Below are 125,394 nucleotides of genomic sequence, written 5' to 3' on the forward strand. Positions count from 1 at the left end.
GCAGCACAGACAAGCTGGGTTTCAAATAACACACTAGCTATTCCCCACATAGTGCATTTCTTTTGACGAGCCATCGGGTGCCTCATATGGATTTGGCTGCACTATATGGATTTCGCTAAGGTTTCTTATGATACAAAGACTCAAGACAAGCCACAACTACAGATGCAGAGGAGGCAATTATGGAAGGCTTTCAAATGTGTGAGAAAAACACGATGAAAGAAGACATTACTGAAAGTTGTGAGAGAGACAAGAAAGGTTGGAAAGACATCTTTTTTGAAGACACAGTAGACACAAACTGTTTTAAAACAAGGCAGAGTTTCTCATCAAATATATGTTGTGTAAAGTACGTGGGTTAAAACGGCAGACTGCCATGTTGAATATACCGTGTGAGTTTATTCTCCCTCTAGGCTAGCCAACATCTCCCTGTATAGGTGTGGCACTGTGTCGACTCAGGCATGTAGCACTAAATGCCTGTACTCCTCTGACTAAATCAGCGGGTTGACCTGGTTGTCTACCTCTGACCCGGGTCGTTCCACCTCAAAAAGACACCAGAAAGAGGACACATAGTGGCATTTTCACACTTCATGTTAAAATCAAGTATTTTACTTGAGAGGATTTGCATATGAAGCAATGAAAATGCTAATATAGGTACCATTGACTTGCATTGGATTGTGTGACAAATGCTAAAAAGTTAGAATTCAAAAAACAGTGGCCAAGTAAACAAAACCAAAGAATGGTTTGCTGTCGTACTTTTGTCCATAAACTGCTTTCAGGAATCCAATATGTAATTTTGTAACTTGGGCAAACTATCCCTTTAACATTGACATAGAACAACGAAATGACATGGAACGACCCTCCAATGACATAACCCACTGGGCTGTATCCCCCTCTCTCACCCCCCTCTTACTGCTATGCCAAATATTATTGGCTTGGAGTTGATCCTATTTAAAGCATTAAAACACAGTCGATTGTAATCTGTAAGGCTGCGTCCACTGAGCTGCAGTGAAACAAGAGGAGGAATGACACAGAAAAGAGAGGAGTTGTTATGTGGTTGAATTGTGGCAAAGGGCATCGGTCTATCAGTAATGATATGGCAACAGACCGACAGTGGCACACACATGAAAATACATAGATGTAGTGTTGGAATGTCTGTTAGTTTGATAAGGGATATTGACATGTAACCAATCAAGTTATCAATTACACACCACCTCCATACAAGCAGTAGCTAATAGCTATATTATGATAATAATGATTAATATTATTAATAATTAAAAAGGCAGTTGATATAAACTCCAAGCCCATTAAGACAGCAGATTGAAGAGGATACCCCGGCTGTAAGAAGTAAGAGTGGGTTGACTGGGTATAATGGCTACGGGCCAGGAGTTTTTCCTCTGTGAGGTAAAACTCCTAGCCCTCAGTGGGCATTGTTAATTGGGATTATTGGATGAGAATTACATTTAGGAAGAACAAGTTGTCATGACAACCGCCAGACACCATCATCTATGGCCAACACACTCGGGGCTTAACACTATAACAAATAAAATGACATAATGATTGGCACAACTCAAAACAATAAAGTTACCTTAACAAGGCAACTTAAAACAATCTACTTAAGAATATCAACTTCCAAGGCAATAACCAAGTGGTTAAGAGTGTTGGGGTCAGTAATTGAAAGGTCGCTGGTTCGAATTTCCGAGCCGACTAGTTGAGAAGAAAAAAATCTGCCCAAGTGCCCTTGAGCAAGGCACTTAACCCGAACTGCTCCTGTAAGTCTAAATGACAAATGTAATAATAATAATAATAATAATAATAATAATACAAAAGAACAAGAACCGAACAGAAGGAAAACATTTTTGTAACTGTTTTTGACTACTGGGCTTCTGCTGTTGTCTCAAACTGGATCTGAGAGCATCTGTTGTTATTTAAATGGATTTGGAAGAGAATATGATGTTGGTTGAGTCACTGTTGTTCTCGGCACAGTGAGAAAACCCGTGGGCACTCGCAGCGTGGCTGGCATGGGCACCCTATCGCCAAGGCAGTTTAGAAAGGAGCAGAATGCGCTTCAACTACAAACATTTAACCCCAAAGCCTGAGAGCAGTGACAGGCAGGGAAGTGTAGGACCACAATGCATGCTCTGACGCTACACTCATGCAAAGGGACAACATTGTATAGTACAGTGGCTACTTGGACCTGCACTGTTGCAAGCTCAACCTGACTCCCCTGGCAAAGACAACCCGCTGAGAGATAAAGAGAGAGAATATTGATTGAAGTTCCAAACTGAAAGAAGTATGTACAGTATCAGTCAAAAGTTTGGACACACCTACTCGTTCAAGGGTTTTCCTTTATTTTTACTATTTTCTAAATTGTAGAATAATAGTGAAGACATCAAAACTATGACATAACACATGGAATCATGTAGTAACCAAAAAAATGTTAAACAAATTGCCACAATATATTTTATATTTGAGATTCTTCAAAGTAGCCACCCTTTGCCTTGATGACAGCTTTGCTCACTCTTGGCATTCTCTCAACCAGCTTCATGAGGTAGTCACCTGGAATGCATTTCAATTAACAGGTGTGCCTTGTTAATTTGTGGAATTTCTTTCCATCTTAATGCACTTGAGCCAATCAGTTGTGTTGTTACAAGGTAGGTGTGGTAGCCCTATTGGGTGAAACACCAAGCCCAGCTCAAATAAGCAAAGAGAAACCACAGTCCATCATTACTTTAAGAAATTAAGGTCAGTCAATACGGAACATTTCAAGAACTTTGAAAGTTTCTTCAAATGCAGTCACAAAAACCATCAAGCGCCATGATGAAACTGGCTCTCATGAGGACCGCCACAGGAAAGGAAGACCCAGATAAGTTCATTAGTTGCCAGCCTCAGATATTGCATCCCAAGTAAATGATTCACAGAGTTCAAGTAACAGACACATCAACTGTTCAGAGGACACTGCATGAATCAGGCCTTCATGGTTGAATTGCTGCAAAGAAACCATTCCTAAAGGACACCAATAATAAGAAGACTTGCTTGAGCCAAGAAACATGAGCAATGGACATTAGACCCGTGGAAATCTGTCCTTTGGTCTGATGAGTCCAAATGGGAGATTTTTAGTTCCAACCGCTGTGTCTTTGCGAGACGCAGAGTAGGTGAATGGAGGACCTCCGCATGTGTGGTTCCCACCGTGAAGCGTGGAGGATATGCTGTGATGGTGCTTTACTGGTGACACTGTCAGTGATTTGTTTGGAATTCAAGGCACACTTAACCAGCATGGCTACCACAGCATTCTGCAGCAATACTCCATCCCATCTGGTTTGCGCTTAGTGGGACTATCATTTGTTTTTCAACGGGACAATGACCCAACACACCGACGGCTATTTGACCAAGAAGGAGAGTGATGGAGTGCTGCATCAGATGACCTGGCCTCCACAATCACCCAGCCTCAACACAATTGAGATGGTTTGGGATGAGTTGGACCGCAGAGTGAAGGAAAAGCAGCCAACAAATGAAGCTAGTTGAGTGAATGCCAAGAGTGTGCAAAGCTGCCATCAAGGAAAAGGTTGGCTACTTTGAAGAATCTCAAATATATTTTGATTTGTTTAAACTTTTTTGGTTACTACATGATTCCATATGTGTATTTCATTGTTTTGACATCTTCACTATTATTCTACAATGTAGAAAATAGTCAAAATAAAGAAAAACCCTTGAATGAGTAGATGTGTCCAAACTTTTGACTGGTACTGTACATTATACAAACGTCCAATGGTAAAAATCATTATCATTAACATGTACTGTAAACATTGAGTGAGAGTTGGAAGAATAGAGAGACAGAGTAGAGAGATATAGAAATATATTTCCAGTTATTTACATCAGTCAAGTGATACCACATCCAGACTATAGAACCCTTTCACCACTCTGCTCCTGAAAAAGGCCAGTCCCCAGGAACTTCCTTCCTATCCTCCTGTCATCCTTCCTTCTTCCTTTCATTCTTTCCTTAAATCCTTCATTCCTTGCCAGGTGAGTTGGAAAGACCAGACTCTGTCCATCTTCCCGGGTGTGTCCCAGAGAGTGTCTCCATTGGCCGATATACACGAAGTCCAGACAGAGGAACGCTTGACAATGAAAGTAAACATGCCCCTGTTGACTCCATCTGCCCGTTCCAAAGTAGAACCCTTTAGAACTGCTAAGTAAAAACTTATAGAACCCTGCCAGTCAGTCAGCCTCCATTAGTGCAATGAGAGAGAGAGCGAGAAAGCCAAGAAGGCCTCTCCTATCACTGAGCAAGTGATGCAGAGAGGAGAGAGACAAATACATATTTGAAGAGGTTTTGTTCAGGACCAGGGGGCATCTCCGCACCCTTCAGATCTGCGTCTGCAAGGGGTGTCCTGGGGGGGTGTACGGAGGGGGTGCGGGCGAGGGCTTGATGCCTCTGATCCTCATGTAGGAGAGGAACTGGTCAGGGATCTCAGCCAGGACATCCTTGGCTAGACGGGCCATACTCAGGATGTGGTTCCCTGTCCGGTCGGTGTAGTCTCTGAATGGGACAAACTGTAAGACAAGAGAAAGACAAAACAGGGCTGGAATTAGTTATAGTCTAGTCAATATACAGGTGTTTAGCTACTAAACGTTGAATCCTTACTGGAAAACAGGCAGAGAGAAGAAATGGGGTTGGAGAAATATACTATAATATATACTAAATATGAACTAAAATAAAAAGTATAGGCAATATATAGTAGGTGTTAGGCCATTATGTGTAAATAACACTTCCAAAGATCTTTGAAAACTTAACTTGAGACTTTTTGGACCCACAGTACAAAAAGTAAAGCATGAATTTATTCATAACAGTTCAGAGCGAGGTGAGTTCAGAGCGAGGCGAGTTCAGAGCGAGGTGAAATTGTACTAGCCAATCAGCTATCAAAGTCTTTCGATGTACAGTGCATTGCTAGCGAGCGCTCAGTCTCTTTCATATCTGATCTAATGAGGATGGGGGCAGGGCCAGTTTTATCCCAGAACTGTCTTTCATAGGGGTCCTGCCTTTCTCTGCATGTGTGTAGAGACAGCTAACTGTCCAGACTGACAGATAGTGATGAGTGAGTGAGCTAGGAAGAGCAGAACGGACCTCCTAGTGTGTGTGCGTGCGTGCATATATATATATATATATATATATATATATATATATATATATATATATATATATATATATATATATATATATATATATATATATATATATATATATATATATATATATATATATGAACAGGGGCTTTGGCTGAGAGTTTCCTTTTGCGAGGGTGGAGACTTCGATTTTGCCAGAAATCTCTATTTTTATATAAACTCAACAAAAAAGTTGAGGACCCTGTCTTTCAAAGTTAATTTGTAAAAATTCAAATAACTTCACAGACCTTAATTGTAAAGTGTTTAAACACCGTTTCCCATGCTTGTTCAATGAACCATAAACAATTAATGAACATGCTCCTGTGGAACAGTCGTTAAGACACTAACAGCTTACAGACGGTAGGCAATTAACGTCACAGTTATGAAAACTTAGGACACTAAAGAGGCCTTTCTACTGACTCTGAAAAACACCAAAAGAAAGATGCCCAGGGTCCCTGCTCATCTGCGTGAATGTGCCTTAGGCATGCTGCAAGGAGGCATGAGGACTGCAGATGTGGCCAGGGCAATACATTGCAATGTCCATACTGTGAGACACCTAAGACAGCACTACAGGGAGACAGGACGGACAGTTGATCATCCTCGCAGTGGTAGACCACGTGTAACACCTGCACAGAATTGGTACATCCAAACATCACACCTAAGGGACAGGTACAGGATGGCAACAACAACTGCCCGAGTTACAGCAGGAATGCGCAATCCCTCCATCAGTGCTCAGATTGTCCGCAATAGGCTGAGAGAGGCTGGACTGAGGGCTTGTAGGCCTGTTTTAAGGCAGGTCCTCACCAGACATCACCGGCAACAATGTTGGCTATGGGCACAAACCCACAGTCACTGGACCAGACAGGAATGGCAAAAAGTGCTCTTCACTGACAAGTCACAGTTTTGTCTCTCCAGGGGTGATGGTTGGATTCTCGTTTATCACTGAAGGAATGAGCGTAACAACAAGGCCTGTACTCTGGAGTGGGATCGATTTTGGAGGTGGGTCCGTCATGGTCTGGGACGGTGTGTCACAGCATCATCGGACTGAGCTTGTCATCATTGCAGGCAATCTCAAGGCTGTGCGTTACAGGGAACACATCCTCCTCCCTCATGTGGTACCCTTCCTGCAGGCTCATCCTGACATGACCCTCCAGCATGACAATGCCACCAGCCATACTGCTTGTTCTGTGATTTTCTGCAAGACAGGATTGTCAGTGTTCTGCCATGGCCAGCGAAGAGCCCGGATCTCAATTCCATTGAGCACGTCTGGGACCTGTTGGATCGGAGGGTGAGGGCTAGGGCATTGCCCCCAGAAATGTCCGGGAACTTGCAGGTGCCTTGGTGGAAGAGTGGGGTAACATCTCATAGCAAGAACTGTCAAATCTGGTGAAGTCCATGAGGAGGAGATTCACTGCCGTACTTAATGCAGCTGGTGGCCACACCTGATACTGACCTTTGATTTTGACCCACCTTTTGTTCAAGGACACATTATTCCATTTCTGTTAGTCACATGTCTGTGGAACTTGTTCAGTTTATGTCTCAGTTGTTGAATCTTATGTTCATTCAAATAATGTTTTTACCCCATTTGTCTCCCCAATTTTCATGTTATCCATTTGGTAGTTTCAGTCTTGTCCCATCGCTGCAACTCCCATATGGACTCGGGAGAGGCGAAGGTCGAGAGCCGGCGTCCTCTGAAACGCGACCCTGCCAAGCCGCACTGCTTCTTAACACACTGCATGCTTAACCTGGAAGCCAGTCGCACCAATGTGTTGGAGGAAACCATCTATATCTGGCGACCCGCGCCAGCGTGCATTGCGCCCGGCCAAAAACAGAAGACGCTAGTGCACGACAGGACAAAAACATCCCTGCCGGCCAAACCCTCCCCTAACCCGGACGACGCTGGGCCAATTGAGCGCCGCCCCATGGGTCTCCCGGCTGTGGCTGACTGTGACAGAGCCTGGACTCGAACTAGGACCTCTAGTGGCACAGCTAGCACTGCAATGCCTTAGACCACTGTGCCCTCGGGAGGCCCTGAACTCTCAATTTCTAACACATATAAACTCAAAAGTTAATCAAGCAGCTAACCAAATTATGCAAGATTTTACTTCTGGGTTAACTGAGATTAGGCCTGGGGCCTCTGTGGGTTCTCTGTCCATCTGGCCTGATGAGGGAGGGCAGAGCAGGTGGGAATGATCTGAACTCAGACCAGATGTCTGTCTGTCCAATGGAACCAGGGCCAGGAGCCAAAACACAGATGTTAACATGCTGTTAAACTCTAATGTACGAGCACTACTATCTGTGTAAATGTCCATTTTGGTTTTATGGATGATTCAGTTGAATCCCACCTGTGATTTCCCTCCCAATATGTTGTTTTCTAGTACTTCTAGTTCCTAGATTCTACTACTAGTTCATTTATCATCATTATGTGCATATAAGTAGTATGTTGTAGCATCTGTCCATGGCCCTGACTGTTCTGTGCTATGCAATCAATCAAATGCATTTTATAAAGTCCTTTGTACAATAGCAGCTCGATGGTTGCAGACAGCTTGTTTTTGTTTGTGAGGCATATTCTAATGCTCCCAAAACCCTACCTATTTGACTCAATGTATCCTGCAGCCTAGCAGTGGAACAGACAGAAGGAACATGGTGTACCTGAACAATGTCCCTCTCTGCATATCTTCCCTTCGACGAGATCCTCACTTCATCCCCGTCCAACTCAATCATCGCTGAGAAGAAACATCATACTGTAGTCATCATCTGCTCAGTGGAGTGTCTGTGTATGTGTGTGTGTGTGTGTGTGTGTGTGTGTGTGTGTGTGTGTGTGTGTGTGTGTGTGTGTGTGTGTGTGTGCACATACGTACATTTGTGCATCTGTGTGCGTTTGCGTGTTTCTTACCATCAAATTCTGCTGGTCCCACCCCTACGATGATAATCGACATTGGAAGACACGAAGCCTGGATAGGACACGAGGAAACAAATTTGAGTCTCATATTCTCCTCATTATGTCTGTGACAAAGTTGAGTGTCACACAGTATACATATGCATAGGATTCTGTCAGACAGTCTGTGAAATATGTTTTATGAGTGACTTTGACTGAGCACCTATACAGCCTATACAACAAAGTTGATTCACCCCAAGCTGTGTGTGTGTGTGTGTGTGTGTGTGTGTACAGTCGTGGCCAAAAGTGACACAAATATACATTTTCACAAAGTCTGCTGCCTCAGTATGTATGATGGCAATTTGCATATACTCCAGAATGTTATGAAGAGTGATCAGATGAATTGCAAAGTCCCTCTTTGCCATGCAAATTAACTGGATCCCCAAAAACCCTTTCCACTGTATTTCAGCCCTGCCACAAAAGGACAAGCTGACATCATGTCAGTGATGACGAGGACAAGGCTGGAGATCACTCTGTCATGCTGATTGAGTTTGAATAACAGACTGGAAGCTTCAAAAGGAGGGTGGTGCTTGGAATCATTGTTCTTGATCTGTCAACCATGGTTACCTGCAAGGAAACACGTGCCGTCATCATTGCTTTGCACAAAAAGGGCTTCACAGGCAAGGATATTGCTGCCAGTAAGATTGCACCTAAATCAACCATTTATCGGATCATCAAGAACTTCAAGGAGAAGTTCAGTTCAATTGTTGTGAAGAAGGCTTCAGGGCGCCCAAGAAAGTCCAGCAAGCGCCAGAACCATCTCCTAAAGTTGATTCAGCTGCGGGATCTGGGAACCACCAGTACAGCACTTTCTCAGGAATGGCAGCAGGCAGGTGTGAGTGCATCTGCACGCACGGTGAGGTGAAGACTGAGAATGGCCTGGTGTCAAGAAGGGCAGCAAAGAAGCCACTTCCCTCCAGGAAAAACATCAGGGACAGACCGATATTCCTCAAAAGGTACAGGGATTGGACTGCTGAGGACTGGGGTAAAGTCATTTTCTCTGATGAATCCCCTTTCAGATTATTTGGGGCATCTGGAAAAAAGCTTGTCCGGAGAAGACAAAGTGAGCGCTACCATCAGTCCTGTGTCATGCCAACAGTAAAGCATCCTGAGACCATTCATGTGTGGGGTTGCTTCTCAGCCAAGGGAGTGGGCTCACTCACAATTTTGCCTAAGAACACAGCCATGAATAAACACATCCTCCGAGAGCAACTTCTCCCAACCATCCAGGAACAGTTTGGTAACGAACAATGCCTTTTTCAGCATGATGGAGCACCTTGCCATAAGGCAAAAGTGATAACTAAGTGGCTCGGGGAACAAAACATCAATATTTTGGGTCCATGGCCAGGAAACTCCCCAGACCTTAATCCCATTGAGAACTTGTGGTCAATCCTCAAGAGGCGGACAAACAAAAACCCACAAATTCTGACAAACTCCAAGCATTGATTATGTAAGAATGGGCTGCCATCAGTCAGGATGTGGCCCAGAAGTTAATTGACAGCATACCAGGGTGGATTACAGAGGTCTTGAAAAAGAAGGGTTAATTAACACTGCAAACATTGACTCTGCATCAACTTCATGTAATTGTCAAGAAAAGCCTTTGACACTTATGAAATACTTGTAATTATACTTCAGTATTCCATAGTAACATCTGACAAAAATATCTAAAGACACTGAAGCAGCAAACTTTGTGGAAATTAATTTGTGTCATTCTCAAAACATTTGCCATGACTGTATGTGTAAATATTCATGGAGTGTGTCTGAGATGTAGTATCCCGAGTGGCGCAGCAGCCTAAGGCACTGCATCTCAGTGCAAGAGGCGTCACTAAAGTCCCTTGTTCGAATCCAGACTATATCACATCCGGCTGTGATCGGGAGTCCCATAGGGCTGTGCACAGTGCCCTCTGGGTTTGGCCGGGGTAGGCCGCCATTGTAAATATGAATTTGTTTTTAACCGTCTTGCCTAGTTAAATAAATCGAATTAAAAAAACATGTAAAAAATATCTTCCTGAGGGCCTCTCTGAATTTGGGGATGAGAGAATAAACAAGTCCCTCACCTCACACTCCCCCAACACTTTAATATGTGTGTACGTGTGTGTGTGTTTGTGTGTACGTGTGTGTGTGTGTGTGTGTGTGCCATAATCCCGCCTCTGCTCTCTCCGTCTTTCTGAGTGATGAGTTAGTTTGATGTATTACCCCAGGGTTGTAGAATGATAGATGAGTTTATCAGAATGTCTTGTTTACTTGTTTCCCTAGGAACTGATCCCAAGCCAGCCTTTACCTCTCACATACATACATGCATACATACTTACATTACTGTTCCCACTACCCCCAATCAAGTCCCCTGTCCAATCTCCCCTGACTATGGTAATACAGACAGTGATGTGTGTCCATACTGGCCATCTAGTGACTAGGGCCGGGATTCAATCAGATTGTTGATTTGGAAAATTGTCCGTGAATGTGGTCTCCGCCAAAGTGGGAACATTGCCTAGCAGTTGTTGATCTTACGTTGACGATGGACTCCTTGGTCTGGGCCATGTCTGAGATGACTCCATCTGTGATGATGAGGAGGATGAAATACTGAGAGCCATCCTTCACTGACGCAGCATACCTACACACAGGAGAGATAAACACAAGAGTACATAGGTGAGCCAAACAAGTGTTTATATTACCCATACAACCCTACATTAAACATGGTCTTTATTTCCTACAGATGTAACCTTTCAAACCCGGCATGAACTGGCTGGGTAGTGATATTATTTCTGGCAGCTACTTTTACACAGCGTGGGCCCTAGCCTCTGACTGCTTCCTGTGCTTCTCAAAACACACGTAAGGCGGGCGGAGAGAGAACCTCTGGTGCTCGCAGCGCCGGACACAGAGACAGAGAAGCCAACTGAACGGTTATTAAACTGCGAGGAGTGTGAGGGCACAGCAGAGAAGGAGTGGAGCGGTCATTATTAAAACGCAGGGGCGAGTGGCACAGGTGAGAAACAGAGGAGGTGAGCGGAAAGGAGGCTGGCATGACAGCGGTGCCTGGGAGTAAGGGGAGGGGTGAGGAGAAGGGAGGAGAGGGGTGGCACTAATGATTGGATTCCCGAGAGCCACACACATTTTGCACTGGGTTGTTACCCCTCAACTCAACATCTCTACCTTGGCTTCCGAGCAACAACAAACAGGCACAAACACACCTGTAAATCTCAAGCCTTCTGACAGCACCTTGACTTCATCAAGGCACACTCATTAAGGTTTAAGGACTCTCTGTGTGTGTGTGTGTGTGTGGGAAGGACTGTGTAGTCATTGTTCACTCACACAAACAACACATTTACAGGTTAATTAAAGAACCGAATGTGGCAAAAGTCACAAAACACGTTCATTTAACAGCTCAGAAGCAGCTTCTGTGTGACTCAAGTTCTACAGTGGAATGTTACAACACAGTCACACTTGTTAACTGTGAAATTATCTCTGCGAGCTGCGCATGCACTGAGAAGCACAGTCACACTTTTTGACGAGTTGGAGAATCTCAGTTAAGTCTCCGTTAGTCTGATCTTGTGGCCCGGAAACACTGTCACCAACGTATTCTCAGCATAATACTCTTGAGTTATGTACTGAAACGTCTACTTTCACTTTTAAAAGTTGACACATCTGAACTGTTAGTCTGCAGACTTCCTCTGTTGTCCTTTTCGCTCTCAGGGAAACGACTCAATCTCAACATACAGCCTGCGTTGTGAATGGCTCTTACTGGAACAGAGGACAGTGGATCGATACACAAGTTCAGGCCCCCTGAATTAGTATTGATCTACTCTGGACTCCTGGCTCGCTCATGCCTGGGAGGTTTAGGTGTGCACCGGTAGGAATGTGATCTGACATTCAATGAAGGAAGACCTATAGGTATCGGCCTCTGTTTTTATCAGCCTGCTCTGTGTATTCAGTCAGTTCAGGAAGTAAATCTAAAAACTCCTGAAAGGAGAAGTGTGTAATATCATTTTCAGTTCATACATTGAATTCCAATTTGCTTTCGCAAATTCACTGAAATGAATCGAAAACCTGAAGTGACCCCGAAGCTGGTTTAATTCCAGCTTTGTTCCTCATAGCCCCCTTACCTGGCCACGTGGTTGATGACAGGGGAGAAGTTGGTTGGGCCGTAGAGGCAGACAGACTTCAGGCTCTGGTAATATGCCTCCATCACTCCATCTATACCTGCACAGTATGGGTTTTGGGGGTTGCCATTCTGGAAGACACAGAATGAGAAGGAGGGTAGTTAAATCTTTCATCAATTCCATCAAGCAGGAGAAGAAAGCAAAGAGAATAAAAAATGAAAAATGATGTTAAAGCAAGAGAATGGAGGAGGATAACTAGAAAAAAGGGAGGGAGAGGAGGATAAATAAACAGCTTTCATCAATACAACTTTAGGCCCAGTGAGAGAAATGTGGGCAATCCCTGCTGAGCGTGCTGGAGGCATCCTCCTGTCTGAGTGGTATCCTACTGTTTAAAGTACTCTGCAGAGCTGAAGTGGGAAGGAGAGAGAGGGGGAGGGAAGGCTGTCTGTGATCGATGGTTTCTGCCTTGCATAAAGGACAGTTACTGTTCTCCTCGGTGGTCATAGAACTCAGTGGGTGTATTTTAGCCTGCCAGGCAGGACTTGGCATCCTAAGCCTCCACACTACAGCCACTAAGGAGACGTTCAAACGTTGAGGGTTTGAGCCTGCCTGGAGCGCGAGTTACAGTGCCTGGCAAAAGTATTCATCCTCCTTGGTGTTTTTTTCCTACTTTGTTGCATTACAACCTGTCATTTAAATACATTTTTATTTGGATTTCATGTAATGTACATAATAGTCCAAATTTGTGAAGAGAAATTTAAAAAATAACTAGTTTCAAAAATTTCAACCCCCCCAAAAAAGAGAAGTGGTGCGTGCATATATATTCATCCCCTTTGCTATGAATCCTCTAAATAAGATCTGGTGCAACCAATTACCTTCAGAAGTCACATAATTAGTTAAATAAAGTCCACATGTGTGCAATCTAAGTGTCACATGATCTCAGTATATATATATACCTGTTCTGAAAATCCCCAGAGTCTGCAACACCACTAAACAAGGGGCACCACCAAGCAAGCAGCACCATGAAGACCAAGGAGCTCTCCAAACAGGTCAGGGACAAAGTTGTGGAGAAGTACAGATCAGGGTTGGGTTATAAAAAAATATCAAACTTTGAACACCATTAAATCCATTATTAAAAAATGGAAAGAATATGGCACCACAACAAACCTGCCAAGAGAGGGCCAACCACCAAAACGCTCAAACCAGGCAAGGAGGGCATTAATCAAGTGGCAACAAAGAGACCAAAGATAACCCTGAAGGAGCTGCAAAGCTCCACAGTAGAGATTGGAGTATCTGTCCATAGGACCACTTTAAGCCATACAGTCCACAGACCAGGGCTTTACAGAAGGGTGGCGAGAAAAAAGCCATTGCCTAAAGAAAAAATAAGCAAACATGTTTGGTGTTCGAAAAAAGGCATGTGGGAGACTACCCAAACATATGGAAGAATGTACTCTGGTCAGATGAGACAAAAATGTAGCTTTTTGGCCATCAAGGAAAACACTATGTCTGGCACAAACCAAACACCTCTCATCACCCCGAGAACACCATCCACACACGGTAGTGGCAGCCTCATGCTGTGGGGATGTTTTTCCATTAGCAGGGTCTGGGAAACTGGTCAGAATTGAAGGATTGATGGATGGCGCTAAATACTGGGAAATTCTTGAGGGAAACCTGTTTCCGTCTTCCAGAGATTTGAGACTGGGACAGAGGTTCACCTTCCAGCAGGACAATGACCCTAAGCATACTGCTAAAGCAACACTGGAGTGGTTTAAGGGGAAACATTCAAATGTCTTGGAATGGCTTAGTCAAAGCCCAGACCTCAATCCAATTGAGAATATGTGGTATAAGTTAGTGGTACTTAAAGATTGCTGCATACCAGCGGAACCCATCCAACTTGAAGGAGCTTGAGCAATTTTGCCTTGAAGAATGGGCAAAAATCCCAGTGGCTAGATGTGCCAAGCTTATAGAGACATACCCCAAGAGACTTGCAGCTGTAATTGCTACAAAGTATCGACTTTGGGAGGGTGAATAGTTATGCATGCTCTAGTTCTGTTTTTTTTCTTATAATTTCTTGTTTTTCACAATAAAACATATTTTGCATCTTCAAAGTGGTAGGCATGTTGTGTAAATCAAATGATCCCCCCCCCCCCCAAACATTTTTTTAAATTTAAATTCCAGGCCACAAAATAGAAAAAATGCCAAGGGGGTGAATACTTTCACAAGCCACTGTATGTGGCATTTGCCATCATTTTTTGTTGCTCTTTCATTTGTCTAATTACTTATGCTTCTCTGGGTGCATCTGCAGCTCTGAGTCCACAGGGCTAACTGGAACAAACAGTGACTCTGATCAAATGTAAACAAAACAAGCCTGTAACCATGGTGAACACATTAAGTATATGTGGTTCAACAATTTAACCAACTGAGCCAAGACTGAACAACTCTGGTGATGGAGTATCCATAGGTTTTGTTCCAACCTTTCTGAACCACATCACTCACCACGGTGAACACATGTGAGACTTATCCATCAAGGGGCAGCTTGGCTCCAAAGCCCAGAGTAGGGAACATCTTACCAGGGTTCAGAGGGTAGAGGTCACTTACCAGGGCGAACTCATGTGATACCCGTCCGTCAGGGGGCAGCTTGGCTCCGAAGCCCAAAGCAGGGAACATCTTATCACTGTCGTAGTCCTGGATGATCTCCCCTACAGCCTTCATGGCCATGGCGTAGGCATTCATCTGGTAGGGACTCATGTAGTGGAGGGAGGTGGGCTGGGTTGGGTTGCCTGGGAAACAGGTACGGTAATGGGACAGTAATAACAAGGTACAATAATGGAACAGAGCCAGATATAGAAAAGGAATGGTTGTGTCTCAAATTAAACTCCATTCCCCATGTAGTGCACCGCTAGCCCATGCTGTTTATGGGTGAAAGTGGTGCAGTATATGTGGAATAGGGTGTTATGAGTTTTGCCCATACAGAAAGGTAGTTGTGATTTCAACCAAAACGGTGATACTTTTAGACAGCATAATACAGGATTTCACTAGAGACCGTGTTACATCTCTTTCCCTGCCTTTCCCCTCTTTATAAGACTCTGGGTAGGGGTACAGTATGAGTGACAAAAACATCATTCCATAATCAATAATAGCAGGAGAATAATTTCACTCGTGTCTCGTAAAAGCTCTTTATAGCACAGTGGCTGCAGTGGTTATGAGTATAGTGACATATGACCTTTAGATCTTTTAAACGGACCTATTGGACACGCATCCATGACATCAGCTCCTGCATATCGGACCTCGTCAAATAAAAACAAGGAAGCAATAACCCTTATGAATCATCAGTGGATCTAAGTTTGAACTGAACCATCTGTTGTTGTTGTTGTTGTTGTTGTTGTTGTCGTCTAAGAGATGCGATCGTCCCAGTCAACCTCACTATAACGTCTAAGAGATCATGACCCAGGTCATTTCCTTCCAGCCTTGCTATAACAGGTACCCTTTTAAAATGGATAAGAGAGGCACAATCGTTCCTGTTATCACCACTAAGCTATGATCTCTGACAGCATTAGGTTTGAGCCCTGAAATAATGGAGATGGCTATTACAGATCACTTTATTCCCCCATCTGCACACATTTAAATAGCCCTGGTCGAGCATTAGGAGAAGTGTCGTGTGTGTGTGTGTGTGTGGCTCACCGTTTGAAGCGGTGAAATCAATCGCCACTGTGAAATTAATCTGGGTCCTGGAAGGCAAAAGCAAGAGGAGGGTAATTATTTGTTTACCGCACACACATACGGCTTAATGAACTTTAGTAAACACTATAATGTTCTGATTATCATAGCTCAAGCAAGCGGATAAGTTGAAACCTCTCCTTGTCCTTGGTCCCCGAGGACACTAAATGCAATATAATAGAGAGTGAGAGAGAAAAAAAACTGTCTAATCCTTCACTGTTTACAGTATTTCCCAAGAAGTCAAGACAAACAGGTTCAACAGGTCAGTGCACACAGTGCTGAGGTACCGTGCCCTGTGGCTCACACAGCCTCTTGCCCTCTCCACCACCTCCTGTATTTGAATAGATCAGGTACTGTAAGGAACCATTGGACTTGTCATCCTGTGACGCCATGCGGAGTGCACTGCTCAGCCCGCAGACACACGTTAGTGCAGCAGACCTGAAGAAGCCGGTTTACTCATTGTGACGGAGGGGGAGGAACCAGACCAAGGGCTCTGTGCTCTCCTCTCCCCAGCTCCGAGCCACTCTGCCTGCGTTGGCTGTGGTTCAAGTCAGGATAGGAGCCATGAGGTGGGTATGGATGTATAGGGCCCAGGTCGGGCTCTGTGCTACTCTAGTCCACACTGACACACACAGCCTGGGTCTAATGCTGGGAGAGGAAGGGGTGGGTGGGGAGTGATGCCTGAAGTACAGAGCTGTCACTTCATGTTAGGGCAAAGGCTGCATCAAGGATAGAGTCTAGGGGTAGAGGGGGGGGGGGGGGGGGGGGGGGGGGGCAGAGGGAGGATGAGAGGAGGGAGGAATAAGGAAGGAGCAGAGGGATGCTTGCATCATCCCCCCGGAGTTAAATCACACATTGTCTTAAAATCGCTAATTTACTCTTCGGGTTGCACGCTAAGAATGTGTTTGAGCGCATCCCTTTTTCTCCCCTTTTTTTTTTTTACTTCACCGAATTGTACTGTAACTCATGTTACATGAATTCAAGTCCCCCCCCCCCCCCCCCCCCCCCCCCCATTGTATAATTCAGTGCCAAGATGTACAGTACCACTCAATATTTAAGGGCATTGGTACGCTGCAGAAATCAGTGGAGAGGAGGCAAGTTTAATATTGTGAGAAATGAACAGAGGGACAAATCTGCAAGGAGAAGAGGAGGTGAGACAGTGGTGTGTTGGAGTCAAATCTGGTCCAGCTCTCTGTGCCAAGAGGGAGGGAGGGAGACACAGACAGACAGACGTGCATTGGAGTCATATCTAGTCCAGCTCTCTGTGCCAGGAGGGAGGGAGGGAGACACAGACAGACAGACGTGCATTGGAGTCATATCTAGTCCAGCTCTCTGTGCCAAGAGGGAGATAGACAGACAGTGGCCCGCCAGGCTGAATTATGGATGCCTCCACACACACGCACCCGTGCACACACAGCGAGTTTCCACCTTGTTCAGAGAGTGTGAGGACAGCCAGAAACAGGGGAAGGAGAGGGATGAAGAGAGAAAAAAAGAGCAGAGAAATGTATCCCAGTCTGAAACAAAATATTACTCAGTTATTTCAACATAACTCAAAGACTGTAAATCAGTGGAGATCCAACTCAGAGATGCAATCTAATTATTCACATTAGAATGCAGAGGGCTCTCGCTAAAGGTCAGCCGAAGCTTCTGCACCAATCACAGATGACTGTGCACAGTGAGGTAAGAGTGAAACATTGCCCCATTGGCTCCAGGAAAACTAGCCAGCCCGTTTTGATCTTAAAAGGGGCAATCAGCAGTTGCTACATACATTTTTTTAAACTAATGATATGTACCCATGGATTCTTAAAGAATATAACTTATAAATAACTCATGAGCTTAGTTCAACTGTTGTACCCCCATCAGTACCCAAAATATAAGCTTGTTTGTGAACCAATGTTTGTAAACAAAACAAAGTAAAATGTTAAACACTGTATAGCCTCAAAACATAGTTAAAAGTATAATTCTCATATCATGGGATGGTCCGGCCTTGCATCCATAGATCTGTCTATAAATTTGAGACGGTTTACATTTCTCCAGCCCCGTCCCTCAGCATCTTACCGAAACAGGGGCGGGATAACACTATTGTTTCTACTGCTTTAACCCTGCTCAAACCCCAAAAGCTACTCTTTCAACAGAGAGAGAGAGAGAGAGAGAGAATTTCACTTTTAATATGGGCGATTTTTTAGTTTGCCTTGAAACGTTATCTAAAAGCAACTAATTAATTAAAATATACTAATATACACTAATAAAATATACTAACTAATTAAAACAAAAACATTTAAATAACGGATAGAAAGTCAGCTAAAGCAGGAAATCACTAAGGAAGTGACTACGAGGACTTGGCAAACCATTACCTTTTTGTTCATATCTGACTGTGTTATTAGCTGGATCATTATCAGAGAGAGGAGAGGAGGAGCAGAGAGGAGGAAAGGAGAGTGGAAGAGAGGAGATGGAGAGTGGGAGGAGGGGAGAGGAAAGGGGAAGTGATTTTCTCATGTTAAACAAACATCTAACAGAGACTCAACACTACTGTCCCTTCCAGCCTTGTCTATGGTTAATGATTCATAATAAGTAAATAGTACTACTGTAGGAGTGTTATTGTATTAGTGGCATCCATCGGCACCTGCCAGTAGACCTGGGAAACCCGGTAGGAGTAATTAGCACTGGTCCTGAGGCTAATTGATTGGTTCATGCATCATTTAGGACTCCATATCCACAACTGTAAGGGACAACGCAGTCTATAGAGAGACTACATGAGTTCACTTGAAAACAAAACATGTCATCCCAATGTCTTCCCTGGTTAAATAAAGCTTAAAAAGAAAGAGTGGAGGAGTGTGTGCCATATTGAAGCTATCAGTGCAGGGGATGAGGCACACACAAATCTTGACTCATGTCTATGTCTCCTATCTGATAGTATCACCCAGGGGCGATCAGTGCAGTACCTTTCTCTACAGCGCTCCACTTATTTGCTTCAGATTGCCTCCGGGCAGGAAGAGAAAAAAAAACCCTGCCAGCCACAGAGCCAGCTGATGACCAATTCACAGAAAAATACAAATGTCTGGGAAAGAAAGAGAGAACCTTGTCTGGAGAGAACACACAATGGCGTGTATTGTTACTGGAGTGGAGAGATGCAGAGAGAGAGAGCGCAAGAGATGTAGAGAGAGATGTAGAGAGAGAGATGTAGAGAGAGAGAGATGTAGAAAGGGAGAGAGAGAGAGAGATGTAGAAAGGGAGAGAGAGAGAGAGATGTAGAGAGAGAGATGTAGAAAGAGAGAGAGCGCGAGATGTAGAAAGAGAGAGAGCGCGAGATGTAGAAAGAGAGAGAGCGCGAGATGTAGAAAGAGAGAGAGCGAGATGTAGAAAGAGAGAGAGCGAGATGTAGAAAGAGAGAGAGCGCGAGATGTAGAAAGAGAGAGAGCGCGAGATGTAGAAAGAGAGAGAGCGCGAGATGTAGAAAGAGAGAGAGCGCGAGATGTAGAAAGAGAGAGAGCGCGAGATGTAGAAAGAGAGAGAGCGCGAGATGTAGAAAGAGAGAGAGCGCGAGATGTAGAAAGAGAGAGAGCGCGAGATGTAGAAAGAGAGAGAGCGCAAGAGAGAGAGAGAGCGCAAGAGATGTAGAGAGAGATGTAGAGAGAGAGATGTAGAAAGAGAGAGATGTAGAAAGAGAGAGATGTAGAAAGAGAGAGAGAGAAAGAGAGATGAGAGAGAGAGAGAGATGTAGAAAGAGAGAGCGTGAGATGTAGAAAGAGAGAGAGAGAGGTAGAAAGAGAGCGCGAGATGTAGAAAGAGAGAGAGCGCGAGAGAGAGAGAGCGCAAGAGAGAGAGAGAGAGATGTAGAAAGAGAGAGAGAGATGTAGAGAGAGAGAGAGATGTAGAGAGAGAGAGATGTAGAGAGAGAGAGAGAAGTAGAGAGAGAGAAAGAGAGAAGTAGAGAGAGAGAGAGAAGTAGAGAGAGAGAGAAGTAGAGAGAGAGAGAGATGTAGAAAGAGAGAGAGAGAGATGTAGAAAGAGAGAGAGAAGATGTAGAAAGAGAGAGAGCAAGAAGATGTAGAAAGAGAGAGAGCGAGAAGATGTAGAAAGAGAGAGAGCGCAAGATGTAGAAAGAGAGAGAGCGAGATGTAGAAAGAGAGAGAGATGTAGAAAGAGAGAGAGATGTAGAAAGAGAGAGAGATGTAGAAAGAGAGAGAGATGTAGAAAGAGAGAGAGCGCGAGAGAGAGCGAGAGCGCAAGAGATGTAGAGAGAGAGATGTAGAAAGAGAGAGAGATGTAGAAAGAGAGAGAGAGAGAGAGATGTAGAAAGAGAGAGAGAGAGAGATGTAGAAAGAGAGCGCGAGATGTAGAAAGAGAGAGAGATGTAGAAAGAGAGAGCGCGAGATGTAGAAAGAGAGAGAGCGCGAGAGAGAGAGAGAGCGCAAGAGAGAGATGTAGAGAGAGAGATGTAGAAAGAGAGAGAGAGATGTAGAGAGAGAGAGATGTAGAGAGCGAGAGAGAAGTAGAGAGAGAGAGAGAAGTAGAGAGATAGAGAAGTAGAGAGAGAGAGAAGTAGAGAGAGAGAGAGAAGTAGAGAGAGAGAGAAATGTAGAGAGAGAGATGTAGAAAGAGAGAGAGAGATGTAGAAAGAGAGAGAGAGAGATAGATGTAGAAAGAGAGAGTGCGAGAGAGAGAGAGCACAAGAGATGTAGAGAGAGAGAGATGTAGAAAGAGAGAGAGAGATGTAGAGAGAGAGAGAGAGATGTAGAGAGAGAGAGAAGTAGAGAGAGAGAGAGAGAAGTAGAGAGAGAGAGAGAAGTAGAGAGAGAGAGAAATGTAGAGAGAGAGAGAAATGTAGAGAGAGAGAGATGTAGAAAGAGAGAGAGCGAGAGATGTAGAAAGAGAGAGAGCGCGAGATGTAGAAAGAGAGAGAGCGCGAGAGAGAGAGAGAGCGCAAGAGATGTAGAGAGAGATGTAGAAAGAGAGATGTAGAAAGAGAGAGAGACGTAGAGAGAGAGAGAGATGTAGAGAGAGAGAGATGTAGAGAGAGAGAGAGATGTAGAGAGAGAGAGAGATGTAGAGAGAGAGAGAGATGTAGAGAGAGAGAGAGAGAAGTAGAGAGAGAGAGAAGTAGAGAGAGAGAGAGAAGTAGAGAGAGAGAGAAGTAGAGAGAGAGAGAAGTAGAGAGAGAGCGAAGTAGAGAGAGAGAGAAGTAGAGAGAGAGAGAGAGAGAGAAGGAGAGAGAAGTAGAGAGAGAGAGGAGAGAGAGAGATGTAGAGAGCGAGAGATGTAGAGAGAGAGAGAGATGAGAGAGAGAGAGATGAGAGAGAGAGAGAGATGTAGAGAGAGAGAGAGATGTAGAGAGAGAGAGATGTAGAGAGAGAGAGATGTAGAGAGAGAGATGTAGAGAGAGAGAGATGTAGAGAGAGAGAGATGTAGAGAGAGAGAAAGATGTAGAGAGAGAGAAAGATGTAGAGAGAGAGATGTAGAGAGAGATGTAGAGAGAGAGATGTAGAGAGAGAGAGAGAGAGAGATGTAGAGAGAGAGATAGAGATGTAGAGAGATAGAGGGAGATGTAGAGAGAGAGAGAGAGAGAGAGCTGTAGAGAGAGAGAGAGAGAGATGTAGAGAGAGAGAGAGAGAGAGATGTAGAGAGAGAGAGAGAGAGATGTAGAGAGAGAGAGATAGAGAGAGAGCGCTGTAGAGAGAGAGAGAGAGAGAGATGTAGAGAGAGAGAGAGAGATGTAGAGAGAGAGAGAGAGAGATGTAGAGAGAGAGATGTAGAGAGAGAAGAGATGTAGAGAAAGAGAGATGTAGAGAAAGAGAAGTAGAGAGAGAAATGTAGAGAGAGATATGTAGAGAGAGAGAGAGAGAGAGATGTAGAGAGAGAAGTAGAGATAGATGTAGAGAGAGATGCAGAGAGAGATGTAGAGAGAGAGATGTAGAGAGCGAGAGAGCAAGAGAGAGAGAGAGATCCATTCCTAGTATTATTGTTAAAGCCCTGGGTGATTCAACTGGACTAGGCTCTGACAATGTATGACAAACCACAGTACTTTGCAGTGGTGATGGCACTGTGGAAGTTTAGAGAAGAAGGAAGAAGAAGGAAAGAAGGCGGAGGATGAGAAAAAGACTGATTGTTTACATGCCGCCTACATACCACCAGCAACCATTAAGGGAACATTGACGCAATAAAACAACTTGAAAGCAACACGAGCAGAACAGAAGGTTGGATTAATTCTGTTTCAAATGGACCGTGTTAATCCCTTTGTATATAACAACTGGTGTTAATACATTAACACTGAATGAGGGTCCCAATTCCACACACACGCACACACATGACAGCTGTGTGCTGCTTGAGAAGAGATGGGGGATGAAAAGTGACGAGAAAAGAACAGATGAGAAAGAACAGAAAATAAGAAAATAAAAGGGATTATGTACTGAACAAAAATAGAAAAATGCAACAATTTTGCTGAGTTCAAGTTCATGTAAGGAAATCAGTCAATTGAAATAAATACATTAGGACCTCAGCTATGGATTTCACATGACTGAGAATACAGATATGCATCTGTGGGTCACAGATACCTTAAAAAAAACACCAGACAGTTTCTGGTGTGACCACCGTTTGCCTCATGCAGTGCAACACATCTCCTTCTCATAGAGTTGGTCAGGCTGTTGTTTGTGGCCTGTGGAATGTTGTCCCACTCCTCTTCAAAGGCTGTGCAAAGGTGCAGGATATTGTCGGGAACTGGAACACGCTTTCGTTCACGTCGATCCAGAGCATCCCAAACATGCTCAATGGGTGAAATATATCTGGTGAGTATGCAGGTCATGGAAGAACTGGGGCATTTTCAGCTTCCAGGAATTGTTCATTTTTATGATTTTTTGGGGGTATTTTACCCCCCTTTTTCTCTCCAAATTATGATTTTGTCTTATTGCTGCAACTCCCCAATGGGCTTGGGAGAGGTGGAGTCATGCGTCCTCTGAAACATGACCCCCCCCTAACCACGCTCCTTAACCACCAGCTCAACCAGGAATCGGCATAGGGATGTGCATTATCATGCTGAAACATGAGGTGATGGCGGTGGATGCATGGCATGACAATGGGCCTCAGGATCTCATCACGCGCATTCAAATTGCCATCGCTAAAATGCAATTGTGTTCATTGTCCGTAGCTTATGCCTGCCCATAACCCCACCATGGGGCACTTTGTTCACAAGGTTGACATAAGCAAACCCCTCGCCTACACAATGACATACACGTGGTCGAAGGTTGTGAGTCCGGTTGGACATACTGCAAAGTTCTCTGAAACAACATTGGAGGCGGCTTACGATAGAGAAATGGACATTCAAGTGGACAGTCCTGAGACATCTGTGGCATTGTGTTGTGTGACAAAACAGCACATTTGACCTGTGCAATGATCGCGCTGTTAAATCAGCTTTGTGATATGCCACACGCGGATGGATCATCTTGGCAAGGGAGAAATGCTCACTAACAGGGATGTAAACAAATGTGTGCACAACATTTTCTGAAAAATACGTGCATATGGAACATTTCGGGGATCTTTTATTTCCATGTTTCATTTATATTTTTGTTCAGTGTCGATGAAACATATCACAGCAACATGCTATTTCTTAGCAAACAAGCCCAGACAGATGCAGAGACACGAGGGGGTGGAGCATGCCACAGTTATCATAAAACATGAGCACTATGGTCCATTATCGTCCATTTAGGCTTCAAAACAGCAAAAAAAACATCACTTTCCACTTCACTTAGTCACACGAACATCGGTGCACACCACTCACCCGCCCTGGCCCACTCTGTCAAAAAAAACATGAAATGTTAAGAGTTAGGGAAAGTGCTTCTTATTCTACAACATTCAGTAAGACCTAGTTTCGTGTATGCATTTTACACAAGCAGAGTAAAAAAAAAGTAAACTCCTGCCTCCTACACACTTGTCTGCAATTACACGGTTGCCCTCCATCACACTCATACACAATAAACCACATCAGTATACACTGAGTGTACAAAACATTAACAATGCCTTCTTAATATTGAGTTGCCGCCGCCGCCGCCGCCGCCGCCCCCCATGGACTACAAGGTGTCGGAAGCGTTCCACAGTAATGTTGACTCCAATGCTTCCCACAGACCATTCTTGATACACATGGGACACTGCACCTGGCACATACTACCTGCTCAAAGGCTCTTAAATATTTTGTCTTGCCTATTCACTCTCTGAATGGCACACATACACAATCCATGTCTCAATTGCCTCAAGGCTTAAACATCCTTTAAAGAACAGTAGATGTAACAAGTGACATCAATAAGGGATTGTAGCTTTCACCTGGATCCACCTAGTCAGTCGACATCATGGAAAGAACAGGTGTTCTTAATGTTTTGTATACTCAGTGTACAATCAGCACATATTACATGCATCCACAGGCTTCATTCAGTGATGGTCACACCTCCATATCACCGTGGCCAATGGCCATTGTGTTACATATAGTCAGGTGCATAATTATTGGCACCCTTGACAAAGATGAGCAAAAAAAACGTATCAAATAAATAAATAATACAAGCTACTGTATATTGTATGCTAAAAATTGGGATATTATTTTATACCAATACAATTGCTCAGATAAATAGATGTTGAGATTTTGAAACTCCAGGTGGTGCTATGCAGTGGTGTGTCCAGAACATTTTGAATGAGCACAGACCCAGTTTAAGGGGGGCCATAGCATAGATTAGGTTTGGCATATAAGGGTATTTAGCATACAGCAGTAAATTCACTTGAAAGTGCCCTACAGAGTGCGAGTTCAACTATAACATTCGAGGGGGTCTCCATTTTTTTTTTTTTTTACAGGACCTCCTGTGTGTTTTTTTAAATGGCTTTTATAGTAAAATACATGTACTTTCACTTGACAAATGTATTACCTTTTATTGTCTCATGAACACAGCCAGTCATGCTTTTTTCAATCTAATTGTCAAACAAATCACTTCAAAAAGTAGGTTAAGTAGGTCTACTCAAAAATAAGTCCAGCATCTGAACAGTGCACCCACTATTTCAATGGAAAGGGACTGTTAAGCGTGTTAAGTGTAATGGCATTCAGCACACAAAATGGTGTATTTAGGATGCTAATAGAAGCCAGGCTTCCCCCAAAACATTTTTACATTGAAGGAAATCGATGATAGACACGAAAGAGAAATAATTGTAAGTTTGTTTCTTTTTTCCATTTGCAAGAGGCTGAATCTATTTCACCCGAGAAAGCATCTGAGCGAGGCAAACAGCGCCCCTCTGTCTTAGTATCTGTAGCCCAAGCATCATTTTGGCAGAAATGCCTTCTGGAACATGTGAACTTTCATGTGCCTTAATAACAAACTTGTATCTATAAATACGAATACAATTACGAGTCTAGTTGGTTTAGCCAAGGAAAAAGACCAGAACTTTCTCTCTAGCCATGATTGGCTGAGATAATGGATGGGCTGGACATGCAGAGAGATGAGTTTGGGATTGGTCTATCATGTAGTAGCACACTTCTATCTATAACATGCTGCTCAGTAGGTGTAGGCAGTCCTTGCTACCGTGGCTTTTTTTGAAAGATATAACGTTAGCCATGGAGAGAAAAAGTTTCTACTGTTCTCAACAACATTGCTGCCCTGAATTTAGAATGAACTATCGGCAAAGATCAGTGATAAGTTGTGGGGAAAAAATTAAGTTGTGATGGACTACTTTCTGCACATGGTCAGTGTGAACCGCAGTGACTTGACACAATGGGCCAAACAAGCTGTAGGTAACTACAAACCAAAAAGAAAAGACAGTCTGCCACGAAGCTTCATCCATGTATACGGGTAAGAGTCTAGCTACATTTTCAGATATTATACTTTTTGGTCAGAACGTCGTTTTCATGGCAAGTTAAGGCGTAATGGTCGCTAGCTAGCGAACGTTAGCTTGCTGGCTCGCTAGCTAATGTTACGTGTATGATCTGTGAAGTAATAGCATTTGTGTCTCAGAAATGGCTAGTTATAGCCTAATGTTAGCCAGCTAATATTGAACCGAATTTGTTAGCTTTAGCTACGTGCGGATTCATACTACAGCATTTCATGCATGGTGGCTAGCTATGACAATCTGTTTGTACTGTAGCTATGGGTTGGGATTATGGTTCATTATTTATCTAGCTAGCTACATGTTTAAACAAAAGACTCCACTTCGCCAGATGATTACATGACCCATCAAGTTAGCCAGGTGTGTCTTGGGGTGGTTACGTTACGGCTATCTATTGTATTTCATGAACATGTGTACATGTCTAGACAATAGTGACGCATTCACTTATCTACCGTGTGTTCAGAAAGTATTCAGACCCCTTGACTTTTACCACACTTTGTTACGTCCTTCTTTTAACATGGAGTAAATCATTTTCCCCCCCTCATCGATCTACACACAATACCCCATAATGACAAAGCAAAAACAGGTTTTTAGACACTTTTGCAAATGTATAAATGTAGTTAAAAAAAACACCTGTGGTAAATTCAATTGATTGGAAATTATTTGGAAAGGCACACACCTGTCTATATAAGGACCCCCGGTTGGCAGTGGATGTCAGAGCAAAAACCAAGACATGAGGTTGAAGGAATTGTCCGTAGAGCTCCAAGACAGGATTGTGTCGAGGCACGGATCAATTTTGGCACAGAAGGGTACTAAAAAACATGTCTGCATTATTGAAGGTCCCCAAAAAACACAGCAGCCTCAATCATTCTTAAATGGAAAAAGTTTGGAAAAACCAAGAATCTTCCTAGAGCTGGCTGCCCGGCCAAACTGAGCAATCAGGAGAGGTGACCAAGAAACCGATGGTCACTGACAGAGCTCCAGAGTTCCTCTGTGGAGATGGGAGAACCTTCCAGAAGGACAACCATCTCTGCAGCACTCCAACAATCAGGCCTGGTGAATGGTAGAGTGGCCAGACGGAAGCCACTCCTCAGTAAAAGGCACATGACTGCCTGCTTGGAGTTTGCCAAAAGCCACCTAAAAGACGCTCAGACTATGAGAAACAAGATTCTCTGGTCTGATGAAACCAAATTTGAACTCTTTCGCCTGAATGCCAAGTGTTACGTCTGGAAGAAACCTGGCACCATCCCTACGGTGAAGCATGGTGGTGGCAACATCATAAGGATCGAGGGAATGATGAATGGAGCAAAGTACAGAGGGATCCTTGATGAAAACCTGCTCTAGAGTGCTCAGGACATCAGACTGGGGCGAAGGTTAATCTTCCAACAGGACAATGGCCTTAAGCACACATCCAAAACAACGCAGGAGTGGCTTCGGGACAAGTCTCTGAATGTCCTTTAGTGGCCCAGCCAGAGCCCGGATCGAACATCTCTCGAGAGTCCTGAAAATAGCTGTGAAGCGACGCTCCCCATCCAACCTGACAGAGCTTGAGAAGATCTGCAGAGAATAGATGGGGAGAACCTCCCCAAATACAGATGTGCCAAGCTTGTAGCGTCGTACCCAGGAAGCCTCGAGGCTGTAACCATTGCCAAAGCTACTTCAACAAAGTACTGAGTAAAGAGTCTGAATACTTATGTAAATGTGGTATGTTTTTTTTATATGCATTTGCTAAATATTTCTAATAACCCCTTTTTGCTTTGTCATTATGGGGTATTGGGTGAAAAAAAACAACAACGATTTAATCCATTTTAGAATAAGATTGTAACATAACAAAATGTGGAATAAGTCAAGTGGTCTGAGTACTTTCCAAATGCACTGTAGATGTGCGTCTGGGTAAGTAAGCATCGTCTAATAATGATACAGCATTTCTATATGCCAGTAACCATTTCACCATACCGTTTACACCTTCTGTATCTTGTGCATGTGACAAACTTCTATTTTATGACACTACCGTTCAAAAGTTTGGGGTCCCTTAGAAATGTCCTTGTTTTTGAAAGAAAAGCTTTTTTTTTTTGTCCATTAAAATAACATCAAATTGATCGGAAATACAGTGTAGACATTAATGTTGTAAATGATTACTGTAGCTGGAAAGAGCTGATATTTTATGGAACATCTACATAGGCGTACAGAGGCCCATTATCTGCAACTATCACTCCTGTGTTCCAATGGCACGTTGTGTTAGCTAATCCAAGTTTATCATTTTAAAAAGGCTAATTGATCATTAGACAACCCTTTTGCAATTATGTTAGCACAGCTGAAAACTGTTTTTCTGATTAAAGAAGCAATAAAACTGGCCTTCTTTAGACTAGTTGAGTATCTGGAGCGCCAGCATTTGTGGGTTCGATTACAGGCTCAAAATGGCCAGAAACAAAGAACTTTCTTCTGAAACTCGTCAGTCTATTCTTGTTCTGAGAGATGAAGGCTATTCCATGCAAAACACCAGTTTCAACATCAACAGTGAAGAGGCGACTCCAGGATGCTGGCCTTCTAGGCAGAGTTGCAAAGAAAAAGCCATGTCTCAGACTGGCCAATAAAAAGAAAAGAATCATATGGGCAAAATAACATAGACACTGGACAGAGGAACTCTGCCGAGAAGGCCAGCATCCCGGAGTCGCCTCTTCACTGTTGACGTTGAGTCTGGTGTTTTGCGGGTACTATTTAATGAAGCTGCCAGTTGAGGACCTGTTAGGCGTCTGTTTTTCAAACTAGACACTAATGTACTTGTCCTCTCGCTCAGTTGTGCACCAGTGCCTCCCACTCCTCTTTCTATTCTGGTTAGAGCCAAACTCTCCTCTCCTGTGACTGCCATTGACAATTGAAATGCTCAACAAAATACTGAGAGAGCATAGACTGTGTAAGCATCAATGCACCACGTTATTCTGCTCCCCTATCTAGCCACGCCTTGTAGTACAATACTACACATGAGCCATGACCTTTAGATGAGACGTGTTGCCAAGAACAGGCCATAAGAGGACTGTAGTAGTGCTGCTGTCAAAATGGCCATCCTGTGTCTCTCATTTCTTCATAGACCTCGCTCACTCTCTCTCTCGGTCTCTCTGATTCTCTCCATCTCTCTAAACCTTTCCCTCTCTCCCTGTTTCACTGTTCAACCCATGCTCTGGAGAAGCTAGCCTGACTAGCCTTTCGCTGTGAGTCTTATGAAAGTCATAACGTGTGTGTGTGTGTGAGTGGGTGGGTATTCCGCAACACACCACTGTGCACACTGCCACCATCACCCATTCAGCCATGGACTAGAGGGACAGAATGAACACAGGCACACAGTTCACTCTCCTCACGTCCCCCTCCACCGGACTTCACATCTGCACACCTGTCAATCTCTCTCCTCTTTCTCGTCGTCTCTCTCTTTTCTATATGAATAAAGAAGGGAACGCTGGAGGTTCTGTCACTCACCCTCCTTTGATGTAGTCGAGGAAGGTGACCTCTATATCCACCAGGAATGAGAGCAGTGTAACCTGGAGACAATATTGATACAAGGATGGAACGGGCTTTTACAATAATGACCATGACTAAACCAAGCTCAAATCAACGTTTTAGTTCTCTGTTCTGGAAGCGAAAAACATAAACAAGATAAAGAGAACGAATGGACAGTGACCGTTGTGGCTTACCGTTCCAGAGTTGAGGTATTTTTTCTTTTTTCCTTTCTTCTTTGGATTTACAACCTGTAGACAAAACAGCCGCCTTGTTACACAATTCAAACACACACATGGATAGTCTGATTATAAAACAATGATACACAAAGATCTCTCTCTCTCTCTCTCAAACGTTAAATTAAACCTTGGAGGTCAGCAGGCCGTACAAACCCGCTGGAAGCAAACATCTTGACTATCATTAACGTGGATGACTGTTATTTTATCAAATAATTACATGCCGCTTTCAATTATTATGCAATTAAATTAATCATATGACAATTAATTAGGTAGCAATCTAGGACACCACGGGAAAAGTTACTTAACATCTCCCGACTAAACTCTAAAGATATAAATATATATTACATCAGTCACAGTCGTTTCATGAATTCTTATTTACCTTCAGTTTCATTCTAAATGTCGACAAATGGTTGGAAATCTGCATAAATCCTAGCATAAATGATGAATCAGCAATATACAAATTGGTTTAATTATTTATTTACTAACTAAATAAGCAATCACACAGAGTTACATAAACACACACATGATATCTTGCACATTGAGTACAACACAATGAAAAGTCCCTAGTGGACAAAACTGATATGACGGCTTGTTACACAAAATTGCAAATTCAAAAGGGACAGACAAAGGAATTCCACTTCCGTACATACAGCTGGTAACTATGATCATGGAAATGTGACTACTTTGCACATGAACGACCGCTCATTCGAAAGAATTGCAATGTACATACAGTTGAAGTCGGAAGTTTAAATGGAGTCATTAAAACTAGTTTTTCAACCACTCCACAAATGTCTTGTTAACAAACTATAGTTTTGGCAAGTCAGCTAGGACATCTACTTTGTGCATGACACAAGTCATTGTTTCAACAATTGTTTACAGATTATTTCACGTATAATTCACTGTGTCACAATTCCAGTTGGTCAGAAGTTTACATACACTAAGTTGACTGGGCTTTTAAACAGCTTGGAAAATGATGTCATGGCTTTAGAAGCTTCTGATAGGCTAATTGACATCATTTGAGTCAATTGGAGGTTTCTCTGAGGATGTATTTCAAAGCCTACCTACAAACTCAGTGCCTCTTTGCTTGACATCATGGGGAAATCAAAAGAAATTAGCCAAGACCTCAGAAAAAACACAAGTCTGGTTCATCCTTGTGAGCAATTTCCAACCACCAGAAGGTACCACGTTCATCTGTACAAACAATAGTACGCAAGTATAGACACCATGGGACCACGTCAACTGTCATTCAGCTCAGGAAGGAGACGTGCTCTGTCTCCTAGAGATGAACGTACTTTGTTGCGAAAAGTGCTCATCAATCCCAGAACAAAAGCAAAGAACCTTGTGAAGATGCTGGAGGAAACAGGTACAAAAGTATCTACATCCACAGTAAAAAAAGAGTCCTATATCGACATAACATGAAAGGCCGCTCAGCAAGGAAGAACCCAGTCCTCCAAAACCGCCATAAAAAAGTCGGACTACGGTTTGCAACTGCACATGAGGACAATAATCATACTTTTTGGAGAAATTTCCTCTGGTCTGATGAAACAAAAATATAACTGTTTGGCCATAACGATCGTCGATATGTTTGGAGGAAAAAGGGGGAGGCTTGCAAGCCGAAGAACACCATCCCAACCTTGAAGCACGGGGGTGGCGGCATCATGTTGTGAGGGTGCTTTGCTGCAGGAGGGACTGGTGCACTTCACAAAATAGATGACATTGGGTGGGGGGGGGATATGTGGATATATTGAAGCAACATCAAGACATCAGTCAGGAAGTAAAGCTTGGTCGCAAATGGGTCTTCCATTTTTATTTGTTTATTTTTTATTTTACCTTTATGTAACTAGACAAGTCAGTTAAGAACAAATTCTTATTTTCAATGACGGCCTAGGAACAGTGGGTTAACTGCCTGTTCAGGGGCTGAATGACAGATTTGTACCTTGTCAGCTCGGGGGTTTGAACTTGAACTTGCAACCTTCCGGTTATTAGTCCAACGCTCTAACCACTAGGCTACCCTGCCGCCCCTTCCATATGGACAATGACCCAAGCATACTTCCAAAGTTGTGGCAAAATGGCTTAAGGACAACAAAGTCAAGGTATTGGAGTGGCCATCACAAAGCCCTGACCTCAATCCTGTAGAAAATGTGTGGGCAGAACTGAAAAAGTGTGTGCGAGCAAGGAGGCCTACAAACCTGAGTCAGTTACACCAGCTCTGTCAGGAGGAATGGGCCAAAATTCACCCAACGCATTGTGGGAAGCTTGTGGAAGGCTACCCAAAATGTTTGACCCAAGTTAAACAATTTAAAGGCAATGCTACCAAATACTAATTGAGTGTATGTAAACTTGAGATTGATTGGCTGGAATTGTTCATTTGACCTTCCTCTCGTGTAGCAGATCACGGATTGTGAAGCCCCGGGTCAGCCATGACCTCATCGCTTGGACAGAGTTACTCCAGGATCCGATGTTATATATTTGTCGCTACATCTACCTCCATATGCAGAGGAGATGAACAAATCTAGAGCACAAAGTGCAATGGCCACCAGGTACTTGATAGTGTTCTGGGCGAAGTAATGGCTGAACGACTCTCCCCTTGAATCCCGATTCTTGCACTTCTGTAAAGGAGTTTCTGAGCAGTCAATAATGCAGGTTGATCCTGAGTAGCAGTCCTTAAAAAATTGTGGCATTGTAGCACGAATGGTCTCCCTTGGCAACAATGGAATATACTCCCTCAGATTCTCTTCCATCATGTCAATCCAATAACTAATCTCTCGACTGACAATCCTCTGGGAAACACCAAACCTTCCTGCTAGGTACTGCTGCAGCAAGTTGAGCATCAGCTTCATCAGTGTCATCAGGAGTTGGTCTGTCAGGTCTAACTGAAAGCTGCCTTTGTAGATGGGTAGAAGATGTTCCGCCAGGGTAGAAAAGGCAGCAAGAGACAAGCCTGTATGCAGTTGACAGAGTGCTTCGTTCCTCAGCAGGGTTTTGAGGAGAGGTGCTGCTGGGCACTGTGTCCCTGCCTCACAGGCAGTGGGCTTTACATGATCACCTGAGCTGTAGTTATGATCACTTAGAGATGGGTCCTTCCCATTGGGTTTGGGCATCCTTCTCTGAAGGCATATCCATTCCTTCCATGTGTGTTGGCCAATCCCCATTTTCAATTTGGTGAACACTTCAGCCTGTTGTGTCATCTGTTAAGAAATCAGTATGGCTTGTTAAACAAGTCAAATGGACAATTCATAACAAAACCCCATACTGCATGGACACTCCTAATAATATTGAATAATCATAATAATTAAGTATATATAAAATGGGAATTTCTTATTGAGTTGTAGAGGAAATACATTGTGCTATTATGAGACTGTGCTTAGATACAAGAGCAAAAGAGAGAGACAAAATGAGAGCAGGCAAAGTGCTCAAGCGTTTGGCTTACCCGTCACTGATGACTGCCTGGCCAACCCACAACACTTCTTCACGAGTGGCGCATCGTAGCCAAGCCAAGGGGGATGTAAGGTCGTATGAGGCTCCAAAGGTACGTTCAGATCGACGTAGAGGTTGGTGTTGAAAAATATTGCTGTTCTAAAAACTTCCTCCTCTACATCCAATTTTGGTGACAGCCTCGTACTGAACATATAATGCTTGTCATGTGGATCGATTTTAGGACTTTGCCTGGTTCTGTCAGGGTAAACCCATCAAGCTCTCAACACAGCTGGTGTGTTTACGTACATATTCAATCTCACCCCGTCCCAGTCTGCTGTCCCCACATGCTTCACAATGGCCACCATTGTTCCCGTACCCAAGAAGGCAACGGTAACTGAACTAAATGACTATCGCCCAATAGCACTCACTTCTGTCATCATGAAGTGCTTTGAGAGACTAGTCAAGGATCATATCACCTCCACCTTACCTGTCACCCTAGATGTACTTCAATTTGCGTACCGCCCCAATAGGTCCACAGACGATGCAATCGCCATCACACTGCACAATCCTATCTGGACAAGGGGAATACCTATGTAAGAATGCTGTTCATTGACTACAGCTCAGCATTCAACACCATAGTACCCTCCAAGGTCATCATCAAGCATGAGGCCCTGGGTCTGAACCCCATCCTGTGCAATTGGGTCCTGGACTTCTTGACGGGCTGCCCCCAGGTGGTGAAGGTAGGAAACAAAATAATTCACTAAAATTCACTGATCCTCAACACTGGGGCCCCACAAGGGTGCGTGCTCAGCCCCCTCCTGTACTCCCTGTTCACCCATGACTGCATGGTCACACACGCCTCCAACACAATCATCAAGTTTGCAGACGACGAGACAGCCTATAGGGAGGAGGTGAGGGCACTCAAAGTGTGGTGTCAGGAAAACAACCTCTCACTCAACATCAACAAAACAAAGAAAATGATCGTGGACTTCAGGAAACAGCAGAGGGAGCAACCCCATCCACATCGACGGGACAGCAGTGGAGAAGGTGGAATGTTAAGTTCCTCAGTGTACACATCACGGACAAACTGAAATGGTCCACCCACACACAGAGTGTGGTGAAGGCGCAACAGCGCCTCTTCAACCTCAAGAGGCTGAATAAATTTGGTTTCAAATCAAATCAAAGTTTATTTGTCACCTTACAGTGAAATGCTCTAACCAATAGTGCAAAAAAGGTATTAGGTGAACAATAGGTAAAGAATAGGTAAAGAAATAAAACAGAGTAAAAAGACAGGCTATATACAGTAGCGAGGCTATTAAATTAGCAAGGCTACATACAGACACCGGTTAGTCAGGTTTGTCACCTAAAACCCTCAAACTTTTACAGATGCACAATTGAGAGCATCCTGTCGGACTCCATCACCGCCTGGTATGGCAACTGCACAGCCCATAACCGCAGGGCTCTCCAGAGAGTGGTGTGGTCTGCACAACACATCACCGGGGGCAAACTACCTGCCCTCCTGGACACCAACATCACTCGATGTCACAGGAAGGCCAAAAAGATCATCAAGGACAAAAACCACCCGAGCCACTGCCTGTTCACCCCGCTATTATCCAGAAGACGAGGTCAGTACAGGTGCATCAAAGCTGGGACCGAGAGACTGAAAAATAGCTTCTATCTCAAGGCCATCAAACTGTTTAACAGCCATCACTAACACAGAGAGGCTGCTGCCTACATAGACTTGATATCATTGGCCACTTTAATAAATAGATCACTAGTCACGTTAATAATGCCACTTTAATAATGGTTACATATCTTGCATTACTCATCTCATATGTATATACTGTATTTTATACCATCTATTGCATCTTGCCTATGCTGCTCGGCCATTACTCATCCATATATTTATATATTCTTATTCCAGTCCTTTACTTAGATTGTGTGTATTAGGTCGCTTTTGTGGAATTGTTAGATATTGCTGCACTGTCAAAACTAGAAGTGCAAGCATTTCACTACACTAACATCTGCTAACCATGTGTATGTGACCAATGCAATTTGATTTGATTTAAAAGTACCACTTTTGCATGCGCTAGCGTCACGGGAATGTTGCCGGAAATAGAAACACAATTGCAACTAACTCTCCACCATAACTGTAACGTTCCAGAATAAGGCGAATAAAGGAAGAGGGTGCTATTTGGGACACAGCCCAATTTACACAGGATTTACAACCCTCTGCATCCTTGGTGGAGATTGGAGGGAATAAGTAAGGAAGGGCACATTTGCCTTTGAAGGGGAGACTAGCTGTTTTATTGCATCTGGCTTGTAAAATAAAATTGATATTATCGCGCCCTCCATGGTTGTTCATGCACGCCCATAAAAAATACACAGACAAGGACAGTGACACTTGGTTTTCCTTGTGTTGTGTTCAGTAACTACTCTGGCAAGAGCAGATGTCACATCAAGTCAACAGATAGACAGAGAGGACCAAGGAGACAGGAGCTTCTCACAATCGGCGTGTGTGTTTCACAAGTAAAGGAGAAGATGGTGATCGTTGGGCACGATGGACAACCATAAGCAGTGTGTGTGTGTACAATAGATCGGGCCCCATCCCGGGCATTGGGTGATGACTGTTAAACAGCTGGACAGATGGTTAAGGGAAGAAGGAACACATACACAAACACACAGACAGCAGTGATGTGGAACCTCCTCTCCTAAATTGTACAATTTACAGCGAAGGAAAAAAACAAACCAGAGAATATGTGAGGACCTAAGAGCTGTGACTTGGGAAATGATAGATTCTCATGTCCCAGTGCCAGCATCTGGAATGACAACACACAATCACAGTGTGTCTGTGTGTCTTCCTTCTCCCATTAGACAAACACCAACTACTTAAAATAAGGGTCCCCCTGTGTGGTTCCCACTCAGAATATTGTTTAATGAACAACTGTTCAGTCTTATCTTAGGAGACGGAGTGTGGAGGCCGGCAATTCATCAACATTTCCTCACTTTACGTCAAACTCCGTTAATTCAATTCCAGGAGAAATGGCATGACGAATCGCTCCAGAGGAGATTTACTAAATGTGCTTCTGTGTGGGTGAGTGACGTTAAGAGAATAGAGATAAATAAATATCCCATTCCACCAAGCACACATACATGTATAAACATGACGCATGCACACATGTAGACACACACACACACACACACACACAGAGACAGACACAGACTTACCTCATACACATTGAACTGGGACTGGCCTCTGGATAGCTCTCTGTAGCTGGTAGTGAACTCTCCTATGAAGTCATGGCTTAGGACACAACGCACAAAACAATCATTAGTATAATCATAGCATTTCAAATACACAACTCACACATTATAAAGTCAACCCTCTCCAGATAGTGTAGGGGTACGCGCAATGCCGTCGGGGGTACACCAAATAAAAATGTAAGTCCATTTTTTTTGTAAAGAAATAGATGATTATATATTTTGTTTTTGCTTCACATTTTAAAACAATACATTTATATTTTCCAACGGGGCTATACATTTGGGTGAGGTTTTTTTCTCCCCTCGCCTAAAGTAGCCTCGTTTCACTGCCAAAGATAAAATTCAGCGAAATAACACCACAGGTCAAATACAGGTAGTCTAGTCAAATAATTAACATCCAATCACCTTAACCGTTACTCTCTTGCAGAAAACCTTCACTCTTGCGCAGACATTTAGAAACGAAACATGCCAATTTGAAAAATAAGACACGGGAGTTTGAGCGAGAATTAATACGACTTTTGAGTAGTAAAACATGTATAAAAGCAACAGATACCATTACTAAGAAGGGGCTAGAAGAGTCTTAAATGGTGAGCTACCGAGTGGCTAGGACAGGCAAGCCCCATACTATTGTGGAGGACTTAATTCTTCCTGCTGCCGCGGATATGGCTAGGACCAATGCTGGGGGAAAAGGCCCCAAAAAACTATATAGAGACAATAACTTCATAAAACAACACCTTCACGACACATCAGTGACATGGCAGGAAATGTTTAAAAACAATTACTGCTTTGCATACAAGCCAGTGAATTCTATGCATTACAGCTGGATGAGTCAGAGGTGGCAGGCCTGGCACAGCTCCTGGTCTGTCTGTTACGTTTATGGGGGGGTCAATTAAGAAAGGTTATTTTTAAAGAACTGGACAGCTTTGTGACATCAAATGAACTTTGGTGGTCAAAATGTGTTGGTATCTGTACTGATGGAGCAAAAGCCATGACAGGGAGACATAGTGGAGTGGTAGTAGTAGTGGAGTTGGGTACACTGCAGCATCCACAGAGAGGCTCTTGCTGCCAAGGGAATGCCTGACAGCTTGAAATATGTTTTGGACACTACAGTGAAAATGGTTAACTGTTCAAGCAAGGCCTCTGAACGCTCGTGTATTTTCTGCATTATGCAATGCAGATTATGTATTGACACATTTTTTAAATTGAGAGACAAGCTTAAAGTTTTCTCTGACCGCTTGCATGATTACGAGTTTCTCACACGACTGGCCTATCTGGGTGACATTCTTTCTCGCCTGAATGATCTGAATCTACGATTACAGGGATTCTCCACAACTATATTCAATGTGCGGGACAAAATTGAGACTATGATTAAGAAGTTGGAGCTGTTCTGTCTGCATTAACAAGGAAAACACAGGTCCTCCCATCATTGTATAATGTTTTGTATGCTAATGAAATCAAGCTTACAGACCATGATAAATCTGATATAGAGAAGCACCTGAGAGAGTTGGGTGTGCAATTACGCAGATACTTTCCCAAAACGGATGACACAAACAACTGGATTCGTTATCCCTTTCATGCCCTGCCTCCAGTCCACTTACCGATATCTGAACAAGAGAGCCTCATTGAAATTGCAACAAGCGGTTCTGTGAACATGTAATTTAAATCAGAAGCCACTGCCAGATTTCTGGATTGGGCTGCGATCAGCGTATCCTGCCTTGGCAAATAGCGCTGACAAGACACTGATGCCCTTTGCAACCTATGTGAGAGTGGATTCTCGGCCCTCACTAGCATGAAAACGAAAGTATAGTGCCATGAACAGTACTTGCCCTCTTTCTGATTTTCTCTATTTTTGCAGATTTTTGATACTGGATGTTATCAGATCTTCAATGAAAACCTAATATTAGATAAAGGGAACCTGAGGTTTACAAATATTTTTTTTCACTATTTTTTATTAACAAAGTTATGCAACACCCAATTCCCTGTGTGAAAAAGTCTGTTTCCCCCTTACACTCAATAACTGGTTGTGCCACCTTTAGCTGCAATGACTCTGACCAAATTCTTCCTGTAGTTGCTTATCAGGCTCTCATCTCTATGGAGGAATTTTGGCCCACTCTTACATGCAGAACTGCTTTAACTCGGCAACATCTTTGGGTTTTCAAGCATGAACTGCTTGTTTCATGTCCTGTCACAACATCTCAACTGGGATTAGGTCTGAACTTTGACTAGGCCATTCCAAAACTTCAAATATGTTGTTTTTTAAGACATTTTCATGTAGACTTGATTGGGCGTTTTGGATCATTGTCTTGCTGCATGACCCAGCTGCGCTTCAGCTCACAGACGGATGGCCTGACATTCTACTGTAGAATTCGCTGATACAGAGCAGAATTCATGGTTCCTTCTATTAAGGCAAGTCATCCAGGTCCTGAGGCTTGGGGATAATTTGCTGCCTCAGGACCTGGACAACTTTCTTAAAATAAAGTGAATTTGGAAGCAAAGAGATGTTTGGTAACACTTGACATAATGCGGACAGGTATAAAGAGGAAATGAGAGAGGGAGTGAGAGTATGCTGTAAAGAAATACCCCCATTGCAATAACCTAGCCCACTAAACCCATAATATGAAATGATGATGCTCTACTGCTGCTCCGCCCTTGGCCCCGCCTCTATGTTTATAGCTAATCCAATTACCCCACTTCAGCAACGACATGTCAACCTGTGTTGAATGAGTCAGCATCCAACACAGCTTCCTTACCTTCTAGAAATATAGATTAGGACTAGTTAAAGTAGCATCATTGAAATAACACAGTGATTAAATCATGCTAATGAAGGTGCTTTTCAATTAAGATTCAAATCAAATTACCTTCCATCTCTGTCCCAGTCGTAGCATTCTATCTTGATCGTTCTAGTAGGGTGAAAAATAACAATATATTAGAAAACTATTTATTTCGTTTTAACAGGCCAATTATGAGCACAAACTATGATCATGACACTGTACATTCCCCCCAAACTAGTTTCAAGATCAAATGTACAGTCTACTGAAGGAGGATAGTTTACAGTAATCTATATCATGTCTATAATTGGTTTCCAAAATAGCGAACGTTAGAGAGAGAACAGCAGTGCTCTTCCACCATCACCCATCCCCTCAAACTGAAGAATCGTTTTCCCATAACAAGTGGCCATTCTCCATCACCAGAGCCAAGAGATAAGTAGCTGTGCGTATTTCACCCAGCACCAATTTCACCTCTCTTTTCAGAGGGAAAAAAAAGAAAGAACATAATGAACAGCTGCTTAGATGAAAAGGTAATCATTAGTTATAGATCACCACCGGGTCAGAAGTCACAGGTTAATGAGTTTCCTGAAAGGGGTCGTAAAAAGGGGTACGATGATAAGAGGAGGCACACTCCGGCATTGTCAGACCACAAAGACAGACACAGAAACAGGCACTCTGCTCAGCCTCCTACTAAATGGAGTGAAGGATGAGCCCATCACCATCCATCAAAGCTGACTGAAAGGCTGAGGAGATAAAGCCATCCATCCCTGTAGTAATCAACCAGAAACCCCCCCGGGACTTGAGGGAGGTAGTCCGGCACTGCCTCCCAAATGGCATCCTATTCCATTTGTTATGAACTACTTTTGAGCAGGGCCCATGGGCTCCGGTCAAAAGTAGTGCACTTTGGAGTAGGGGGCCATTTGGGAAGCACATCTACTGTGCAGGAGGACAGCACGGGGGACGACCGCTCATATTAACTGCAGTGGAATTGATTAACTACCTCATGGGAAGACCTTTACTGTATTGAAGCACAACCTAAAGATGCTCTGAAGACAACAGGAGCGACGAGTTGACAGGACAGACAATGGGTTTGCTGCTTCTTCTGTAGTCCCTGGGGTGGAGGGAGAAGTAGGTATGCGTGTGTGTGCGTGGGAGTGTGTGTCTAACAAGAGTCTATCAGCGGTGGTACTATCAGCAGGGGGACACACAGCTCTCCAATTGTTAGCGTTCTACCTTATCTCTCATCCCAGACCCCCAGAGACTCGCACTCTCACTGTGTGTGTGTGCGTGCAAGTGCATAAATCAATATATATGAGTGTGTGTGTGTGTGTGTGTGTAAGCATTCATTTCTGTGCTTCCTTGGCTCCACACACTCTCCGCACACTGATAACAATGAGCTCTCTCTAACTAACCTCCTAACAACTCAGAGAGAGTCAGGGCCCAGCTCTGCTCCAATCAATGCAGCCTGACAAGCTCAGACCATCCATATGGGGATTTGTGCCTTATCACTGGCAAACAAGCCCGCTGACAACTGGAGATGAATACAAACACAATCCCTGAGATGGGATTGCAGATCCTATACACACACTCACTCGATATCAAACACACACACACACACACTCACTCGATATCAAACACACACACACACACACACACACACACACACACACACACACACTCGATATATACACACACACACACACTCGATATACACACACACACACACTCGATATACACACACACACACACACACTCGATATCAAACACACACACACTCGATATCAAACACACACACACACACACTCGATATCAAACACACACACACACACACTCGATATCAAACACACACACACACACTCGATATCAAACACACACACACTCGATATCAAACACACACACACAGACTCACTCGATATCAAACACACACACAGACTCACTCGATATCAAACACACACACAGACTCACTCGATATCAAACACACACACAGACTCACTCGATATCAAACACACACACAGACTCACTCGATATCAAACACACACACAGACTCACTCGATATCAAACACACACTCACTCGATATCAAACACACACACACTCGATATCAAACACACACACAGACTCACTCGATATCAAACACACACACAGACTCACTCGATATCAAACACACACACACACTCACTCGATATCAAACACACACACACAGACTCACTCGATATCAAACACACACACACAGACTCACTCGATATCAAACACACACACACAGACTCACTCGATATCAAACACACACACACAGACTCACTCGATATCAAACACACACACACAGACTCACTCGATATCAAACACACACACACACTCACTCGATATCAAACACACACACACTCACTCGATATCAAACACACACACACACTCACTCGATATCAAACACACACACACACTCACTCGATATCAAACACACACACACACTCACTCGATATCAAACACACACACACACACACTCACTCGATATCAAACACACACACACACACTCACTCGATATCAAACACACACACACACACTCACTCGATATCAAACACACACACACTCACTCGATATCAAACACACACACTCTATATCAAACACACACACTCTATATCAAACACACGCACACTATATCAAACACACGCACACTCTATATCAAACACACGCACACTCTATATCAAACACACGCACACTCTATATCAAACACACACACACACACTCGATATCAAACACACACTCACTCGATATCAAACTATTGCAGCTTCTTACACCCTGGATTTAAGGGCCAATGCATCTGAGTGTGGACATGACACCTGTCTGTCAGTCAGGCATGTGAATTGACTTCTCCACTGAGGGAGAATGATGATTGCAGAGAGGAAGGCTATTCATAAGCAGACCAAGCATTCATTTCTCTGTTCGAGTTCATTATAATAACTTCTATTTGCATTTAATAGGTTCACAGCAACCTTAGCAACCAAGGAATTCCGTGCATGCATGGGGATTCTTACAAAATGGAGTCCATCTAAAAAAACTGTTTTCTCCTCTTGCAGATTAGATCCTGTCACCAAATCATTTTTACAAAGCACTCAAATTGTTGAAAAAAAATAGATGATCACCATGGCCCTCACACACTTCCGCAAACCAATAAATGCCAGGGTAATCTTGCTGGCCAAACTACACACACACACACTGACCTGTCGTAGTCTCCGTTGCAGAGTGCTCTGACGGGTATCTTGAAGGCCTGCCACACTGGGTTTAGTGTGTTCTTCACCACCTCTGTCTTATGGCAGGTTGTGAACCTGGGGAAACACAGAGACAAGACAAGCCATACACTGATCAATGGATCAGTCAATCACTCGACAATATTCCTTTCACTGTTCCTCTTTATCGCCCTCTATTTCTTCCCACATCTTCCTCTCTTTCTCACTCTCTCGCTCTCATTCCCTCGGAGCGACACAGAACATCTTCCTCTGCTTTTCTCCAGATTTCCCTCAAGTTTAAACGTCTCTTTGACCCTCAGCTCCTTCAGATCTTTGTTCCCCTCCAAGAAGATAAATCACACACATTTAGTGATACAAACCTCAAAAGATATTGATTCCTCTTTTCCATACTTTGTCAAATATATATATAGAGCGATAAAAATAAATAAATTCAAATGTCATCATGATGACCAGCACAAAAAAAAATATCTTTCAGCTCTAAGAGCAATTACCATCAACTGAGGAATACTCAGTATAATCATCATTCACCACAAAAGTAAATGGCTTTAATGTGAATATAGTGCAGTGTGGAATATGAGTTCAGAGAGCGTCATCATCCATTTACTGATACACACACAGAGAGAGAGAGAGAGAGAGAGAGAGAGAGAGAGAGAGAGAGAGAGAGAGAGAGAGAGAGAGAGAGAGAGAGAGAGAGAGAGAGAGAGAGAGAGAGAGAGAGAGAGAGAGAGAGAGAGAGAGAGAGAGAGAGAGAGAGAGAGAGAGAGAGAGAGAGAGAGAGAGAGAGAGAGAGAGAGAGAGAGAGAGAGAGAGAGAGAGAGAGAGAGAGAGAGAGAGAGAGAGAGAGAGAGAGAGAGAGAGAGAGAGAGAGAGAGAGAGAGAGAGAGAGAGAGAGAGAGAGAGAGAGAGAGAGAGAGAGAGAGAGAGAGAGAGAGAGAGAGAGAGAGAGAGAGAGAGAGAGAGAGAGAGAGAGAGAGAGAGAGAGAGAGAGAGAGAGAGAGAGATGTTTGACCACTGTACAGAGAGGCCAGTGGGGCAATAGGGAGCTCTCCCTCCAGCCACTGCTCCCGCTAGGTCATCTCCTATCTGCTCTGCCGGCTGTAACAGGTGTGTGTGTGTAATAAAGCCTCTCCTCAGAGGAGTACACCTGCTTATCTGACCCCTCAGATACGTGTTGATGAGAGAGAGAAGACCCTGTAGGCTGTAACACACACACAGGAATTCAATGGAAAGACTGATGGATGGAATTGAAATGGAGGAGAGGATCTGAAGAAGGGGTAGGTCAAGGATACTCACGTTCCATCTTCATTGCTGCGGTAGAAGACGAGGAAAGGGTCCGACTTGCCGAAGAAATCTTTCTTGTCCAGTTTATTCCCACAGAACTGCATCATCACCGACTCCTAAAGTAACAGAGAGAGACATTGAGACTGATGAAACTGACAGCACAACTCACTATTCACTGCAGATACTGGCGAGAGACTTCTGATCGTAGATGCAGACACTCATGCTGATCAGTCAACAGTGACATTACAGGACACGGCAACTCCACTCAGCATCAAGGTGAGAGATATATCCTATAATAGTAGATCCATGCCAATATAATTGCATGTATATGCCATGGCAAAGTGTTTATTGATTGATGCTGTCCTTATGTGGGTATGATGTTTGGTTTGGGGAGTTAACAAGGGCAGTCAGCTTTTTTTGGAATGGGATGCAGCCCAAAACTCCCTTTCCCCTCCATATCCCCTGCCATCACTACTCACCCTGCAGTTTCCCATCTCTTCTGCCTTAACAATGATGTTTCCACACTTCTTTCCAGGAAGGCCCCTGTTGAAGACAAAACAGAGACAGCATTCATTGGTACACTAATGGACTATATGGGCAGTATGGTCTAACGGAAACCCGGTATCGGTGATGTCTGTGAAGGTTCCTCTGTCATAACAAACCGCTCCCATCATGCCATGGAAAACTTGAGGGAGTGTCCCAAAACCCTTCGAAAGCCATGCGATACAAGTTGACCTTAGAGAGAGCGAGAGAGCAGGTTTGTACCCCTGTACAGAGAGGCCAGTGTGTGTGTGTGTGTGTGTGTGTGTTTGTCTGTGCACCTTCCCTTAAGCCTTCCCTGACCCGACGGTCAGCAGAAAGCGAGACACCGTTTATCCAGGTTCCGTCCAACACACTACAACCAACGCACCCAACTTACACAGGCCCCTTTGACAACACATCCACCATCCCTCCAAGAAACAATGTTCAAGTCCTGTCAAAGGACAAAATACACTTTAAAAAACAGAACCACTGAGGCTTAAATTCAGAGAAAGAGTCATCTTCAAAATGCTGATGACTAGCGTTGTCATAGCACTAACCAGGCCCACCTTGCAGAAGTGTACGCAGGCAGTCATTTAGGCAGCCTGAAATTGGGGTCGAGGACCCCAGCATAAGAGTAATACAAGTCCCCTTTACTTAGCCAGCAAGACTGAAGGAAAGAGCTGATAGACCTACCAAAAGGACATGGATCCGGATGGGTTTTTTGTATCCGTGCTTTGCATTGGGAAGAACAGCTATCTGTTTTTAACCCAGAAACCAATAGCCTACCTCTTCTGAAGGATGGGAGTAAAATTGCAAAAGAAGGAAAATGTAAATGTTTCTCTCTCCCCTCCCTCTGACATTTCAACTAGGTCATTTGTGCTGTCCAGTGTTCCCTTCCATTTCCTCCACCATGAAATCGACCCATTCTCCTCATTGCAATTATGTAAGAAACAAAATAAAGACACATTAGGATTATGTTCCATATGGCCAGTGTAGCAAGAGTAATTGTGAGAGGAAAAACTGAACTTCACACTTGGGAGCATTTTCACACTGATCCTAGATCAGCACCCTTAGGCCTTCACTGATATGGTATATGAACACAGGCCCAGCCACTGTTACAGAGAAGCTCGATTGTGAATGTTCTGTTCTAATCTTAAAAAGAGAATTTAAAACTGTAGCAGTTGATTCCCCACAAGTCACGTTAGGAAATCCTGCCGTAGACATGTTAATAACAGGATGACACACACAAATAGGATTCAGACAGTGTTTCACAAGTATTCCACAAGTCCTCTCATCCATTAATAGAGTACACTACTTTTGACCAGGGCCCATATGGGTCTGGACAAAAGGAGTGCCTCATTTAGGGAATAGGGTGCCATTTGGAACACACCACAAGCGTTCGCACAATTGCTGCCCGACTAACCAGATCAGCGCAATTCAGATCTGCTGCCATAATACAACCCCTATGAACGACACTGAACATCAGTTGAACTGGCTCCTCCCTATGCTTATTACAATAGGAGTGGTTGAATGAAAAAACAGAAAAATCCCTTTATTCTCTTCGGTCTCCCCCGGTCTTTCTTGCCTTGGTGCCAACACACGCATGCGCACGCAAGCAAGCAGACCAGAGCTGCACCAGAAGACACACGCTGCGGTCTCTTTGTGCGGGTGACTGTGAATGTGTATTGATGAGGGGGCCACACAGTAGGCTAAACAAAGCTCCGTCCCGTCCCATCACTTCTAATTCAGTGGGTCAGTCAGACTATAGATCAAACAAGACCATGGCCATCTGAGGACTCGCACACAGAGCTCCTCCTGGGTTGGTTGGCAAGGCCTAGTGTACCAACAGGCCTTTGGGGGTGGCAGGGATAGGGCCACATCTATTTAATAATGGGGGAGGCATAGGGTTAGTGCAGGTAAAGCAAGAATGCAGTCCACAAAAAGACAGGTTTCATGAAATGGGGTATCAGCCTACTCAGTGATACCCACAGACCCCAACTATGAAGAGTATACACAAGTATTAGCGTCGTAGCTCTTAATGTGGGACTTTAACTGTGGGGAATCACCTCACTATCCAGCCCATTGTGCATATTGACATTCACATTGCAACATACATCCTTACCTTTGGATATTGGGTCCATGAAATGGAATGTCAGCCTACTCAGTGACACGCAAAGAACACAACTGTGAAGAGTTTACACAAATATTAGTAAATAATCTTATTGCAGGACTTTGACAGTCACATTAGCTCACCAGTCAACCTACTGTGTGTGTTGACATTCATAATGCAAAATACAGGCTTTACCTACGGTCTTGGGTCATCAGCCTTCTCAGTGATACCCACAGAACACAACTGTGACATGTCAAAATGCTGATTTATTGAATTGTACATGTGATCTATATTAAAGGATACTTTATTTAAATATAAACAGGCTTTTACAATTCAATATTGGTACCCACTAAGTTAGTTTTAACAGTGGTCAAGTAGGCTACTGTGGATATTTGATCCTAATGTAGGCTTACATTAGGTGAAGCTTTGCTTTATCCTGGCCAGGTCGCAGTTGTAAATGAGAACTTGTTCTCAACTAGCCTACCTGGTTAAATAAAGGTGAAATACATTTTTTTGAAAATAAAATGACCAGAGTGGCCTACCATAAAAATCTACGGAGAAAATGCATTCCATTTCATTTTAACATGGAAATAGCTGTTCGATCGTTCAGACTACAGTAGCAGCCAATGTACTCCCCCATTGCTAATTACAAATGATCTAGAACTGGGTTAATAACTCACTAGCAAAGGATATGAAGGAATGTGCACACGTCGCTACATGCAGCTCTCGCTTTGATCACAAAACAAGTGCATCTGCTCATGCTGTAAAAACAGTACAGTTCAAAGTGAATGGCACAGGTCCACATACAGTGGGGCCAAAATACCAGCAACAGTGTGTGAAAACCTTGTGAAGACTTACAGAAAACATTTGACCTCTGTCATTGCCAACAAAGGGTATATAACAAAGTATTGAGATCAACTTTTGTTATTGACCAAATACTTATTTTCCACCATAATTTGCAAATAAATTCATTAAAAATCCTACAATGTGATTTTCAGGATTTTTTTTTCTCATTTTGTCTGTCATAGTTGAAGTGTACCTATGATGAAAATTACAGGCCTCTCATCTTTTTAAGTGGGAGAACTTGCACAATTGGTGGCTGACTAAATACGTTTTTGCCCCACTGTATGCTGCTGCTCTCAGTGGCCACCTGGGCTGGAATAACACATTATTATGGCCTTTCTCTTGCATTTCAAAGATCATAGCACAAAAAAAATACCCAAAGAACGGTTGGTTTATTTCTTTGTATTATCTTTTTACCAGATCTATTGTGTTACATTCTCCTACATTCTTTTCACATTTCCACAAACTTCAAAGTGTTTCCTTTCAAATAGTACTAAGAATATGCATATCCTTGCTTCTAGGCCTGAGTTACAGGCAGTTAGATGTGTGTATGTCATTTTAGGTGAACATTGAAAAAAAGGGGCGGATCCTTAAGAGGTTTTAATGGAATATGTGAAAATGAATCATCATAAACACCTTAAGAAGTAACTGCTCTCTGTCACATTCACCTCTCTTCTGCTCATAAACGTATCTTCTTTTCTCATCTCTCTATCCCTCCCCTTCTCTCGCTCTTTCTCCTTTATCTCGCGTTCTCTTTCGTTCTCCTTCACCACCCCCTCCTTGGTCTGTGTGTATTCAGAATCAACACTTCGAAAACTTCTAATCAAGACACATGTATTTGCAATCAGTGTCAGGAGAGAGAGAAGCAGAATCTTAGCAACCTGTGGCGTTACTGTGGGGGGTATTAGCATGCAATTATCTTCCCCTTCCCCCTTGGAGAGACGAGAGGCCTGAAGGGAATAACAATTATCATTAGACAACACATCCTGAGCCAGGGAAATCAATGTACAGTGTGACTTCTATTATTTTCACCCCCAGTAGAGATACACAGGTGAGGCCTTGGAAAGGCTGGCATTTTTAACTGAGCCAGTTAGCCCTATTCAATATTACAAAGACACTGTCATATTAACACAGTTGAGCTACTTTCCCTGATTCAGCTCAACACAATGAGGGTCTTATTCTCAGAAGACCAGACCCGGCGACAGGATAAAGTGACTAAGGGGGCAGTTGAAATCGGCAAGGGTAATTATATTGTATTCTGCTTATATCAAGCAAACCACAATAAAGTACAAATGCAGAGACTTAGAGGTCAAGATAATTGTGTGCTTTTGAAGTGACAGGATGGCTCGACATCTGTAGTCTACCTCTGCCGCATAAAATAGGGGCCTTCTAGCAGTAGTATGGACAAACATTCAGCAGGAGGCAGACAGGTAGAGGCGCAAATAAGTTTTGGATGTATTTACACAGAGCTGGTGTTTCAAAGATGACGGTAATATTTACAAATATACAATACCAGCCAAAAGTTTGGACACACCAACTCATTCCAGGATTTTTCTTTATAGTGACTACATCAAAAACTATGAAATCAAAAAAGTGTTAAACAAATCAAAATATGTTTTATATTTTAGATTCTTCAAAGTAGCCAACCTTTGCCTTGATGACAGCTTTGCACAGTCCTGGCATTCTCTCAACCAGCTTCATGAGGAATGCTTTTCCAACAGTCTTGAAGGAGTTCCCACATACAGTGAGGGAAAAAAGTATTTAATCCCCTGCTGATTTTGTAGGTTTGCCCACTGACAAAGAAATGATCAGTCTATAATTTTAATGGTAGGTTTACTTGAACAGTGAGAGACAGAATAACAACAAAAAAATCCAGAAAAACGCATGTCAAAAATAACCACTGCGCCACCCGGGAGGCCAAGTCTCTTCTTCTTATTGATGTCCTTTAGTCATGGTTTCTTTGCAGTAATTTGACCATGAAGGCCTGATTCACGCAGTCTCCTCTGAACAGTTGATGTTGAGATGTGTCTGTTGCTTGAAATCTGAAGCATTTATTTGGGGTGCAATTTCTGAGGCTGGTAACTATCATGAACTTATTCTCAGCAACAGAGGTAACTCTGGGTCTTCCTTTCCTGTGGCGGTCCTCATGAGAACCAGTGACATCATGATGGTTTTTGCTACTGCAGAGTTCTTGACATTTTCCGTCTTGACTGATCTTCATGTCTTAAAGTAATGATGGACTGTAATGATGGATTTCTCTTTACTTATTTGAGCTGTTCTTTCCATAATATGGACTTGGTCTTTTACCAAATAGGGCTATCTTCTAAATGCCACCCCTACCTTATCACAACACAACTGACTGTCTCAATGCATTAAGAAGGAAAGAAATGCCACAAATGAACTTTTAACAAGGCACAACTGCTAAATGAAATGCATTCCAGGTGATTACCTCGTGATGCTGGTTGAGGGAATGCCAAGAGTGTGCAAAGCTGTCATCAAGGCAAAGGGTGGCTACTCTGAAGAATCTCAAATATAAAAAACATTTTGATTTATTGAACAATTTTTTGGTTAGTACGTGATTCCATATGTGTTATTTCATAGTTTTGTTGTCTTCACTATTATTTTTCAATGTAGAAAATAGTAAAAAATAAAGAAAACCCTTGAATGAGTAGGTGTGTCCAAACTTTTGACTGGCACTGTATGTGTGAAATTTGTTTTGATGTAGAATGGACCATTATCATGCACCTATATCGAAATGGGGCAGCAGGAAAAAATACATGTCATCTATGTACTTAAATAGCGGATGGAGGACGCTTTTCCCGTGGTTCATTTTCATGCCAGCCAGGTAAGCTACCCTCCTGTTGTAAATATAAGCAATGTGCTTAATATTAGGAAAGTTGAGAAATAAATAAATACAGTAGGCATAGCCAATGGAAAGCTGACGGGATCCTCCTCTTTTTAGTAGAGGCCATCACTTTGTTTTCTCAAGCAATTGCATAGCCTACGGAAATGTTGCGCAACATGAGCTCATGAAGTGTTTGATTTAACTTTCGATTACATTTGCATTGATGTCAGAGTGATTAGAGGGACAATAAAGTGCTGACTACCATTGGGCTACTAATGACAGCATCAGAGCTAGAAGAAGTCTAATTACCGTGACTAAACAGTCACATGGAATTTGACTGCCTTCATGACGGTGTGTGGCTGTAATACAGTCCACGCAACAGCCCTAGTCATACCTAACTTCCCCAGTGGCTTTCCACCGCCCCAGTGCCTTTCCATAGTCTCAGGACTACCTGGCCTGATGACTCCTTGCTGTCCCCAGTCCATCTGATAATGCTATAATGCTGCTGCTCCAGTTTCAACTGTTCTGCCTGCGGCTATGGAACCCTGACCTGTTCACTGCACGTGCTACCTTGTTTTGAACACCCTCTCTACCGCACCTGCTGTCTCTAACTCTGAATGATCGGCTATGAAAAGCCAACTGACATTTACTCCAGAGGTGCTGACCTGTTGCACCCTCTACAACCACTGTGATTATGATCTGACCCTGTAGGTCATCTATGAACATTTGAACATCTTGGCCATGTACTGTTATAATTGCCACCCAGCACAGCCAGAAGAGGACTGGCCACCCCTCAGAGCCTGGTTCCTCTAAGTTTCTTCCTAGGTTCCTGAGTTTTTCCTAGCCACCATGCTTCTACACCTACAGTGCCTTGCGAAAGTATTTCGGCCCCCTTGAACTTTGCGACCTTTTGCCACATTTCAGGCTTCAAACAAAGATATAAAACTGTATTTTTTTGTGAAGAATCAACAAGTGGGACACAATCATGAAGTGGAACGACATTTATTGGATATTTCAAACTTTTTTAACAAATCAAAAACTGAAAAATTGGGCGTGCAAAATTATTCAGCCCCCTTAAGTTAATACTTTGTAGCGCCACCTTTTGCTGCGATTACAGCTGTAAGTCGCTTGGGGTATGTCTCTATCAGTTTTGCACATCGAGAGACTGAATTTTTTTCCCATTCCTCCTTGCAAAACAGCTCGAGCTCAGTGAGGTTGGATGGAGAGCATTTGTGAACAGCAGTTTTCAGTTCTTTCCACAGATTCTCGATTGGATTCAGGTCTGGACTTTGACTTGGCCATTCTAACACCTGGATATGTTTATTTTTGAACCATTCCATTATAGATTTTGCTTTATGTTTTGGATCATTGTCTTGTTGGAAGACAAATCTCCGTCCCAGTCTCAGGTCTTTTGCAGACTCCATCAGGTTTTCTTCCAGAATGGTCCTGTATTTGGCTCCATCCATCTTCCCATCAATTTGAACCATATTCCATGTCCCTGCTGAAGAAAAGCAGGCCCAAACCATGATGCTGCCACCACCATGTTTGACAGTGGGGATGGTGTGTTCAGGGTGATGAGCTGTGTTGCTTTTACGCCAAACATAACGTTTTGCATTGTTGCCAAAACGTTCAATTTTGGTTTAATCTAACCAGAGCACCTTCTTCCACATGTTTGGTGTGTCTCTCAGGTGGCTTGTGGCAAACTTTAAACAACACTTTTTATGGATATCTTTAAGAAATGGCTTTCTTCTTGCCACTCTTCCATAAAGGCCAGATTTGTGCAATATACGACTGATTGTTGTCCTATGGACAGAGTCTCCCACCTCAGCTGTAGATCTCTGCAGTTCATCCAGAGTGATCATGGGCCTCTTGGCTGCATCTCTGATCAGTCTTCTCCTTGTATGAGCTGAAAGTTTAGAGGGACGGCCAGGTCTTGGTAGATTTGCAGTGGTCTGATACTCCTTCCATTTCAATATTATCGCTTGCACAGTGCTCCTTGGGATGTTTAAAGCTTGGGAAATCTTTTGTATCCAAATCCGGCTTTAAACTTCTTCACAACAGTATCTCGGACCTGCCTGGTGTGTTCCTTGTTCTTCATGATGCTCTCTGCGCTTTTAACGGACCTCTGAGACTATCACAGTGCAGGTGCATTTATACGGAGACTTGATTACACACAGGTGGATTGTATTTATCTTCATTAGTCATTTAGGTCAACATTGGATCATTCAGAGATCCTCACTGAACTTCTGGAGAGAGTTTGCTGCACTGAAAGTAAAGGGGCTGAATAATTTTACACGCCCAATTTTTCAGTTTTTGATTTGTTAAAAAAGTTTGAAATATCCAATAAATGTCGTATCACTTCATGATTGTGTCCCACTTGTAGTTGATTCTTCACAAAAAAATACAGTTTTATATCTTTATGTTTGAAGCCTGAAATGTGGCAAAAGGTTGCAAAGTTCAAGGAGGCCGAATACTTTGCAAGGCACTGTACATTGTTTGCTGTTTGGGGTTTTATGCTGTGTTTCTGTACAGCACTTTTGACATCAGCTGATGCAAAAATGGCTTCATAAATACATTTGATTGACTACACACACAGCGGCACACTCTAGCCATTGTGCTGACACAGCGCAGCTGCTAATTTTTTTAGGGGGGGCACAAACCTGTCTTGTCACTTGTACTTTTTTGCTATTTTTATATAGGTACAATTTTAAACTGAGTCGGCTAAGGTTGGGGGCACAAATTTAAACTGAGGCCCCCTTTCGCCCCCAGGTGGAGCCGGGTACGCTCAACAAATACCCAGGCAGACATTTTCTGTCCTCACTACTACTACAACCTCAAACATCTTTCCAAGCACAGTTCCAGCAATGTAGGTATTTTAGTAACAAGGCCAGCAGCGTACAGCTTGGCTTGGCTCAGCAGTTTGAAAAGGGTATTGCTGCGGTCTCTGTCTCTCCCTCCTTCTCACAACAGCAGTCTATATTAAAGCCATATAACTTTTCTCTAGTCTCCTACAACCTCATGTCCTGTATTAAATTAATACTACCTTTGCAGGGGAAATAGATTTTATTGATAATATTATGGTAATGGAATGCAAATTGCTCCGGCAGAATTTACTTAACTCAAGAGCTGTTTTCAATTGAACAAAAAACTGAAAAGAGGGGAGCGGTTTGTTAATTGAGGGATAATTCAGTAAAAATAGCTAAAGTATTCACATTTATTCTTGAAATACCTTCAATACACTGAGTAGTAGATTATTGAGCTTCCTATCCAGGGTGTGTACTTATCCAAGGTTTTACTTTTCACCCATTTATCCCCTCTATTTCAAAACTTTATTGACCTGGGAGCACTAGGGCTCCTGTGATATCATAGGATGAGAACGCTGCTTACCTCCCCCGGAACACTTGAATAGAGAGTTTGGCACCTGTCGGGCTTTTCTTGCTCAGTGTTCCCTCATCATTGAGCTGTAGCCCTCCTCCTTCCCCTTGGACCACTAAGATAGCGTACCTCATCACGCTGATGCCCGGGAGGGCTCTCGCCTGGGCTACGGCAGTGTGGGAACAATGGTCAGCCATTTGCTTCAGTCTGGAGGAGTTTGTGGCGGAGGTGAAGAAAGTGATGCTCCATCGTCCGGGAGAGAGGCTGCCCGGAAGTTTCTCCAGCATGACTTCCGCAGTGTGGCAGACTATGCAGTGGATTTCTGCACGTTGGCAGCTGAGAGTGCCTGGAATCCAGGATCGCTGTTCGACATGTTCCTGCACGGAGTATCGGAGGAAGTAAAGGACGAGCTTGCAGCCCGGGAACTACCGACGGCTCTCGACTTGCTCATTGCCTTGACCATTCAGATCGATGTGCGACTACGGGAGCGAAGGAAGGAGAGGAGGTTCGATTTCTCTCGCCTGCCCAAGGCTTCCAACTCGCCTCCGAGACATCCCGGAAGTCCCTGACGGCTCCGTTGCCGAGAGAACCAGAGGCTACCCGAGTTCCCCCGAGAGTCTCCAAAGTCTGCCAATTCACCTCTTCCCGAGCTGATACAACTAGGCAGAGCTAGGCTGTCCCTAGCCGGACAGCTATACAGGCTTCACACGAAGACTTGCCTGTATTGTGGGACTACTGGTCATTTCGTGGCCACATGTCCACAAAAAAAAAAAAAAAAAAAAACAGGCTCACCGGTAGGAGCGAGTACTCTGGTGGAACATTTCCTCCCTTTTGGTGGCATACCATGGTTCCTGACGTCACTGCGGTTGTCGACACATGCACGATCTGTGTGCCGAACACGATTCCCCGGCAAGCTCTGGCTGGTCTCCTTCAACCTCTGCCTGTTCCTCATCGTCCCTGGTCTCACATATCCCTGGACTTTGTCACCGGTCTCTCACTCTCTCTATCAGTGATTATTACTATTAAAGCAAAGTAAACAATCGATAACTGTACATGTACCTAAACAGCTTTGTGCTGTATTATCTAATGCATGCATACAGCATATTTTATTCAGAATTATGATAATTACCTATCCATCAAACATCGACTATGACTGAATCAGAAGTGTGTGTGTCAGAGCTCTGTGTAAGATGACTACGCAAACAATTTGGAATTTCCAACACATTGTTGCTTATAAAAACAAGAAGCAATGCAGTCAGTCTTTGCTCAACTTTTAGCAAAAGCAAATGTGCCGCTATTTTCTGAGCCAGCTGCAGCTTATTTGAGTTTTTATTTAACCTTTATTTAACCAGAAAGGGCTCATTGAGATTTTAAAATCTCTTTTTCAAGAGCATCCTGGCCAAGATAGGCAGCACCAAGTCATCACAAACATTACAGACAAACATGAAAACCTACAAGTAAATCTAGTAAAAACCATAGAATTCACAAGAGTATAACAAAATCAAAAACAGCCAATTAAAAACATTGACAGGTCAGGGAATCAGCCTCAAGATCATTCATCAGTGATTTAAAAATACCAAATCGGGACAAGTTCTTCCAGTTTAAAAGCATTTGTAAGGCGTTCCACGACGATGGCGCAGAGTACATAAAAGCTCTTTTACCAAATTCAGTTCGGACATTTGGAACAGTTAGCAGGATAAAGTCCAGCAAACGAAGAGAGTACCCACCACATTTCTGAACAATAAAAATGCCCAAATAAAAAGGTAGTAAACCCAAAATGGCTTTGTAAATAAAAGTATACCAGTAACTGAGCCTACGAGTGACTAGGTCCTTCTTCGTAGCACTTGACCATATGACTGGACAATAATCAAGATAAGCTAAAACTAGAGCCTGCAGGTCCTGAATATGACTGCACGTCACATATTGTGTGTATTGACATTCATACTGCACTGTACAGCTTTACCTAAGGATTGGGGATCAATGAAATGGTGCATCAGTCTACTCAATACCCAAGATATTTTTTCCCAACGTCCTCAGAGTTATCAGACTCCAAAACAACCACGCAGTATTGTTTTTCCTCTGGAATAGTGTTCAATACACATAGGTTGACAATACATGTGGCTCAATTCACAGTTGTTTCAGAGTCCCCCAACAAGAGCTACGACACTAATGTTCTCTGGGTGCCACCGAGTAGACCGATACACCATGTCATTGATCCACAATCCATAGGTAAGGCTCTATAAGTATGCCCCCAATGCAATTCTAAAGTATAATACATCCAGTGTGATTTCAACAGATTTTTGTCAAATTAACAAATTGTCTTTTGTTGATTTTATATAACCACATTCCAACCTCATTTAGCATGATTTATTCAATGATGGCATAATTCTACTATTTGTATTCATTTGCATCACTGAAAATGACATACTTTTATTTTGTAGGCTAGCTGCAAAGTCCACTATTGTGGCTAATCCTTATTGTGGCTAGCTTCACATAGATGGGCCCGACCAACATTAATCAAATAAGAACTGTCTTATAAATTAGGGTTATTTTAGATGGTGACACCTAGCTATATAGTTAGCTAGCTAACTATATAGCTACTGAAACAGATGTCGTTTTGCTATGTTTTTGGGGAAGAACATTGTTTGCATCCATGAGCTAGCTAGTTGTTTTTATGACCAGCACTGTGTGTGCGTGTAACCTTTATTTAACTTGGCAAGTCACTTAAGAACAAATTCTTCCTATGGGACTCCCAATCACGGCCAGATGTGATAGAGCCTGGATTCGAACCAGGGACTGTAGTGACGCATCTTGCACTGAGATGCAGTGCCTTAGACCGCTGCGTCCATGTGTGTGTTAACGATTTAACATGTTTGGATAGGTGGAAAAGCGTGCCCAGAGTAAACTGCCTGCTACTCAGGCCCAGAAGCTAATATATGCATGTTATTAGTAGATTTGGATAGAAAACACTCTGAAGTTTCTAAAACTGTTTGAATGATGTTTGTGAGTATAACAGAACTCATATGGCAGGTGAAAGCCTGAGAAAAATCCACCAGAAACTGGGAAATCTGAGGTTTGTAGTTTTTAAAATCTTTGCCATTCCAATAGAGAGTGTAAACAGGGTCATTATGGGTCATTACAATTCCATAGGCTTCCACTAGATGTCAACAGTCTTTAGAACTTTGTTTGAGGCTTCTACTGTGAAGTGGGGGCGAATGAGAGGGGATTGAGCCAAGTGTCTGGCAGAGTGCCACAGGCTCGTGAGGCGCGGTCACGAGAGAGTTAGCTCTTGTTCCATTGCTTTTCTACAGACAATGGAATTCTCCGGTTGGAACATTATTGAAGATTTATGATAAAAACATCCTGAAGATTGATTCTATACTTAGTTTTACAAGTTTCTACGACCTGTAATATAACTTTTTGAACTTTTCGTCTAACGTTCGGCTGGACCTGAACGCGCGTTTGGATTTGTTTACCAAACGCCCTAACAAAAGAAGCAATTTGGACATAAATGATTAACTTTATCGAACAAATCAAACATTTATTGTGGAACTGGGATTCCTGGGAGTGCATTCTATTCTGATGAAGATCATCAAAGGTAAGTGAATATTTATAATGCTATTTCTGACTAATGTTGACTACACAATATGGCAGATATCTTTTTGGCTGCTTTGTTGTCTGAACGCTGTACTCAGATTATTGGTTTATGGTTTGCTTTTTCCGTAATTAAAAAAAAAAAATCTGACACCGCGGTTGCATTAAGGAGAAGTATCTCTCTCATTCCATGTATAACACTTGTATTTTTATCAACATTTATGATGAGTATTTCTGTAAATTGATGTGGCTCTCTGCACAATCACAGCATATTTTAGAACTACAGAGCGTAACGCGACAATGTAAAATGAGATTTTTTGATATAAATATGCACTTTAGCGAACATGCATATATTGTGTAACATGAAGTCCTATGAGTGTCATCTGATTAAGATCATCAAAGGTTAGTGATTCATTTTATCTCTATTTGTGCTTTTTGTGGCTGGAAAAATGGCTGTGTTTTTCTGTGACTTGGTGGTGACCTAACATAATCGTTTGTGGTGCTTTCGCTGTAAAGCATTTTTTAAATCAGACACTGTTGCTGGATTAATGAGAATTGTATCTTTAAAATTGTGTAAAATGCTTGTATGCTTGAGGAATTTTAAGTATGAGATTTTTCTTGTTTTGAATTTTGCGCCCTGCACTTTCTCTGGCTGTTGGCGAGGTGGGACGCTACCGTCCCACATATCCCAGATAGGTTAACAGTTCTAACAGACAGTTTCTTAACAGGTGCATGTTTATCAATAATTGGAAGAAGCAATTTTATAAATCATCAAGTTCAGCGTCTGGATGCTCCTCATTAATCACATCAGACCAACAAATATTTTTAACATCATCCACATAAGAGTCACAGCAAAATCTTTTATATGATTTCTTATACACTATTTTAGGCCAGCTTTTGGAACCTTGGCTTTCCTGGATATAGCCAATGGTGTATCAGTGAGTATCCAATGGCTACGGATGTGGATGATCTTGTTCCTGTAGTGTTTGTAAACACCCTGGTAGGTTGATTAATAGCCTGAACCATATTACAGACACTGGTAACCGTTATAAGCTTCCTCGAGCAGGCAGCTTGAAGAAAACCAGTCAATATTCAGTTCCCCAAGAAAGAAGATCTCTCTGTTTATACCACATACCATCAAGCATTTCATTCACATTATCTAGATACTGACTGTTAGCACTTGGTGGTCTAAAACAACACCATAAAAGAATAGCGCTGAATTAAAAAAGTTAACTCATTACTGATAAGGGATAATGAGTAAATAAGAACATTTCGACAGAGGGATTTACTGACAGTGTTTTGCACTTTTGAAAGGTCTCTGAAAGGGCCAATACAACACAGTATCTACAAGTTTACTGAAATGACTATCACCATGGTGATTGCTATCCAAGAGGTGACATAGGAATGTGTGTGTGTGTGTGTGTGTGTGTGTGTCAGCTTACATACAACCTCTCCTCCCCCACCTGTAAAATGAAATGAATGCTATGTTGTAATAATTATAGTATTTTTATTGTATTACTAATAATAACACGTATGTTACAGGCATGTGTGTGTATATGTGTGTTCATGTGAGCATGCAGGCATGTGTGGTTTGAAATGAGACCAAGAGTAGCACTCTGATGTGAGCAGGCCGTGCGGTGAAGAGCGTGGAGCACCCACAGGGGGTTGCCAGATTGGCCTTTGTTAATTATTTTAATTCCAGCTCATCACAGCTCTCTTCAACTGGCAAATCCTATTATAAAGACATACCCATTTGAAGAGATGTCAAGAAATTGCTTTCAGGCAGCTGATCTGAGCTTGAAGCAAGAGGATAGATTCTTCAAAAGTGCATGTGATGTTTTGAAAGCGAGACTAAAGAAATGCACAATATATGAAGTTTGTACACGTGTGTGTATGTGTGCCAGGCGCAGAACTTGCGGGGTGTGTGGGGGGGGGGGGGTCATAACCCTCCCATTATTTGAAACTGCCCCCCCCCCCCCACCAAAATAAAATACTATGAAGAATTTGATGTATTGGAAATAATTGATCATTAGAACGCATTCGTCAAAAGCCACAAAATACACTTGAATGGATTTCTGCAAATATGTAAAACACCATGGGAGTTGGCTACTTCCAGACACAATTGAGAGAACACCTCATTCTGGCCATTCTACTCGCCATAGCAGAGCTGGTTAAGCTGTTTACATGTTACAGAGAGCGTTCTTGACTACTTTTTTTTTGCCTACGTTTACTGACCCCGGTCATATTCGTCGGGTGTTGCGTGTTTGTAAATTCATCAGCTGTTCTGCGCTCTGGCACACTCAGACAAGAGTGCTCTGAAATCTGAGTAGATAGCCATAGTGAATTTGCGAATGCAAAGGGTATGCTAACTGGATAACAGTCGTTCAAGTTCTTGCTAGATAACCAAATGACACCTGCATCTCTAGCTGTTTATAGCCACTGAAAAATATTATGAGGGGAAAAAGATCAGTCATTCACCCACTCCTCCAATGGCATGACACGGCATCCTCCTGGCAGCTAGCTAGCTAATGTTAGGCTCCGTGTTTCTAGCTTGCTACGCATACAGATACACTAGCCTATTAGCCACGTTATGACTTACGTGATCCTCGCCCTTTATAGTTTGATTGTATTGACATTCCCAGCCTTAGTTACATTCGTCAGTTTTTGTCCAGAATATTGAGTCATTGAAATTGAAACAGTGCATCTCGAATGGAGATGAACTCTTTCAGCTTTTTTACTGATATTATGATTGTCTGTTTGTTTCATATCTGCAAAGTAGTTAAAACACTGTCAGTTCCACTTTAAACTTTAGGTTACCAGTTACTCTGTGTGCTAAACCTAAAATGTTTTTGCAAATGGGAAGTAATAGTTGTACACTTCGATTGGGAAATGCTTAATGGTTGGCTAATTATGTCTGAGTGTATAGACTGCTTATCCTTTAAAATCATGCTGTGTGCGACTGCTGTCTTTGCCAAAAAAGTTCCCAGAACAGCCCGCCCAGCGAAGGCACCCTGTGTGAAAAATTATAGTAAAAAGGCACAAACTTGATGCTCTAAGTCCACAACAATGCTTAAACCATATCAATCTGTTTGGGTGAGCTTGTCAGGGCCTGGCTCCCCATTGCTAGACAACTATTTTCAGGTCTTGCCATAGACTTTCAAGCAGCGTTAAGTCAAAAGTGTAATTCAGCCACTCAGGAAAATACTATCTTCTTGGTAAGCAACTCCAGTGTAGATTTGGCCTTGTGTTTTTTTGTAGGTTATTGTCCTGCTGAAACCTGAATTAATCTGGTGGACAGCAGACTGAACCAGGTTTTCCTCTAGGATTTTGCCTTTGCTTAGCGCCATTACTTTTGTTTTTTATCCTGAAAAATGCTTGTAACGATTACAAGCATACCCATAACATGATACAGCCACCACTATGCTTAAAAATATGGAAAGCGGTACTCAGTATTGTGTTGTATTGGAGTACAAACATAAGACTTTGTAATCCGGACAAAAAGTGAATTGCTTTGCCACATTTTTTAAGTATTACTTTAGTGCCTTATTGCAAACAGGATGCATGTTTGGGAATATTTTTATTCTGTACAGGCTTCCTTCTCTTCCCTCTATCAATTAGGTTAGTATTGTGGAGTAACTACAATGTTGATCCATTCTCAGTTTTGTTTTATCACAGCCATTAAACTTTGTTTTAAAGTCACCATTGGTGAAATCCCTGAGAGGTTTCCTTCCTCTACGGCAACTGAGTTAGAAAGGATGCCTGCACCTTTGTAGTGACTGGGCGTACTGATACACCATCCAAAGTCTAATAAATAACTTCACCATGCTCAAAGGGATATTGAATGTCTGCTTTATTTTTTACCCATCTACCAATAGTTGCCCTTCTTTGTGAGGCATTGGAAAACCTCCCTGGTCTTTGTGGTGTAATCTGTTTGAAATTCACTGCTCGACTGAGGGACCTTGCAGATAACTGTATGTGTGGGGGTACAGAGATGAGGTAGCCATTCAGAAATCATGCTAAACACTATTACTGCACACAGTCCAAGCAACTTCCTATGTGACTTGTTAAGCACATTTTTACTCCTGAACTTATTTAGGCTTGCATAACAAAGGGATTGAATACTTACTGACTCGAGACATTTCAGCTTTTCATTTTTAATTCACTTGTAAACATTTCTGAAAACATAATTCCCCTTTGACATCAAGGGGTGTTGTGTGTAGGCCAGTGTCACACAATCTCAATTGAACCCATTTTAAATTCAGGCTGTAACACAACAAAATGTGGAAAAGGTCAAGGGGTATGAACACTTTCTGAAGGCACTGTATACATGGGAGAAAGTGTGTTTATTGGTATTTTTGTCTTCAGGTCATGACAATGAACTGAGATGGGTCAATAATAATACACATTTCATGGACATCCCACACGGTCTTGTGTCTGGTGTGTCCAAGACTGAGATGTCCACAATAAATATGCGCAAGTGATTGTGTGTGTGTGGATGTAAATATGTCAGAGTAAATGACAGGTGAGTGACAGCCATGAGAAGTAGATCAGGGGTCAGGGTTAAAGTGATGATATAAAAATGGTAAACCAGTTATAATTGTGTGTGTGGGTGTGCATTCTATAATGGTCAGGTGAGGGAATACCATAAGAACTGGGTCAGGGTTAGCCTGCATATAGAATCATTTGTATTTTGTTGCCAATTACGCCATTTAGCAGACATTTTTATCCAAAGCGACTTACAGTCATGTATGTATACCTTTAACATACAGTTGGTCGCGAGAAATAAACCCACTCTCCTGGTGCCATGCTCTACCAACTGAGCTACAAAGGACCATACTGTCTATGGGTTTGAGATGTGAGCGTAGTGATGTTGTATAGCATGGAGGCTGGAGGTTAGATTGAAGCTGTATAATAGGGGTCAGAGGTTAGAGTTAATTGGTATAAAATGGAGGAACCGAGTTACTTACACGAGAGGTTTCTTCATCCGGCTGCCCAGCGATCCCACCACCTCTCCCAACGTACAGAACGCCTGGCCAAGGAAGTCCTACAGAAAATAGAGACATACGAGTTTATATATTTGGACACATTCTGGTGAAGTGGAAGATATAGGACACACACACGCACGCGCACATGCATGGGTGCACACATCCACACAAACCACACACAGCGGACTCCCATCCAATAGTGCGCATAGAATACTCTTTATGAAACACGACATGTGATTCATTGTATTAATGTCAATATTGGGGGGTGGAGGGAGGGAGAACACTTGTGATTATTTTAGCCAGTGTCTGGAAAAACACCAACAATGGAATCTCACTGTAGTCTCCTCTGAGCACAATGTCTACTATAATTAGTGTGTGCTGTATTATCCCTACACACTTTATAGCCCAGTTATTTCCAGCGTGCTCCAGCAGCAAGACCTGGGTTCAAATACTATTTAAAATATTTTAAGCATTTGCTCTAGCCTGCCTGGGTTAGCAAATTATCAGTTTTAGGACTATTTTATTGATTCCATTTAGCCAAGGAAACTCAATCAAGCCTAGACAAATACTTTGTTTATCTGCCTCTCACATGTTAACACAGTAAAGGTTTATCTCCAGTGGATTTCTCCAGAGGGATGGCCAGGGCTGGCTAAGCAGCCTCTAAAAACGGCCAAGTGTGTCATTCCCAGTCGGAGATGATTGATTTCCCGTTTTTATGCCTGATCGGGGATGGAAGGAGAGAGAATTATGTTGTGTCCAGAGTGAACGTCTGTGAAATTGGGGGAGACAGTTCCACAATGGAGGACCAGTGAGAAAAGCCTGGTGACTAAGTGTGTGTGTGTGTGTGTGTGTGTTAGGGTCCCTGGTTGTAACTGCAGCGTTAATGCAACGTGTTTTAAACAAACAGGACAGGCAGTGGATATGGGCTTTAATATTGCGTTGCTATAGTACCAACACCAACAGGTAGAGGAGCATCTCTTGTACTCCCCACATTGAATTGTGTTTGCCATCCACCAAATCATTGCGGAAAAATTGCATTTATTTTCCATGACTGCATACTATTGATGGCAAAGGTGATTGGCCCACATCACAGTGACCACTCCCCCTTTTATCCTTTCACCATGGAAAATATTACACACTGCTCACTATGTGCACATTGTTAGAATACTAGTCTAAAACATTACCCAACAAATTATCAGCCACATTAGTGGTAAAATACAGCTTTGCATGACACATGTCATGTGACAAGCCAACATCTGAAGCCTGTCCAAATAACAGAAAAGGTATCCCTTAAGGTCAAACATGTAATAACTCATTCTCATGTTCTCATGGTTTGTTTCTCTAATGACCTTTATCCTTAAGCGGTTGTTTGTCAAACAAAGTCTAACCGGAACATGTGATTTCCCTGTAATGTGGGCAGACTAGTTTTCCCAATTTGCCCCAGCAAACACAGGAGAGAGCAAATGGTGAAATGTGACTAAGATAAGATAGGACAGGGAAAGCAATGCTATATGAATCTAGTCAATCCTAGTGTAAAGTGATAGGAGGAACATGAACATTTTGCTAATAGCAGGCTGAGCTTATGGTAGCCCGAGTATCCTGGAAGGATATTGACCTCATTCTGTCAGTAGAGGACGCCTGGTTATTCTTTAAAAAAGTGCTTTCCTCACCATCTTAAATAAGCATGCCTCATTCAAAAAATGTAGAACCAGGAACAGATATAGCCCTTGGTTCTCTCCAGACCAGACTGCCCTTGACCAGCACAAAAACATCCTGTGGTGTACTGCATTAGCATCGAATAGTCCCCGCAATATGCAACTTTTCAGGGAAGTTAGGGACCAATATACACAGGCAGTTAGGAAAGCAAAGGCTAGCTTTTTCAAATCAGAAATTTACATCCAGTAGCACAAACTCCCAAAATTTCTGGGACACTGTAAAGTCCATGGAGAATAAGAGAACCTCCTCCCAGCTGCCCACTGCACTGAGGCTAGGAAACACTGTCCCCACTGATAAATCCACGATAATTGAGAATTTCAAGAAGCATTTTTTCACGGCTGGCCATGCTTTTCACCTGGCTACCTCTAAACCTGTCGACAGCCCTGCACCCCCCACAGCAACTTGCCCAAGCCTCCCCATTTCTCCTTCACCCAAATCCAGATAGCTGATGTTCCCGAAAGAGCTGCAAAATCTGGACCCCTATAAAATCTGGACTCTCTCTAAAATTATCCGCCGAAATTGTTGTAACCTCTATTACTAGCCTGTTCAACCTCTCTTTCGTATCGTCTGAGATCCGCAAAGATTGGAAAGCTGCCGTGGTCTTCCCCCTCTTCAAAGGGGGTGACACTCTAGACCCAAACTGTTACAGACCTATATCTATCCTACCCTGTCTTTCTAAAGGTCTTCAAAAGCCAAGTTAACAAACAGATCACTGACCATTTCGAATCCCACTGTACCTTTTCCACTATGCAATCTGGTTTCCAAGCTGGTCATGGGTGCACCTCAGCCACAAGGTCCTAAACGATATCATAACCACCATCGATAAGAGACAATACTGTGCAGCTGTATTCATCGACCTGGCCAAGGCTTTCGACTCTGTCAATCACCACATTCTTATCAGTAGACTCAAGAGCCTTGGTTTCTCAAATGACTGCCTCGCCTGTTTCACCAACTACTTCTCAGACAGAGTGCAGTGTGTCTGTCTGGACCTTTGGCAGTCTCTATGGGGGTGCCACAGGGTTAAATTCTCGGGCCGACTCTTTCCTCTATATACATTAATGATGTCAATCTTGCTGCTGGTGATTCTCTGATCCACCTCTATGCAGATGACACCATTCTGTATACTTCTGGCCCTTCTTTGGACACGGTGTTAACTAACCTCCAGACAAGCTTCAATGCCATACAATCTCCTTCCGTGGCCTCCAACTGCTCTTAAATGCAAGTAAAACTAAATGCATGCTCTTCAACCGATCGCTGCCTGCACCTGCTCGCCCATTCAGCATCACTACTCTGAACGGTTCTGACTTAGAACATGTGGACAACTACAAATACCTAGGTGTCTGGTTAGACTGTAAACTCTCCTTCCAGAGAGCTTCCACATGAAACATCTACAATCCAAAATTAAATCTAGAATCTAATTCCTATTTCTCAACAAAGCATCCTTCACTCATGCTGCCAAACATACCCTCGTACAATTGCCAATCCTGGACTTCGGCGATGTCATTTACAAAATAGCCTCCAACACTCTACACAGCAAATTGGATGCAGTCTATCACAGTGCCATCCATTTGTCACCAAAGCCCCATATACTACCCACCCCTGTGACCTGTATGCTCCAGGTCATCTATAAGTCTTTGCTAGGTAAAGCCCCGCCTTATCACAGCTCACTGGTCACCTTAGCAGCACCCACCTGTAGCACGCGCTCCAGCAGGTATATTTCACTGGTCACCCCCAAAGCCAATTACTCTTTGGCCGCCTTTCCTTCCAGTTCTCTGCTGCCTATGACTGGAATGAATTGCAAAAATCACTGAAGCTGGAGACTCATATCTCCCTCACTAACTTTAAGCACCAGTTGTCAAAGCAGCTCACACATCATTGCACCTGTACATAGCCCATCTGTAAACAGCCCATCCAACTACCTCATTCCCATACTGTTAATAATTTTTCAAAAACAATCTTTGCTCCTTTGCACCACAGTATTTCTACTTGCACATTCATCTTCTGCACATCTATCACTCCAGTGTTTAATTGCTAAATTGTAATTATTTCACCACTATGGCCGATTTATTGCCTTACCTCCCTTATCTTACCTCATTTGCACACACAGTATATAGATTTGTTCTATTGTGTTATTGACTGTATGTTTGTTTATTCCATGTGTAACTCTGTTGTTTGTGTCACACTGCTTTGCTTTATCTTGGCCAGGTTGCAGTTGTAAATGAGAACATGTTTTCAACTGGCCTACCTGGTTAAATAAAGGTGAAATAAAATAAAAATGGTGATCATTAGGTAAGATAATGGCAGGATAATGTAGGAGAATATTGGGATAACGCTTTCAGTCCAGTAAGTCCAATGTAATCATTGTCCTACGAGACCATACTTAGCAATATTAGGTGGTTTAGAAAGGCAGCATCACAAATCCTGATTGGTATGGATGGTTTTCTGAAGGGTTGTGTCATTCCACAAACTCTCAAATTAACCTCTGGACATGCCCCCTCTACTGCCAACTCACCACAACTGAACTCATTCTGACAATCACCATTCCTCTCCCTTCCTCAGCTATAAATGTAGTTTGTTCCCATTTACATGTGTCCTTTTGTTGTGCCCACCTGAGTTTAAATAAGTGCCTTATGTGTTATTTAAGCAATAAGGCCAGAAGCGGTGTGGTATATGGCCAATATACCCCAGCTAAGGGCTGTTCTTACGCATCACGCAACGCGGAGTGCCTGGATACAGCCATCAGCCGTGGTATATTGGTCATATCACAAAACCCAGAGGTGCCTTATTGCTATTAGAAACTGTTGACCAACGTAATTAGAGCAGTAAAAATACGTGTTTTGCCATATATACATATGGTATACGGTCTGATATACCACAGCTGTCAGCCAATCAGCATTCAGGGCTCGAACCACCCAGCTTATAATGGAAATTCTATCATGCTAACTTTACCAACTTCCTAGCATGTATATCTAACTATACATCTATCCTTCTACACTATATATACAGAAGTACACTACATGACAAAAAGTATGTGGACACATGCTCATCGAACATCCCATTCCAAAATCATGGGCATTATTATGTAGTTGGTCCCCCTTTGCTGCTACAACAGCCTCTACTCTTCTGAGAAGGTTTTCCACTAGATATTGGAACATTGCTGTGGGGACTTGCTTCCATTCAGCCACAATGTTGAGCGATTAGGCCTGGCTCGAAGTCGGCGTTCCAATTCATCCCAAAAGGTGTCCGACAATGCCCCCTGTGCAGGCCAGTCAAGGTCCTCCACACCGATATCGACAAACCATTTCTGTATGGACCTCACTTTGTGCACGGGGGCATTGTCATGCTGAAACAGAGAAGGGCTTTCCCCAAACTGGTGCCACAAATTTGGAAGCACAGAATATTCTAGAATGTCATTGTATGCTGTAGCATTAAGATTTCCCTTCACTAAACTTTACAGTTAGCACTATGTATTGGGGCAGGTAGCGTTCTCCTGGTATCCGCCAAACCCAGATACGTCCATTGGACTGCCAGAGAACACATTTCCACTGCTCCAGAGTCCAATGGTGCCTAGCTTTACACTACTCCAGTCAATGCTTGGCATTGCGCACGGTGATCTTAGGCTTGTGGGCGGCTGCTCGGCCATGGAAACCATTTCATGAAGCTCCCGACGAACAGTTATTGTACTGATGTTGCTTCAGAGGCCGTTTGGAAATCGGAAGTGAGTGTTGCAACCGAGGACAGATTATTTTTTGCGCTTCGGCACTCTGCGGTCTATGGACATTGCATGGCTGTGTGCATGGCTGTTTGGTCAGATAATGCAGATGCTAAGCTACAGAAATGTTTTTCTAGCACAGACTGGAATATGTTCTGGGATTCATCCGATGGCATTGAGGAGTATACGACGAGTCACCGACTTCATCAATAAGTGCATCGATGACGTTGTCCCCACAGCGACCGTACGTACATACCCGAACCAGAAACCATGGATTACAGGCAACATCTGCACTGAGCTAAAAGGTAGAGCTGCCTCTTTCAAGGAGCGGGACACTAACCCAGACACCCTTAAGAATTCCCACTATGCCCTCCGGCGAACCATCAAAGAGGCAAAGAGTCAATAGAGGACCAAGATTGAATCCTACTACACTGGCCCTGACGCTCGTCAGATGTGGCTATTACGGATTACAAAAGGAAAACCCAACAGCGAGCTGCCCAGTGACATGAGACTACCAGACGAGCTAAATGAATTCTATGCAAGCAACACGGAAGCATGCATGAGAGCACCAGCTGTTCCGGACGACTGTGTGATCACGCTCTCTGTAGCCGATATGAGTAAGACCTTTAAACAGGTCGATATTAAAAAGGTCACAGGGCCAGACGGATTACCAGGACGTGTACTCCGAGCATGCGCTGACCAACTGGCAAGTGTCTTCACTGACATATTCAACCTGTCCCTGACTGAATCTGTAATATCTACATGTTTTAAGCAGACCACCATAGTCCCTGTGCCCAAGAACACTAAGGTAACCTGCCTAAATGACTACCGACCTGTTGCACTCACGTCTGTAGCCATGCAGTGCTTTGAAAGGCTGGTCATGGCTCACATCAATACCATAATCTCAGAAACCCTGGACCCACTCCAATATGCATATCGCCCCAACAGATCCACAGATGACGCAATCTCTATTGCACAACACAGCTCCCTTTCCTGGACAAAATTAATACCTATGTGAGAATGCTGTTCATTGACTACAGTTCAGCATTCAACAGCATAGTGCCCTCAAAGCTCATCACTAATCTAAGGACCCTGGGACTAAACACCTCCCTCTGCAACTGAATCCTGGACAACACATCTGGCAACCTGATCCTCAACATGGGAGCCCCTCGGAGGTGCGTGCTTAGTCCCCTCCTTTCATGACTCCAACACCATCATTAAGTTTGCTGACCACCCAACGGTGGTAGGCCTGATGACCAACAACGATGAGAAAGCCTATAGGGAGGAGGTCAGAGACCTGGCAGTGTGGTGCCTCGAGTCTTCTTGTGTATGATGCTACAAGCTTGGCACACCTGTTTTTGGGAAGATACTCTGATTCTTCTCTGCAAATCCTCTCAAGCTATGTCAGGTTGGATGGGGAGCGTCAGGTGTGTTAGAGTTGGGCTGGTATGAAAGCCTGCACACATGCGACTCTTGCTCTAGGACTATTTCCATTCAACTTATTTTAATTAAATCTCGGAACAGGTGTCCAAGGCAAAAGTACAGAACTCAAACTCCTTGGGGGGAGCTAGCAGACAGAGACACATTAGTGGAACAGAATGGTGTGCAGAAGAGAGAATGGGACCACATGAATGAGCAATTCCCCGAGCGTGTGACAGGCACAGATAGGGTCCTCGTGGTGAGACTGCAGTGGGTAATATGCCTCTTTTATTCTCGATTTTATAAGAACAGATAAGATCAAAATAGATCCCACTGGGACGTGTGCCTGCCTGCCTGCCTGCCTGCCTGCCTGCCTGCCTGCCTATCTAAATGTAAATCAAAATAATATCATTATAAAAGAAGAATCAGGGTTTATTGTGTGTCAACAAAGACAGACTGATGGCATTCTTACATGAAATTACTGTTTTTGTTCACAGCGATGACAATAGACAGGCGAGGGGCAGGGAACGAATAGAACACACAGTGCATCACATGGAACTGAGAGCGAGTGAGTGCGTGAGAGAGAGTGCGTGAGAGAGAGTGAGTGCGTGAGAGAGAGTGAGTGCATGAGAGAGAGTGAGCGTACAGTTATGCTAAAACACACTGGCTGCCCAGGGGAGGTAACCCCACTATGAAATACTAAACCCAGTCATTACAGAACAGAGATTGACTGCTGTAGTAAGGGGGTGCTAATGACAATAGGATGAACCCCCAAGGCGTGTGCACACACACACACACACACACACAGGGAAAGAAGAGAGACTTACATGTTTCGACAGGTTGGCGCTCTTTGAGTCAACGTCGTACCTGGAGAAGAGAAACACACACCGTTTAAATGTGGCATGGAGATGACAGCAGTACAGCTAGGAGCAGCAGGTGATCTATAGAATGGGACAGTCAGACCGCTCAGTAAATGTATAAAGCAATGATGACACACAGAGTATTATTAACTCTTCTTGTGCTTTTCAATGATTTTATAGTATCCTGAAATGTCGAAGCGGTTGACTCCCTGGCCGTTTTAGTGTTTGTGCGTGTGCTTGTATCCTTGTACCAATACGGGTGTCTATCTGTGTCTGTGTGAGCCAGTTCGGGAAGGGGGTTCTTGTCCAACAGGGCTGCAATCACCTGCAGTAATTTCACAGTCCAGTTCATGCTACACAGCTCCCAAAAATAGGCGTCTATTTTTTTAGGTAATATTTGAAAGCTATTTTATGGAGACTGAGCCTCGCGTAGTTGAGAGGAAAACAGTGGTACAAAGACCCACTACAGTAGCCCCGGTGGTTTTTCTGACAGAGAGAACCACTACATTTAAATCGAAACAAACCACCAAGGAGAACGGACCAGTGCTCGTCGGCCTCTGGTTAAAGATGGTCTACAGTTGTTTTGCCCTACATGCTAAATCGTGGCAGTAAAACATTTTCAGTGTAAACTTAAACTAAAACCATATATAAATGTAGAAAAGAAAATGGAGCACTGTATTTTTTAAAAAGAAGATCACATTTGAGAACTAACAATCACCAAAATGAAAACTAGACTCAGGGAGAATCTAAAATTCATGGCATGTAGCCCCCATTGATTATGTTAGTCATTTAGATTTACAGGAAATTATAATTACAGGAAATGTGCTTTTAACAACAATGGTCCCGTCACTTGTTTTGTTATACAGCTGAGCCTATTGAAACTTTGACCATTGAATAGCTTCCCATATCCCTCACTGGAGCTTTAACAACAAGGATGAGCAACACTGCCATACGTCGTCAGCCATAGAACATATTACATATTAGAACAATAATATGTAATAGAACAATAATCACATATTGGAACACCACCTCCCCACGATCACATAGGCCAGAAATAGACATCATTCTGTTGACAGACAACAGTATGTGTGCCCGAGGGGAAATGGTGTATTCAAACAGGCCCGTGTTTTCATCCACTATCATCTATGTCCATGTTGTCTCTACAGGATGGCCTTACTCAATTACACACATCAAACAACCAGTAGGCTCAGATTCTGTTGATGGGAGATGAGAGGGAATATCTCTCTCCGTGTGATACTCGTGGTTCTCTGGGCTCTAGTCCTGTGCCAGCCTCCCCTAACACACACAGACACACTCTCCCCGTCTAGCAAGCAGGACAGATTATGTGGCATACTGCCACTGTCAGGGAGATGGGATGGTGAATTGTCAGAATGAGCTCTGGGATGTTTGTTGTGTAACTCACAAGGCACTGGAGGCACAGCAGCTCTGATGTTCTATTCCATTGAACAGATCACTTACATTCATGAAAACAGAATTTCTTGAGACACACACCACAAGGCAAGTGTATTGCCTTTATTCAGCTGCCAAAACTGTCCCACAACACCTAAATCACACACACACAAACACAGACTACCACGTGTGTGCGTGCGCATATTTGTGTACATTGTTTCTCCGTGATGTACAGTATGTGTGTGTGCGTGTTTGCGTGCGTGCGGGTGTGCGCAGGGCTGTTGCCGTATTACCTCCACACTGGCAGTCATGAGTCATGACCGCAGTTTTATTCTATGTGACTGCGAAGTCACGGTAATCTGCTTTTATTTACTCTGGACATGCGTTGGTAGTACCCGACTGGCTAACGACCATCGGGTCTCTAATGGGCTGGTACTCAGGGCTCCATTGTCCCTCTAATCACTCTGACATCAATGCAAATGCTATGGAAAATCAAATCAAACGCATCACTAAAACAGTATGTGCTTTTAAAAAAAACTCACCTCCCTGTGATGATCAATTTGAAATGATCAACAAGAAAGAAGATCAACAACAGATTGAAACTGAGTGGAAAACATGTTCGTTGTTTCAAAGCCTTTTCTAAAGGTGATGATTCATTCAAAATATTCATAAGCATATTAGAGCTTATGCATCTGCATAGGCCTATACTGCATATGAGCCCAAGCCTGAAAAGAACACTGATTTAAGATCATGTTTATGCCTTTATACAATATATAGCCTACCGCATATTACACACAGCAAAAAAGAACACAAGGACTCCCCTTAACACATAAGCTTTTCCTCTCTCACTCACACTCCATTTACACTCCCTCCACCTGGCTGAATTACATTAGGGCTCCCTAGTCTATTTATAGCCCGTTGTGTAGTCCTGCCTCCACGACTCTGTGTGTGTGTATATGTATGTGTGTGTATATGTATGTATGTATGTATGTATGTATGTATGTATGTATGTATGTATGTATGTATGTATGTATGTATGTATGTATGTATGTATGTATGTATGTATGTATGTATGTATGTATGTATGTATGTATATATGTATATATATATATATATAAATAAAAAACTCCTGTCCCCCTCATTAGAGTGAGAGAATTGTGAGTCACAACGTCATCATTACACACACAAACGAATCAGTAGAGATGTACACTACATGACCAAGAGTATGTGGACACCTGCTTGTCGAACCTCTCATTCCAAAATCATGGGCATTAATATAGAGTTGGTCCCCCTTTGCTGCTATAACAGCCTCCACTCTTCTGGGAAGGCTTTCCACCAGGCGTTGGAACGTTGCTGGAGGACTTGCTTCTATTCAGCCACAAGAGCATTAGTGAGGTCAGGAACTAATGTTGGGTGATTAAGCCTGGCTCGCAGTTGGCATTTCAATTCATCCCAAAGATGAGGTCAGGGCTCAATATAGGCCAATCAAGTTCTTCCACACCGATCTCGATTAACCATTTCTGTATGGATCCCGCTTTGTGCATGGGGGCATTTTCATGCTGAAACAGGAAAGGGCCTTCCCCAAACTGTTGCCATAAAGTTGGAAAAACAGAATCGTCTAGAATGTCATTTTATGCTGTAGTGTTAAGATTTCCCATCACTGGAAGTAAAGGGCCTAGCCAAAACCATGAAAAAAAGCCCAGACCATAATTCCTCCTCCACTGAACTTTACAATTGGCACTATGAATTGGGGCAGGTAGCGTTCTCCTGGTATCCGCCAAACGCAGATTTGTCCATCAGACTGCAAGATGGTGAAGCGTGATTCATCACTCCAGAGAAGGCATTTCCACTGCTCCTGAGACCAATGGCGCCTAGCTTTACACTACTCCAACCAACGTTTGGCATTGCACATGGTGCGTACAGTTGCTCGGCCATGGAAACCCATTTCATGAAGCTCCCGACGAACACAGTGTTGCAAATGAGGACAGATTTTTACACACTACGCGCTTAAGCACTCAGCAGTCCCGGTCTGTGAGCTTGTGTGGCCTACCACTTCACAGCTGAGCCGTTGTTGCGCCTAGACATGCGTCAACAGTGTGGCTGAAATAACCAAATCGATTAATGTGGAGAGGTGTCCACATACAGTTGATGTCAGAAGTTTATATACATTTAGGTTGGAGTCATTAAAACTCGTTTTTCAACCACTCCACAAATTTCTTGTTAACAAACTATAGTTTTGGCAAGTCGGTTAGGACATCTACTTTGTGCAACAATTGTTTACAGAGATTATTTCACTTATAATTCACTGTATCACAATTCCAGTGGGTCAGAAGTTTAAATACACTAAGTTGACTGTGCCTTTTAAACAGCTTGGAAAATTCAAGAAAATGATGTCATGTCAATTAGCCTATCAGAAGCTTCTAAAGCCATCATTTGAGTCAATTGGAGGTGTACCTGTGGATATATTTCAAGACCTACCTTCAAACTCAGTGCCTCTTTGCTTGACATCATGGTAAAATCAAAAGAAATCAAGCCAAGACCTCAGAAAATAAATTGTAGACCTCCACAAGTCTGGTTCATCCTTGGGAGCAATTTCCAAATGCCTGAAGGTGCCACGTTCATCTGTACAAACAATAATACGCAAGTATAAACACCATGGGACCGCGCAGCCGTCATACCGCTCTGGAAGAAGACGCGTTCTGCCTCCTAGAGGTGAACGTACTTTGGTGCAAAAAGTGCAAATCAATCCCAGAACAACAGCAAAGGACCTTGTGAAGATGCTGGAGGAAACAGGTACAAAAGTATCAATATCCACAGTAAAACGAGTCCTATATGGACATAACCTGAAAGGCCTCTCAGCAAGGAAGAAGCCACTGCTCCAAAACCTCCATAAAAAAGCCAGACTACAGTTTGCAACTGCACATGGGGACAAAGATCGTACTTTTTGGAGAAATGTCCTCTGGTCTGATGAAATATAAATAAAATTGTTTGGCCATAATGACCATCGTTATGTTTGGAGGAAAAAGGGGGAGGCTTGCAAGCCGAAGAACACCCTCCCAACCGTGAAGCTCAGGGGTGGCAGCATCATGTTGTGCTTTGCTGCAGGAGGGGCTTGTGCACTTCACAAAATAGATGGCATCATGGGGGAGGAAAATGATGTGGATATATTGAAGCAACATCTCCAGACATCAGTCAGGAAGTTAAAGCTTGGTCGCAAATGGATCTTCCAAATGGACAATGACCCCAAGCATACTTCCAAAGTTGTGTCAAAATGGTTTAAGGACAACAAAGTCAAGGTATTGGAGTGACCATCACAAAGCCCTGACCTCAATCCTATAGAAAAATGTGTGGGCAGAACTGAAAAAGTGTGTGCAAGCAAGGAGGCCTACAAACCTGACTCAGTTAGGTTACACCGGCTCTGTCAGGAGGAATGGGCCAAAATTCAGTCAACTTATTGTGGGAAGCTTGTGGAAGGCTACCCAAAACATTTGACCCAAGTTAAACAATTTAAAGACAATGCTACCAAATACTAATGGGTGTATGTAAACTTCTGACCCACTGGGAATGTGATGAAAGAAATAAAAGCTGAAAATAAATCACTCTACTATTATTCTGACATTTCACATTCTTAAAATAAAGTGGTGATCCTAACTGACCTGAGACAGGGGATTTTTACTAGGATTAAATGTCAGGAATTGTGAAAAACTGAGTTTAAATGTAGTTGGCGAAGGTGTATGTAAACCTCTGACTTCAACTGTACTTTGTGTGTGTATGTATGTATGTATGTATGTATGTATGTATGTATGTATGTATGTATGTATGTATATAACAGTCCCAGTCAGACCAATTCAAATAGAATAAATTATGCTATTCGTGTAAATAGAGAGATGTGTATCATTCAATTAGTTGTGTGTATTCAGTTAGCGGTGTCTCTCTCAGTAAAGGAATGTGGCTTTTACCGTATTAATTCACAGGTCCTAGTTGGTTTTCAGTTTCATGACAATGGGCCCACACACACACACCTTTATTTTCTCTCTCGTATCGGCGAGAGAGTGCCCACGCGACCTCTTGATCCCTCGCATGTCAGAGAGAGATTTAAATACCTACTCTGACAGGATGACAAGGAGGGACACCGATACACAAATACACACACACAAGGCTGCACACACGCACACACAAGATTGCAAACACACACACTGACAGGACACTAGGCAGGGACCCCAATCCATACTGACAATGCACACTGTAGATACACTCTTTAATATACACAACTACACAAAGGAAGTGAAAAATACAGAGGCACATACAAATATTTAGTTTGACTTACAGGTCAAATCTCAGATTCTGTCGTTCCTCAAAGAAATAATCCAAGATGAATTTTCGAACAAACTCCGGGTTGAGAGTGTTTTCAATCACCTCTGTCCTTCCAAACTTGAGAGAGAGAGGATGAAAAGGTTGAGGGTCAAAAGCATGCAAGATATTTCCTTCAATTTAATGCGGGTATTTGACAGACCACATTCGTGACACACAATTGATTTCTAATGGAGAGAGAAATTAATTGACAGCGCTCTAAAAATTTGATGGTGCATCTCAATTCCAAATAAATAAATGTATAAAATATTGAGAATTCATTACTTGAGACTGACATTACTGATGTCAGAGGATTGCCTCCCAAATGGTACCCTATTTCATACATAGTGCACTACGTTTGACCAGGAAATAGGGTGCCATTTGGGACACAGACAGAGTAGTACATGCAGAGAAACCTAACACCGCTATCTATAGGAGTTATATGGGTCTGATATTTCAGTATTATTAATCATAGGAGAAAATATTCAGAGATGGGGAATCTATGATTGGGTTGAGGATTCATTTCATCATTTACTTGTATAAATATTGACGTTTTGAGTGCCTAAGATCATGTTGAATATCAGGCCCTTTTCAATTCAGTCTCTGGTGTACTGTGTAGGCTAACTGAAGGGGACTTACCTCTCTCCACTCCTTATTGCTGATGCCTTGTGTGTACAGAACGCATACTAGATGAAGAGGGAGAAACACAGAAGAACCAGGTTAAACAGGGGACCCTGCGTGACCTGTTGAGTGTGAGGAAAATGCATTACAGGGTTACAGACATAGGAGGAATGGTTTATCAACAACAACATAATGCTCTAGTGGGAAGAAAACTGAGCTCATTCCTTGTGCACTTATTTCAGTAGGGCTTTGAGAATGCAAGGCATAATAAGCTCCTGTTGAGTTAGTGACACACACACACCACACACACTTAATCACTTACTCAACAGGCTTCAAAGGAGAGTTGAAGCCAATCAGCCTCTGTTCATATGCCTCTTCCAGAGAGAGGGAAGAGAGGAATGTAGCGAACATAAGATGAGCCTTTGTCCCCCTCTCTCTCTCTCTCTCTCTCTCTCGCTCGCTCTCCTGTCTCTGCCTCACTCCCACTAGCGCTCCATTTCTCTCCTTCTCCCTTCATTTTCAAAAGGCACGTCCAAACCTGTTTCTATTTTTATACGACCTTTAAGTCTCACCTGAGACCTAAGAAGAAAAGGCCAGAGTCGTCCCCCTATCCCTCCCCTGTCCCCTGGCCTTGCCCTCTCGCTGCCCACTGAAGCAGCTTAATGCTGGGAGACTTGAGCAGCAACACTCAGTATGATTAAGACGGCCACTCAGCACAAGTGCCTCCTTACATGAATGTTTATGGCCCTGGACCAGGCTCATCATCACAAGCCTATCATCATTAGTCACAAAGCCTCCTTCTCCCTAATCTTCGCCACAGATCCCATACCGGAATATGAATAAATCTGCCTTGAGAATATGACTCGTGACATACGAGTGGAGTCACTGACTAGCGCGGCGTGACAAGGAAGACGACCGGTTTCTATTTTTTGGGCTGGAGTTTTTGGAGGGGAGAGGAGGGGGGAGACTAAGAGACAGAATTTAGAAATGCTGAATATATAGAGATCAGCATCAAAACAATGTTGATGACAAGTTTGACACTGATATCAAGTACAGGAATGTGTGTGTGTGTGTGTGTGTGTGTGTGTGTGTGTTGTGCTCACGTCATGAGACATACATCAAGAACGGGAAGAAAAATAAATAAACTTACAGAAATTCATGCAAGGCTAGTGGAATATAAGAATGTCAAGACAGGCAGAAAAAGCGGACAAGCAGACAAAAGGCCTGAAAGAAAAGAAAAACAGAACGATGAAGAGCATGTGTCAGACATTCTAACCAGAGAGAGAAAGAGCAAGAGAGAAAGAGAGAGAAGGCAACAGTGCCACAAACACAAAAAAACAATAACCACATGACTTATTAATACACAGTGATTCAAATCGGTAAAATATGACATAATAACATACATGCATACCAATGGAGGCTGCTGAGGGGAGGAGGACTCATAATAATGTCTGGAATGGAATGGAGTCAACCACATCTTTGATGTGTTTGATAGCATTCCATCGACTCCATGCCTCATTTTGAGCCCTCCTCCCCTCAGCAGCCTCCACTGATAGATACATACATCACACAGACCACCTTTAATATGTTTTTATTTATCGTTATTTATTTTTTGCACTAACTCTCTTGCACTGGCTCTATGCACACTCACTTGACTCTACCCACACATACTACACTGAAACTCCAACACACACACACACACACTACATAAACTAACACACACACTCCAAATACGCTGCTGCTACTCTGTTTATTATATATCCCGATTGCCCAGTCAATTTTACCCCTACCCAGATGGACATACTGTATTACCTCAACTACTTCGTACCCCTGCACATTGACTGGTACTCATTGTTTTTGTTTCAATTATGTTACTATTTCCTTCTTTATTCAGCAAACATTTGTCTTCCTTTTTAACTCTGCGCTGTTGGGAACGTCTTGTAAGTAAGCGTTTCACTGTAAAGTCTTGGTTGTATTCGACCAATAACATTTCAATTTGACATCAATAACATCACTCCGATATTAACAACATTCAAGCAGCGTGGTATTCCCAAAGCCTTATTCATGTACATGTGTTTCCCGTGACCCTCCAGATCATCCAAACCACTAAGGAAACACTTGGTTGATGTTTAGTCAATCTGCTTTCTCGGCGAGAGCTTCCCATGTCTGGAACACACTGCCATCAGACACACACAACTGCACCACCTATCGCACCTTCACTAAAAACACAAAGACATGGCTAAAAAGATAATCAGACTTGTGAACATAATCCGTAAGTGTGTATTGCCACTTTCCATGTTATCTGTAGCTTGTGAGGTGTGGAAACTGTTGCTTTTATGTCATTTGTTTTGTTGATTGTGCTGTTGCTCGGTCGGCGTGCGGCCTGTTGCTTTATCCTATGTTTCTCCACATGGTCTCACTGCTCATTGTTTGTCTGTGTTGTTATTGCTATCGTTTTTAATAACCTGCCCAGGGACTATTGTCGGTAATTAGCCAGCTGGCTAAAACCGTCACTTTTACTGAAACATTGATTACAAAATGTGCACTGTCCCTGTAAAAAAATAACTCAAACTCAAATAAGAGGAGCTAAGCCTGGAGGAAGGGCCTAGGTATGGTGGAGAACTATGTTTTATTTTCTTTAACTAGACAGGTCAGTTAAGAACAAATTATTTACAACGACGTCCTACCCCGGCCAAACGCGGACAACGCTGGGCCAATTGTGCGCCGCCCAATGGGACTTCCAATCACGGCCAGATGTGATACAGCCCGAATTCTCACAACTACTGTAAAAATAAATCAATAAAATACGTCTAAAGAAGTAGGGAGCGACTCGCACCTGTGTGTAACCCCTGTTGTATGGCACACTAACGTACATGAGTTGTAGCCATCCTAAGACATTTGCAAGAGAATCGTCGTCGTTGTCAATGCCATTCATCGGACGAAAAATGACTCCCATTGAAAAGGCATTGGCTCTGTTCACCAAGTGCGTTGTTGGAGCCTGTGTCGATTGTGATGGGGCCTAAAAAGAGAAGGCAGCGTTGCCCTCGGATCAGCTTTTCCCCATAATTTCACAATACTGACGACCGAGCAGCTCCTAGAGAGATATCGGCGCCTACGGCTGCAAATGTGGGCGTGGCTTATAATGCGCACGTTGTTGCTCATCATTAAATATTTTGAGGCAAGAATTACAGACACTATATAGCCGTACAATTAGCAAAATAGAGCTCAATTGATTGAACATGAAATTGATTTCAATAGAAATACAGTGTGCAAAACATTAGGAACATATGCTCTTTCCATGACAGACTGACCAGGTGAATCCAGGTGAACGCTATGATCCCTTATTTGATGTCACTTGTTAAATCCACTTCAAAGTCAGAGAGGATGAAGGGGAGGAGACGGGTTAAAGAAGGATTTTTAAGCCTTGAAACAATAATGACACACAATGCATTTTGTAGGGCAAAAGGGGTGGAACTCAATCTTAGGAAGGTGTTCTTAATGTTTTGTGCAGGCCTGTTTGTAGCCTATAGGCCTACTGTATTGATCGTTTAATGCAGTCACCCTCGGGTTTCATTTGAAGCCCCTTTTTATCCTTAGTTCGTGTAACAATTGGCAACTTTGTATTCGATTCCGTTCTGAAGTTATCAGCGGTCAGAGAGAGACAGACAAACATCTTGATTCTAAGTTTGGCGGAGATCTTGTGTGTACAAAGTGACGCGGAAGGGCAAAAACGCATCCAACGGCGCACTTAGCCGTTCTACGAGTGGTCTGAAGCGGTTAGTAAATAACAAATGTTTTAACGTTTTGGGAAACAGCTTTGCGATTTAACCCTTTACATGAGCGGGAATTGGCCTAAATGGATAGGGCATAGTAATTGAAAGGGAACAGTTTGAGCTAATAATTTGACTATAATCTCCACAACAGCTTACCTGACACAAGCCTGAATCCAAACATTACACTGTACATTTTATGTGCATTTTTTATTTATTGTACTTTTCGCCACATTTGTTGATTACGAAATCTGGAAATACTCTGGACGCATTCAGTAAGATTAGAAGAACATTCCTGAAAAATGTGGGGTAGGTGCAACATAAAATAAAGCCATGACAAAGATTTGAGTTCGAGGACTAAATTGGTGTTTCCAAATGGCCACACACACACCTCTCCAAAGTGTGCACAGTTCCTAAGTCATTTCAATGCACCTTTATGACTCAAAGAAGATTCTTCAACTATAAGTGGCTTTATACACTTGTAGCTGTTTTGCTTGGAACACTACCCTGCATCCCCATCATCACACAAGTATTGTTGTTGTTGTTGTTTACACAATCCAAAATCTGCCCATTATAAAATCACTATCAGGGTCAGGTGGGCATCATTTGAAAGCTTGTTCTATTGCCAACATGACTAGCTAAGTTATAAAAGGCACTGCATGATCAATCCGTGCAGCATTTACGATGATATGGCCTCTGCAGAAGTCAGGGCATTCATACTTCTTGCACTTCGCGGAGCAGCGCAAAGCTGTTGTGAAGGAAGTTGTCAAGGAAATTAGTTTGTTGTTTGTACAGGACCTCCTGCCCCCACCTACCGTCAACCAATCATGTCAATGCGTAAGCTATATGAAGCCCTCCCCATTGTTACAAAATTTGAGGAGGTGCACGGCGATGCGGTACGGAGCTCAAATTGGCCTCTGCCTGCCTCCAGAGGCTACGCGATTGCGTCACACCATCCATATGGCACCGCCGACCACATTTTCGGATCTAGCATAAATTGGCTCTAAGGCTTTGAAACGGCAATTCAGAGAAACAGATCCTAATTTTGGTACGCATAGAAAGGAGTCATGTGTGCATTCAGTTGCGTGTTCCGCAGCTAATTTTCTTTACAACAGACATAGGCTCATATGGGAAGTGCACACACTTAATTACATGACATCCAAGCGGTATTGTTATAATCGTCAACGTCTTATCTTTCAAAATGCATTGAGTTCCCTCACTCAGACAACAAAGAATTTGCACAAGTTTCCCAATTAACAGGAGGGATGGGGGCAAGTTCTTGTTGCGTGCAGTGCTCAGGTTCAGAACGGCTATTAGTCAAAACTCGTACAACGCAAAGCCCGAGTTTGGATGTCGTTCCAATTTAGGGGCTTATCAGTGCCCAAATCTGCCATTTTCACCCCGTATATGGGTACGTATATGGGTACCAATGCTCATACGAAAAGCTCTAATGATGATTTTGGGAAACCGGGCCCAGACAGAGCGAGGAGGTTGGATAGGGAGTGTGAGGATGGGTTAAGACAGATTAGGTCTTGGCTTAGGGCATAGAGAGGTGTTAAATGATTGAACAGCAGGGTTGGGGTCAATTCTGTTTCAATTCAGGGAAGCACACCGAAAGTCCATTCCTCTTCATAGCTTTTCAAGGAGGAAGAATTTGAATTGTTATTGGAATTTGGTAAACTTTCTGAATTGACAAATTGAAATGGAATTGACCCCAATCCTGCTGAACAGGATACAAAAGCTTGTTGGAGATGTTTCAGGAGAGTAGAGCTTCAGGAAGCCCCCCAGGCACACTCACCATTTATGCAGAAACGCTGATACGGAACAGGTATTAACAGTGACATTGTGAAACAAACAAATAAAAAGAGAAAACCATGGTGATCTTACTTGGGTCTGATTTGGAAAAGGTGTCCATGTCCAGCAGATTTCTGTGAAGAGAAAAACAAAACAGGAGGGAGCGAGGTGTGAATAAGTCAAAACTCACACCACGCTGCTTCGTTAAACACAATGAGGCGCTGATTGGCTCATTAAGGCTGTCGTTAGTTAAGGCAGGGAACACCGTTGGGGATAGATACAGGATGACAGACGGGATTGCATCTCAAATGGCAACCTATTCCCTAATGTAAAAAACAGCTTCTATCTCAAGGCCATCAGACTGTTAAAAAGCCATCGCGAACACAGAGAGGGCTGCTGCCTACATACAGACTTGAAATCGTTGGCCGCTTTAACAAATGGATCACTAGTCACTTTAATAATGATACTTTAAGGATGTTTACATATCTTGCATTACTCATCTCATATGTATATACTGTATTTTATACCATCTATTGCATCTTGCCTATGCTGCTCTGTCATTGCTCATCCATATATTTATATGTACATATTCTTATTCCATTCCTTTACTTAGATTTGTGTGTATTAGGACTTTTTTGTGGAATTGTTAGATTACTTGTGAGATATTTCTGCATTGTCGGAACTAGAAGCACAAGCATTTCGCTACACTCGCAATAACATCTGCTAACCATGTGTATGTGACCAATACAATGTGATTTAATAGTACACTATTAAAGGGGTACCATTTGGGAAGAGAGACATGAGCGTCATGCTCTGATTGGCTAGGAGATGAGGCCTGTAGACGAGGCTTTGCTGTAGCAGCCGTTACAGAGCGGAGTGGGTCTCGCTCGTCAGGCTTATTAGCAGACAGAGGAAAAAGGTAAGAGAGAGAGAGAGGCAGCACACAGCCAGTGCTGTTTAAAAGCCCCATCCATTATGATCGGTAACACCTTCTATATCATGATACTCAGGAGGGGGTTTATAATGAAGTCATCATCAGTGATCAAGAACACCTCCAGTGCACCTCCCCTTTGGATGGGGCCGCCTTCCAACCCCCTAGAGAATCAGTAGTACATTTACATTAAAACAGACAAACTACCCTTAAGCCCCTACCTACACACAACGCATGAACACCTTCAAACCCCACTGGAATCAATGACTCATTTCCAAACAAAATAGCCTTAAACCCCACCCCGCCTTTAAATTCTAACTCCACAGCCAATGACAATTCTTACACAAGTCATTGAGCACTTATACGTTGGAGAATATTTGTTAAATAAACAGGGCCGGGAAGATTATGACTCATTGAAATCAGGGGATTTGGGGAATACAGTTACCGCTAATATAACGAAGCTATTCTTTAGTGAATTCGCTGGAGTGATTCCGACACAGACCATTCATCCTATGAGATCAGGATTGGATGAAGGGATGGGGTGATGGATGGAGTGAGGGAACGAGAGATGAGATACAGTAAGTGACTCCTCTGCCATGGCTTGGAAACGTTAACCTCTACGGGATCGGTGTCCCTAAACCAGGAGGGTTGTTGCAAACGTGCACTAATGTGACTAGAGAATGTAGTATACAACAGCCAACTTTCCGGGACATAGACATGTCTTATATGGGCAGAAAGCTTACATTCGTGTTAATCTAAGTGCAGTGTCCAATTTACAGTAGCTATTGCTGTGAAACAATACCATGCTATTGTCTGAGGAGAGTGCACAACAAAACACTTATCAAGGCAACTGGTTTGACACATTCACCTCTGTAGGTAAATAATGTACTTGATTTCAGTAATCGTGCTCTGATTTGTCACCCTGAGGGTCCCAGAGATAACAACGACCATTTCCGTTCGATAAAATAAATTTTTATATTCAAATGTAAGAACTGGGTTCTACAGTTTGAACCCCTGCGATCTCTGGCCCCACACCGACCCCGCCCGGCTAGTTAGATGTGTGAAGGTTAGTGTATTTTCTGTAGGGAAGATAATCATCTATCATGTAAGACATTCCTGGGAGTGTATACACTTAAATGTTTTATTACCATAGCATTTTTGTATATTCTCTATAGTAATGTACTTAAAAATGTATCAGTTGACCAATTTGGCACATTTTGGGCAAACTCCTGGCAGACTCGATACAAAATATTGTCTGGTAATGTAATTCTTTATTGGCTCAGTATGAAACTTAACACACACACTGCTGCCATCTGGTGGCCAACATCTAAATTACACTTAGACTCCTATCTGAATGCCTGAGCGACAGGCAGTTAGTTTTGGGTATGTCATTTTAGGTGGAAATTGAAAAAAAAAAGGGTATGAGAGAACTACCCTTCTCTCCTTCTGACCTGCTGGTTCATGTCCCATTGAACTATCCCTGACACTTACTGAGCTGTATAAAGGTGATGAAAGGTCAGAAAATGCTTACATGTTCCACTTTATTCCATTAAAGCCCAGGGATCAGCAGAGGCTTTGGACTGCTGTAGGACAGGAGGGAACACTGATCTTTCAGTGTCCATCCGTTCCTGTTTCCTGTTACCCGTGTTGCTCACTGACTCTCTCACTTTGTCAGTGAGTGTGTGTGTGTGTGTGTGTGTGTGTGTGTGTGTGTGTGCGCATGTCTTATAGAATCTAAAAGCTGCAGAGTCTATAGTATGGTCTGCACAGTCGTGACAGCATTTTAAAAACAGGTTTCCTTCCTCATAGCAGGAGATAAATATTTTAGCCAGACTGTGTTGGCTGGTTACTGGCCCTTTGGTCCTCGCCATGTGTAATGGGCCCCTGGGTTCCCCCTGTCTGTGTGTGTGTGTGCGCGTGCGTCAGCATTAGGGCTGTGTCGGGCATGACATTTTGTCAGTCGGTGATTGTCCAGCAAATAACTGTTGGTCTCACGGTATTTGACCGTTAATTAACAAACACATTTAGCATATCCGGGCTTCCACTCATATCCTACAAGCCACTGATGCAGACCTTTGGAACATCTACATTTGGAAAAAGTCGAACAAATCTATTTAATATAGCCCACACCATCACAACAAATCCATTATTTATTTTAGACAGTTGTCCTTATGTTAGGCTCTGATCTGGCTATGCTGTCGGCTACATTAGTTAATTTAGCAGACAAGACTTACCTAGAATTCCGTAGGGATTATTTTATGAAGAATACAATTGAACATAGCTGAATAAAATAGAAAGGATATTTTCTCCAAACGATTTCCGAGGGAGTGTGTACATGCAGCTATTCTGTGTTGAGCAGTTAACAAAAGAAACAAGTCTTCCTATATGCTTCATTTAGTTATTTATGCAACTTCAGTTGTGATTCAAACGTTGGGCTATATGTTTAAATGTTTAATACAGTCGAAGGCTGCATGTTGCGACTAATGATGATTTGAAAAAAGTTGGGACAGTTGTGGGTTGCGATAGATCTCAAATTAATACCATATTTTAAAAGCAACAGATCAGAACATTTAGCTTAAAATGTTGATAAACTATTTGGCTACTCCTTCACATTATTAGCACAGCAATGCGCACCCGGTAGTAGGCTATAAGCGCCAATGTTCCAAAATGCAATGAATTAGCAGGAAAATACTGTTCTTAAAATACATGTCATCTATGCACTTAAACAGTGAATGGAGGACGCTTTTCCCATGGTTCATTTTCATGCCAGCCAGGTAGGCTATACTCCTGTTGTAAAGAGAAGCAACGTGCTTAATATTAGGAAAGATGCAAAATAAATATAGTAGGCCTAGCCTATAGAAAGCTGATGGGATCCTACTCTTTTTAATAGAGGCCATCAAAACATCTTCACTCAATTGCATAGCCTATAGAAATGTTGCGCAACATGAGATCATGGGCTGTCGTGAAGTGTTTGATTCGACTTTCGATTACATTTGCATCGATGTCAGAGTGATTAGAGGGACAAACGAGTGGTGAGTACCAGGCAGTTAGCAAGTTTGGTAGGCTACTAATGACCATCAGCAGCATCAGAGCTTGGAGAAGCCTAGTGACCGTGACTAAACGGTCATGTGTTATTTTGACTGAGGTCATGACTCGTGATTGCCGGTGTAGCGGTAATACGGTCACCGTAACAGCCCTATCTCAGCATGCCTCTGGGTGGGCTGCATTTTAGGCTTTCAACCTGAGATGCTAATTGGAACAAGTCATGTTCATCTCGGTTTCCATCTCTCTCTCAGTAGGAGGCTGAAAGCTGAAAGCCACAGAGATGGTAAAAGCCCACTTAATACGCTCTGTTCCATTAAGAGCTGGCAGGGTTAGTTTCCTGGAATTAACCCTCCCACCACTCCTCCACAGTGGTTTATCATTGGACGGATTAAAGTAGAAATGACAGTGTTCAAACCACTTTGCAGCTATGAAACAATCATAATATCAGTCAAAAATATCACATTTCCAGCTTATTCTACAAAACCAACTTTATAAGAAGTTTTAAAAATAGGTTCTGACAAAAATTCTATAACATGGAGCAGACTCTGCCACCCCCCCCCCCCCCCCCCAACGTGCAACCAGGGGTGGGCCCCAGTGGGTTGGGACAAGCATGCATCCTAGGCAAATAGCAGGCTATTATTCCCCATCGTTTCAGTGCAATGTTTTAATGGCCAACTAGCTGAAAAGGTTTGAGAGGGTTTAATCTAATGTTCCCTCACTAGATTTGATCTTATTTCGCTCTGGCTAACAGTTGTCAGTTGTGAATGATGGCAGGCCTATGTGGCAAATGGCTCTGATTGGCTATGGCGCACCGGTCCTGGACAAGACAGATCCTGGACAAGACAGAGTTTTATTATAGGTTTTATTTGCTGCAGTGTCTTAATTGTCCAAACACACAGCCACTTTCCCACTTTATACTGATAGGATGTTCACAAATGCATTATTGTACGTCATTCCCAAACATTCTATGCACAGTAAGCTTGACATCAGACCTACTGCTCATTAAAAACAGGAGAAGAGACGAGAGCTGTTTCACAGAATATCCCCCCCCCTTCTTTCTCCTCTCCCTCCTCTTCCCTTCTCTCGCTCTCTGATGAGATGTGTTCGTACAGACATTTCATTGAATGAACATGTCAAACATGTCTCTGATCGGCTAACGAATGACAGATCGGCACTATTTGGTTATGACAACATTACCATGACAACCTGCTGAACATGTGCCAGACCACCAGGACCCTTACCTACGTTAGCCATCATCCTCTACCGTGTTAATCGAGAAATAGATTTTACCTGATGGAATGGTGAAGTCACACACCCAGTATAGTTACAGTCCCCGCCCCCCATGAATCATAAATAACCGCCATTGGTCTGTGAAACTGGGACTTAACCAGGGATATTACTGTCCTGCTGGTCATGATCTGTGGCCATGAGTAACACTGTCACTGCATGGAGAGAGGACAAGAAAAGGAGAGGGGAGAGGAAATTAGGAAAGATGGAAAATAAACTCTCTCCTACCTTCTTCCCTCTCTCCCTCCCTCACTCTTCCCACTCTCCTGCTTCCCTCTCTCCTTCTTCCTTCCTTCTCTCCCTCCGCCTGATTCGCCAGTCCCCCTCTCTCTCTCTCTCTCTCATTCATCCCCCTCTCCCTCCTTCCCCCTCCTTCTTCCCTCTCTCCCTGCTTTGCCCATCTTCCCTCTCTCTCTGCTTTGCCCATCTTCCCTCTCTCCCTGCTTTGCCCATCTTCCCTCTCTCCCTGCTTTGCCCATCTTCCCTCTCTCCCTGCTTTGCCCATCTTCCCTCTCGCTCTGCTTTGCCCATCTTCCCTCTCTCTCTGCTTTGCCCATCTTCCCCCTCCCTGCTTTGCCCATCTTCCCTCTCCCCCTGCTTTGCCCATCTTCCCATCTTCCCCCTCTCCCTGCTTTGCCCATCTTCCCATCTTCCCCCTCTCCCTGCTTTGCCCATCTTCCCATCTTCCCCCTCTCCCTGCTTTGCCCATCTTCCCATCTTCCCCCTCTCCCTGCTTTGCCCATCTTCCCATCTTCCCCCTCTCCCTGCTTTGCCCATCTTCCCCCTCTCCCTGCTTTGCCCATCTTCCCCCTCTCCCTGCTTTGCCCATCTTCCCCCTCTCCCTGCTTTGCCCATATTCCCCCTCCCTGCTTTGCCCATATTCCCCCTCCCTGCTTTGCCCATCTTCCCCCTCCCTGCTTTGCCCATCTTCCCCCTCCCTCCATCTTCACCTTCATCCATCTCTCCCCCCATCATTCTTTCCTCTCCCACTCTTAGTTCACCCTTCCTTCACCCTTCCCAGTGTGGCCTGGATAATGGATCCACAGAGAATCACACCATCACACTGAACTAGATCCAGCCACCACGGAAGGAAACGGAAACTGACACACACACACGCACAATTCTAATCTAATTGTGATGTAGAATATCACATCTGTGCTTCCATACAGCTGCAGTATCAAAGAACAAATCACTCAAGTTGTGGGATTCTTTCTCCCTGTTGTAGTAGTGAACATGGTGCTGGGATCCTAATCTTAACAACATAACATTACCTACCTACCTGCACATTCAGAAAGATCCTGATCCAGAAACAAATAGGTGAATATATACAGTGTACCTTCATTTAGATTTGACTATCTAATACAAAACGGGAATGCTACAGAATAACAGACTAGACACATATCATACCCATAGAAATCCTATATTAATATTTACTGTAAGTAGTGAATATGTTTTCTATTTCCATGGTGGCTTGTACTGTTTGAAAGGACAGTGTGTCAACCGAGCAGGATTATGCTTGACAACATCTGGAGAGAACAGTTGCAACAGAGCGTGCTAATATGAGCTGAGGCTTTTCAACAGGTCACTGAGCCCAGCTCCACAGGTAGAAGCTAGCTACTGCTTTCTGTCCATCTTTCTCCCTATCCCTCCCACTTTCTTTCTCTCTCACACACACACACACACACACACACACACACACACACACACACACACACACACACACACACACACACACACAGAGAGAGAGAGAGCGAGAAAGAGAGCATCAGCAGCGCTGTGGCTTGTATATTCTCAGTGCCTCTCTCGGAGAGACCTGTCCTAATTTATACTGACAAGCCGGGCTGGGAGGGCAAAGAGACAACCTCGGCAGTGTGTATGCATGCGCTCACCTTCACACACACACTATTTCAACCTGTGCTTGCCATGTATTCCATCTTAGCTAGGCACAATAACACATTTACTGAAGTATCAGTGTTTCATTCATGGATTCTGTTGAGAACCCATTCTGAACGGTTGCTCTCTGTCTGTCTGTTTCTCTCTGACCTTTCCTCCAACTCTCTACCCCTCACTCCCTCTCTTACTCTCCCATTTCCTTTGCCAGTCCTCCAGCAGAGAGAAGAGCCCAGTAGAGGAAAGGCTGTTAGGGCTGGCAGTATGGCAGCAGCATGGCAGCAGGCAGACAGGAGCCAGAGGATCCCTAGGCAGCGCAGAGAAGAGCAGTGTGTCTGCCTCCCCAGGGTAGAGATGAGGGGGACACCCAGAGGAATACTAACTACAAGAGAGATGCAACCAGGGTGGGGATTACTACACTAGGCCCATGAGTCCCCCACTCACTGGAATGTGTTTCTCGCTCTCTCTCGCTCTCTCCATGAAATCTTATTACGACATGTTGGTAAATCATTACTGTAGCATTTCTGATGGGATGTTGTTGACATCTTTGTGATTTATGTATATGGAAATTAGAGCACATGAACACACACACACACACGCACCTACATATTTATTAGCACAAGGAGAGCGATGAATAGATGTTGGATACATGGATACTTGCTTCTCCAGCAGTCTGTCAGCCTCAATATCACCATGGTGACAGTGACTGACAGAGTCAGGTTGTGAGGCCCAGCCCCCTAACTTCTTGTTTCTAATATTCCAACAGTGAAAAGGCTGAGAAGAGAGAATCATGAACACCTGTGGCTGTCTCTCAAATCTTCACCTGTCATTCAAAAAAATAAAAAAATAAACTCAAGCCTGTGATTTATAGAGTTAAGATGGAACTCCTCAATTCTGGTCCAAAGCACCCACGTGACATGCAGAGTTGTGTTCCAGCCAAGTGCTAGCACACCTTCAACTAATCAGAATATTTAGGTGTAGATAAAGTAAATAAGCATGATAATTCAATATTTAAATCTTAGAAGACAGTCAATAAAACAGTCATTCCATGCAAACCATACAAAAAGCCATTCGCAGCAAAAATGTGATTTGCCTGCCAAATGCTAATAAAACAAAAAAGTGCTTACAGTAGTGAAAGGAACTGGAGTTAAGTTGAGCGGCACACTCCTCCAACGAGAAAGATCAAGGCCAAAAAAAGCAATATGTCACCGGGTGATTGAAGTTAATTCGGTGTAGGATGACTAGGCACTTGGCGGGGTGACGAGAGGAGCTCTTTAGAGCAAGTGCTGCTGACTGCTCTTTCTAGCAATGAATGTAATCATGGTTATTGATGTATTCAGGGATCGATTATATGAGCCATGGTCATGGAATAGGGTGACATCTGGGATGCAGAAATGTCTGACATATGATATGCCAAAAACCTTAAAATGCTTAACACCCCGGGCGTCTTACAATCTAAGCTAGATGCGCTCAATCTCACACAAATGATCAATGAACCTACCAGGTACAACCCTAAATCTGTAACCATGGGCACCATCTTAGATATCATCCTGACCAACCTGCCCTCTAAATACACCTCTGCTGTATTCAACCAGGATCTCAGCGATCACTGCCTCCTTGCCTGCATCTGTAATGGGTCCGCGGTCAAACAACCGCCCCTCATCACTGTCAAACGCTCCCTAAAACACTTCAGCGAGCAGGCCTTTCTAAATCGACCAGGTCCAGGTATCCTGGAAGGATCTTGACCTCATATCAGTAGAGGATGCCTGGTTGCTCTTTAAAAGTGATTGCCTCGCCATCTTAAATAAGCATGCCCCGTTCAAAAAAATGTAGAACTAAGAACAGATATAGCCCTTGGTTCACCAAAGACTTGACTGCCCTTGAAAAGCACAAAAACATCCTGTGGCGTTCTGAATTAACATCGAATAGCCCCCGCGATATGCAACATTTCAGGAATGTAAGGAACCAATATACTCAGTCATTTAGGAAAGCTAAGGCTAGCTTTTTCAAACAGAAATTTGCATCTTGTAGCACTAATTCCAAAAGGTTTTGGGACACTAAAGTCCATGGAGAATAAGAGCACCTCCTCCTAGCTGCCCATTGCACTGAGGCTAGGAAACACTGTCACCACCGATAAATCTACGATAATTGAGAATTTCAATAAGCATTTTTCCACCTGGCTACCCCTACCAACAGCTCAGCACCCCTTGCAGCAACTTGTCCAAATCCAGACAGCTGATGTTTTGAAAGAGCTGCAAAATCTGGATCCCTACAAATCAGCTGGGCTAGACAATCTGGACCCTCTAAAATTATCCACCAAAATTGTTGCAACCCTTTTACCAGCCTGTTCAACCTCTCTTTCGTATCGTCTGAGATCCCCAAAGATTGGAAAGCTGCCACGGTCATCCCCCTCTTCAAAAAGGGGGAGACACTCCAGACCCAAACTGTTATAGACCTATATCCATCCAGCCCTGCTTTTCTAAAATCTTCAAAACCCAAGTTAACAAACAGATCACCAACCATTTCGAATCCCACAGTACCTTCTCCACTATGCAATCTGGTTTCCGAGCTGGTCATGGGTGCACCTCAGCCACGTTCAAGGTCCTAAACAATACCATAACCGCCATCGATAAAAGACAGTACTGTGCAGCCGTCTTCATCGACCTGGCCAAGGCTTTTGACACTCAATCACTGCATTCTTATCGGCAGACTCAATAGCCTTGGTTTCTCAAATGACTGCTTCACCTAGTTCAACAACTACTTCTAGGACAGAGTTCAGTGTGTCAAATTGGAGGGCCTGTTGTCCAGACCTCTGACAGTCTCTATGGGGGTGCCTTAAGGTTCAATTCTCAGGCCAACTCTTTTCTCTGTATATCTATCTATCTATCTATCTATCTATCTATCTATCTATCTATCTATCTATCTATCTATCTATCTATCTATCTATCTATCTATCTATCTATCTATCTATCTATCTATATATATATATATATATATATATATATATATATATATATATCTCAATGATGTCGCTCTTGCGGTTGGTGATTCTCTGATCCACCTCTACGCAGACGACACCATTCTATATACTTTTGGCCCTTCTTGGACACTGTTAACTAACCTCCAAACTAGAGGTCGGCCGATTAGGGTTTTTCAATGCCGATACCGATTGGAGGACCAAAAAAAGCCGTTATCGATTAAAATTGGCCGATATTTCAAATGTATTTGTAATAATGACAATTACAACAGTACTGAATGAACACTTTTTTTTACCTTAATATAATGCATCAATAAAATCAATTTAGCCAAAAAATGGCCTATTCGATTTGGTTTAAATAATGCAAAAACAAAAGTGTTGGAGAAGAAAGTAAAAGTGCAATATGTGCCATGTAAAAAAGCTAACATTTAAGTTCCTTGCTCAGAACATGGAACATATGAAAGCTGGTGGTTCCTTTTAACATGAGTCTTCAATATTCCCAGGTAAGAAGTTTTAGGTTGTAGTTATTATAGGAATTATAAGACTGTTTTCTCTCTATACCATTTGTATTTCATATACCTTAAACTATTGGATGTTCTTATAGGCACTATAGCATACCAGTGTAACAGTATAGCTTCCATCCCTCTTCTTGCCCCTACCTGGGCTCGAGCCAGGAACACATCTACAACAGCCACCCTCGAAGCATCATTACCCATCGCTCCACAAAATCCGCTGCACTTGCAGACTAATTCAAGATCTCAGAGCGAGTGACGTCACCGATTGAAACTCTATTAGTGCTGAATACAAGCCTGAAACAATTTCTAAAGTCTGTTGACATCTAGTGGAAGGCATAGGAACTGCAATTTGAGTTCCAAGTCAATGGATACTGTAATGGCATTGAATAGAAAACTACAAACAAAAAAACTATCCTACAATCCTACTTCCTGAATGGATTTTTCTCAGGCTTTCGCCTGCCAAATCAGTTCTGTTACACTCAGACATTATTTTAACAGTTTTGGAAACTTTAGTGTTTTCTATCCAAATCTACCAATTATTATTTTATATTAATTTTTAGACTGCACATACTTCAGTCTCTCATTCACAATTTAACAAGGACTTGATGATAATCTCACCAGGCGTCAAATTTCACGGCGGCATCCCCCTTGTGTGGCAGTAACACCCCCTAAAATAATACATCCCTTTTGTGGACAAAGTGGCTGTTGTGCCCTTGGGCTGAATATACCATTTATAATTCCCTTCTCCCGGCTGCCAAGTGCCGTGCTCCGAAGCACCTCTCACTCACATTGGTCACTCACATATTAGCCAATGCCAGTAATGTGATCGGGTCCTTCTCACAGGTATGTCAATTCCGAAGTAGGCTACAAGTGAAGACCGACACATCGAGAATGCGTGAGCATCCTTATCGAAATCCGAGGCGCATAGTGAAGATGTTAGAAGAACTGTCCACATTTACTTTTCATCAGCCAACAAGATGAGTGGTACTAACGAACAGCAAAAGCACTAGCCAATGTCAATCTACTATCCCCCATAGTATAAAAGTTGACCTATTCTATTGGTCAACTTGTCCTTCTTGTGCCAGAAAGATATATTCCAAACATACTCTGGGACAGTTGTGGGATGCGACAGATCTCAAATTAATACCATATTTTAAAAGCAATGAGGTGGATGCAACAGATCAGAACATTTAGCTTAAAATGTTGATAGCCTAATAGTTTGTTTCTTCACATTATAAGCGCAGAAATGCTATAAGCGTGAATGTTTCAAAACGCAATGAATTAGCAGGAAAACACTGCTCTCAAAAGTGATCACAAATGTGATTATGCATGTAATGTTTTATTATAAAAAGGTGCATTTTCATGTTAAAAATTACCTTCCCCAAACTTGAAACTCACACCACCTATGCCCTCCGCCAGTTAGGCTCTACACCGGTTGTAAAGCCGATTCACATGCTTCCTTTTAAAGAAGTTAATTGGACACTTTAGTTCTGATACAAACCCTATCAAAACATATAGGCCTATGGGCTAGGCTACATGGAGGTGTGCGACTACGATTAGACAAAGTCGCAAAAAAAAAAAGGCATGCGCTGTTTCTTGCCTTACTGCACACGATGGGCATCGTTCACAAGCGATAGGCTGATGTCACCCACCTTCTTGATTTAATATGGTCTTTAAATATACTAAATCATGTGTGTGTGTGAAACTAGTTGATTGAGAATGGACCATTTTCATGCACCCGTCTCGGGAACAGGGGCAGGGGGAAGAAATACATGTCATCTATGCACTTAAACAGCGAATGGAGGACGCTTTTCCCATGGTTCATTTTCATGCCAGCCAGGTAGGCTATACTCCTGTTGTAAAGAGAAGCAACGTGCTTAATATTAGGAAAGATGCAAAATAAATATAGTAGGCCTAGCCTATAGAAAGCTGATGGGATCCTACTCTTTTTAATAGAGGCCATCAAAACATCTTCACTCAATTGCATAGCCTATAGAAATGTTGCGCAACATGAGATCATGGGCTGTCGTGAAGTGTTTGATTCGACTTTCGATTACATTTGCATCGATGTCAGAGTGATTAGAGGGACAAACGAGTGGTGAGTACCAGGCAGTTAGCAAGTTTGGTAGGCTACTAATGACCATCAGCAGCATCAGAGCTTGGAGAAGCCTAGTGACCGTGACTAAACGGTCATGTGTTATTTTGACTGAGGTCATGACTCGTGATTGCCGGTGTAGCGGTAATACGGTCACCGTAACAGCCCTATCTCAGCATGCCTCTGGGTGGGCTGCATTTTAGGCTTTCAACCTGAGATGCTAATTGGAACAAGTCATGTTCATCTCGGTTTTCATCGCTCTCTCAGTAGGAGGCTGAAAGCTGAAAGCCACAGAGATGGTAAAAGCCCACTTAATAACCTCTGTTCCATTAAGAGCTGGCAGGGTTAGTTTCCTGGAATTAACCCTCCCACCACTCCTCCACAGTGGTTTATCATTGGATGGATTAAAGTGGAACTGACAGTGTTCAAACCACTTTGCAGCTATGAAACAAACAATCATAATATCAGTCAAAAATATCACATTTCCAGCTTATCCTACAAAACCAACTTTATAAGAAGTTTTAAAAATAGGTTAATTATATTAATCATGCATTGAATTGCATCAATCTATTCTTCCAACAATGCCTTACTCTACGTTAGGGATTCCCAAACTCTGTCCTGGGTCCCCCCCTGGTTGCATGATTAGGTTTTTGCACTAGCACTACACAGCCGATTCAAATGATCAAAGCTTGATAATGAGTTGGTTATTTGAATCAGCTGTGTAGTGCAAAACCGAAACATTCAACCAAAACATGTAACCATACCATCTTTGGATCTACATTTTAAAAGTACTTTGTCCTTGTATATCATATTCACAAACCAGGGGACAGTGATCCACTTCAACAACCCCCAAGTACAAGTCCTACCTTGCAGCCAACACCTTCACCCATCACTGGCCACACCAAGACCAAGCAGCTGACAGAGATGCTCCCCAGCATCACTGACCAGCTGGGAGCAGACAGTCTGACTAGCCTCCAGAGACTGGCCAAGGCTCTGCCCAAGAACTGCTGAGAACCGACTCCAGATCTGATCAAAGAAGTTCCTTTGCGTCTCTGTTACCTCATCTCCTCAGGATGGTAAAGGAGGACAGAAGGCTGATGCTCCTGAGATTCACCCAGTGTGAGAACAGTCAATCACAGTCCATAGCAGACCTGACATCTGAGAACCCATGGGGTTGGAGAGATCTGATACCAGGCCAGACAAATCTCTTTAGAAAAAATAAAATGGGAAAAGACCAAAGCACCAACAGAACCATAAGAGCTGTCTGTCTGGCTGTCCCCAGTAGGTGGGTAAGAAATAGGGAGAAAGACAGAGACAGACAGGGATAGATGGGTGTTGAAAGCCTTTCAGAGCTCTTTCAAACAGAGAGAGAGAGAAGTATGCTTTGACAATATGTACATTGTTAGGTCATTCCAATAAAGCAAATTGCACTGAATTGAGAGAGAAAGACAGAGACAGAAAGGCGCTGCGTGCGATGTGTAAGTCACGTCCCCCTCCCAGACACCAAGTCCCAGCAGGGCCCGACGGTTCGCCCGAGTGAAGGAATGTCTCAGCAACAACTGTAACCTTAGCAACTGTCTAACATCCAATGGGCAATCGCACACGGGACTGATTGGCAGTTGGTAGTTTTTTGGGGGGTTGGAGTATTTATCCCACTCACAGACAGCAGCTGCCAATGGGACAATATAAGTTTGACATCATCCCTCTGCTCGTTAAAAAACAGGAGAAGAGACGAGAGCTGTTTCACAGAATATCCCCCCTTCTCTCTCTCTCCCTCCTCTTTCGCTCTCTGATGAGATGTGTTCGTACAGACATTTAAATGAATGAACATGTCAAGCATGTCTCTGATCGGCGAACAAATGACAGATCGCCACTGTTTGGTCATGACCGCGTTACCATGACAACCCACTGAACATGTGCCAGACCACATGTGCCAGGCCCCGGACCTACGTTACCCATCATCCTCTACCGTGCTACTCGAGAAATAGATTTTACCCGATGGAATGGTGAAGTCACACACAGTACAGTTACAGCCAAGTAGAGGGAGAAAAGGTTGTTCAGAATTAGAAATAAAGAACAATACAACAGCAGCCATTGGTCTGTGAAACTGGGACTTAACCAGGGATATTACTGTCCTGCTGGTCATGATCTGTGGCCATGAGTAACACTGTCACTGCATGGAGAGAGGACAAGAAAAGGAGAGGGGAGAGGAAATGAGGAAAGACGGAAAATGTGAGCAAACACTCTCCTTTCCTCTCACATTTTCTCCTCTCCTTTCGTATCCTCGCCATCTCCTCCCTCTCCCGTCTCCTCTCCTTGGGGTGGTTCTCAGAACAAAGTGAGATCCCACAGAGGGCCTTTCCTCTCTTTCCCTTCCTTCGCCCTTCCCGGTGTGGCCTGGATAACGGATCCACAGAGAATCACATCCATCACACTGAACTAGATCCAGCCACCATGGAAGGAAACGGGACTGCCAAACACACACACACACACACACACACACAGTGTGCCGATTCTAATTCAAATTGTGATGTAGAATATAACATCTGTGCTTCCATACAGCTGCAGTATCAAAGAACAAAACACTCAAGCTGTGGGATTCCTTCTCCCTGTTGTAGTAGTGAACATGGTGCTGGGATCCTAATCTTAACAACATAACATTACCTACCTACCTGCACAAGATCCTGATCCAGAAACAAATAGGTGAATATATACAGTGTACCTTCATTTAGATTTGACTGTACAGCCTCCCGAGTGGCGCAGTTGTCTAAGTCTAGAGATTCTGGGTTCGAGTCCAGGCTCTGTCATAGCCGGCCGTGACCGGGAGACCCATGGGGCGGTGCACAATTGGCCCAGCATTGCCGGGTAAGTGGAGGTTTTGGCTGGCAGGGATGTCTTTGTCCCATCGCGCACTAGCGACTCCTGTGGTGGGCCGGGCGCAGTGCACGCTGACACTGTCGCCGGGTGTACGGTGTTTCCTCCGACACATTGGTGCGGCTGGATTACGGGTTAAGTGGGCATTGTGTCAAGAAGCCGTGCGGCTTGATTGAGTTGTGTTTTCGGAGGACGCACTGCTCTGGTGATTGAATTGAATTCAGTGTAGGCTGACTAGGCACTTGGCGGGGTGACAAGAGGAGCTCTTTAGAGCAAGTGCTGCTGACTGCGCTTTCTAGCAGTGAATGTAATTATGGTTATTGATGTATTCAGGGATCTATTATATGAGCCGTGGTAAAAACAGTGCACTTTATATGGAATAGCGTGACATCTGGGATGCAGAAATGTCTGGTCATTAAAGGAGATCCAGCTGTAGCCCACGCCATGCAGCGCTCCAAAAGGTCACATGACCGTGGACGATTTTATTGCCAAGATGTGAGGAGTATTTAAAAATCAGTACTAAGAGGGGGGTACACACATGCATGAGCACATATACTCACACACAGGGCTGTGGAACATTTTAAATGTATAAAATACAGATAGAAATGACCATAAAGATCAATATAATCTAAATAAACTGCAAAATACTTGTATACAGTATTACAGCTTATTTGACGTGTCAAATAGTGTTATTTAACGTGTATCTGTTTTGACACGCAAAGACACAAACGGCGTTCCATAGTATGTCGGGAAAGCTAATAGAAGTGACGCTATTAACGTTACCGTGCAACTCCATCATCACCCATGACAGAGAATGGTTGATTGTCAAGAGCAATGAATTCTATTATCTTGGCATTAATGGATTTCGACAGTTGTCAGGCTGAAAATGTTCTTACCCTTTCAAAAATGACTGCTGAATCCACACAGCAGACATTGTGGGCTAGGTTAGGAATGCTGTGTTGCACGTGAAGTGCAAAGTTTTAACTTTGCTTCATTACGTCAGCAAACTTTCAAAAGATTGGGGTCACTTGTTCGAGGTCCTTGTTTTCCATGAAAACTTACATGAAATGAGTTGCAAAATGAATAGGAAATATAGTCAAGACATTGACAAGGTTATAAATCATGAGATTTAATTGAAATAATTTGTGTCCTTCAAAACTTTGCTTTCGTCAAAGAATCCTCCATTTGCGGCAAGTACAGCCTTGCAGACCTTTGGCATTCTAGTTGTCAATTTGTTGAGGTAATCTGAAGAGATTTCACCCCATGCTTCCTGAAGCACCTCCCACAAGTTGGATTGGCTTGATGGGCACTTCTCACGTTCCATACGGTCAAGCTGCTCCCACAACAGCTCAATAGGGTTGAGATCCAATAGCTGTGACTGCCACTCCATAATAGACAGAATTCCATCTGACTGCTTCTTCCCTAAATAGTTCTTGCATAGTTTGGAGCTGTGCTTTGGGTCATTGTCCTGTTGTCGGAGGAAATTGGCACCAATTAAGCCCCGTCCACAGGGCATGGCATGGCGTTGCAAAATGGAGTGATAGCCTTCCTTCTTCAAGATCCCTTTTACCCTGTACACTTCACCACCACCAAAGCACCCCCAGACCATCACATTGCCTCCACCCTGTTCACCGAAAATATTGTGCATCCCGAATTCAGACCCGTTTACATTTTCCACATTTTGTTACGTTGCAGCCTTATTCTAAAATGTATTAAATAAATACAAATTCTCAATCAACACACAATACCACATAATGAGAAAGTGAACATATGTTTCTAGAATTTTTTGCAAATGTATTTAAGATAAAACACAGAAACAGAAGTATTCAGACTCTTTGCTATGAGACTCGAAATTGAGATCAGGTGCATCCTGTTTCCATTGATCATCCTTGAGAAGTTTCTACAACTTGATTGGAATCCACCTGTGGTAAATTCAATTGATTGGACATGATTTGGAAAAGGCACACATACCGTTCAATATAAGGTCCCACTGTTGACAGTGCATGTTAGAGCAAAAGCCAAGCCCTGAGGTCAAAGGAATTGTCTGTATAGCTGAGACAGGATTGTGTCGTGGCACTGATTTTGGGAAAGGGTACCAAAAAAAAGTTCTGCAGCATTAAAGGTCCCCAAGAACACAGTGGCCTCCATCATTCTTAAATGGAAGAATTTTGGCACCACCAAGAGCTGGCTGCCTGGCCAAACTGAGTAATCGGGGGAGAAGGGCCTTGGTAAGGGAGGTGACCAAGAAGCAGATGGTCACTCTGACAGAGCTCCAGAGTTCCTCTCTGGCGATGGGAGAACCTTCCAGAAGGACAATCATCTCTGCAGCACTCCAAAAATCAGGCCATTATGGTAGAGTGGCCTGACAGAAGCCACTCCTCGGTAAAAAGGCACATACCAGCCCACTTGCGTTTGCCAAAAGGAACCTAAAGGACTCTCAGACCATGAGGAACAAGAGTTTCTGGTTTGATGAAACCAAGATTGAACTCTTTGGCTTGAATGCCAAGCGTCACGTCTGGAGGAAACAAGGCACCGCTCATCACCTGGCCAATACTATCCCTATGTTTTACAGCAGCAGGACCTTAGACTGGGGCAAAGGTTCAGCTAAGCACACAGGCTCAGCACACAAACACAGAGCCAAGACAACGCAGGAGTGGCTTCGGGACAAATGTCCTTGAGTGGCCCAGCCAGAGCCCGGACTTGAAGCTGATTGAACATCTCTGGAGAGATTTGAAAATAGCTGTGCAGCGACACTCTCCATCCAGCCTGACAGAACTTGAGACGATCTGCAGAGAAGAATGGGAGAAATTCCCCAAATACAGGTGTGCTAAACTTGTAGCGTCATACCCAATAAGACTTAAAGCTGTAATCACAGCCAAAATGTGATTCAACAGAGTAAAAGGGTTTGAATAATTAAGTAAATGTAATATTTCAGTTTTTATACAGTTGTCTAAACCTGTTGCTTCATCATTATGGGGTATTGTGTGTAGATTGATGAGAAAAAAAAACAATTTAATCAATTTTAGAATAAAATTGAACAAGTTCCACAGACATGTGACTAACATAAATGGAATAATGTGTCCCTGGGGGTCAAAATCAAAAGTAAGTCAGTATCTGGTGTGGCCACCAGCTGCATTAAGTTCTGCAGTGCATCATCTCCTCATGGACTGCACCAGATTTGCCAGTTCTTGCTTTGAAATGTTACCCCACTCTTCCACCAAGGCACCTGCAAGTTCCCGGACGTTTCTGGGGGGGAAAATGGCCCTAGCCCTCACCCTCCGATCCAACAGGTCCCAGACGTGCTCAATAGGATTGAGATCCGGGCTCTTCGCTGGCCATGGCAGAACACTGACATTCCTGTTTGCAGGAAATCATGCACAGAACGTGCAGTATGGCTGGTAGCATTGTCATGCTGGAGGGTCATGTCAGGATGAGCCTGCAGGAAGGGTACCACATGTGGGAGGAGGTCTTCCCTGTAACACACAGCGGTGAGATTGCCTGCAATGACAACAAGCTCAGTCCGATGATGCTGTGAGACCCCGCCCCAGACCATGACGGACCCTCCACCTCCAAAATCGATCCCGCTCCAGAGTACAGGCCTCGGTGTAATGCTCATTCCTTTGACAATAAACGCGAATCTGACCATCACCCCTGGTGAGGCAAAACCACGACTTGTCAGTGAAGAGCACCTTTTGCCAGTCCTATCTAGTCCTGTTCTGGTCTAGCGAAGGTGGGTTTGTGCCCATAGGCGACGTTGTTGCTCATGTCTGGTGAGGACCTGTCTTACAACAGGCCCTCAGTCCAGCCTCCAGTCTAAGCACTGATGGAGGGATTATGCTTTGCTGGTGTAACTCGGGCAGTTGTTGTTGCCATGAAGAACCTGTCCCACAGGTGTGATGTTCGGATGTACCGATCCTATGCAGGTGTTGTTACACGTGTTCTGCCACTGCGAGGACGATCAGCTGTCCATCCCGTCTTCCTGTAGCGCTGTCTTAGGCATCTCGCATTACAGACATTGCAATGTATTGCCCTGGCCACATCTGCAGTCCTCATGCCTCCTTGCAGCATGCTTAAGGTACATTCAGGCAGATGAGCAGGGACCCTGGGCATCTTTCTTTTGGTGTTTTTCAGTCAGTAGAAAGGCCTCTTTAGTGTTGTAAGTTTTCATAACTGTGACCTTAATTGCCTTCAAATCTGTAAGCTGTTAGTGTCTTAACGACCGTTCCACAGGTGCATGTTCATAAAATTGTTTATGGTTTATTTAACAAGCATTGGAAACAGTGTTAAAACCCTACACAATGAAGATGTGTGAAGTTTTGTATTTTAACAAATTATTTTTGAAAGACAGCGTCCTGAAAAAGGGACGTTTCTTTTTTTGCTGAGTTTACATTTGTTTGTTGTATGAATTTTGTCTTGCTGCTTTTTGTTCTATGTTGCTCTGTCTGTATGCTACGCCTTGCTTGTCCTATGTTGCTCTGCGTGTCCTCACTGCTCAATGATTGTCTATATTGCAATTGTTTTTAATAACCTGCCCAGGGACTACGGTTGAAAATTAGCTGGCTGACTAAAACCGGCACTTTTACTGAAACGTTGATTAATGTGCACTGTTCCTGTAAAAAATAAAATAAACTCAAACCTATAGAATACTTAATTGACTAATCACACACTGGTAGCCATGTAATGTTTGAGGCCTGAAAGTACCCCCTGGAGAGAAGCAGGAAATCGATCTAAATGAGGTCCATGTCAAAATGGCTCCATGTGAAGTTGACTGCTACAATGAGCAGCACGGCTTTGTGGTTGTGTGTGTGCAAGTGTGAGTGTGTTTTTTGTGAGCATGTGTGCACGCATGCATGCGAGTGTAATGCAGAAAGTCACAGTAGTATTTCCCCTACACTGATAGTGAGCCTGTGACAGAGCTGCACTACTATATCAACTCTACAGATTTTAATCTTGATAAATCAAATCAGTTTATTTGTCACGTGCGCCGAATACAACAGGTGAAATGCTTACTTACAGGCTCTAACCAACAGTGCAAAAAAAGGTATTAGGTGAACAATAGGTAAGTAAAGAAATAAAAACAGTAGTGAGGCTTTCTACAGACACCGGTTAGTCAGGCTGATTGAGGTAGTATGTACATGTAGATAAGGTTAAAGTGACTATGCATATATGATGAACATAGAGTAGCAGTAGCGTAAAAGAGGGGTTGGTGGGTGGCAGGACAGAATGCAGAAAGCCCAGTTAGCCAATGTGTGGGGGCACTGGTTGGTCGGGGGTGGGAGGGGCACAATGCAAAATAGTCCTAGTAGCCATTTTGATTACCTGTTGAGGAGTCTTATGGTTTGGTGGTAAAAAACAACAACTGTTGAAGCCTTTTTGTCCTAGACTTGGCACTCCGGTACTGCTTGCCATGCGGTAGTAGAGAGAACTGTCTATGACTGGGGTGGCTGAGGTCTTTGACAATTTTTAGGGCCTTCCTCTGACACCGCTTGGTGTAGAGGTCCTGGATGGCAGGCAGCTTATCCCCAGTGTGGTACTGGGCTGTACGCACTACCCTCTGTAATTGCCGTACCAGGCAGTGATGCAACCTGGATGCTCTCGATGTCGCAGCTGTAGAACCTTTTGAGAATCTAGGGACCCATGCCAAGTCTTTTTAGTTTGCTGTTGGGGAATAGGCTTTGTCGTGCCCTCCTCACGACTGTCTTGGTGTGTTTGGACCATTCCAATTTGTTGGTGATATGGACACCAAGGAACTTGACGCTCTCAACCTGCTCCACTACAGCCCCGTCGATGAGAATGGGAGCGTGCTCGGTCCTCCTTTTCCTGTAGTCCACAATCATCTCCTTAGTCTTGGTTACGCAAGGGATAGGTTGTTATTTGGGCACCACATGGCCAGGACCTCTTCCCTATAGGCGGTCTCGTCGCTGTCGGTGATCAGGCCTACCACTGTTGTCGTCTGCAAACTTAATGATTGTGTTGGAGTCGTGCCAGGCCATGCAGTCATGGGTGAACAGGGAGTACAGGAGGGGACTGAGCATGCACACCTGAGGGGATCCAGTGTTGAGGATCAGAGTGGCAGATGTGTTGCTACCTATCCTCACTACCTGGGGGCAGCCTGTCAGAAAGTCCAGGATCCAATTGCAGAGGGAGGTGTTTAGCCCCAGGATCCTTAGCTTATTGATGAGCTTTGAGGGTACTATGGTGTTGAACACTGAGCTGTAGTCAATTTTGTCCAGGTGGGAAAGGGTGGTGTGAAGTGCAATAGAGATTGCATCATCTGTGGATCTGTTTGCAAATTGTAGTGGGTCTAGGGTTTCTGGGATAATGGTGTTGATGTGAGCCATTACCAGCCTTTCAAAGCACTTCATGCCTACGGACGTGAGTGCTACGGGTCTGTCGTTATTTAGGCAGGTTGCCTTTGTGTTCTTGGGCACAGGGACTATAGTGGTCTGCTTGAAACATGTTGCTATTACAGACTCAAATCAGGGACATGTTGAAAATGTCAGTGAAGACACCTGCGAGTTTGTCAGCAGATGATCGAAGCACACATCCTGGTAGTCCGTCTGGCCCCGCAGCCTTGTGAATGTTGACCTGTTTAAAAGGTCTTACTCATGTAGGCTACGGAGAACGTGATCACACTGTCGTCCGGAACAGCTGATGCTCTCATGCAGGCCTCAGTGTTACTTGCCTCGAAGCGAGCAGAGAAGATAATTAGCTCATCTGACTGTGCTTCCCTTTGTCTGTAATAGTTTGCAAGCCCTGCCACATAAGACGAGTGTCAGAGCCGGTGTAGTACGATTCAATCTTAGCCGTGTATTGGCACTTTGCCTGTTTGATGGTTCGTCGGAGGGCATAGCAGGATTCCTTATAAGATTCCGGGTTAGAGTCCCGCACCTTGAAAGCGGCAGCTCTACCCTTTAGCTCAGTGCGAATGTTTCCTGTAATCCATGGCTTCTGGTTGGGGTATGTACGTACAGTCATTGTGGAGACGACGTCCTCGATGCACTTATTGATAAAGCCAGTGACTGATGTGGTGTGCTCCTCAATTCCATCGCAAGAATCCCAGAACATGTTCCAGTCTGTGATAGCAAAACAGTCCTGTAGTTTAGCATCTGCTTCACCTGACCACTTTTTTTTTTATAGACAGAGTGCTTCCTGCTTTCATTTTTGCTTGTAAGCAGGAATCAGGAGGATAGAATTGTGGTCGGATTTACCAAAAATGGAGGGCGAGGGAGAGCTTTGTACACGTCTCTGTGTGTGGAGTACAGGTGAGCTAGAATTTTATTTTCCCTCTGGTTGCGCATTTAACATGTTGATATAAATTAGGTAGAACTGAATTAAGTTTCCCTGCATTAAAGTCTCTGGCCACTAGGAGCACCACCTCTGGGTGAGCAGTTTCCTTTTTGCTTATTCCCTTATACAGCTAACTAAGTGCGGTCTTAGTGCCAGCATCCGTCTGTGGTGGTAAATCAACAGCCACGAAAAGTATAGCTGAAAACTCTCTAGGCAAATATTGTGGTCTGCATTTTATCACAAGATACTCTACTACAGGCGAGCAAAATCTAGAGACTTCCTTAGATGTTGTGCACCAGCTGTTTACAAATACGCACAGACCACCACCCCTCTTCTTACCGAAGTGTGCTGTTCTATCTTGCCGGTGCAGCGTATATCCCACTAGCTGAATATTCATGTCATCATTCAGCCACGATTCCGTAAAACATACGATATTACAGTTTTATGCCCCGTTGGTAGGATATTCGTGATCATACCTTGTCTAATTTATTTTCCAATGATTGCACGTTGGCGAGTAATATTGACAGTAACGGCAGCTTTCCCACTCGCCTTATTGAAAACAGGATGCATGTCTTGGATTAATTGTATTATGTACAGACTTCCTTCTTATGTACTGTCCAATTTATAGTAGCTATTACGTTGAAAAAAAGACCATGCTAATGTTTGAGGAGAGTGCACAACAAAACACTTATCACGGCAACTGGTTTGATACATTCACCTCTTTAGGTAAATAATGTACTTACATTCAGCAATCTCGCTGATTTGTCATCCTGAAGGTCCCAGAGATAAAATTTAGCATAGTTTTGTTTGATAAAATCAATTTTTATGTTCAAAATGTAGGAACTGGGTTCTACAGTTTCAACCCCTGCGGTCTCTGGCCCCACACCGACCCCGCCCGGCAATCTAGATGTGTGAAGGTTAGTGTATTTTCTGTAGGGAAGCTAATTATCCATCGTGTATGACATTCCTGGGAGTGTGTAAACCTACATTTTATTACCATATCATTTTTGTATGTTCTCTATAGTTATGTACTTGAACATGTATCATTTGACAAATTTGGCACATTTGGGCAAACTTGATAGAAAATGTTGTCCATGCTTCACTGGATCAATCTGAAACTTTGCACTAACACTGCTGCCAAAATCTAAATTGCTCCTAAACTGCAATATTATAAATGACCTCTCTTACATTTGTTTTCAAAGATGGTACAACAAAAAAAAAGAAAACAGGTTTTTTTTGTTTGTATTATCTTTTACCAGATCTAATGTGTTATATTCTCCTACATTCATTTCACATTTCCACAAACTTCAAAGTGTTTCCTTTCAAATAGTATCAAGAATATGCATATCCTTGCTTCAGGTCCTGAGCTACAGGCAATTAGATTTGGGTATGTCATTTTAAGCTCAATTTTATTTATTTATTAAACAGTTCAATCCTTAAGAGGTGTTTAACCATACTCTGTTTCATCTCCTCAAACTTCGAGCAGACACTACTAAATGTACCAATGAACATTCATTCTGTTGGGACACGCGCATTGCATTACAGTACCACGCATCGCTAGCAGTATTTTGGTCAAATAAAGATGGTTATACTAGTTGTTTCGTCTGTTATTTATAAATGCGCAATAAGCATGAAACAGTTATATAAGGAATTGGCAACTCGTTCTCAATCTGAGATATAAGGTAGGCCACTTGATTTCAACATCTGAACAAAGTGGACAGGTTAGCATGCTGTTCAAAACAGTGCGAGACGGACAGAAGGGTGTGTTCATAACAACTGTTTTGCCTTGTTAGCTGAATTCAGAGCTTGTGGAATTATACCTAGATCCCAGTTGGCTAAACTTGAAATATAAATATTAGCTGGCTACTCACTAGCATGTGGGCTTTTGCTTGAGAGATTGTTTATGAGACCGGTGTTAATTATCTATAATGCCTGCTACACTATTAGTGAATAGTGTAGTGCATTGTGCATGGTTAAATTTGTAACAAAAAAGGGCATTTTTAATAGACAGACCTGAAAGCCAGATCAGTGTTCATTGCAAAAAGTAAGGCCGTAATCGCTCAGCCTTAATCCAAGGCATCCCAAACATGCTCAATGGGTGACATGTCTTGTGAGTATGCAGGCCATGGAAGAACTGGGGACCTTTTCATCTTCCAGGAATTGTATAGAAATCCTTAAGCATTATCATGCTGAAACATGAGTTGACGGCACCTGTGTAATGATCATGCTGTTTAATCAGCTTGTTGTTATGCCACATTTGTCAGGAGGATAGATTGTCGGCAAAGGAGAAATGCTCACTAACACAGGAATGTAAACACATTTGTGCACAACATTTGAGAGTAATAAGCTTTTTGTTCTTATGAAAAACTTCTGGGATCTTTTATTTCAACTCATGAAATATGGAACCAACGCTACCTGTTGCGTTTGGATTTTTGTTCAGTGTAAATTCAAATCCTTTTTTGTTTTGTTGTTTGTTTCTTCTCATTTGTGTTTATTGTACTTGGTTTGGCAAAGTAAACAATATTGGCCCTTTGAATTTAATTGAAATGAGAGAGAAAGAGGAAAACCAAATCCAAATGAGTCACAGCATTGCTTTCTGTGGTTCAACAATGAACATGTACGCAAAGAAACACAGATTACTAGTGCTGGGTGAAAAACAAAATCGACAGTTACATATCGCAATTTTTTATATTGTTACTGTAGGTAATGTTAGCTAGCGTTGGCTGTACCTGTACCAAAACTCCTGTATTTTTTTTTATCCTATAGCTTGTTCTCTCTTATTTTAAAACAGTGAGCCAAGCTAACATGTTTTCACCACTTTAAAGTTCCCTGACTGATCAAAACTTGTTTTCTCATACAGCAGACACAGTGAGCAATGTGTTTAGAACATTCCATCACAATAAAATCACAGTATGGAACCGCAATACATACAGAATCACAATACACATTCTATCAGCACCTAAGCATTGTGATAATATTGTATCGTGAGGTCCCTGGCAATTCCCTGCTCTACTGATTACACACACAACACGCAAATTACACACAATTCTGTGGACATTTTTTTCCAGCCATGTAGAAAATCTCCTCAAAGCTCAGGGTATTGGGAGCAGTCAAGTCATTTCCTCAGTGTGTGGATCTTGACGAGGCGCGCTAGACTCCCCAAGCAGACCCAAACCAGATTACATGGCAGGACCTTGCCACACACACACACACACACCTCACTGGCCATTACCCACGCTCAGAGACCATGTCTTCCAATTTCATTTCAGCTCCACACACTTTCAGCCAAATTGCAAATCCCACAGATTACTTTGCTCCTGTAAGGTCTTCCAAAATCCATTCAGCTCCCACAGTTCCAGACAAATGTCCATTGGTATTTCACTCTCTTTTCATCCTCCTCTCCTATGTGTGAATCCTCCATTGTATCTTTGTCTTTCTCTGAGTTGTATTGAACCAGGTCACAGCATGGTCCCTGTCTCCGCTCAATCCAGCCAGACACTTTTGTCACTTCTCCAATACAAGCCATTAGCTTATCTTTATGGGTCCAAAAGGGCAATACAATCACTTCCTAGAGTCAAAGAGGGAACCAAAGCACCAACAAGAACCTTCAAGACAAGAGAGGAACTAGTTGAATGTTGTTGGGTTTCTGTCATTAAAACAGACAGATGTGGATCTATAATTTCTAGACGAATAGCCTATCTCCAGCCCGGGAGTAAGATAGAACCAGTTGCTTTTCAAAAAGTTTGTTGGAGATAAAGACGATTCACTCTTTTCACTTGTGACTGTTGGGTTGGAGCCAATAAAATGTGTGTGTGTGTGTGTGTGTGTTTCTGTTGTGCACATGTTTTATGCCTGTGAGCATGCATAGCTATTGGATATTGGAATGCTCTGCCTGCCTCAAATCATCCAGTACCATGTGATCCAGGTTCCTCGTTGCCTCCCATTCCTTTGTCCATGGTGATCTGTGTGTCCGGGACAGGTCTAAAGTGAGTAACTTAGCTCACACACTTTGCTTCCTCCATTCTGGTCTCCCCAATCCGGTCTTCTCAATTTAGTGCAAACAAATAAAAAGAGACAAGGACAGGATGACACTTTAGAATATTAAGATGCACCATTCAACCAATGGCATTGCCCTTGAGACAGAATTTAAGTGAATTAGGGACAGTTCAATTTTTTAATTTTTATATTACCCTCACCTTGTACTTGTAACGTTTACGACCACAAATAACAATAGCTGTAGAGACCCTGTGTATATAAAATGTGGATATGAAATGAACCACCAAAAGAAGCCAGACTACGGTTTGCAACTGCACATGGAGACAAAGATCGTACTTTTTGGGGAAATGTCCTCTGGTCTGATGAAACAAAAATAGAACTGTTTGGCCATAATGACCAGCATTATGTTTGGAGGAAAAAGGGGGAGGCTTGCAGGCCGAAGAACACCATCCCAACCGTGAAGCACAGGGGTGGCAGCATCATGTTGTGGGGGTGCTTTGTTGCAGGAGGGACTGGTGCACTTCACAAAATAGATTGCATCATGAGGGAGGAAAATTATGTGGATATATTGAAGCGACATCTTAATACATCAGTCAGGAAGTTAAAGCTTGGTCACAAATGGGTCTTCCAAATGGACAATGACCCCAAGCATACTTCCGAAGTTGTGGCAAAATGGCTTCTGGGCAACCAAGTCAAGGTATTGGAGTGGCCATCACAAAGCCCGGACCTCAATCCTATAGAAAATGTGTGGGGAGAACTGAAAAAGTGTATGCGAGGAAGGAGGCCTACAAACCTGACTCAGTTACACCTCCTCTGTCAGGAGGAATGGGCCAAAATTCACCCAACTTATTGTGGGAAGCTTGTGGAAGGCTACCCGAAATGTTTGACCCAAGTTAATTTAAAAGCAATGCTACCAAATACACTCAATTAGTATGTAAACTTCTGACCCACTGGGAATGTGATGAAATAAATAAAAGCTGAAATAATTATCTTATATTATTCTGATATTTCACATTCTTAAAATAAAAGTGGTGATCCCAACCGACCTAAGACAGGGAATTTTTACTAGGATTAAATGTCAGGAATTGTGAAAAACTGAGTTTAAATGTAGTTGGCTAAGGTGTATGTAAACTTCAACTGTGTATATATACACACAGTACAAAGATCTTAAAAAGTTACCATGATTGCACAATAAACTCAGGGACTTTCGACTGTGGTCTCTAATTTGCACATAAGTACATGTACAATTACATACAGTGTATTCAGAAAGTATTCAGACCCCTTCCCTTTTTCCACATTTTGTTATGTTAGTCTTATTCTAAAATGGATTAATTAAAACGTTCCTCAATCTACACACAATACCCAATAATGACAAAGCAAAAAAAACAGGTTTAGACATTTTGCAAATGTATTAAAAATAAATAAAAAAACAGAAATACCTTATTTACATAAGTATTCAGAGCCTTTGCTATGAGAATCGAATTTGAGCTCAGGTGCATCGTGTTTCCATTGATCATCATTCAGATGTTTCTACAACTTGGAGTCCACCTGTGGTAAATTCTATTGACTGGACACATGATTTGGAAAGGCACACACACACACACACACACACACACACACACACACACACACACACACACCTGTCCATGTAAGGTCCCACTGTTGACATTGGATGTCAGAGCAAAAACCAAGTCATGAGGTCGAAGGAATTGGGGAAGGGTACCAAAAAAAAAATCTCTGCGGAATTGAAGGTCCCCAATAACACTTTGGCCTTCATTCATTCTTAAATGGAATTAGTTTGAAATCACAAAAACTCTTCCTAGAGCTGGTAGCCCGGCCAAACTGAGCAATCGGGGAGAAGGCCCTTTGTCAGGGAGGTGACCAAGAACTCAATGGTCACTCTGACAGAGCTCCAGAGTTCCTCTGTGGAGATGGGAAAACCTTCCAGAAGGACAACCATCTCCGCAGCACTCCACCAAATCAGGCCTTTATGGTACAGTGGCCAGACAGAAGCCACTCCTCAGTAAAAAGGCACATGACACCTAGCTTGGAGCATGCCAAAAAGGCACCTAAAGGACTCTCAGACCATGAAAAAGAAGATTCTCTGGTCTGATGAAGCCAAGATTGAACTCTTTGACCTGAATGCCTGTCTGGAGGAAACCTGGCACCATCCCTACAGTGAAGCATGGTGTAAGCAGCATCATGCTGTGGGATATTTTCCAGCGGCAAGGACTGGGAGATACTCGAGGCTGTAATCGCTGCCAAGTGATGCTTCAACAACTGAGTAAAGGGTCTGAATACTTATGTAAATGTGTTATTTTTTTTATTTTATTTTTTATACATTTGCAAGAATGTATACAAACCTGTTTTTGCTTTGTCATTACGGTTATTATGTCTAGATTTGAGGGGGGGGAACAATTTTAGAATAATACTGTTCCGGACGAAAGCGCAATATCATTTACTTGTCAAAACTGCAGCCAAGCATCGATCATCATGTCATCAGAATAAGACCGCCCTGTGAAGTTCATCATTATTTCATCTGTAGCCTAATAAAATGGCATGCTTTCCCCTGATATCGTGATAGTTGTTATCTGACATGTACTTTACTCACAAACAGGTTGTCAAGCCATTTTGAGGATGCTGGAATTAAATTCTGGATGTACGTGCGCATGCCTACAGGAGACATATGAAGTAGCCTAATCAGACTAAAACATTGTGACTGGTTGTGTTCATGCCCCCCCCCCCCCACAGTAACTTTCAAACTGCCCCTTAGCTAATGAATATCTGGCATCATCCAGGCCCCAAACTGGCCATCATCAATAACCCTGTGACTGTCACCTGAAAGATGTCCAAGGCGACCCACAGCTAGAGCCATGTTTCCACTCTCAATCTTACTTTCCATTTCAAATTAAAGGCCATCATTCAGTTCCATAAACAAAGCAGGCAGACAGGGTAAGGGAGAGGCTGCCAAGCCTTTAGAGAGGAGAGAGAAATCATTTTGTTCCAACAGCCAGAGGAGAAACATTTTAACACTATGAAGTAACCTAACTGACATCCAGACATTGGTTAAAATATGAATTTGAGAGGAAAGTGGGGCGAGGGACGGTTTGCTTAGATTCTGTCCAAAGTCGAGCAATGAAGCCCTTTATCTACTTCCCCAGAGTCAGATGAACTTGTGGATGCCATTTGAGTTCACTTCAGGTTAACCATGCCTGATTGTTTCTCAATGCTTACCCTCCCCTACTCCCTAAAAGACTGTTGTTTGGGGGAGTTTTGGGCTGAAACAGAGCACAACCTCAGGGATAGGAAAGCCACGTTTTGTTCTCCAAATACCAAAATGTCAATAAACATTTTTAATTAGAAATCTGCTAATCTAACCCAGAGTCAGGGAAAGCTTGCTGGGCCAGTGCCCCCTTACAAAAATATATATTTAAGTATCCGTTATTTATGTCTCTGCATCCAACATGAAGGAAGTTAGAGGTAGTTTTGCAAGCCAGTCATTGTGCTAACGCTACTTAGCAATTCCGCTAACTCTAGTTGTCAACTTCCCAGAGACATAAGAAAAAACTACCACAAAACTTTTGGATTGATAATAGTGGCTGTCATTAAGTCAGCCAATTGGTGACAGTTGTGTTGATAAGAAGAGTGGCTGTCCCACAGAGACGAGATGGAATATCTGACATCTAAGGACGCTGTCAGAGTCAGTTACACACTGGCAGGAAGAGAAAACACCAGGAGAGAGGGGGAAAGAGACAGGGAGAGGGGACAGACACATTGACAGGTATCCAGGAAAAAGAGAGGGGAAGAAAGGAACAAGCGAGAGAAAGGTGTGAGAAAAGGGGAGATTGGGCCCCGCTATGAACCCTAGCATGTCATGGTACCACTGGTCCCTGTGGTGCCCCCCTGCCCTCCTCTTCAATCAGAGAGGTAATGAGGCCTTAAACTCTGACACCTGTGCTCCCATCACTGATTAGCCACATCCCTGAACAAGCGCTGAGAAAACCAGACACTACAGATTACCATAAACACAGCCAGACACCACACGAGTGGTACAACAGGGAACCACACAATAACTACAGTATCACAGAGACAACCAGCCAGACAAAACAAATCAGACGTACAGTTGAAGTCGGAAGTTCACATACACCTGAGCCAAATACATTTAAACTCAGTTTCACAATTCCTGACATTTAATCCTAGTAAAAATTCCCTGTTTTAGGTCAGTTAGGATCACCACTTTATTTTTAGAATGTGAAATGGCAGAATAATACCAGAGAATAATTTATTTCAGTTTGTATTTATTTCATCACATTCCCAGTGGGTCAGAAGTTTACATACTCAATTAGTATTTGGTAGCATTGCTTTTAAATTGTTTAATTTGGGTCAAACATTTCGGGTAGCCTTCCACAAGCTTCCCACGATACGTTGGGGAATTTTGGCCCCTTCCACCTGACAGAGCTGGTGTAAATAAGTCAGGTTTGTAGGCCTCCTCCTCGCACACACTTTTTCAGTTCTGCGCACAAATTTTCTATAGGATTGAGGTCAGGGTTTGTGATGGCCACTCCAATATCTTGACTTGGTTGTCCTTAAGCCATTTTGCCACAACTTTGGAAGTATGCTTGGGGTCATTGTCCATTTGAAAGACCCATTTGTTGCTGAGCGGCCTTTTCGGTTATGTCGATATAGGACTCGTTTTACTGTGGATATAGATACTTTTGTGCCCGTTTCCTCCAGCATCTTCACAAGGTCCTTTGCTGTTGTTCTGGGATTCATTTGCACTTTTCGCACCAAAGTATGTTCATCTCTAGGAGACAGAATGCGTCTCCTTCCTGAGTGGTATGACGGCTGCATGGTCCCATGGTGTTTATACTTGCGTACTATTGTTTGTACAGATGAACGTGGTATCTTCAGGCGTTTGGAAATTGCTCCCAAAGATGAACCAGACTTGTGGAGGCCCAGAATTTTTTCTTGAGGTCTTGGCTGATTTCTTTGTATTTTCTCATGTCAAGCAAGGAGGCACTGAGTTTGAAGGTAGGCCTTGAAATACATCCACAGGCACACCTCCAATTGACTCAAATGATGTCAATTAGCCTATCAGAAGCTTCTAAAGCCATGTGTAACGGTTTTCTTGATGAGAAGGAGAGTCGGACCAAAATGCGGCGTGTAGATTACGATCCATGTTTATTGTGACTATAGCAACACGAATCTAAATACAAACAGTGCAAAATAATACACGTAATGAAAACCGAAACAGCCTAAACTGGTGCAAACTAACACTAAGGACAACAAGGACAACAAGGACAATCACCCACCCCAAACTCAAAGAATATGGCTGCCTAAATATGGTTCCCAATCAGAGACAACGATAAACACCTGCCTCTGATTGAGAACCACTTCAGACAGCCATAGACTTAGCTAGAACACCCCACTAGCTACAATCCCCGTACATACACACCACATACAAAAACCCATGCCACACCCTGGCCTGACCAAATAAATAAAGATAAACACAAAATACTTTGACCAGGGTGTGACAGAACCCCCCCCCCCCAAGGTGCGGACTCCCGAACGCACCTCAAAACAATAGGGAGGGTCCGGGTGGGCGTCTGTCCATGGTGGCGGCTCCGGCGCGGGACGTGGACCCCACTCAATCAATGTCTTAGTCCCTTCTCCTCGCGTCCCTGGATAGTCCACCCTCGCCGCCGACCATGGCCTAGTAGTCCTCACCCAGAACCCCACTGGACTGAGGAGCAGATCAGGACTGAGGGGCAGCTCGGGACTGAGGCAGCTCGGGACTGAGGGGAAGCTCAGGAGTGAGAGGAAGCTCAGGAGTGAGAGGAAGCTCAGGCAGGTTGATGAATCTACCAGATCCTGGCTGGCTGGTGGTTTCGGCAGATCCTGGCTGACTGGCAGATCCTGGCTGACTGGCAGATCTGGAAGAGTCTGGTCGACTGGCAGATCTGGAAGAGTCTGGTCGACTGGCAGATCTGGAAGAGTCTGGTCGACTGGCAGATCTGGAAGAGTCTGGTCGACTGGCAGATCTGGAAGAGTCTGGTCGACTGGCAGATCTGGAAGAGTCTGGTCGACTGGCAGATCTGGAAGAGTCTGGTCGACTGGCAGATCTGGAAGAGTCTGGTCGACTGGCAGATCTGGAAGAGTCTGGTCGACTGGCAGATCTGGAAGAGTCTGGTCGACTGGCAGATCTGGAAGAGTCTGGTCGACTGGCAGATCTGGAAGAGTCTGGTCGACTGGCAGATCTGGAAGAGTCTGGTCGACTGGCAGATCTGGAAGAGTCTGGTCGACTGGCAGATCTGGAAGAGTCTGGTCGACTGGCAGATCTGGAAGAGTCTGGTCGACTGGCAGATCTGGAAGAGTCTGGTCGACTGGCAGATCTGGAAGAGTCTGGTCGACTGGCAGATCTGGAAGAGTCTGGTCGACTGGCAGATCTGGAAGAGTCTGGTCGACTGGCAGATCTGGAAGAGTCTGGTCGACTGGCAGATCTGGAAGAGTCTGGTCGACTGGCAGATCTGGGAGAGTCTGGTCGACTGGCAGATCTGGGAGAGTCTGGTCGACTGGCAGATCTGGCTGCTCCATGCTGACTGGCTGCTCCATGATGACTGGCAGCTCCATGATGACTGGCAGCTCTGGCTGCTCCATGCTGACTGGCTGCTCCATGCTGACTGGCTGCTCTGGCTGCTCCATGCTGACTGGCTGCTCCATGCTGACTGGCAGCTCTGGCTGCTCCATGCTGACTGGCTGCTCCATGCTGACTGGCAGCTCTGGCTGCTCCATGCTGACTGGCCGTTCTGGCTGCTCCATGCTGACTGGCTGCTCCATGCTGACTGGCTGCTCCATGCTGACTGGCGGCCCTGGCTGCTCCATGCTGACTGGCGGCCCTGGCTGCTCCATGCTGACTGGCGGCCCTGGCTGCTCCATGCTAACTGGCGGCCCTGGCTGCTCCATGCTAACTGGCGGCCCTGGCTGCTCCATGCTAACTGGCGGCCCTGGCGGCTCCTTGCAGACTGGCAGCTCTGGCGGCTCCTTGCAGACTGGCAGCTTTGGCGGCATCCTGCAGACAGGCAGCTCTGGCGGCTCCTTGCAGACTGGCAGCTCTATGCAGACTGGCAGCTCCTTGCAGACTGGCAGCTCCTTGCAGACTGGCAGCTCCTTGCAGACTGGCAGCTCCTTGCAGACTGGCAGCTCTATGCTAACTGGCAGCTCTATGCTAACTGGCAGCTCTATGCTAACTGGCAGCTCCTTGCAAACTGGCAGTTCTGAACAGGCGGGAGACTCCGGCAGCGCTGGAGAGGAGGAGGGCTCCGACAGCGCTGGACAGGCGAGGCGCACTGTAGGCCTGATGCGTGGTGCTGGCACTGGTGGTACTGGGCCGAGGACACGCACAGGAAGCCTGGTGCGGGGAGCTGCTACCGGAGGGCTGGGGTGTGGAGGTGGCACAGGATGGGTTAGACCGTGAAGGCGTACTGGAGATCTTGAGAGCGGTGCTGGCACAGGACGTGCAAGGCTAGGGAGGTGCACAGGAGGCCTGGTACGTGAGACTGGCACCATCTTCACCAGCCGACTAACACGCACCTCAGGACGAGTATGGAGCGCTGACCCAGGTGCCATCAAATCCCTGACACGCTCCGTCGGGCGAATTCCATGTTTAAAACACCAACACAGCAACTCCCTCATTTCTCTCTCCTCCAATTTCCCCATTAACTCCTTCACAGTCTCTGTTTCGCTCACCTCCAACACCGGCTCTGTTCTCCTCCTTGGCTCCTCACGATAAACAGGGAGAGTTGGCTCAGGTCTGGCTCCTGACTCTGCCACACTCTCCCTGAGCCCCCCCCCAAGAAATTTTTGGGGCTGACTATGGGGCCTCCGTCCGCGCCGCCTTGCTTGCTTCGCAAACTCCATTCTCCTATATCCTTCCGCGCACTGCTCCATCGAATCCCAGGCGGGCTCCGGCACTCTCCCTGGGTCGACCGCCCACCTGTCTATCTCCTCCCAAGAAGTATAGTCCATACTGTACTCCACTTTGGGCTGTTCTTGCCTGTTGACACGCTGCTTGGTCCCTTTGTGGTGGGTGATTCTGTAACGGTTTTCTTGATGAGAAGGAGAGTCGGACCAAAATGCGGCGTGTAGATTACGATCCATGTTTATTGTGACTATAGCAACACGAATCTAAATACAAACAGTGCAAAATAATAAACGTAATGAAAACCGAAACAGCCTAAACTGGTGCAAACTAACACTAAGGACAACAAGGACAATCACCCACCCCAAACTCAAAGAATATGGCTGCCTAAATATGGTTCCCAATCAGAGACAACGATAAACACCTGCCTCTGATTGAGAACCACTTCAGACAGCCATAGACTTAGCTAGAACACCCCACTAGCTACAATCCCCGTACATACACACCACATACAAAAACCCATGCCACACCCTGGCCTGACCAAATAAATAAAGATAAACACAAAATACTTTGACCAGGGTGTGACACCATGACATAATTTTCTGGAATTTTCCAAGCTGTTTAAAGGCACAGTCAACTTAGTGTATGTAAACTTCTGACCCACTGGAATTGTGATACAGTGAATTATAAGTGAAATAATCTGTCTGTAAACAATTGTTGGAAAAATAACTTAGGACATTTACTTTGCATGACACAATTGACTTGCCAAAACTATAGTTAACAAAAACAAAAAAAATTGTGGAGTGGTTGAAAAACGAGTTTTAAAGACTCCCACCTAAGTGTATGCAAACTTCCGTCTTCAACTGTATGTACCATGCACGGAAATAGCAAGATAATGCAATATCTGAACAATTCATACATTCTAACTCATACAGAGGTAGAACCAATCACTGAATTGGGAATACAGTGCTAGTACAATGAAATACTTTACGGGATCGGTTAGGTTTCGTAAATTGTGATTTACTGCTGCTCTTTAATCATTTGTTATTCTTATCTCTTACTTTTTTGGGGGGAGGTGGGGGTATTTTCTTAAAACTGCATTGTTGGTTAAGGGCTTGTAAGTAAGCATTTCACGGTAAAGTCTACACCCCGTTGTATTCTGCACACGCGACAAATAACATTTGATGAGATTTAGGTGCGCTTTATTACACCAAGCCAAGAATCAATTTCTCCAGGACGATCCGACGGGTACTGAGAAATGCAGCCCCTTATTCATATTAATTGGACTCTGGTCCACACAGAAATGTACTGTGTCATGATGACAGTAAATAGGCATAGCCCAACCTAACTAGAGCAGAGACATCCACCTACAGTAGCCTACAGTACCCACACGTAAACATGATATCAGATGACTGCAGGCAGGGAGGGAAGAGAAAGAGTTCTGTACTAACAGTCTTTGCCTCCATTGGAGCTCTGGGCAGAGAGAGAAGACATTGAGAGAGAAGAAATTGAGAGAGAGAGACTCTTATCCCTTCATCAGACAGTGTGTGTATTTGTGTGTGTTTGAGAGCAGAGCCTTGTTTGTGGTGTGTGAGAGAGAGAGAGAGAGAGAGCCTTTTAGGCACACACACACACCTGGCCGCGTTACCATGGTACCTCACCTCCTCTCTGGGGTGTGATGAGTGTGAAGGCATTCCCTACTGACCCCCTCTATGCCCAGCAGGCACCAGAGCATGACTCAGAACCAGCATTTACCGAACATCCCTTATGTACAGTGGGGCAAAAAAGTATTGTGCAAGTTCTCCCCGTTAAAGAGATGAGAGGCCTGTAATTTTCATCATAGGTACATTTCAACTATGACAGACAAAATAAGAGAAAAAAACCCACAAAATCACATTGTAGGATTTTTAATGAATTTATTTGCAAATTATGGTGGAAAATAAGTATTTAACCAATAACAAAAGTTTATCTCAATACTTTGTTATATACCCTTTGTTGGCAATGACAGAGGTCAAACATTTTCTGTAAGTCTTCACAAGGTTTTCACACACTGTTGCTGGTATTTTGGCCCATTCCTCCATGCAGATCTCCTCTAGAGCAGTGATGTTTTGGGGCTGTTGTTGGGCAACACGGACTTTCAACTCCCTCCAAAGATGTTCTATGGGGTTGAGATCTGGAGACTGGCTAGGCCACTCCAGGACCTTGAAATGCTTCTTACGAAGCCACTCCTTCGTTGCCTGGGCAGTGTGTTTGGGATCATTGTCATGCTGAAAGACCCAGCCACGTTTCATCTTCAATGCCCTTGCTGATGGTAGGCTTTGTTACTTTGGTCCCAGCTCTCTGCAGGTCATTCACTAGGTCCCCCCGTGTGGTTCTGGGATTTTTGCTCACCGTTCTTGTGATCATTTTGACCCCACGGGGTGAGATCTTGTGTGGAGCCCCAGATCGAGGGAGATTATCAGTGGTCTTGTATGTCTTCCATTTCCTAATAATTGCTCCCACAGTTGATTTCTTCAAACCAAGCTGCTTACCTATTGCAGATTCAGTCTTCCCAGCCCGGTGCAATTCTGCAATTTTGTTTCTGGTGTCCTTTGACAGCTCTTTGGTCTTGGCCATAGTGGAGCTTGGAGTGTGACTGTTTGAGGTTGTGGATAGGTGTCTTTTATACTGATAACAAGTTCAAACAGGTGCCATTAATACAGGTAACGAGTGGAGGACAGAGGAGCCTCTTAAAGAAGAAGTTACATGTCTGTGAGAGCCAGAAATCTTGCTTGTATGTAAGTGACCAAATACTTATTTTCCACCATAATTTGCTAATAAATTCATTAAAAATCCTACAATGTGATTTTCTGGATTTTTTTCCCTCATTTTGTCTGTCATAGTTGAAGTGTACCTATGATGAAAATTACAGGCCTCTCATATTTTTAAGTGGGAGAACTTGCACAATTGGTGGCTGACTAAATAATTTTTTGCCCCACTGTATATAGTGCCTCTTCTGCAGAGTCTGACACATAAGGGGTAATATGTGATGTATTACCTGGAGGTGATAGAAATAACACATTTGAATGGACTGATTCCTCTAGAGAATTAAGCTACTGGTTCAGAATGGTATGGTCAAATATTGAGTAACTAGTTATTGTGTGTTTTTTTTAAATTATTTCCCTTTCATTCAATTTAGTCCAGTGAGAGATCTAAGGGGAATTTCCTTGTGAAGTAGGCCCACACTTCGTTTCAATACGACATGCGTTATCCAGGCTGTATCACAGCCGGCCGTGATTGTGAGTCCCATAGGGCAGTGCACAACTGGCCCAGGGTCTTCCGGGTTTGGCCGGGGTAGGCAGTCATAGTAAATAAGAATTTCTTCTTAACTGACTTGCCTAGTTAAATAATGGGTCAAATAAAAATTAATTGAGTGATTAGAAAGTCTCACTTTCTTTGTGTGTCGTCTTTCCTTCAATATCAGTTGATTAAATAACGAGTGACAGTCCAGTGACAACACTAGGATTCCCATTCCAGTGAGGCCAGCATTCCCTCAGTTGAACTATTCTAAAAGGACCCATTAAATATATACGGTTGGGCGAGGACGGGGGAGCCGTTATGCAACAGGAAGGCACGTCTCCAGAGAAAGAGGGTGGTTTAAAACGGGCTAGTGATACACCCTCAACCCGCTAAATCTAGCCTACCCTTCTATTCCAGCTCACAAACACGTCTGACAGTCGCTGCACTTAGAATAGCCTACATCAAATCACCAACCTACTCCTGGCATATAGTTTACCTTTCGTCAATGTAAATAGATTTGTGTGCTTCTGATCAGTTCGGTGAGTGACAGCCCACAACAAACCACGAGTCAGAACAAGTGTCAAATTATTCAGTGAGAACAATATTCTAACATATGGCAGTGTAGCAAGATAGGGAATGTTGGTTTTGTTGTTTATGCCTATTCGAGGCTGTTGATGTCCATTGACAGTCCTCCAACAGGAATAATGCCAGGTTACTGCCTATTAAATACCCGATAGACTATAGTTCGAAAGTTGATTGTAAACTTACCACCTAAAACTAAAACAAAGGAGAAATGTGAACACCGCACTCTTATACAATGTAGCCTAAAGTAATTATCAACAGTGCGGTTGGTTGAACAACAGTGACTTCTTCAAAATGTTACTACAACCAGAACGGAAGATAAAAAACGGAATGTTTGCCCATACCATATCCTGCTTCCGTGACAGTCATATCAAACCCCGACAAAAATGGGTCACACTGAAGCCATTCTCTTACCTGCAAGACACTGTGATTTCAACTTTGGTGGCAGGGATGGAAGCATTGAGCGGGTCGAAATCTCCTATTGACGCCATGTTGCGAAGCTATTGCAATTGTTCAAGATGGAAAATATTTTTGTCCAACCCCTTTTAGCAGTAGCAATCGGACAAACTACACCTCCTTTAGTGAAACGAGAACGAATGCATGTGGACGGAACGAAGACGAATGCTCCGAGTAGGCTACTAGCGGTGGAGTGATGTCTATGGGGGGTGATAAGAGACATATATAAGCCTAGGCAACCGTACCACCTGACATGACATGAAGCCTTACTAACATCTGCGTGACGCCTGTGTCCCATGTTAATGAAAGTAATAATGTGCATAGTTTATATTTATATGAATTAAATCTCAACCATAAATGTTAGAAACTTACTGTTTTTCCCATGCAAGAATATTTTCTGACGTAGCCACCTTGAACTATAGTGTAGCCTACGCTTGTGTATTTCCTGTTATCGCTAATGGCCTAGAAAAGATGATGTCCAATCTATAGGTAATCTGTCTTTCCCTCAACACCTCATGGCATGGTATGTTATTTTATCTCACTGTATGCAGATCTAAATGTTGTTAGCCAATCACAGACTGTTGTTACCAGTTCTATCAAGTATAAATGTAAAATGGTTACGTTTAGTTAGTTTCAGGTTTATCGTCAGGACGTCCCAAGGAACCTGGATAGCGGTGACCGTTCATAGAGTGAGAGACGGGCACGGTATTTGAAAGCTCGGCGACGACACAGACATTAATTTCTTTTTTTACATGCGGCAGAAGCGGTTTTTGAGCGTCTGCCCAAGATAGTTTCCTTGGAGATGATGAAAAGAACTACCAAGATGTCCTTGGTCCAATTGAGGAGTAAGTAGGCTACATTTAAGTTGTGATATCGCGAGGAAATATTTAGGCCTACTGTGTTTATAAGTCCAATTTTATTTATTTGAAAATAATTACTTTTTGTTGATGACGAGTTGATAACGTATTGTCGAAAGCACGTGGGCAATATGATTTACTGTGTTGATAGGGGAGTAGGCTAGTGTACATTTGACTTGTAAAAGACACAAACACATCATCTAATCATGTGTATTCTGTTGCATTTAAAATGCCACTGTTGCCTTTTGGATCAAATTCAGTGTGCACACGTCTTACTTGACTTGATCCATGTTCAAGTGAGGCCATTCCATGTCCATTGCTTTGTATGAGAAGGGAGTTTGGTAGAAGGTGGTGGACCGTTTGAGGATGCTACAGTCACCTTTGGAGAAGGTTCTTGGGACACTGCTATTTAAGTCTGAGCAGAGGTTGACAAACGTTCAAAGGTGGTGTTGCTAAATTGCATTTTATTTTGAATACCAGCAGATGTTGGAGTAGAGAATGAAATGTGGTAAACTGAACAGGTTGAACTTGTTGTGTACACTCTTAGAAAAAGCGGTTCCAAAGGGTTATACGGCAGTCCCCATAGGAGAACCCTTTAAAGAACCATTTTTGGTTCGAGTAACAACCCTTTTTGGTTCCATGTAGAACTATCTGTGGAATGGAACACAAAAAGGTTCTACCTAGGCACCAAAGGGTTTCTACCTGGAATAAAAAAGGGTTCTTCAAAGGGTTCTCCTATGGGGACAGCGGAAGAATCCTTTTATGATCTAGATAGCACCTTTTTTCCTGAGTGTAGGCCTATATTGACGTGGTTTTCTGTAAAAATAAATGCAACAAGCCCTGTGCGTCTCTGGAGGATCTAGCAAGATAGCGAATCATTGCATCACCGACTCAGTATGACCTTAATTAACATTTCTATCTTGCACCGTAATGCAATTATTAACTCTTGCCACTCAGATCCCTTTAGTGGGATCATTTTCGTCTACATCCGGTGAATTGCAGAGCACCAAATTCAAATTAAATTACTAAAAATATTTAATTTTCATGAAATCACAATTGCAATACACCAAAACACAGCTTAATTTGTTGTTAATCCGGCGTGTCAGATTTCAAAAAGGCTTTACGGTGAAAGCAAACCATGCGATTATGTGAGGACAGCTCTCAGCAGACAAAACATTGCAAACAGCTAGCAGCAAAGTAGATTGGTCACGAAAGTCAGAAAAGCAATAAAATGAATCACTTACTTTTGATGATCTTCATATGTTTGCCCTCACGAGACTCCCAGTTACACAATAAATGTTTGTTTTGTTTGATAAAAAACCTCCATTTGGTTGGCACGTTTTGTTCAGTAATCCACAGGCTCGTGCGGTCATGATGGGCAGACGAATATTCCAAATAGTATCCGTAAAGTTCGTAGAAACATGTCAAACGTTTTTCATCCACACATCAAAATACTGTCCCCTAGCCTAAAGAGGTTTTAAGAGACTTGATACAAATAGCTAATCCTTGCAACCAATGTTCTAGTATTAATTAAATGAGGCAAGCAGATCAGAGATGTTAAGGTAATACCCAAGAGTATGCTACAGTACGTGTATAGTGTAAATAACAACTACCAATAGACCTTCTAAATTTTAAGCATTTGGTCAATCAAATAATTACTTTGTAAAACGAAGAATGCAGTTAATCTATTTAACTAATAGGATGAAAGAATTGACACTCAAACACTCAAACAATTACAGTGTACATGAAACCAAACCAAACTCAAGCAGAAACTCACGCCTAACCTGAATCAACATTTCTTTGAACTTTGCTAGTTATAACAAAAGACAGGGAAACACAGCCAGATTTGAATCTAGTCAACTCAATGTAAATGATAGGACAGCATCATTGTGTCACTTCCTCTTTGAACTAGCCTGACAAACAAAATATCAATGGTTATGTATTTAAATCTAAAATATTGCTAGATTGGTTTTCACAGCTGTTTCAGAAGGTGTCTGTTATTGTAAATTGTAACACATCCCTTGATGGTATTTGTTAGTTCAGCATTATTAATTATATCATAAGACATACAACTGACATATATTCAACCACAAGGGTGTATTTTTTTAAACATCAATAGAGAACTAATATTATTTCAGTGTAGACAAGGGAATGCCTGTTTAAAATGAAAACATGCCAGCCAGACAAGCCAGTGTATAAATCAAGTGTATTTGCATATGAATGGAGTTGAAATTAGCTCACTTTGTGATCTGTAAGGTAAGTAACATTAATGTGTGTGGGGTGTCTGATGCCTGTTTATTCATAAAAAAGCAGAAGATGGTAAATAACATTAATCGCAATGGTTAGTGTCAGTGACACGTTTACACGGTGTGAACACGACGTCTACATGGCATGTACGTGTCACATGACGTGAAAGCGTTGACATTTTGACGCCTTAGAAACAAACTTGTCTCCATTGACAGTCCATGTTAATTCATGGTGGTATTTTATGGCGCTAGGAAGACATTACCTGACTAGGTGAGAGGTATCAGTGGCTTCACGAGACTTAATTATGGCATGACTCACCCCCCATAGATGTCACTTCATAGGCTAATAGTAAGCGTCACCTACTTGTGCTGGGAGATGGAATGTGCGCCTTGCACAAAATAATGCCACAGATGCCCATCTGATAAGTAGGCTACATTCATAAGAGACCTACAACAAGTCATCAAATAGGAGTTAGGCTAACCCTGACCATGTCATGACTTATAGTAACATAGATGATTATGATAGAGCCTGTGTGTAATAGGTCTTAAAGTGTTCAAAATCATATTTTATTATTTGTTTTCACATAATAATTTTACTCACACCAGGAGAGTAATTACCAAGCAAGTATGTGTTTACTATGTTTGGATATCCTTGGGGTGGTTCATCATCTTCATTGCCCAGTATTTTTCAGGCCTGACCTCCCCCTACAAATATAGCTCACACACAGACCCTCCGCTATCTGGTGAGAGAAACCATTACCACACCTTTAGGCAACCAGCCAGCACTCACCAAAGAGTTACTGTAAGTGATGCCCAAATAGATCCTTTGAAATATGTAAATTCACATGCTGACCACACCGCTCGCGTTGCAAAACAAATGTACACATACATGTTATTCAATCATTGCACCCAGACTGCTCGCATGCGCCAACGAGTGTCTGCATTGCCAAGTGCAAAAATAGAAGTCAGTTCTATTTGTGACGCTGAACGCGGTGCAAGTCCTGCCTCTCCCATCTCCTCATTGGTTTATAGAAGCAGATACCCACGTGCCATCTCCTCATGGTTATACCCACGTGGGTGATTGAAAGATGAACTGTGGTCGGTCGGTCGGTCGTGGTAATACACCTATGAAAGTTGGATGCCAATCGCCATATAAAGTCCAAGAAAAAAAGCCTGGAAGGAGAAGAGATGACTAGAAACTAGTCGGTTGACCGTTTTATAGTATGGATTAGTTGTTCGGAGTAGAGGACCTTGTGCATTTCAGGTAAAATAGCAACTCAACGTTTATATCCCAGGACAAATTTGCTATTATCAGCAAGCTAGCTGAATATGAGAAATTTGCTAGCAACTGCAAGCTAGCTAGCTAAATTGCCTTAAATGTTTAATGCTTTAGGATAATTGGTTCAGAGTTTGTTTTGATATTTCAACCTGTGTGTCGTGATCTCTTCTGGTGTGGGGGACAAAATCAATTTGCGCACGATGGCGCGCGTCCAGTTTGGGCATGGTGTCACATGAACGCACACACAAAACACACAGTCATGACGCAAATGCGCACATGCATGGATGCACACACACACACACACACACACACACACACAGAGAACGAGAGAGACAGAGACACACAGAGTATACACTAGTGTATAAACATATGCATAAAACATGAAACAGCATCCATTTTCACTCATAGGCGTGAGGAGTCCGGGTGAAAGTGACACAATAGCCTATTTAATGCATGACCCCACAGGTTAGGAGAAAAATGATTCCATGTGGAATTCCATGC

General features: G+C 43.3%; 1 protein-coding gene across 2 annotated transcripts; it reads right to left on the bottom strand.

Moving 5' to 3' along the window:
• Positions 1–3,678: 3,678 nt before the first annotated feature.
• Positions 3,679–120,727, bottom strand: LOC110490170 (copine-8). Of its 2 annotated transcripts, XM_021563391.2 has the most exons (21): positions 120,470–120,727; positions 81,470–81,510; positions 75,831–75,877; positions 75,169–75,272; positions 69,399–69,438; positions 61,707–61,783; positions 43,930–43,993; positions 43,463–43,566; positions 42,143–42,247; positions 39,023–39,064; positions 36,132–36,207; positions 29,445–29,498; positions 29,230–29,291; positions 23,681–23,695; positions 15,874–15,920; positions 14,791–14,972; positions 12,196–12,323; positions 10,604–10,706; positions 8,054–8,111; positions 7,810–7,883; positions 3,679–4,548 (listed from the first exon to the last, which is right to left on the bottom strand). In XM_021563391.2, the coding sequence occupies exons 1-21, from the start codon at positions 120,544–120,546 to the stop codon at positions 4,360–4,362; spliced, it is 1,689 nt and encodes a 562-aa protein (XP_021419066.1). In that variant the 5' UTR covers positions 120,547–120,727; the 3' UTR covers positions 3,679–4,359. The 2 variants fall into 2 exon arrangements, with proteins under 2 accessions (XP_021419066.1, XP_021419067.1); XM_021563392.2 differs by lacking the exon at positions 23,681–23,695.
• Positions 120,728–125,394: the final 4,667 nt, after the last annotated feature.

Source organism: Oncorhynchus mykiss, chromosome 15 (genome assembly GCF_013265735.2).
Source record: "Oncorhynchus mykiss isolate Arlee chromosome 15, USDA_OmykA_1.1, whole genome shotgun sequence".
NCBI lineage: Eukaryota > Metazoa > Chordata > Actinopteri > Salmoniformes > Salmonidae > Oncorhynchus > Oncorhynchus mykiss.

Excerpts from the sequence above, each read along its gene's own strand:
- LOC110490170 (XM_021563391.2), bottom strand. The coding sequence starts at position 120,546 with ATGGCGTCAATAGGAGATTTCGACCCGCTCAATGCTTCCATCCCTGCC. Across the intron at positions 81,511-120,469 it reads GAAATCACAGTGTCTTGCAG|AAATCTGCTGGACATGGACA; the intron begins GTAAGAGAATGG and ends TTCTCTTCACAG. Across the intron at positions 43,994-61,706 it reads CGGATGAAGAAACCTCTCGT|GGGCCTTCCTGGAAAGAAGT; the intron begins GTAAGTAACTCG and ends TGTCTTCAACAG.